Consider the following 144,179-nt stretch of genomic DNA (forward strand, 5'->3'; position numbering starts at 1 on the left):
GTCATGGGACCCCATGTGGATTACACCGGACTTGGAGGGGTGTTTGGGGGGGTTAATAAAGTGGTGAAAGTGGGGGCTTTTGTTGTTTTATTTCAAATAAAGGATTTTTTTGGTGTGTGTATTTATTTACTTTACTTACAGATTAATCATGGAAGGTGTCTCATAGACACCTCCCATGATTAACCTAGGACTTAGTGGCAGCTATGGGCTGCCATTAACTCCTTATTACCCCGATTGCCACTGCATCATGGCAATTGGGAAGAGACGGTAACACGCCAGGACAGTCGCATAATGGATGCAACATTCTCGGGGCAGCTGCGGGCTGATATTCTTGGCTGCCGGAGAAGGGGGGCATTAACCATGGCTCTCGCCCTCCCCAGCCTGAGAATACCAGACCGCCGCTGTGTGCTTACCTTGGCTGGACGATAAAAATACGGCGAAGCCCACGGATTTTTTTTCGTTTTTTATTTGTAATATATGTTTCTGATTTCTATGTGTCTGTGCATTATATATGTATGTGTCTGTGTGTGAGTGTGATATGTGTGTGTTTATTCTCTGCTCAACTTCCTCCTCCTGTCCTAATGACATTACTTCCTTTCAAAACGCAGGGTAGTAATGATCACTATGTCCTGAAAAATGCGAAATACCGTGGGAATAACGCAGGAAAACGCAATGAAACGCACATAATTTGCTACCTGCGTTATTCCCTGCGGTATTTCATGATTACATTAGAGTCTATGGGGTAAAATACCGCAGGTACCTGTGGAAAAGAAGTGACATGCACATTCTTTTTGCTGCAGAAAACATGCAGCAAAACCTGTTGCTGAAAAAAACGCAGTGTGCGCACATTTTTTTTTTACCATAGGTTTTGCTGGTGAAGGACTGCAGAAAGGTTATGAACATTTTCTGCAGCAAAACATGCAGCAAAACCAAGGCAAAACCGCGGTAAAAAACGCACTGTGCGCACAGAGCCTAATTTTCCTCTTTGCAGATAATATTTCTCCACACGGGAGTTACTTGTCAAACTCAAAGGCCATTCCTTTACAGATTATCCTTCCAGATGGTCTAAGTCTTTGCTGACTTCATTCCTACTAAGCTGCCAAGATACATATTATGCTGTGTTACATCAACTAACATGTTGTTCATGCCTCTCTGTGCCTGCTTCCAAAACTATCCTTCACATTGTAGTATGTTCTGATGGCACTGAAGATCAAAATATCCGAGACGAAGGTAAAACAAATGTAAGGTATATGCAACAACATCATGTAGTATTTTGTACATTAATGTAGCATACACAGTTACTAGCATTGAGAATTTGGACTTTGTGATTATTAAGTTGACTCTGTCTCTAGCATAAAGCATGTAATTTGTATAGTAATGAATATTTATATGATTCTGCTGAATTTTTTTGTTAGGGTACTCATAGCTCAGTTGTAGTTTAGGTTTTATCATGTATGTTTTTTCTCTACAGCTCCTGTATTTTATCCCTTTATTTAAGCTTTTGTTGATATTATGTTTCTTTGCCTACATTCATCTTAAAGTTCCTTGCAAAAGTTCTTGATCCTCTTTATTCTTTTTCTTATTACATAATGTAAACATCCACTCTCTTTTGTGGGTCATTTTTCCTTTTATTCCTTTCGTCATTTATGGTGCAATTTTCAGTTACTATGCAACAAGGTGAAAAAGCTCACCTTGTTATTTTTTGGATTTCATTTCTTTTCTTATATGTTGCTTGTGTTTCTCAGCTGTAATTCTCTAATGTTTCCTCACTGCTTGTTTGACATCCCTAATGCAAAACTACCAAATTTCTAAAATCTATTGGGATAGGCCACAACTTTCTGAAACTACCGGACTGGCCAAAATGTCTTCTCTCTAACTGAGTGACGACTCTCAATGGTTCAGACACCAGAGAGAAAACTACAGTATTTTGTAACACAGCTATTAATGTCAGTAAGAAATAGCTCCTTCTAAACACAGTTTTGAACTACCATGTTTTCCCAAAAATAAGAGAGAGTCTAAAGCCTGCTTTACACGGGACGACCGATTGTGCGATTTCACAATCGATCGTACCCGCCCCCGTCGTTTGTGCATCACGGGCAAATCGCTGCCCGTGTCGCACAAAGTCATGAAACCCCCATCACACGTACTTACCTGCTGAGCGACCTCGCTGTGGGCGGCGAACGTCCACTTCCTGAATGGGGAGGGACGTTCGGCGTCACAGCGGCCTCACACAGCGGCCGGCCAATAGAATCAGAGGGACGTAGATGAGCGGGATGTAAACATCCCGCCCACCTCTTTCCTTCCGCACTGCTGGTGGGAGCCACAGGACGCAGGTAAGCTGTGTTCATCATTCCCGTGGTGTCACAAGGAGCGCCATGTGCTGCCACGGGAACGATGAACCTGCTGCAGGAAAAATAAACGATATTATGAAACTGAGCGACGAGTACACGACTCACGATTTGTGAGCGATACTGCGTCGCTCAGAGGTTTCACATGAGACGACGTCGTGTATGTGCGTCACGAAAACCGTGACCCCGACGATGCATCGCACAATCCGTCGTCTCGTGTAAAGCACCCTTTATAGTATGTTTTGCCGTGAAAGATGTGCTAGGGTTTAATTTTAGGGATGTCTCATATTTTCCCATGAACCACAATCCACATTTGTTCTTAAACAAAAAAATAATTTATTGAAATATAATCATGTCCGTGAGGGCATCACATGGATGCTGCGCAGCACTCTGTCAGCAGTTGGGGTGACCCGCCTTCTTCATTTTATGATCTGAAGTACCCACAAACTAGGGGCTTCATACATTTACATAAATTTCTCCTCTGAGGAATTCCACTTTACCCGTTGGCCAAAACGTGTCTGTAGGTTATACAATAGGGACATCAATATTGGGACAGACCACACTAGGCACTGCCCTTATGAGGACAGGAGACTAAGCAGGGTGCACGACAGGGCTAATAGGGCTTCCCCGTTTCTTTTCCCAGAATCTTTCCTCGTCATTGAATGGCCTCATTCTGAAAAGCATATGGCGAGACCAAATCATTTTTTATTGAGCATTGGTACACTTTGAAAACTTTATCACTTTATACATGCTTTATGTATGGGAAGGTATTCATTTTAAAGTATTCCATGAAAAGCTATATTTTATTGCATATATTGTATCCCTGCTCAAATACTTATTTATGGGTTGGATACATTAACCGGCTTTATAGTCAAATAAAATTGTCATCACATTCTAGAACATCAACATTTTGTGTTAATCCTATTACTGGCTCAGATGCATGTTTTCTTGTCTGATCTGCTATTCTCATGGTGCAGAACCAGTCCCATAGTGGTGGGTACATACCATATTTACAAAGGTTTAAATTACCTGCATAAATGTATTACTATTTATGTACTGCTAAATTTACCCCCAAAAGAAATCAGACACTCCTTAAAAGAATCACACTTACCAGATCCCAAACAATTTGAGATGGAAAGTGAATGGTCTCTCACATACAAATCTGCATCACTGTCAGATCCCCCAGGATTCTACAGGGGTGTGCTCCCCCTGGTGACTGGATGCAATATCCCTCGTGCAGGGTGATACTGGTACCCTGTGAGAGCTGTAATGCAATGCACCTGGAACAGCAATGGATCTGACAGTGATGCAGATCTCTGTGTGAGAGCCCATCCACTATCAGCACTTGCCAACTGTATTTATTTGGGGTCTGGTGAGTTGGGGAGAGGTGTCTCTTTTGGAGGTGTTTGCTTTCCTTGATGAAGAGTCCTTCTTTATTCTTTAACTTTCTTAGGTGATGGATACTTCCTTATGGAACTGCAAATAGAGCTTATCTTTGGAGTAGGGCTTATATGTTAAGCAAAATTAGCAAGGCCCAAAAAATCCTACTGGGGATGATTGTTTGAGTAGACCTTATTTTTGGTGAAACAGGGTATTTGGGCTCCACATGGCTTTTTGACGAAGGTGTTTGTCTCTCATAAGCCAGAGTAATTTTGGTACTGTTTGAGTATTGTATGGCTTTAGGAAAAAAGACTGCCTTATTTAGCATTATCTGCAGATTTTTTTTGCGCACATAATTAAAGTCAGTAAAGATACTTATGTCTGTAGACCTGGAAGATGGATATTTGGGTGTATGCGCTGATGGGGCCGTTGACTGCAATGATGCATCATCTATCACCACATATGCCCAAATGCCATTTTCAAGGGCTTCAGATATAAGCTCTGAGAAAACCACTGACATGAGGGTAAACTACCATATACACATAGCCTAACTTTATCTGTGTAGCTATTGGTGACAGAAATGTACAAATTTAAAGATTATTGAAATATAAAGGTGTCTCTCTCTGAGATCCAGCACAAACATTGCTCATTTCTTCAAAAGAACATATCCAAGACATTTGAAATGTTATTTGCAACATATATAGTAAAAGAGAAGACATGTTAGAATTACACATTCTGATTAAACAGTATAAGCTTACTTGCCACTTGACAGTGACTTCTTTGACGTGATTGGTGTCTTTTGTTCTCTTTTTATAGGGTAATGTAGTTTGCATTGAAACATTAAGCAAATACTTTAACTACTATAAAATCCTATATTTTTTTTTGTGATGAACAACAATAGAATTTTGACATACAGTAAAGTTGTTAAACTAAAAAAACAATTGCATAGTTTACCATATATCCTATTTGCTTGAAGTTCTTACACCAACAGTTTATATTGTTTAGTAATTTTTTGGATCATATCTCAACCAAATCAGAAATGTAGATATATTAGATGTATTTATTTATTTATTTTGTGTACTCTGGACAACTGAAACATGGACTTAGTTGATATATGATCAAATGCAAATGCTTGCCAATATTCTGTATGTATTTTATAATACAAATTGTTTCCTCAGGTTGTCCTACAGAATTTGCTTATGTGCACGCTAGTCTTCTACACAGTGCTATACTTAGCCCACATCATTTGTTTCATAATATTAAGGTAAGCACCATAACTAAAAGAATTCTTGTTATGTTTAATCCTTAAAGGGGTGGTTCACCTATATTTTTTATTGTCTAGTTCGATATTATATTGAGAAACAATGTTTCTCTCGAATTACTTGTGTTGGCAATAGTGCCTGTGAGAGGCGCTATTGCAAACCACTGTTCCCGCTCCAGTGACGTCTCCGTCAAGTGCTGCACACGTCACATCCGTGCAGCCGGCTATATTCTTCCTCACTCACTGGTGTTTCACCGCTGTCACAGCCCATCTGCTTCCTCCTCCCCCTCCCTCCTCCCTCACAGCACAACGTGTCACGTCTCTTGCTTGCAGCGTTCTGCTGTGAGGGAGGAGGGAGGAGCAGAGAGCAGATGGGCTGTGACAGCAGTGAAACACTGCCCACAGCTCAGTGAGTCTGGAAGAATGCAGCCGGCTGCACGGATGCGACGTGTGCAGCACTTGACGGAGACGTCACTGGAGCGGGATCAGCGGTCTGCAATAGCGCCTCTCACAGGCACTATTGCCAACACAAGGTATTTGAGAGAAACATTGTTTCTCAATATAATATAGAACTAGACAATAAAAAATATGGGTGAACCACCCTTTTAATTCCATAGAGAATATTTATTTCATCTGGGTCACAATGCTGCTTGTTCATAAAGTCTCACAGGATCACAAAAACTAAATTGAGGGAGTTTTTCCCCAATCAGGATCCTCCTTATTAGCCAGATCAGGAATCTTGCTCTGTCAGACAAGGTAGACTCACTTACAAGTGCATCTCAATAAATTAGAATATGATAAAAAAGTTAATTTATTTCAGTAATTCAATACAAAAAGTGAAACACATATATTATATAGAGTCATTACAGAGTGATCTATTTCGAGTGTTTATTTCTGTTAATGTTGATTATGGCTTACAGCCAATGAAAACCCAAAAGTCATTACCCAAATTAGAATATTATATAAGACCAACTGAAAATAATGATTTTAAACTCAGAAATGTTGGTGCCTACTGAAAAGTATGTACAGTAAATGCCTCAATACTTGGTCGGGGCTCCTTTTGCATGAATTACTGCATCAATGCGGCGTGGCATGGAGGCTATCAGCCTGTGACACTGCTGAGGTGTTATGGAAGCCCAGGTTGCTTTGATAGCAGCCTTCAGCTCGTCTGCAATATTGGCTCTGGTGTCTCTCATCTTCCTTTTGAAAATACCCCATAGATTCTCTCTGGGGTTTACATCAGTCTAGTTTTCTGGTCAATCAAGCAGAGTGATACTGTGGTTATTAAACCAGGTACTGGTACTTTTGGAAGTGTGGACATGTGTCAAGTCCTGCTGGAAAATAAAATTTCCATCTCCAAAAAGCTTGTTGACAGAGGGAAGCATGAAGTGCTCCAAAATGTTCTGGTAGACGTCTCCACTGACTTTGGTCTTGTTAAAACACAGTGGACCTACACCAGCAGATGACATGGCTCCCCGAACTATCATTGATTGTGGAAACTTCATACTAGACCTCAAGCAACTTGGATTGTGGCCTCTCCACTCTTCCTCCAGACTTTGGGACCTTGATTTCCAAATGAAATGCAAAATTTACTTTCATCTGAAAACAACACCTTGGACCACTGAGCAACAGTCCAGTTCTTTTTCTCCTTCGCCCAGGTAAGACGCTTCTGGTGTTGTCTATTGGTCATGAGTTGCTTGACACAAGGAATGTGACAGTTGTAGCCCATGTTCTGGATATGTCCATGTGTGGTGGCACTTGAAGCACGGACTCCAGCAGCAATGCATTCTTTGTGAATCTCCCCCAAGTTTTTGAATGGCCTCTTCTTAACAATCCTATCAAGGTTGAGGTTTTCCTGGTTGCTTGTGCACCTTTTTCTACCACACTATTTCCTTCCTCTCAACTTTCCATTAATATGCTTGCTTGGATACAGCACTCTGTGATCAGCCAGTTTCTCTAGCAATGACCTCTTGTGGCTTACCTTCTTTATGGAGTGTGTCAATGACTCCCTCCTGGACATCTGTCAAGTCAGCAGTCTTTCCCATGATTGTGTAGCCTACTGAACCAGACTAAGAGACAATTTTAAATGCTTCATTGGCTGTAAACCATAGTCATCAATATTAACAGAAATATACTTTTGAAATACAGTAGATCACTCTGTTTGTAATGACTCAATAATATATATATTTTTTTCAATGGTGAAAAAACCAATCATATCCTGTCTAATTCATGAAGTAGGAACTCTAAAATTTATAAAGCCTATGCGGTCAATGCAAGAACTGGCAAAAATTAGAAGGAAGAGGGATTCCGATACACTGTGCATTAGACATAAAGGAGGGCTGTTACACCTCGTGGCTCTCCTGTGGCAAGGAATGAGACAGTCTCCTTGCCTGCCACAAGCGCTCCTGCTCAGCAGCGCCGAAGGTCTGCCAGACTGCGCAGAGTGCAGGAGAAAACTCCTCAGAGAGGCAACACAAGGGTGACACCTAGTGGTACTCCTGTTGCAAGAAATGAGGCGGTCCCCCATTCCTTGCCTGCCGCAGCTCCTCCTGCTCAGCAGCCTCGAAGGTTTGTGAGGTTGCGCAATGTGCAGAGGTTTGCTGTTCAGGGAAGCAGTGAGACTCCCGTTATCTCTACACATTGTGAGACCGAGGATCCCGCCTGTATTTCCCAGAGGCAGGAGAGTGAGCATGTGCTATGCTTGGTGGATCCTGATTCGCCCACTGACGTCACACGGCTTGATGACAAGGCTGGTGACGTGGTGAATCCTGACTGGCCAGGCTGGAATGTCGTGGATCCTGATTGGGTCAAGTCCGTCATCTCCGCCTCGCGCCCGCCCTTGGCTGGAGCTACACCTCCTTAAAAGCTCCTCCTGCCATCATGGCGGCGCGCGACCGTCCTTCTATGTTTGGATGTCTGGCAGCGTGCTGCCACGCCACTGCTCAGGCATTATCGTCTTCTGTGGGCTTGGCCCTTGCTGCTTAGGCAGTACCTGGTTTGCAGGCCGTGTCCCTGCCTTGCTGCTCCGGCAGTAGCTCCTTCAACAGGCCGTGTTCCTGTCCCAGGTGAGCTCCTCGAGACTCCACCGGACTCACCTGGTTATTGAAAGCACACGTGCGTGGGCACCTCTGTGCTACCCTCGTGCCATATTCTCGTGACTTCCACTGGCACACGTGCGTGGGCACCTCTGTGCTTCCCCGTGCAACAGGTACACCGAGCCATGTGATCCCTGCCATACAACCCACACGGGTTAGGGCAGACCGGTGTACATAGATCGTCTGTGACATTCCAGACGATCGCTAGCAGCAACCCGCTCACTCTTCACCCACCATAGCAGCGGTCCCTTACACCGCACAGTGGACCTTGACCGGCGGAAGCTGTCCATTCCCCATCTTGGCACGCTTCCCCGGGTCCCCCTCGTAACATTACGGTCGCGCCAAAGGTCTGGCTATGGCTGAAGAGCAGCAGCAGTTGCTGCGTTATGTGCAGCAGTTGGAATCACGTTTGGCAGCAGTGGAGCAGTCTTCCTCCGACAAGACTACTCTGACGACAGTCGCCACCCAGGCGGCTACCCAGGCTGTGCTATTGGGCGGAGGGTCTCCTCGCCTTGCGCTTCCAGAGCGCTTTAGTGGGGACATCTCCGAGTGCCGTGGGTTTATAAACCAGGTCACCACCTACTTAGAGCTGTCCGCGACTCTTTACGCTACCGAGAAGGCGAAGGTAGCCTTCGTCCAGTCCCTGCTCACAGGGAGAGCGCTGAAGTGGTCCACGCCGTTGTGGGAGCGCGGAGATCGGGTGGTGAATAACTTAGCATCTTATCTTGGGGCCATGAGAATGGTGTTCCTCGGGCCTCAAGTCACCCACGACTCCGCGCTGCGCCTCCTACGACTTCGGCAAGGGTCCGCTTCAGTCGGGGACTTTGCCGTACACTTTAGGACACTTGCCGCAGAGCTGGACTGGCCCAATAAGGTCCTTGTCCCTGTGTTCTGGGAGGGCCTGGCAGGGTTTGTCAAAGACGCACTGGCCACGCGTGAGGTGCCTGCTACTTTAGAGTCCTTGATTGAGGTTGCCTCTCGCATAGACATCCGCCAGGCGGAGCGGAGGCTCGAGGTCTCTTCAGCACCCACGTCCTCACGGCCTAAAAAGCGTCTGGCTCCCGTCTTCCACCAGACAGGTCTCCCAGCCAGCTCTGTAGGCGACTCCGTGGAGTCAATGGAGTTGTCCAAAGCGGTCTCCTCTACCCCAGGTTCTCGGTCTGGTGTCATCTGCTTTTCCTGTGGGCAGAGGGGACACATAGCTACCCGATGTCCCAAACCGTCGGGAAAAGACAGCGTCTAGTTTCCATCAGAGGGGGGTTCCTAGACGCTGCTTCTCCCTCTAGGTTGACTATCAGCGCCCAGTTGCAGTTTGGCACTACTCTCTTCTCTGCTCTGGCCTGCCTGGACTCAGGCGCTGATGGCAATTTCATTTCGACCTCCCTGGCAACCCGATACTCAGTTCCCCTGATTCTCTTGCCCAAGCCACTCAGGGTTCGGGTAGTCAACGGGTCCCTACTAGTCGATCCCATCACCCAGATCACCATCCCTCTCAGGATGGAAGTACCACCAGGACACCATGAGCAGGTGTCCTTCCTGGTGCTTCCAGAGGGGACGGATGAGATCCTACTGGGTCTCCCCTGGTTGAGACAGCATGCTCCTATACTCAACTGGGCAACAGGGGAGATCTCATCATGGGCAGGATCCTGTAGGGAGCACCTCGTGACTACCAAACCACCCGCTACCATTAGGTCGGTTGGGTCCTCAGGGAATACAGGGGAGCCAGGTTTACCGACACCTTATGAGGCCTACAGGGACGTCTTCTCCAAGAGGGCCGCAGATACCCTTCCTCCCCACCGGCCATATGATTGCCGAATAGACCTGAAGCCAGGCTCCGAGCCCCCTAGGGGCAGAGTGTATCCCCTCTCTGCTCCAGAGACGGAGGCTATGTCCAAATATATTCAGGACAGCCTGGCAAAAGGGTTCATTCGCAAGTCTATTTTACCGGCCAGTGCGGGGTTCTTCTTCGTGCAAAAGAAGGAAGGGGATCTACGCCCCTGTATCGATTACAGGGGATTAAATGCAATCACGATCAAAAACAAATACCCTTTGCCCCTCATTACGGGAGTTATTTGATCGATTCCGCAGGGCAAAGATCTTCACGAAGCTGGATCTATGCGGGGCGTATAATCTAGTGCGAGTCCGAGAGGGCGATGAGTGGAAGACCGCCTTCAACACCAGGGACGGTCACTACGAGTATCTCGTAATGCCCTTCGGACTCTGCAATGCCCCCGCTGTATTTCAAGACTTTGTGGATGATGTTTTCCGGGATTTGTATCTTTCCGTGGTTGCATACCTGGATGATATCCTTATCTTCTCCCCCGATCTTGCCACCCATTGGAGGGATGTCATCCGAGTACTTAAGAGGCTCCGCACTCATTCGTTATATGCTAAGCTAGAAAAGTGCATTTTTGAACGTGAATCCTTGCCGTTCCTGGGGTATATCGTGTCCAGTCAGGGGTTAGCAATGGATCCAGGGAAGTTGGAGACAGTGATGAAATGGCCTGAGCCCCGCTCGCTGAAAGCGATCCAGCGTTTCTTGGGGTTTATCAATTATTATCGCCAGTTCATTCCTAACTTCTCGACGGTGGCAGCACCCATCATTGCCCTTACCCGCAAGGGCGCTAATCCCAAAGCATGGACATGGGAAACGGTAGAGGCATTTCACACTCTCAAAACTTACTTCTCCAGAGCTCCCATCCTTCATCGTCCAGACATCTCCAAACCCTTCCTACTAGAGGTATACGCCTCTTCGGTCAGTGCTGGTGCAGTCCTGTACCAGAAAGACGAACGAGGAAGGAAGCATCCATGTTTCTTTTTCTCCAAAACCTTTTCTCCGGCCGAGAGGAACTACTCCATAGGGGATAGGGAGTTACTGGCGATGAAACTAGCATTCCAGGAATGGCGGCATCTCCTGGAGGGTGCGAAGCATCCATTTGAAGTATTTTCCGACCATAAAAATCTCACATACCTCCAGACAGCACAACGCCTGAACCCAAGGCAGGCCCGTTGGTCCTTGTTCTTCTCCCAGTTCCGCTTTATTATCCGCCACCTGGCCGGTGAGAACGTACGGGCCGATGCCTTGTCACGTTGTATGGTTGTGTTGGAGGAGGACGAGGAGGAGCCTCGTCTTATACTACCCCCGGACAGCTTGAGGATGGTCACTCCCACTTCTTTGGACCAGGTGCCACCTGGCAAGACCCTCGTTCCCCCTGAACTACGGAATGAGGTGCTATCGTGGGCCCATGCCTCCAAAGTCGGGGGTCACTTTGGGGTCAAAAGGACCAGAGACCTTGTGACTAGTCACTATTGGTGGCCGAGACTACCCCAGGACATACAGGAGTATGTGGGAGCCTGTATGTCGTGTGCACGGAATAAGCCATCCTGGCAGAGACCGGCAGGTCTTCTTCACGCACTGCCAGTGCCGGATCGTCCCTGGGAAGTGGTGGGAATGGACTTCCTGGGAGATCTGCCCAAGTCAGCAGGTCACAAGGTCGTATGGGTCATCACGGATCACTTCTCTAAAATGGTCCACTTGGTGCCTCTCCCACGACTCCCGACGTTACGTGCTCTCGCCACCTTATTCATTAGGCATGTATTTAGGCTGCATGGCATGCCTGACAAGGTGGTGAGCGACCGGGGTCCCCAGTTCGCGTCTCGCTTCTGGAGAGAGCTCTGTAAGCTCCTGCAGATAGAGCTGAACATCTCCTCCGCATACCATCCCGAAACCAATGGACTGGTAGAGAGGATCAATCAGACCTTGGTAACGTATCTCCGCCATTTTATCTCCGCGCACCACGACAACTGGGCTAACCTCCTTCCTTGGGCCGAATTTGCCATTAATAATTCGGTCCATGAATCCTCTGGTCAGACTCCGTTCCTGCTCAATAACGGACAACATCCCAGAATCCCGTTTCCGATGCCCATTACGTCACCCGATCCTAAAGTGGAGGATTGGGCGACCGAGGCCCGGGAGATCTGGGATAACACCCAAGAGGCTCTTAAGAGGGCTAAAGACCGGATGGTGACAACGGCTGATGAGCGCCGCCGCCCTGCACCATCCTTCGCCCCTGGTGACCTAGTGTGGCTGTCCTCTAAGAATGTTAACCTACGGGTACAGGCAGCCAAGTTCGCCCCTAGGTACCTGGGTCCGTTTAAAGTACTAGAGCAGGTGAACCCGGTGGCATACCGACTCCAGCTCCCTCCACGCTGGGCTATAGCCAACACCTTTCACGTGTCCCTTCTGAAACCCGTACGACTTAATAAGTTCTCGGGGTCCCTGACGCCTCAAACCGACTCCCCGCCCGACGACTCTGAGGTGGCGAAGCTTGTGGAGACAAAAGTCATACGGGGCAGGAGGTACTACCTCGTGGAGTGGGTCGGCCGTGGTCCGGAGCATAGATCCTCGGAATTGGAGGATCATATCCGCGCCCCGGGTTTGATAGCGGCCTTCGAGCATGGGCAGGGGGGGGGGGCCTAGACGGGGGGGTAATGTTACACCTCGTGGCTCTCCTGTGGCAAGGAATGAGACAGTCTCCTTGCCTGCCACGAGCGCTCCTGCTCAGCAGCGCCGAAGGTCTGCCAGACTGCGCAGAGTGCAGGAGAAAACTCCTCAGAGAGGCAGCACAAGGGTGACACCTAGTGGTACTCCTGTTGCAAGAAATGAGGCGGTCTCCCATTCCTTGCCTGCCGCAGCTCCTCCTGCTCAGCAGCCTCGAAGGTCTGTGAGGTTGCGCAATGTGCAGAGGTTTGCTGTTCAGGGAAGCAGTGAGACTCCCGTTATCTCTACACATTGTGAGACCGAGGATCCCGCCTCTATTTCCCAGAGGCAGGAGGGTGAGCATGTGCTATGCTTGGTGGATCCTGATTCACCCACTGACGTCACACGGCTTGATGACAAGGCTGGTGACGTGGTGAATCCTGACTGGCCAGGCTGGGATGTCGTGGATCCTGATTGGGTCAAGTCCGTCATCTCCGCCTCGCGCCCGCCCTTGGCTGGAGCTACACCTCCTTAAAAGCTCCTCCTGCCATCATGGCGGCGCGCAACCGTCCTTCTATGTTTGGATGTCTGGCAGCGTGCTGCCACGCCACTGCTCAGGCATTATCGTCTTCTGTGGGCTTGGCCCTTGCTGCTTAGGCAGTACCTGGTTTGCAGGCCGTGTCCCTGCCTTGCTGCTCCGGCAGTAGCTCCTTCAACAGGCCGTGTTCCTGTCCCAGGTGAGCTCCTCGAGACTCCACCGGACTCACCTGGTTATTGAAAGCACACGTGCGTGGGCACCTCTGTGCTACCCTCGTGCCATATTCTCGTGACTTCCACTGGCACACGTGCGTGGGCACCTCTGTGCTTCCCCGTGCAACAGGTACACCGAGCCGTGTGATCCCTGCCATACAACCCACACGGGTTAGGGCAGACCGGTGTACATAGATCGTCTGTGACATTCCAGACGATCGCTACCAGCAACCCGCTCACTCTTCACCCACTATAGCAGCGGTCCCTTACACCGCACAGTGGACCTTGACCGGCGGAAGCTGTCCATTCCCCATCTTGGCACGCTTCCCCGGGTCCCCCTCGTAACAGAGGGCTATATACATAATCTGTTAAAATTGTTAGGCAGTGGGACTCCTACACTCATTTAAAGCCTATGCATAAGAGCTGCCAAAACTTAGTAGGGACTGCAATACCCCCTGGAAGACACGTATAGGAGAGTCTGACGCAGTTCTGGTACAATATTAAAAAGGTTCTAACTCTGAATTTGGGAAAGCTTCAGTACTCAGTGTGAGGCCTAGCTAAAATGACAAGGAGCATTAAATTCAGCAAGAGATATAGAGGAGAGGCTCTTATACAATTCTGGTACAATTTCAAAAACATACTGATTCCCAAATTGGGAAAGCTTATGAACTCAGAGAGAGGTCTAGCTAAAACTGCAAAGAGGCATTGCAATACAGCCAGCAAGAAACAAAGAGGGGGGACTGTAATTCCATTCTGGTACAATAATAATAACATTCTGACTCCCAAACTGGGAAAGCTGATGCACTTAGTGCAAGGCCTAGGAAATATTTTTTAAGGAGACATTGCAGTACACCCTAGAAAAGCTGATGAATGCTTTAGAAAGCATTTTTTTCCCAATTTGGAATGAGGGGAATTATTACATTGTTAAAGTATGTGCACTATGTGCAAGGGCTGCCAAAATTAGATGGAGGCACGCAGATACACTTTCGAATAGACACAGAGGAGGGCATCAGAAAACATTTTTTCTCCATTTGGAAGAAGTTGGACTTTTAGACTGTTAAAGCATATGCACTATGTACCAAGGCTGCCAAACAAATACAAGGAAATACTCCAATACACCCTTGAAGAGACAGAAAAGGGCCTCAAAAAGCATTTTTTTTTCATTTGGAAGGAGTAGGACTCCTAGCCTGTTAAAGTGTATGTGTGGCACCCCAGGGTTCGGTTGCCACAGATATACGTATACCTGGGGCAGGGAAGGATCTCCACATCAGGTAATTCCACAAACAACACTTCCACTCCAAGCGTGGAGGGGGAGCTCTACAAGCCGATCTCAAGTGAAGTCCCCTTTAAATCCAGGTCTGGAGGCGGAGTCAGAGAAGACAGTTGACAGTTGAGCTCGAGCAAGGAGAGTGAACACATCAAGATGAAGAGAGCTGTGCTTAGCCTGTACGTGTGAGCTGTGAGACAGACTGAGGGATCCAGGAGTGAGGCAAAAGAGGAGGGACCGGGGAGGTGGAGCCAGACCGGTTCATCCACGAGGAACAGCGCTAACTACCGGACACCGGCATCCGAGATTGTGAGGGATCTAATTTAATAAAAGTAAAACCTGGTCAGAGTTGATGAATTGGTGTGACATACCATATTTTTGGCTTTATAAGACGTACCTGATTATAAGACGCACCCCCAAATTTGGTGAAGGAAAAGAGATTTTTTTTTTTAATGTTAAATGGGGTCCATCTTATAATGCCAGTGTCCGTCTAACAAATCATATAGGTGATATGTCCCTCATAGCCCCCCATCCTAAAATTAGCCCCCTTAATCTGGAGATGGCCCCCTTATATTGAATATAGCCCCCTTGTGCTGGCACATGTTCCCCTGTGCTGCCTATGGCCCCCTATGGATTGCACACGTTCCCTGTGCTGCCTATGGCCCCCTATGGATTGCACACATCCCTCTGTGCTGCCTATGGCCCCCTATGGATTGCATATGTTCCCCTGTGCTGCCTATTGCCCCCTATGGATTGCACACATTCCCTTGTGCTGCCTATGGCCCCCTATGGATTGCATATGTTCCCCTGTGCTGCCTATGGCCCCCTATGAATAGCACACATTCCCCTTCGCTGCCTATGGCCCCCTATGGATTGCATATGTTCCCCTGTGCTGCCTATGGTCCCCTATGGATTACATACGTTCCCCTGTGCTGCCTATGGCCCCCTATGGATTGCACACATTCCCCTGTGCTGCCTATGGCCCCCTATGGATTGCACACATTCCCCTGTGTTAGATATCGCCCCCATACTGCTGCCCATAGTAAAATAAAACACTCTTTCCTTACCTCCTCCAGCGCTGATCTCCCTCCTGTCTCCCTCCGTGCTTCTGTTCCTCCACTTCCTGGTTCTTGCTGCCGGCCATGTGATCGGCACAGCAGAGTGACTTCATCTCTGTGTGCCTGATCACACTGGAAGCAGGAGACCGGGGAGAAACGCTGCAGGGGATAAGTAAAGCTTTTTTATTTTAGGATGACCAGCAGCATGGGGGCCATATCTAACACAGGGGGGGGGGGAATGTGCCATCACAGTGGGACGCAGGCTCATATAATATGCACCGCTGCCCCAGCCTGTCACTGCAGTGCGATTTCAGCACCATGGTGATAGACAGTGGCTGTGCATATTATATGAGCGGGAGCAGGAGATCAAAGGCTGCAGCCCGCAGCGTTCACCTGCCCCCAGCAGCGCTCCAGAGTGGACCCTGCAGTGTATATATTAATATATATATATACCCCCCTCCCCCCGTATATTCGGCTTATAAGACGCACCCCCTACTTTCCCCTAAAATTTGGGAGAACAAAAGTGCGTCTTATAAAGCGTAAAATACAGTACTTTATTTCTCTCATCTGAGGACCCATAGGCTGCAGCACTAAAGTAACAGTTGAAAAGGCTGTGAAGAAAAACTGCCATATCTGTTTAAGGACTACTAAAACTACCCTGGGAATCCCGCTTCACCTACGGGAGGTGTAAACAACTGGCTGCCTAACCATCGACCAGGAGGTCTGACCTGCAGCCCCAGTAACCATACTGGAACTGTAGGTGGCGTCACGAAATACTTTTTTTTTTTAATTTTTTTTTTTTTATTTATTATTTTCTAACTTTCAGCGATCACCAGGGCCACAGGAGCAGGCACAGGCCCTCATGACATAATCCATTACCAACGCCCGGAACTGAGTACCCCACAGCCCTGAGGCGGGTCAGCTGTGCTATGTGGAAGAGCTGACAAAAATTAGATGGAGGCAGTCAAATGTACCCTGGAAGAGATTTAGAGAAGGGACTCAGAAAACATGTTTTTTTCCCAATTATTTATAAGAAGTAGGTCTCATTAATGTTAAAGCTGAAACACTATGTGTAAGCAAAAAATTAGGAAAGTTAAAAAGGGAAAGATCCATTGTACCATCAGACTCAATTGAAGCAGGGAAATTCAGGAAATATGAGAAAAATGCCAAATATTATAAAGATCAGGAAGTAAGAGTCTAAAACATCCCCAGTGGCCAGTGTGATGATTGCAGAATTACTAATTTTGATTATTTTGTTTTAATAAAGATTGGGATTTGAAGAAAAAAAAACAATTGCCAACAATTGTTTAAAAATACATGTAACACCAAAATCTTATTTAACTAGCAGGTCATTTGCTTATGGCAGTTTCACTTAGTACCGTGTTTCCCTGAAAATTATACCTCCCCCAAAAATAAGACCTAGCAAGAGTTTTCAGGGATGCTTAAATATAAGACATACAGTTAGGTCCAGAAATATTTGGACAGTGACACAAGTTTTGTTATTTTAGCTGTTTACAAAAACATGTTCAGAAATACAATTATATATATATAATATGGGCTGAAAGTGCACACTCCCAGCTGCAATATGAGAGTTTTCACATCCAAATCGGAGAAAGGGTTTAGGAATCATAGCTCTGTAATGCATAGCCTCCTCTTTTTAAAGGGACCAAAAGTAATTGGACAAGGGACTCTAAGGGCTGCAATTAACTCTGAAGGCGTCTCCCTTGTTAACCTGTAATCAATGAAGTAGTTAAAAGGTCTGGGGTTGATTACAGGAGTGTGGTTTTGCATTTGGAAGCTGTTGCTGTGACCAGACAACATGCGGTCTAAGGAACTCTCAATTGAGGTGAAGCAGAACATCCTGAGGCTGAAAAAAAAGAAAAAATCCATCAGAGAGATAGCAGACATGCTTGGAGTAGCAAAATCAACAGTCGGGTACATTCTGAGAAAAAAGGAATTGACTGGTGAGCTTGGGAACTCAAAAAGGCCTGGGCGTCCACGGATGACAACAGTGGTGGATGATCGCCGCATACTTTCTTTGGTGAAGAAGAACCCGTTCACAACATCAACTGAAGTCCAGAACACTCTCAGTGAAGTAGGTGTATCTGTCTTTAAGTCAACAGTAAAGAGAAGACTCCATGAAAGTAAATACAAAGGGTTCACATCTAGATGCAAACCATTCATCAATTCCAAAAATAGACAGACCAGAGTTAAATTTGCTGAAAAACACCTCATGAAGCCAGCTCAGTTCTGGAAAAGTATTCTATGGACAGATGAGACAAAGATCAACCTGTACCAGAATGATGGGAAGAAAAAAGTTTGGAGAAGAAAGGGAACGGCACATGATCCAAGGCACACCACATCCTCTGTAAAACATGGTGGAGGCAACGTGATGGCATGGGCATGCATGGCTTTCAATGGCACTGGGTCACTTCTGTTTATTGATGACATAACAGCAGACAAGAGTAGCCGGATGAATTCTGAAGTGTACCGGGATATACTTTCAGCCCAGATTCAGCCAAATGCCGCAAAGTTGATCGGACGGCGCTTCATAGTACAGATGGACAATGACCCCAAGCATACAGCCAAAGCTACCCAGGAGTTCATGAGTGCAAAAAAGTGGAACATTCTGCAATGGCCAAGTCAATCACCAGATCTTAACCCAATTGAGCATGCATTTCACTTGCTCAAATCCAGACTTAAGACGGAAAGACCCACAAACAAGCAAGACCTGAAGGCTGCTGCTGTAAAGGCCTGGCAAAGCATTAAGAAGGAGGAAACCCAGCGTTTGGTGATGTCCATGGGTTCCAGACTTAAGGCAGTGATTGCCTCCAAAGGATTTGCAACAAAATATTGAAAATAAAAATATTTTGTTTGGGTTTGGTTTATTTGTCCAATTACTTTTGACCTCCTAAAATGTGGAGTGTTTGTAAAGAAATGTGTACAATTCCTACAATTTCTATCAGATATTTTTGTTCAAACCTTCAAATTAAACGTTACAATCTGCACTTGAATTCTGTTGTAGAGATTTCATTTCAAATCCAATGTGGTGGCATGCAGAGCCCAACTCGCGAAAATTGTGTCACTGTCCAAATATTTCTGGACCTAACTGTACACTGCCAGTGCCCGGGAGCACACCTGTCATATGTGAAGAAATATATCTTTTTGTTGAGTACATCTGGGTTTATGTCAAGCTTCCTTCTCCTTTATGTTTATTTGTTTTTCATTTGGGCACAATTAGACTCTGTGCAATGCTGTAAAACTTGCTCCACATGCTGGGACCTGGGCTGGCCTCTATCCATAATTGCTTTTTGCAACATGGAAGCGGCTACATACAGGTTACAGGTAATATTTCTGGACCTAACTGTACCCTGAAAATAAGACCTAGCTGCGGTCAATAATGAAGTGTCATGCAGCGGTAAAAAGTTAAAGACACCGCAGGACACTTCATTATAGACAACGGACACCCTCTAAAGAAAGAAGATATAAGACCCCCGACCATACTCACCAGACGCCGGAACAAATGAGTGTATCAAGGTCCTGCGGCGGAACATACACATCACACACAGTCACACACACACAATCAGATCACATACACACACACTACAGATCGCATCCACACACTCACCACATCCAGCGATATCGCTTGCTTCTCGGCGGTGATACTGTGCAGTGCAGTGACCTTCCAGGACATGCCAGAAGATCCCATGGCCGTAAGCATGTGGTATCTCTGGATGTTGTGACTGTGTGTGCGCATATGTGCGATTTCGTGAGTGTGTGTGAGTGTATGCGAGCAGATGTGTGCGTGTATGCTGTCTGATGTGTGCGTGCGTGCGTGCTCGTGTGTGTGTGTATGTATGCAATCGGAGTGTCGGCAGGAGGCAGAGGAGGACGGCATGCAGAACAGCTGATGGGAGCGCCGACCAGAAAGCACAGGGAGGAATGATGTAAAAGCTGTGTGTGTATGCTGTCTGATGTGTGACTGTGTTCTGATGTGTGAGTGTAGGCCAGATGCTGGGGAGCACAGCTGCTGGGAGATCATAGGGAGAAATGATGTGGAATGTGGTGTGTGTATGTGTGTGTGTGTGTGAGATCTAAAGTATGTGAGTGTCAGTCAGCTGTAGGGGAGCACAGCTGCTGGGAGATCACAGGGAGGAATGATGTGGAATCTGATGTGTGTGTGTCTATATAAGTATGAGTATGAGTGAGTGTGATGTGATCTATGCGAGTGTCAGCTAGACGCAGGGGAGGCGTGCAGCACACCTGCTGGGAGATCATAGGAGAATCTGGGAGCTATACAAATGCCCGGGGCTGGTAAGTATGACGATCCTGGGAAGGGGGGGGGTCTGCTTTTTGTGGGGGGTAAACTTACCCCCAACCCTGTCTCCTCGAGAATAAGACACCCCCTGAAAATAAGATCTAGTGATTTTTTAGGGGAAAAAAAAATATAAGATAGTGTCTTATTTTCGGGGAAAAAGGGTAGTAGTTTACAACATAAAACAAACTTCTCAGGCATAATGCAGGCACTAAGAACACCTCTTTTTTGCAGTCTGGCTGGTAATCGTTTTAGCCGCATGAATTTTATTGGAATGGCCTTTTGCTCATAGAGCTTTTTCTCCAAATGCCACATAAGCAATAGGTTATGAAATGTAATTAGTAAATGTGGATGAGTTAGCTCTGAGGTCACAGATAATAAATGAGTAATTCATGTGTAACATTATGCTGATAATCTTTGATTAATTAAGATAATGGGTTTGTTTCACTAAATGTTTTCCTGTCTGAAAACGGTAGATCATGACCTAAGCTATTCATGACCTCCACAATCTCATCCATCAGAATTTTAATACTATATACCTAGGTATAGTATGGTATATAGTAAAAAAAATAAGTAGAACAATCTGTGTCTAATATGTATTAATCTGTGTCTAAAGTCTATTATTATGAAAATATTGAAGAATATCTGGATTTGAGTGTAGAATACAAATGATAAAGATTTTTTTTTCTGTATGTGATGAATGATTGGCTTATTTTACATTGCATTCCACCAAACTTGCAACTTAGTGGATCTTATTTACTAATGTAACTATGGCTGAACATAATCGTTGCCCGATCCGCAAATTTATTGTATACCTAAGCTGCTAGCTATGGTATCCATTGATAAATAATGTCAGGGTTAATTAAAAAAAAAACCATATGTTAATTTTCATTATTTTCAAATGTATGTTTAATATTTTTTAAAGATGATACTGAGTTTATAGAGTGATATTGGTACAAAGCCTAATTGGCAAAAATGTGCAAATCTGTTAACATAGAAAAAGTAAAAGCAAACACAAGTAGACTCATTAAAAGGATTGATTAAGGGAATGCTTCTGCCTTTCTTTTATATATAAATAAATAATTAAAAATAATTGTATTTAGTGAGTACTATATGCTGCAAATAAATATAGAAAAAAATCAGTTACAAAAAATGTGTAAAAAATTAAAAAAATAAAAAAAAAACAACACACAAAAAGCACACACAAATCATGAAAACCCGTTTCGCCACTAAAAATGCAGTTTTTGTGTTGAAACAAAAATAAACAAGAAAACATATACACAATTGGTCTCACCATGTCCGGAACGACCCAATCTATAAAATTGTCATTTTACTTATTCCAAACTGCAAATATCATAAAAAGAAAAAAAAAGAAAAAACACGCCAATGTGAATTAATTAATCTAATTAAAAAGCATTCAAAAAATGTTATGTGCCCCAAAATGATCTTAGAATATTGAGACAAAAAACTATTTATTAAAAGACAAAAACATTTTTACTGTGATAGAAGCAGAGCATAAAAAATAATATAAATCTGGTATCACTGTAATTGCACCGAATTGCAGAATAAATTCATCCTCACCTATTGTACCATCACCCATTCCCTGTAGACTGTGAGCCCTCGCGGGCAGGGTCCTCTCTCCTCCTATACCAGTCTGTCTTGTACTGTTAATGATTGTTGTACGTATACCCTCTTTCACTTGTAAAGCGCCATGGAATAAATGGCGCTATAATAATAAATAATAATAAATAATAATAATAATAACGCATGGTGAACTGCTCAAAAATAAAAATAAGAACTATTTCTGCACTTCTGTCTATTTCTTCATTCTGCCTTCAAAAAATTGGAATAAGGCTCGTGTGGATGAAACAAAATAGTCACTGCAACCAAAGATAGATTATTTGAGAGGTGTAATTTCTACGATAAGGTCACTTTTGGGGTGTTCTTCTGTGCTGATATTTTAGGGGATCCGCAAATATGGACTACAAAAAGGTCTTCTTCCTTCTCAGCCCTGCTGTGTAGCCAAACAGTAGTTTTTGATGACATATAGAGCATCACTGCATTCGGGAAAAATTGTACAGTGCTGGCCAAAAGTATTGGCACCTCTGCAATTCTGTCAGATAATACTCAGTTTCTTCTTGAAAATGATTGCAATCACAAATTCTTTGTTATTATTATCTTCATTTATTTTGCTTGCAATGAAAAAACACAAAAGAGAATGAAACAAAAATAAAATCATTGATCATTTCACACAAAACTCCAAAAATGGGCCAGACAAAAGTATTGGCACCCTTAGCCTAATACTTGGTTGCACAACCTTTAGCCAAAATAACTGCGAACAACCGCTTCCGGTAACCATCAATGAGTTTCTTACAATGCTTTGCTGGACTTTTAGACCATTCTTCTTTGGCAAACTGCTCCAGGTCCCTGAGATTTGAAGGGTGCCTTCTCCAAACTGCCATTTTGAGATCTCTTCACAGGTGTTCTATGGGATTCAGGTCTGGACTCATTGCTGGCCACTTTAGTAGTCTCCAGTGCTTTCTATCAAACCATTTTCTAGTGCTTTTTGAAGTGTGTTTTGGGTCATTGTCCTGCTGGAAGACCCATGACCTCTGAGGGAGACCCAGCTTTCTCACACTGGGCCCTACATTATGCTGCAAAATTTGTTGGTAGTCTTCAGACTTCATAATGCCATGCACACGGTCAAACAGTCCAGTGCCAGAGGCAGCAAAGCAACCCCAAAACATCAGGGAACCTCCGCCATGTTTGACTGTAGGGACCGTGTTCTTTTTTTTGAATGCCTGTTTTTTTTTCCTGTAAACTCTATGTTGATGGTTTTTCCCAAAAAGCTCTACTTTTGTCTCATCTGACCAGAGAACATTCTTCCAAAACGTTTTAGGCTTTCTCAGGTAAGTTTTGGCAAACTGCAGCCTGGCTTTTTTAGGTCTCAGGTAAGAAGTGGGGTCTTCCTGGGTATCCTACCATACAGTCCCTCATTCAGACACCGATGGATAGTACGGGTTGACACTGTTGTACCGTCAGACTGCAGGGCAGCTTGAACTTGTGTGGATGTTAGTCGAGGTTCTTTATCCACCATCCGCACAATCTTGCGTTGAAATCTCTCGTCAATTTTTTTTTCCTTCCACATCTAGGGAGATTAGCCACAGTGCTATGGGCTTTAAACTTCTTGATGACACTGCGCACCGTAGACACAGGAACTTTCAGGTCTTTGGAGATGGACTTGTAGCCTTGAGATTGCTCATGCTTCCTCACAATTTGGATTCTCAAGTTCTCAGACAGTTCTTTGGTCTTCTTTCTTTTCTCCATGCTCAATGTGGTACACACAAGGACACAGGACAGAGGTTGAGTCAACTTTAATCCATGTCAACTGGCTGCAAGTGTGATTTAGTTATTGCTAACACCTGTTGGGTGCCACAGGTAAGTTACAAGTGCTGTTAATTACACAAATTAGAGAAGCATCACTTGATTTTTCAAACAGTGCCAATACTTTTGTCCACCCCCTTTTTATGTTTGGTGTGGAATTCTATCCAATTTGGCTTTATGACAATTTTTTTTTATTTTTTTCATTGAAGACAAATTAAATGAAGATAATAATACCAAAGAATTTGTGATTGCAATCATTTTCAAGAAGAAACTGAGTATAATCTTACATAATTGCAGGGATGCCAAAACATTTGCCACCACTGTATGATAAACTGTGGTATGCACTTTCACCTTTTAACCCTTGTGTAACTGATAAATTTGTAGCTAATAAAAAAAAAATGCATTTTTACCACTAAAATGTTATATTTCCACTTGCCAATGTTATAAAATTCTCTAAGGGCACCTGTGGGTTCAAAATACTCACTACACCCCTATATGAATTCCTTACTTTGTAAATTTTCCAATATGGGGTCACTTGTGGGGTTTCTGCTGATCTGGCACCTCAGAGGTTTGGCTAGGGGAGGCAACAATCTATTCAAATAGACTCTGTATTCTTAATATCAAATATCAATATCAAGCTCCTTCCCACCTAATCCCTGCAGTGTACTCAAATAGTAGTGGACAGTCATATATGGGGTACTGCCATGCTCGGTAAAAATTGCATAACAAACTGGCTTGTGCCATAGTCACCTGTTACCATTTGTGTGCAATTACAATTTTTAGGTTAAAGAAAATGTTTAGAGGAAAAACTCTATGATTTTTGTTTTCACAGACAAATATAATGAAATTCTGTGTAATTTGAGGGTTAAAAATACTCACTACATTAATTGATGAATTCATTGTAGGGTTTAGTTTGGCAAATGGGGTCACATGTGGGTGTTCCTACAGTTTTTGCATCTCGGGGCTCTGCAAATGCAACATGTTGTCCACACTTTCATTCCAAAACTCAAATAGTGCTGTTTGCTTTCCGAGCCTTGCTTTGTGCTCTAACTTTAGTTTTTAACCATGTAAAGGGTATCACTGTGTTCAGGAAAAATTGCATAACAAATTATGTGGAGGTTTCTGAAGTTTAGGTCCCTCAGAGACCCTGCAAATGTCACATGGTACCTGCAATCTCTTTAAGCCAAATTTGATTTCTAAAATTCCAATATTGCTCTTTCCGTTCTGATCTCTCCCATATGTCCAAATATAACGTTTTTACTACATATGATGTATTTCTGCACTCATAAAGAAGAGAATAACAACCTATGGGGTCTACTTTTTTGTGTTACCTCTTGAAAAAGTGAAAAAATTGATGCTGAAGCAACATTTTTCTGAATAAAGTCAAAATTTTCAATATGCCAACCTAATGATATCAAATTCAATGAAGTACCTGTGCATTCAAAATGCTCATTATACCCCTGGAAAAAAATCTTGAGGGGTCTAGTTTCCAAAATCTGGTCACTTGTGGCAGTTTCTGCTTTTTCGGTACTTCAGGGGCTCTACAAATGAGACATGGTGCCTGCAATATATTTCAGCCAAACTTGCTTTCCAAAATTGAAATATTGCTCCTTCCATTCCGAACCCTCCTGTTTGTCTAAACAGAACTTTTTGAGGTATCTTCGCACTCATAATAAACTGGGTAACAAATTGTAGGGTCCACATTTTGGTCTTACCTCTTCTAAAAGTGTAAAATTCAATGATAACCAACATTTTTGTGAACATTTTCAATATGATGGCCTATTGTTATCACATTCTGTGAACTACCTTTGGGTCCAAAATGTTCACTATACCCCTGGAGAAAATCCTTGGAGTGTCTAGTTTACAAAATGGGGTCACATGTTTTTTTTTCCTTCGTTGTTTAGGTACCTCAGACAAATATGCTTTCCAAAATTCAAATATCGCTCCTTCCGTTTTGAACCGTCATGTTTATCCAAACAGAGTTTTTTTTACTACATGTGGGTTATCGCTGTGCTCATAAGAAAGTGGTTAAAAAACTGTGGGTCCATGTTTTGGTGGTACCTTCTGTAAAAGTGAGAAATTTGGTGATAAAGCAAATTTTTTGAGAAAAAAACAATTCAATATGACAATCTAATGTTATCAAATTTTGCGAAGCTCCTGTGGGCTCAAAATGCACACTGTACCCCTGGAGAAAAATCCTTGAGGGGTCTAGTATCCAAAATGGGGTCACTTGTGGGGGGTTTAGAGCGTTTATGTACCTTAGGGGCCCTGGAAATGTGACATGGTGCCTGCAATATATTTCAGCCAAATTTGTATTTCAAAATTCAAATGGCGAGCCCTTCCATTCCGAGCCCACCTTTTGTCCAAATAGAGATTTTCAATCACATATGGGGTATTAGCATAAGCAGAAAAAACTGGGCAACATAATTTGGGTTCCATTTTGTTGTATTATTTCTTGTAAAAGTGAATAAACTGGGGCTAAAGCAACATTTTTAAGTAAAATGTAAATTTCTTTTTTTTTCATTCCACTTTGAACCTGAAGGGTTAATAAACTTCTTGGATGTGGTTTTGAGCAGTGTGAAGGGTGCAGTTTTTAGAATGGTAACACTTTGGGGTACTTTCTGTCATGTAGGCCTCTCAAAGTCACTTCAAATGTGATGTGGTCCCTAAAAATATGGTTTTGTAAATTTTGTTGGAAAAATAAGAAATTGGTTATCAACTTTGAACCTTTCTATCTTCCAAACAAAAAAAATATATAGTTCAAATTGTGCTGATGTAAAGTAGACATGTTGGAAATGTTATTTATTAATTATTTTGGGTGACATAACCTTCTGGTTTAAGAATATAAAAATACAAAATTTAAAAAATAAAATTTGAAAAATTTTCGACAAATTTCTGATTTTTCACAAATAAATGCAAAAATACAGTCCTAAATTTACCACTACCATGAAGTACAATATGTCATGAAAAAACATTTGCAGAATCACCGAGATCCATTGAAGCATTCCAGAGGGAAAGTCAAGTGACAGTCGTTAGAATTTTAAAATTTAGCCTGGTCATTGAGGTCAAAATTGTCTCCATCATTAAGGGATTAAAAACCGATACATTTATCACATTAGTTCTTTTTGTTTGATGGATTTAGTGTTTGTTTAGACTATCTAGCTTAAATTTATACCATCTTTTGCTTACTTTGTGACATAAGTTTCTGCCAACATTTTGGAGCATTTTTTAACAGAAAGTATCACACGCTAGACCATGCCCCTTTCAGTGTGGCCACACCCCTTGTTGGACAAGGTGCAGAAAGTGTCTAAAACACATGCCAATCAGGAAAGACTATACGTTGTGGAGCAAATTTCAACAGAATTTAGGGAAAATGATAGACTTTTACTGCAATTGCTTTTATGGTCTACATTTTGCAGAGTTTGTGTGTGGAATAAGTACATTGTTGGTAATTAGAGATGGGCGAACCGGCCATGGTTCGGCTCGAGTTTGGTTCGCCAAACGGAGGTCTCGTTTGAGTTCGGTTCGGCGAACCGCTCGAACCGCATAGTAAACAATGGGAGGCAATCACAAACACATAAAAACACCTAGAAAACACCCTCAAAGGTGTCCAAAAGGTGACAAACAACTCACGACACAAACACATGGGAAAGTGACAAGAACAAATTCTCATGCGAAAACAAAACAGCGTTACAAGGAAAAGAGGATGAAACACAGATATAGGCATGGCATGCCCTTCTAAAATCATGTAAAACACCGCAAGGTTACTCCAAGCGGAGTCTCCCTTTTTTCCAAAAATTGGGCCACACACACACCCACCCCTTCAGTGCCAGCGCTTGTGCCCCAGTTGTACACTTCACAGGTAGATTTGCATCAAGCACATTCAAAAATACATACTTAACCGTCCCCAGGATGACACCGAGATAGGCAGGTAAGTCTTTACTGATCCCAGCTCTGTTCATCTTGGATCATTTTTAAAAACAATGTAAGCAAGGGTTACTCCAAGCGGAGACTCCCTTTTTTCCAAAAATTGGGCCACACACACACCCACCCCTTCAGTGGCAGCACTTGTGCCCCAGTTGTACACTTCACAGGTAGATTTGCATCAAGCACATTCAAAATCCACAAGCATTTACTCTCCCCAGGATGACACAGAGGTAGTAAATTCCTTGTGGATCCATGACTTGTTCATTTTGATGAACGTTAGTCTGTCCACATTGTCACTGGACAGACGCGTGCGCTTATCTGTCAGCACACACCCAGCAGCACTGAAGACACGTTCAGAGACAACGCTGGCAGCTGGACACGACAAAATCTTAAAGGCGTAAGTGGAGAGCTCTGGCCATTTTTCAAGATTTGAAGCCCAAAATGAGCAAGGCTCCATTTGCAAAGTCATGGCATCGATGTTCATTTGGAGAGATACTCCTGTATCATCCTCTCCAGCTGTTGACAATGTATCAGACTTGTTGTCTATGGTGGCCTTGCAAAGGATGATCTAAAAAAATTATGAAAAGATTCAATAAAATTGCTGTTACCATCACCAGATACGGTGCTGCTGGTACGGGTAGACTGTTGAAGATGACGAGACCGTCCCATGTTTGTCAAGTTACAACTGGGAGATTCACTCCCTGCACCATGGTTGTTTGGTGGAAAAGCCGAGCTAAGATCGCGTAACAGCTTTTGCTGATACTCCTGCATATGTGCGTCCCTTTCTATGGCTGGAATTATGTCACAAAATTTTGACTTGTATCGGGGATCTAATAGTGTGGCAAGCCAGTAGTCATCATCACTTCTAATTTTGACAATACGAGGGTCATGTTGGAGGTAGTGCAGCAAGAAGGCGCTCATGTGTCTGGCGCACCCATGCAGACCAAGTCCACGCTGTGTTTGTGGCATATAGGTGCTAACCGTTCTTTCTTCCTCTGACATCTCCCCCCAACCTCTTTCAGCTGAAATTTGACCAGGGTCCCCCTCATCCGATGAGTCTTCCATGTCCATGGACAGTTCGTCCTCCATTTCTTCATGTTCTCCTGCACCTTCCTCAACATTTCGCCTGCTACCATGCGCCCTTGTTGATCCCTGTCCCCCATGGTCCCATGCCTGCCGCGTTGGTGATGATGAACGTCTGGACCTTGGTGATGTTGCTGTCTCTTGCGCATATGAATCCTCCTGTAGTTCCTCCCATTCCTGTTGTCCCACCCCCTGACTTTGAATAGTGTTTAGCGTGTGCTCCAGCATGTAAATGACTGGAATTGTCATGCTGATAATGGCATTGTCAGCGCTAAACATATTCGTTGCCATGTCGAAACTGTGCAGAAGGGTGCATAGGTCCTTGATCTAAGACCACTCCATCAGGGTGATCTTCCCCACCTCTGCATCTCGTTGGCCCAGGCTATACGTCATGACGTATTGCACCAGGGCTCGACGGTGCTGCCACAGTTGCTGTAACATGTGGAGAGTCGAATTCCAGCGTGTCGGCACATCGTATTTCAGGCGATGAACCGGCAGGCCAAAAGACTTCTGGAGTGATGCAAGTCGCTCAGCAGCGGCGGTTTAACGGCCGAAGTGAGCAGACAGTTTTCGTGCCCTATTAAGAAGGCCATCTAGGCCGGGATAGTGTGTTAAAAATTGCTGGACAACAAGGTTCAACACGTGAGCCATACAAGGCACGTGTGTCACCTTGCCCAGGCGAATGGCTGCACCCAGGTTTGCAGCATTGTCGCAACCATTTACCAAACTCAGTCTCCAGAGCTGCCGACAACTCAGCCGCTGTGTGACTCTTATTTCCAAGAGATTTCAAGCTAAAGACCGCCTGATGCTGTTGCGCTCTGCTGCCAGCATAATAATGAGGGGTGTGTGATTCCTTCTGCGCAGTTAGAACGCTGGTGGCCTGACCAGGCAGGCTTGGGGCGGAGGTGGAGGACCCAAATGAGGTGGAGGAGGCAGAAGCAGTGGCGGAACTTGGACAGACAGAGGATTGACACACAAGTCGTGGGGACGGCAAGACTTGTGCAGCAGACCCTTCACCATCTATCACCATAGTTACCCAGTGCCCAGTCAGCGACATGTAACGTCCCTGTCCATGCTTACTGGTCCAAGTATCGGTGGTGAAATGCACCCGTTCACATACAGAGTTTCTCAAGGAAGTGGTGATGTTGTGTGCGACATGCTGGTGTAGCGCAGGCACACCTTTCTTAGAGAAGTAGTGGCGACTGGGCATCTGGTACTGGGGCACAGCGACAGACATAAGGTCTCTAAAATCCTGTGTGTCCACAAGGCGGAAAGGCAGCATTTCGGTAGCCAAGAGCTTACATAGGGATAAAGTCAACCTCTTAGCTTTGTCATGGGTCACAGGAAATGGCCTTTTTTTTGTCCACATCTGAGGGACAGAGATCTGGCTGCTGTGTGTAGACGGTGGTGAGTAGGGTGTCCCTGAAAAAAATGCAGGTTTGTGAGGAAAGTGCAGGCGTAGACATGATGTTGCCTTCATCCAACGTTGATGCTATCGATGTCTGAGAGAGCTGTACACACGCACTTGTTTCCCCTTCCAAACCAAATGACGACCTACCAAGCAAACTGCCTGTTGCAGTTACAGTGGTGGAAGTTGTGCTTGGAAAACCAGGTGTGACAGCTGTCCCCACAGTCCTAGAAGATGAAGAGCGCGTGGATGCACTTGAAGGGGCAGGCGGTGGATGGTTCACTCCGCTAGACCGCATTGCAGCACGGTGAGCTTCCCACTGGGACATATGATATTTATTCATGTGACGATTCATGGAAGAAGTTGTCAAACTCCTGAGGTTTTGCCCTCTACTAACAGAATCACGACAAATTTTACATATCACATGATTTGGGCGATCTTTTTCTATGTCAAAAAAGGTCCAGGCTAGGCAAGGCTTAGAGGGCATGCGACTTGCTGAGCCCCCCCGACTAGTGCTCAGAGGCAGAGTGGTGGCTGAGGATGCAGTTGTAGACATGCTACCAGTACTACTCCTCTGTCCAGGAAGGCGCAAGGTAACTTCGTCGTCAGTAGCATCCTCCTCCACCGCCTCTGTTGACCTCCTCGAGTGCCTGACTGTGGGTTGACAGTAGGTGGGATCTAGAACTTCCTCATAAAGCGTTGTGTTTGCACTCCCCTCACCCTCAGACCGAGCCTCTTCCTGACGTGAAGCAATATTTAAGTTGTCATCCCAATCTGGTATCTGCGTCTCATCGTCATCAGTATGTTCCTCATTGTCTATAACAACAGGTGTTACAGTTTGTGAATAAGGGTCAACATTATGCTCAGAAACTTTGTCCTCACGGCCTGAATCAGAGTCACAAAGGTTTTGGGCATCACTGCAGACCATTTCCTGGTCTGTGCTCACTGTAGCTTGGGAGCAGACCTCTGATTCCCAGACTATAGTGTGACTGAAGAGCTCTGCAGACTCAGCTATCTCAGTTCCACAATACTGTGCAGGGCGGATCGAGACTTCAGAGCTGGGAGAAAGCAAGTGTGATTGGGATGACAACTCAGAGGACTGGTGTTTTTTGGATGCGGTAGTTGAGGTGGCGGAGAGGGCACTTGTTGGACCACTTGAGATCGATTCAAGCATTTTCTTTTTTTGGCCATCATCTACCTTTGTTCCAGTTGTTCGTGTCCGTAAAAAAGGGAGCACATTGGATTGTCCACGGTAAGTAGTAGACATCTTACTTTTGCTGGAAGATGGTCTATCTTCAGCAGATGTTAATGGAGCTTTGACACCTTCCCCACGGACAAAACCTTTTTTCCTTTTCCAACACGTCTCTTCCCCTTTCCACCAGCATCTGTTCTTGTGCCACTCATTTTGATTGCGACAAGATTGTGCACTTAAAATGTGGTCGTAAAAATTGAGAGGTGGTGTAGATTGCAGCGGTGGTCTAGCTTTATTAACAGCAGAATAAACAACAATAATTATCCCTGACAATGCAACTATGGCCCTTAAACTGGCAGCATAGTTTGCTAGTATAATGGCTTAGTAACAATGAGTTTGAGGGTGCAATGCAGAGGTTCTGCAAATAGATTTGCACTAGTTAGACACTAATGGAAGTCCAACAGCCACTTTTAGGATGCCACTAAATTTACTCAGTGTTTGCTAGTATAATGGCTTAGTAACAATGAGTTTGAGTCTGCAATGCAGAGGTGCTGCAAATAGCTTTGCACCAGTGGGACACTAATGGAAGTCCAACAGCCACTTTTAGGATGCCACTAAATTTACTCACTGTTTGCTAGTATAATGGCCTAGTAACAATGAGTTTGAGTCTGCAATGCAGAGGTGCTGCAAATAGCTTTGCACCAGTGGGACACTAATGGAAGTCCAACAGCCACTTTTAGGATGCCACTAAGTTTACTCAGTGTTTGCTAGTATAATGGCTTAGTAACAATGAGCTTGAGTGTGCAATGCAGAGGTGCTGCAAATAGATTTGCACTAGTGGGACACTAATGGAAGTCCAACAGCCACTTTTAGGATGCCAATAAGTTTCTTCTGTGTTTGCTAGTTTTATAGCTTAGTAAAAATGAGTTTGAGTGTGCAATGCAGTGGTGCTGCAAATAACTTTGCACCAGTGGGACAATAATGAAGTCCAACAGCCACTTTTAGGATGCCACTAAGTTTCCTGAGTGTTTGCCAGTATAATGGCTTAGTAAAAATGAGTTTGAGTATGCAATGCAGTAGTGCCGCAAATAGCTTGGCACCAGTGGGACACTAATGGAAGTCCAATAGCCACTATTAGGATGCCACTAAGTATCCTCAGTGTTTGCTAGTATAATGGCTTAGTAAAAATGAGTTTGAGTGTGCAATGCAGTGTTGCCGCAAATAGCTTTGCACCAGTGGGACAATAATGGAAGTCCAACAGCCACTTTTAGGATGCCACTAAGTTTACTCAGTGTTTGCTAGTATAATGGCTTAGTAACAATGAGTTTGAGTCTACAATGCAGTGGTGCTGCAAATAGCTTGGCACCAGTGGGGCACAAATGGAGTCCAACAGACACTTTTAGGATGCCACTAAGTTTCCTCAGTGTTTGCTAGTATAATGGCTTAGTAAAAATGAGCTTGAGTGGGCAAAGGGCAGGAGGGTACAGTGGCAGGGTTGTGGGTCTGTGTAGAGGAAAGGATGCCTCACTTTATATCCCTCCTAATGGTGAAATGCAGCGAGGAAGTCCCTGACCTTAGCTACACAGACGCTCTTATCTGTAGCTGTTAAAATCTGTTTCCACAGACCTGACTGTCACCTATGACTCTGAGCCTGCTGTTATTAGCCCTTACAAGGGCTAAAAGAAACTTCTATCCCTATTCTGTATAGCGCTTTGTGTAGAGCGTACACAGCAGTATCGGAGACAGGAGCTGCACCTGCGGTGACTGACACCCAGACGCAGAAGGCAGATAATGGCGTCCTGACGGGCAGATACCCGTTTTTATAATGCAGGGACATGTGACATGGACATCCTATCACACATGCCGTGTCTTCTCTGGCTAAAAGTCCACTTAGCTGTGTGTGTGTCTGGGTTTGGCTGACATGCTGGCCCACCCCACTACACGCACGCGCTTAGGGAAGGAAGACAAGAAAAAAAAAAATGGCGATCGCCATTATCCCAGCAGCAGTGATCTGAATGCACTGTTCCTGCACACTATACACTGAAATTTTATAATAGTGTGAGTCACAGAGTGACTTACACTATTACAGCGGAAAGCCAGCTAGTAATTAGCTTGGCTTTTTGCTGCTAGAACCGTTCTCGAACGTAACTAGAACTATCGAGCTTTAGCAAAAAGCTTGAGTTCTAGTTAGATCTAGAACAGCCCCCAAAATCACTCGAACCGCGAACTGGAGAACCACGAACCATGAACCGCGCTCGACTCTATTGGTAATATTGATCTTTGTACAGTGCATTTTATTTAGTTATAGAATGGTATTATTTATTTACTATATAAAAGCAATGGTAGAGTTCATGGTGCTATTATTTGGGCATTTTAAAGTGGTCATATTGATGTTTGTATTGTGTTCCTTGGTTAATAGCAGTATGGATGTAATATGTAACCATTATAGAGAAGTAAAATTTAACCCTAGTACCGTTGTATTATTTGATAACTATATAGGTATATCAATATGTGTGTGTACTGAGTAGAGATGAGCGAACCGGTCGCGGTTCAGCTCGAGGTCGGTTCGCCGAACGGAGGTCCCGTTCGAGTTCGGTTCGTCGAACGTTCGACGAACCGAACTCGAACTGCATAGGAAACAATGGCAGGCAATCACAAACACATAAAAACACCTAGAAAACACCCTCAAAGGTGTCCAAAAGGTGACAAACAACTAACAACACAACACAAACACATGGGAAAGTGACAAGGACATATACTCATGCGAAAACAAAAGAGCTGGACAAGGAAAAAGAGGAGGAGACACAGATATATGAGTATATGCAAGGAAACATCAATGCCATTACTGTGCAACTTGAGCCCTGCTCATTTTAGGCTTCCAATCTGGATAAATTGCCTGAGCTCGACACGTACGCCTTGGGGATCTTGTCGTGTCCTGCAGCCAGCGTTCTCTCGGAACCTGTCTTCAGTGCTGCTGGGGGTCTGCTGGCAGATAAGCACACGTGTCTGTCCACTGACAAAGTGGACATGGCTCTCAGAGGACTTTTCTTCCCCTGGGGGGAGGCGAAAGGCACGCGTATTTTTGAGAGTGCTTCATGCAAAGCATCTTTTTCTTTTTCAAAAGGGGGGTCAACTGATGCCAGTCAAGTGGGGTGTGTGTGGCCCAATTAGTGGAAACGAGGTAGACTGTGGTTGGAGTCCCCTCGCTTTTGAAAAAAGAACCAAGATGAACAAGTTATGGCTCTCAGACGACTTTTCTTCCCCTGGGTCTGCCAGGGGACGGGAAAGGCACGCGTATTTTTGAGAGTGCTTCATGCAAAGCATCTTTTTCTATTTCAAAAGGGGGGTCAACTGATGCCAGTCAAGTGGGGTGTGTGTGGCCCAATTAGTGGGAACGAGGGAGACTGTGGTTGGAGTCCCCTCGCTGTGTTTCTAAAAGAACCAAGATGAACAAGTCATGGCTCTCAGAGGACTTTTCTTCCCCTGGGTCAGTCAGGGGACGGGAAAGGCACGCGTATTTTTGAGAGTGCTTCATGCAAAGCATCTTTTTCTTTTTCAAAAGGGGGGTCAACTGATGCCAGTCAAGTGGGGTGTGTGTGGCCCAATTAGTGGCAACGAGGGAGACTGTGGTTGGAGTCCCCTCGCTGTGTTTTACATGATTTTCGAAGGACATGACATGACTTAGAGGTTTTCTTTCAGCATCTGCAAACGGTTGGGTACAGAAATGCTGTCTTTCTAACCATTTTTAAAGAGGATTTTCGAGACCTTATGCGCATCACAGTGCCCCAAGAGCCGATGCCCAGTCGCCACTCCTTCTCCAAGAAAGTTGTGCCCGCGCTACACCAGCATATTGCACACATCATCACCGCTTCCTTGAGAAAGTCTGTGTGTGACAGGGTGCATTTCACCACAGATACTTGGACCAGTAAGCATGGATAGTGGCGTTACATGTCGCTGACTGGGCACTGGGTAACTATGGTGAGAGATGGAGAAGGGTTGCTGTACAAGTCTTGCCGTCCACACGACTTGTGTGTCAATCCTTCCTCTGTATGTACAAGTTCCTCCACTGCTTCTGCCTCCTCAACCTCGTGTGGGTCCTCCACCTCGGCCCAAACCCTGTGTGGTCAGGCCACCCTTCCTTGTAACTGCGCCCAAGGAATCCCACACACCTCCTTACTATGCTGGCAGCAGAGCTTAAGGCCATCAGGCGGTCAAATGTTTACTTTGAAATGTAGGGGAAATGTGAGAGACCGCTGAGGAATTGTGGACGGTTAGCTCTGGAGAGTGAGACCGAGTTTCATCAATGGTTGTCTCCACTCAACCAGCAGCTAGGGAAGGTCGGGTGCGACAATGATGCAAACCAGTCTGCGACCCTTCTTCAGGGCAATGTGGCACACGTGCCTTGTATGGCTCACGTGTTGAACCTGGTTGTCCAGCAATTTTTAAAACACTATCCCGGCCTACATGGCCTTCTGCAGAGGGCACGGTGTAACGCCTGCCTGGATCGGCACACTCAGATGGGCTGTAAAGGATAGGCTAGAGGCAAGCCACTCACCAAGCTGGACACCCAGAAGCCTGAAACCCTTTAACCCCTATACAGTGATTTGGAATTACACAGGGCCCAAGTTGATCAATACCTGTGGAAGGCTGCAGTTCCAGAGAATAGTAGTCATGCAGGGTCAAAAACATTAATTGAGGAAGAGGAACAGAATGGAATGGCCAGGACTTAATCAGAAAACAAGCAGAGGTGAAATGCGGATCGGCCAACGAGGTACATAAACAGCAAGCAGGAAAAGTAGTCAGGTAACAAGCACACAAACACATAAAACTGAACTGGGGGTAACAGTAACAAGAGGTTCATAGCTTTGTCTGGCAGTGGTCTGCAGACAGGAGGGGCCTAAAAAAGGGTGTGGTGTCTTCCCATTGGTTGTAGCTGAATGATGGTACTTCATCTGTGAGATACCCACCACCTACATTCAGCCTGTGGTTCTGTATCTGTCAAGGTAACGCAACCCAGTGGGTGACCATAACCTGCGTCCACCTGCGCCGCAGGCATCGACTCCTTTCCCATCATCAGCACTATGCACGAAAGGAACACGTTGTCACCTGGCGACCGGAGTACAAATTGATTGAGTGGACTACGTTGGTGACTTAACAGCCGTGTGCGGCAATGATGCAAACCTGTCTGCGGCCCTTCGTCAGGGCAATGTGACACACGTGCCTTGTATGGCTCACGTGTTGAATCTGAGTCTCCAGCAATTTTTAAAATACCATCCCGGCCTACATGGCCTTGTGCAGCGGGCACGCTGCTATGTGCTCACTTTCATCCTTCGCACCCAGCAGCTCAACAACTTTCATCGCTCCTGAAGTCTTAGGGTCTGGCGGTTAAACGCCGGAAATGCGATGTTCCGACATGCAGGAATTGGAATCTGCACATGTTGCAGCGTCTGTGGCAGCACCGCAGAGCCCTGCTGAAATACGGTATGACGTATACCCTGGGCTAACTTGATCCAGAGGTGGTGCAGATCACGCTGCTGGAGTGGTGTCAGATCAAGGACCTATGCACCCTTCTACACAGTTTACAAATGTCGACGAAGATGTTTAGCACTGACGATGCCATTCTCAGCGTGACAATTCTGGTCATCTACAAGATGGAGCACACTGTAAGCATTATTCGGAGTCAGGTGTTGGTCCAAGAGGAAGGGGAGGAAGTACAGGAGGAGTCATATGCAGAAGGGATAATAAGATGTACAAGGTCCATACGTTGAGCGGCACTTAGGCGGCAGTCATGGTGGGGGATAGGGATTAACAAGGGCGCATAGTATCAGCAAAAATTGTTGAGGAAGGTGCAGGAGCCCATGAAGAAATGGAGGACGAACTTGCGATGGGCATGGAAGACTCAGCAGATGAGTGAGAGCTTGCTCACATTTTGGTTGTGCGAGGTTGGGGGGAGAGGGCAGAGGAAGGAGGCACGATTCTCACCTCTCTGCCACCAACAAACCAAGGACTTGGTCCTCCTGGATGCACAAGACACATGAGCGCCTTCTTGCTGCACTACCTACAACATGACCCTCGGATTGTACGAATTTGAAGTAATGCTAACTACTGGGTTGCCACACTGTTAGATCCCCGGTACAAGACAAAATTTGTCGAAATAATTACAGCCATAGAAAGGGACGCACGTATACAGGAGTATCTGCAGAAGATGGTACGGATTCTTAGATCTGCTTTTCCAGTAAACACCAGTGCTGCACAGAGTGAATCTCAACGCTTTGTCATGGATAGGAGGAAATGGGCTTTTACTTGTCCACATCTGAGGGACCGAGGGCTGGCTGCTGGGCTGAGATGGCATTGAGTACGGTGTCCCTGCAGAGTTGCACTTTTGGTCATATACCAAATGAGTTGAAAAAGGACAAATGCTGGTGGAAAGGGGAACAGGTGTGTTGGAAAGGGGAAAAAAGTTTTTGTCCGTGGGTTTGGTGGTTAAGCAAAAGTAACATTTGATGAAGAAACACCATCTGTTACGGTGGGACTGGCAGATTTGGATAAGGTGGTTTATACTATGTTACCGGTATATAACGAAAATTAATAAGAAAAGAAAGAGAAAGGTATATATCCACATCAGCAGTCAATGTCCACCGTGCTCCCAGATGGAAAAGGAGAGGTTGGCAAATGGAAGGTTAGGTGGAGGATTCAGATCTGTGTGGCTATGAAACTTATAGTTGCCTGAACCGAGTTAGACGCCACTCGGATCTTGAGACTGGGAGCCCTGTTAGCGTCACAGGGTCCACACACCCACCCAGCCCAGGAACTCCCTGTTAACATCACAGGGGCCATTCAGTACGCTTACCGTGTGCATTGGGGCCACACCTGTGGACAGCAGGCGCAGCAGCAGGCCTGTTAATGCCACTGGGCTGCACAAGCAGGACTTGTAGGACAGGAGCTGGTCTTAACCGTTCTGCGTTACCAACTGTGGTGGCGGCCTGCATCGACGCCCTATCCCTGCCTACCTCTGGCCTAAAGCCGCAATGGGTTCAACACATGGAGGTGTGCTCTTTCGGAGCATAATAGAAGACTGCGCATCTCCTTGTTGGCTCCAGCCCGTTTTATAACCTGGGTCCGCCCCAAACCAGGGTGGACCACAATGCACCTCCTGGAGACAAAAGCAGAGTGACACGTCATGAGTGGCATAACTAGCGTCCTATTTGGAACCGCAACTTCAATAATGACCTCATGGCTGTCACGACACAAACACCTCACCAGTCATCGTCTGACCATCAATAATGAGGTGACAAGTCATAGGGGCGGGCCTCTGCAAGCCATTTGGGAGTGGCCTGGCCACATCGTCAGGACACCTGATGCCCTGTGGTCTATATGGGCCCCCACACATCAGGGGCAGGGCCAAAGAGTTCATTACCGGACCTAGTTTCTGATGCAGTAAGTGCCTGAGCATGGTCAGTTGCATGAAATAGAGTCTCTGAAAAAAGACTTTCAGCTTTAGCATGGTGTCTCGGCACAAAACAGGACTTAGACCCGGCACGGAATGCAAGTACCTGTGCAAAGAGGCTTTTCACACTAAGTGTGGGAGCATGCACTGTATCCCGAAATGAAGACTTAGCGTCAGGAATAACACAGTCAGGCTGAGCATACTCACTAGGCGAAACACTGTAGTTAGGCTGCAGCTGGGGTAAATCGGCACATGCATGCGCACTAGCTGCCTCTCCACACTTACACGTGGAGGAGAAATTGCTCTTCGGGTGTGGACTTGGAGATGCTGTCTATGTGTCGCGGGCGGGGAGGAGGGTGTCAGCACACCGCGCTCACCCCGTCTGCTCGGGTCCGGCAGTTGCTCCTGGTGGCTCGAGCTGCGGGCCGGATCCCGGGGTGTCTCGAGCGACGCTCCTCGCCCGTGAGTGAAAGGGGGGGGGGTGTTTGTTGGGATTATAGTTCGTGACGCCACCCACGGTTGTGGTGATGGCACCACCGCTGCTCAGTGTGGGGGTCCCGGGGATGGTGATGCGGAGCAGCCAGGTGTTGTGTTGCCCCTCCGTGGGTAGGGGTTGGTGATCCCGGGACCCAGTGAAGAGATGTGAAGTGTAGGGCCTGGAGGGCGCAGGGACGCGGGGGCAGCGCTATGCCTTGCGGCACTGTGGTACTCACTCAGCCTGAGACACGGACACAGTTTGTACGGTAAACCAACGGCTGGTAGGACGGTCCCACAGACGGTTGCACCTGCACTCCCGGTAGGTGACGGTGACGTCTCTCTTCCTTGCACCTGTTTGACTGATGGTAGCGGTGGATTCCCTCCGGTTACCCGCTCCCCGACTGCAATCTGGGCCGGAGGAGCTCTACACTTTGCCTGCAGGCGCTGGCCCTGGGGAAACTGGTGCCTTGGCGGTGGCGGTGTCTCCCCGGTAATGGTCGGGCTGTTGCCGTCAATCGGGACTTTGTTGCTGGGGGATCTGCGTCCCCTTCACTGACGGATTCGGCAAATTGGGCGACTCCTAGCCTTGCCGGGGTCCGAGAGGCCCCTGCCCTGGTGCTGACTGTCCTTCGGAACACTGCTCCAGACCACCGGGCACACAGCCAACGGGGTCCTTCCAGGAACTTCCAAACGGTCCCCCTCCGGACAGTCACCGCCGTCGCTGACCTTGCTGTTCTAGCCCTACACACAGCTGGGCTCTCAGGCTTCTCCTTCTCTCTGCTTTGTCACCACTTCTTGCTTTCCTCCTTTTCCACTTTCCTTTCCTTCACTTTCACTTCTGGTTGTTTCCTCTAGCCCCTGCCTGGGCTAAGCTGCTTCTTTACTCAAGCCCTGCCTGGGCTAATCTCCTGTTCACTCCTTCATGTCCCTGAGCTTTCTGCCTGGTAACTTCCTGCCTCCAGAGTTGTGAGCTCCTTGGTGGGCGGAGCCAACCGCCTGGCCCACCCCCTGGTGTGCATCACAGACTCCTGGAGGGAGGCAACAAGGATTTCTGGTTAGCAGGTGTGCCTACCTGGAGTGTGGGGTGTAGTGGTGTTGTTATCTGTGTCCCCTGGCTTGCCCAGGGCGACACATTCCCCCTTAGCAAAATGCAGACCGTCCGCGGGCTGCCGTCCTACACCGGTTTTATTTTTCTGTAAAAAGGGGATAACAGGTTAAACATAACATAAGCATTTTCAATCAACTCTTCCCAAGACGGGAGGCACATTTTCTTTTAACGTTTCAACGGTATACGGTCACGGTTTCCGCTCTCTCCCACCCAAGCAACCTGGCCCTGATGCTGCCCCTAAAACCCAGGCAGCACCCCTTGACCCACAGTCCAGCACAAGTCACCCGAGCGGGATCTGTCCTTCCCTTCAGAGGGTAGCCACCGGTCCCTTTGGTGGCTGGGCCCTGGCCTGCTCTGCTCAGGGCCCTCCCTCCAACCTGCCTCTCCGGAGGCGGCCTGCGGAAACGGTAATGGTACCCAACATATTTACAAGCCACTAACGTTTGTGGTTGCCCTGCAGAGTTCACGGGCTTGTCCATGGCTAGTTCCCATGCATTAACTTTTAACGGTCCCCATGGGGACAACGGTGCCGGCTCCTGCCGGTTGCAAATCAACAAAATAAATCAGTGTTTTTCATTTTTCAAAACTTTTCAAACTTTGTCAAACAAGCACACGACACTCTTTTACATTTGCGGGCCCCTCTTACTCATAGAACGGTCTCCCTGTACCTAAGTGGGGGTCTACCTAGGTTGGAACGGGTGGACCTTCGGAGCCCGGTGTCAGTGGTGCTAGACAGTGGGGTAGAGGGAACAATCGGTTCCTCCTCCCTGCTATAGTGTGGGGCAGGCGGAGGTGCAGGGGGGCTGGGTACAGGTTCATCCCTGGGCACTGGCACTGGTTCTGGCTCACGGTTAACCGCTTCCACTACTTCTTCATCCATGGGTTGTGGGAACAGTATCACTGGAAGTATCACCGCGCCGTTCTGTGTAGGCCAGTTTGCTGGGAAGTCACCCATGACAGTGTGGATCACCTCTGCTGCCTTTTCCACTGGTGGAGGAACCGGTACTTCAGCCTCTGCTTTTAACGCTGGGGGGCATTTCTTTAGATGGTCCCGAGAAACTGTGGCCAGGGTGCCCCCTTGGTCACGACTGATCTGGTAGGTCTTCCCATTGTCCCACTCGGTGGGTTGTACGACGTAAGGGACTTGCTCCCACTGGTCATCCAGTTTGTGGGCTTTTCTCTTCCGTTTCAGCACCACATCTCCTGGCTGGAAAGGACCTGCAGGCGCCTTCTGGTTGAACCGGTGCTCTTGCTGTTCTCGACTTCGACTGAGGTTTTTCTCCACATACTCCTGGATTTGCCGGTACTGGGCCCTCCTCCGACTTTCCCACTCTGCCGTTGAAGGGAGTGCTTCCGGAGCCTCCAACCCCATCTCCAGATCCACCGGCAGGCGGCCAGGCCGGGCCCTCATCAGATACGCTGGGGTGCACTTCGTCGAGCTGGATGGGATATTATTGTACATGTCGACCAAGTCGGGTAACTTTTCCAGCCACATGTTCCGTTCTTCCAGCGGTAGCGTCTTGAGGAGCCCCAGGAACAAGTGATTCATTTTCTCGCACATGCCGTTGGTTTGGGCGTGGTACGGAGTGGTCCGGATCTTCTTGCAGCCGTACAACTGGCAGAATTCGTGAAACACTTCTGCTTCAAAAGCCGGGCCTTGGTCAGTCAGCACCTTCTCGGGGTACCCATGGGGTCGGCAAAAATAGGCCTGGAACGCTCGGGCAGCGGTTCGACCAGTCAAGTCCTTAACGGGGACTACCACCATGAATCTTGAGTAGTGGTCTACCATGGTCAACGCGTAGGTGTACCCAATTCGGCTAGGGGTGAGTTTGACATGGTCCAGGGCGACCAGCTCCAGCGGCTGATGGGTGACTATGGGATGTAACGGTGCCCTCTGGCTAGTCTCGTCCTTTCTCCTCAGTGTACAAGGACCGCACTCTCGGCACCAGGCTTCCACCGATTCACGCATCCCACTCCAATAGAACCGCTCCCGCAACAGCATCTCCAGCTTCTTCCACCCGAAGTGGCCAGCACCATCATGGTATGCCCGCAGGACGGTAGCAACCTCAGCTTGAGGAACGATCAACTGGCATATTTTCTCATGGGTCTTTGGGTTGATCAGCTCACGGTACAGCCTCCCTTGGTGTAGGTAGAGCCGTTTTCGTTCTTTCCACAAGCGTTGGGCTTCGGCTGGAGCGGCAGGGTCTATTCCCATAGCACCTTGTTCCACCAGGGTCTTGACAAGGCGGACAGCCGGTGCTTGGTCCTGGGCGTCCTGCCACTCTTGACTGGGCCGCGGGTCCAGGTCCGCCCGTTGCTGACATACTTGTACCCTCTCAGTAGGCGGCTGGTGAAACGCAGGCAACTCAATCTCCTCGAGGTCGTCATCCTCACACCCCTCTTCTGACAAATGGGGCATCCGGGAGAGTGCATCTGCATTGATGTTGACACGACCAGCTCGGTACTTTATGGTGAAATCATAGTTGGCTAACCGGGCTACCCACCGCTGCTCCAGCGCGCCCAACTTGGCCGTGTCCAGGTGAGTTAGCGGATTGTTGTCCGTAAACGCGGTGAATTTCGCCGCCGCCAGGTAGTGGCGGAACCGCTCTGTGATAGCCCACACCAACGCCAATAGCTCGAGCTTGAAGGAGCTATAGTTCTCAGGGTTCCTTTCGGTCGGCCGGAGTTTTCGGCTGGCGTAGGCAATCACCTTCTCCTTCCCATCCTGGACCTGGGACAAGACCGCTCCTAGCCCCACGTTACTGGCGTCCGTGTGGAGGATGAACGGGCGCCCATAATCAGGGTACGCCAAGACCTCTTCTCCGGTCAAGGCCGCCTTCAACTGGCCAAAGGACTCCTCATGCTTGTCCTCCCACAACAGTGGGGCTCCAATAGGTCTACCACCTTTGGTCTGTCCCACGAGGAGATCTTGCATGGGGGCAGCCATCTTCGTGTACCCCTTTATAAAGCGCCGATAGTACCCCACCAGACCCAGGAACTGCCTTACTTCCCTCACTGTGGTTGGTCTCGGCCGGCTCTGGATGGCAGTGATCTTCTCAGGGTCGGGGGCGACACCATCCGCACTCACCACGTGTCCTAGATACTGCACCCTGGGTTTCAGCAGATGGCACTTCGAGGGCTTCAACTTCATCCCGAACTTGGCAAGGGACGCGAACACCTCGGCCAGGTGCTCCAGATGGGCCTCATACGTCTGGGAATAAACAATCACATCATCCAAATACAGCAGGACGGTCTCGAAGTTTAAATGTCCCAGACAGCACTCCATCAACCGTTGGAAAGTCCCGGGGGCATTGCACAGCCCAAACGGCATGCTATTGAATTCGCATAGCCCCATCGGGGTGGTGAAGGCGGTCTTCTCCCGGTCCTCGGGGGCCACGGCCACTTGCCAGTATCCGCTGGTGAGGTCAAGGGTCGAGAAGTAGTTTGCAGTTCTCAGTGCAGCCAAAGATTCTTCAATACGAGGCAATGGATAGGCATCTTTATGGGTTATCTGGTTGATCTTCCGGTAGTCCACACACACCCGCATGGTACCATCCTTCTTCTTGACCAGTACCAACGGAGCGGCCCAGGGACTACAACTGTCCCGAATAACCCCTGCCTCCTTCATATTCTTCAACATATCCTTGGCACACTGATAATGTGCAGGGGGAATAGGTCTGTACCTCTCTTTGATAGGGGGATGTTCACCCGTGGGAATGTGGTGTTGGACCCCCTTGATCTGCCCAAAGTCTAGGGGGTGCTTACTGAAAACCTGTTCGTACTCCTGCACTACCCTGTGTACCCCTGCCCTGTGATGTGTAGGGGTATCATCAGTGCCCACATGTAGCTGTTGGTGCCACTCCTTGGTGTCCCCCTGGGGTGGGGAAGTGCTGGTGGTAGGTGGGAGTGTGGGTGGACGGGCTTCCTGGATAGTGTGAGGGTCCAGGGTGAGCAGCTTGGCAATGGTGGCATACCGGGGGAGCCTGACTTCTTCCTCCCCACAGTTCAACACTCTCACAGGCACTCTCCCTTTCTTCACATCTACCATCCCTCGGGCGGCCACTACAGTGGGCCAGTGCTCGGAAGGCATGGGCTCCATCATCGCAGGGTAGTCACGCCCCTGAGGCCCTACTGCTGCCCTACACCAGATCATCATCTCACTCCTAGGGGGCACAGTCAATGGAGCAACATCCATCACTCGCACTCCACCAATCTCCCCTCCGGTTGAGCTTACATGCTGGCGGTACATCAGGGCGCGGATCTCACGCTGCACAGCCCTCTGCCGGCTCCCCGCCGCCGTGGTGGCTAGCTGCTGCAAAAGGTTCAGCACATCAGCCATGCAGTGTTCCATCACATTGGTTCCCAACACTATTTTCGGGTTATGATCACTAGGCTCATTCATGATCACAATCATACCCTGGTGTTGCAGTTCAGCTTGCCCCACTGTCATAGCCACCTCTTTATACCCCACCTGGGTCAATGGAAGTTCATTAGCGGCAATCAAATTTATACTATTGTCTGGAGGCGCTAGCTCGTCTGTGGCCCAATATCGCTGATACAATGTGTACGGTATGGTCGTTACCTGTGATCCAGTGTCCAAGAGAGCCATCACGGGTATGCCGTCCACAGCCACAGGGATGATAGGGCGGGCCCCGACGTATCGGTCTCGCCAGTCCGGGGGGCCACGGTGTTCTACTCCTGAGGATTGGCCCGGGGCCCCAGGGGTTGCTCGTTTAACGGGCACTGTCGGTAAACATGGCCCGGCTTACGGCACTTGTAGCAGATTGGAGGTCTGCTCCGCGGGTTGTTAGCGCTTCTCTGCTGCATCCAGGGAACATCTTCGGGACTGTCAGCAAGCTGTATCTGCGCTGGGGGCTGAGATCTGGTCAGAGGTTGAAGCGCAGCAAGGATTTTGGCAAGGTCTCCGTCCAGGCGACGGACCTGGGCTGCCAGTTCTTCCACTGTGCTGCTCGAGGCTGCGGGTAGTAAGGAGGTTGGTTTGGCTGGGGTCGCCACAACGGGAGCTGTCTCGACGGGCCACAGGACGGGTTCCAGAGCTTCAGCAGCTGGGGGCTGTAGTGCTTTGATAGCCCGCTCCTTTAACACAGCGAAGTCCACATCAGGGTGTTCCAGGGCCCACAGCCGGAGTTGTTTACGATCCTCAGGGGACCTCATCCCCTGCGCAAATTGCTCCACTAACATCTTATTGCTATCCGCCTCATTAATAGCGTTCACCCGCTTCAGCGTGCGGAGGGCGGCCTGCAGACGTAGAGCATAGTCCCGAATGCTATCCCCAGCTCGTTGCCGGTACTGGTAAAACTGCATCCTCAGCTCAGCTTCAGTCCGGGTCTCGAAGGCAGTCTGTAGCTTCTCGAAGATGGTGGCTACAGAGAGCCGGTCCCCCTCGGCCCAGGTCTCCGCTTCCTGCTCCGCCGCACCGGTTAGCTGGCCTAGCACTATCGCTGCACGTTGCTTATCAGTCAGGGGGTACAGCTCTAGCAACGGGTTAAGCTTTTTCCGGAAGGCCTGCAAGGCATCCGGTTTCCCGTCATACTGCGGTAGCCAGGCAGCTCCGGGCGCATAGGGCAAGGAAAATGGCATGACCTGAGCAAGCGCGGGGGCCGCGGCACCTCCCGCCAGTACGGCCGGGACCTGGGCAGGCCCATTCCCATCCGCGGGTGCCGCTGCGGCTGCGACCACCGCTCCTCCAGCGGCTTCGTCGGGCGCAGACATCTTGTTTCCGTCCCCCTTAGCTCTTTCCGGCCCCTCCTCTCTCGGGGCGGGGTTTTGGCCTTCGCGCCTCTACTGCTCGAGAAGACGCTCGAGCGGGAACTTTTCGCGCCAAAGATGGCGGCTTCTGAAATTTTTCTGCCGGATACCTCCGGCGGTAACAAGGCGCACCTCTACCTGACGGCAGAGCGGTAAGATCCTGTTCGTGACGCCAAGTTGTCGCGGGCGGGGAGGAGGGTGTCAGCACACCGCGCTCACCCCTTCTGCTCGGGTCCGGCAGTTGCTCCTGGTGGCTCGAGCTGCGGGCCGGATCCCGGGGTGTCTCGAGCGACGCTCCTCGCCCGTGAGTGAAAGGGGGGGGGTGTTTGTTGGGATTATAGTTCGTGACGCCACCCACGGTTGTGGTGATGGCACCACCGCTGCTCAGTGTGGGGGTCCCGGGGATGGTGATGCGGAGCAGCCAGGTGTTGTGTTGCCCCTCCGTGGGTAGGGGTTGGTGATCCCGGGACCCAGTGAAGAGATGTGAAGTGTAGGGCCTGGAGGGCGCAGGGACGCGGGGGCAGCGCTATGCCTTGCGGCACTGTGGTACTCACTCAGCCTGAGACACGGACACAGTTTGTACGGTAAACCAACGGCTGGTAGGACGGTCCCACAGACGGTTGCACCTGCACTCCCGGTAGGTGACGGTGACGTCTCTCTTCCTTGCACCTGTTTGACTGATGGTAGCGGTGGATTCCCTCCGGTTACCCGCTCCCCGACTGCAATCTGGGCCGGAGGAGCTCTACACTTTGCCCGCAGGCGCTGGCCCTGGGGAAACTGGTGCCTTGGCGGTGGCGGTGTCTCCCCGGTAATGGTCGGGCTGTTGCCGTCAATCGGGACTTTGTTGCTGGGGGATCTGCGTCCCCTTCACTGACGGATTCGGCAAATTGGGCGACTCCTAGCCTTGCCGGGGTCCGAGAGGCCCCTGCCCTGGTGCTGACTGTCCTTCGGAACACTGCTCCAGACCACCGGGCACACAGCCAACGGGGTCCTTCCAGGAACTTCCAAACGGTCCCCCTCCGGACAGTCACCACCGTCGCTGACCTTGCTGTTCTAGCCCTACACACAGCTGGGCTCTCAGGCTTCTCCTTCTCTCTGCTCTGTCACCACTTCTTGCTTTCCTCCTTTTCCACTTTCCTTTCCTTCACTTTCACTTCTGGTTGTTTCCTCTAGCCCATGCCTGGGCTAAGCTGCTTCTTTACTCAAGCCCTGCCTGGGCTAATCTCCTGTTCACTCCTTCATGTCCCTGAGCTTTCTGCCTGGTAACTTCCTGCCTCCAGAGTTGTGAGCTCCTTGGTGGGCGGAGCCAACCGCCTGGCCCACCCCCTGGTGTGCATCACAGACTCCTGGAGGGAGGCAACAAGGATTTCTGGTTAGCAGGTGTGCCTACCTGGAGTGTGGGGTGTAGTGGTGTTGTTATCTGTGTCCCCTGGCTTGCCCAGGGCGACACATATGGACAGAAGGAAACGCTAAAGGAAGCCTCACTTTCTATCCCTCCGAATTATCAAATGCAGCAATGAATTCCCTGAGTTTGCTATAACATTAGCGTAGCAAAATGTGCATGAGGGTGTCCTGCTAGAAATAGCTTGCCACCAGTGGGACAATAATGGAATACAACATCCAGTTCTATGATGCCACTAAATGGCAGTATTTTTTGCTATCACTATAGCTTATTAAAAACAGAGCAGGAGGGTGTCCTGCACAGGTGCTGCACATAGATTTGCACCAGTGGGCCACTAATGGAGTACAACAGCCACTTCTTGTATGCCACTAAGTTTACTCAATTTTTGGTATTATAATGTCTTAGTAAGTAACAATGAGTTTGAGTGTGCAATGCAGGCAGACATGCTGCAAATATCTGTGCACTACTGGGACTATACAGAAGTCCAATAGCCACGTTTAGGATGCCACTAGGTTCACTCAATGTTTGCTAGTATAATGGCTTAGTAACAATGAGTTTGAGTGTGCAATGCAGGCAGACGTGCTGCAAATATCTTTGCACTAGTGGGACTATACAGAGGTCCAACAGCCACGTTTAGGATGCCAATAAGTTTCCTCAGTGTTTGCTAGTATAATGGCTTAGTAACAATGAGTTTGAGTGTGCAATGCAGGCAGACGTGCTGCAAATATCTTTGCACTAGTGGGACTATACAGAAGTCCAACAGCCACGTTTAGGATGCCACAAGGTTCACTCAGTGTTTGCTAGTATAATGGCTTAGTAACAATGAGTTTGAGTGAGCAATGCAGGCAGACATGCTGCAAATATCTGTGCACTACTGGGACTATACAGAAGTCCAATAGCCACGTTTAGGATGCCACTAGGTTCACTCAGTGTTTGCTAGTATAATGGCTAGTAACAATGAGTTTGAGTGTGCAATGCAGGCAGAGGTGCTGCAAATATCTTTGCACTAGTGGGACTATACAGAAGTCCAACAGCCACGTTTAGGATGCCACTAAGTTTCCTCAGTGTTTGCTAGTATAATGGCTAGTAACAATGAGTTTGAGTGTGCAATGCAGGCAGAGGTGCTGCAAATATCTTTGCACTAGTGGGACTATACAGAAGTCCAACAGCCACTTTTAGGATGCCACTAAGTTTCCTCAGTGTTTGCTAGTATAATGGCTTAGTAACAATGAGTTTGAGTGTGCAATGCAGGCAGACGTGCTGCAAATATCTTTGCACTAGTGGGACTATACAGAAGTCCAACAGCCACGTTTAGGATGCCACTAAGTTTCCTCAGTGTTTGCTAGTATAATGGCTTAGTAACAATGAGTTTGAGTGTGCAATGCAGGCAGAGGTGCTGCAAATATCTTTGCACTTGTGGGACGATACAGAAGTCCAACAGCCACGTTTAGGATACCACTAAGTTTCCTCAGTGTTTGCTAGTATAATGGCTTAGTAACAATGAGTTTGAGTGTGCAATGCAGGCAGAGGTGCTGCAAATATCTTTGCACTTGTGGGACGATACAGAAGTCCAACAGCCACGTTTAGGATGCCACTAGGTTCACTGAGTGTTTGCTAGTATAATGGCTTAGTAACAATGAGTTTGAGTGTGCAATGCAGGCAGACGTGCTGCAAATATCTTTGCACTAGTGGGACTATACAGAAGTGCAATAGCCACGTTTAGGATGCCACTAGGTTCACTGAGTGTTTGCTAGTATAATGGCTTAGTAACAATGAGTTTGAGTGTGCAATGCAGGCAGAGGTGCTGCAAATATCTTTGCACTTGTGGGACGATACAAAAGTCCAACAGCCACGTTTAGGATGCCACTAGGTTCACTGAGTGTTTGCTAGTATAATGGCTTAGTAACAATGAGTTTGAGTGTGCAATGCAGGCAGATGTGCTGCAAATATCTTTGCACTACTGGGACTATACAGAAGTCCAACAGCCACGTTTAGGATGCCACTAAGTTTCCTCAGTGTTTGCTAGTATAATGGCTTAGTAACAATGAGTTTGAGTGTGCAATGCAGGCAGAGGTGCTGCAAATATCTTTTCACTAGTGGGATAATACAGAAGTCCAACAGCCACGTTTAGGATGCCACTAAGTTTCCTCAGTGTTTGCTAGTATAATGGCTTAGTAACAATGAGTTTGAGTGTGCAATGCAGGCAGACGTGCTGCAAATATCTTTGCACTAGTGGGACAATACAGAAGTCCAACAGCCACGTTTAGGATGCCACTAAGTTTCCTCAGTGTTTGCTAGTATAATGGCTTAGTAACAATGAGTTTGAGTGTGCAATGCAGGCAGACGTGCTGCAAATATCTTTGCACTAGTGGGACTATACAGAAGTCCAATAGCCACGTTTAGGATGCCACTAAGTTTACTCAGTGTTTGCTAGTATAATGGCTTAGTAACAATGAGTTGGAGTGTGCAAAGGGCAGGAGGGTACAGTGGCAGGGTTGTGGGTCTCTGGGTAGAGGAAAGGAAGCCTGCCTTTCTATCCCTCCTAATGGGTTAATGCAGTGAGGAAATCCCTGACCTTAGCTACACAGACGCTGTCATCTTGTGTAGCTGTTAAACTCTTTTTTCAGGACCTGTCACCTATGGCTCTGACCCTGCCGGTATTAGCCCTTAAAAGGACTGATAGAAAGTGCTATCCCTAAGCTATCCAGCGCTGTGTATGGAGCGTATACAGCTGTATCGGCGATAGGAGCTGCGCTAGTGATGTCTGACACCAAGGACGCAGAAGGCGGATAATGGCGTGCTGGAGGAAAATGTCCGGTTTTATAATGCAGGGACATGTGACATGGACATCCTATCACACATGCCGTTGCTTCTCTGGCTAAAAGTCCACTTAGCTGTGTGTGTGTCTGGGATTGGCTGACATGCTGGCCCTCCCCACTACACGCGCGCGCTTAGGGAAGGAAGACAAGGAAAAAAAAACAAAATGGCGATCGCCATTATCCATACAGCATTGATCTGAATGCGCTGTTCCCGCACACTATACTCTGAAATGTCATAATAGTGTGAGTCACAGAGTGACTTACACTATTACAGCGGAAAGCCAGCTAGGAATTAGCTGTTTTTTTTGCTGCTAGAACCGTTCTCGAACGTATCTAGAACTATCGAGCTTTTGCAAAAAAGCTCGAGTTCTAGTTCGATCTAGAACAGCCCCCAAAATCACTCGAGCCTAGAACTGGAGAACCTCGAACCACGAACCGCGCTCAACTCTAGTACTGAGAAACATATGCTTTGGGATATACTGTATACCAGTCATCTTATAAGACTATGTTAACACCTCTGTAATGTGAATTGAAAATAATGTTACTACATCAATTCGGTTTTCTTAAAATGTAATCATTTTCAAGAAACAATTGTTTTGAAAGTTTAGTATGAAAGAAAATGTGCATAAGTCTATATATTTCTATAAATTATTATTTTTTTCCTGTTTTACAGATTGGATAATTTTGATGAACTTGGACCTTTTGATTTTAAAACATCCCCTTCCTGGACAAACAAAAAGTACTTGGGTAGTGTTTTTTTTATAATTATATTTATAGCATTTTTAATCATATCGACATAATTTACAGTATTATAAATGCAAAGCAATTATATACTAAACAAAAATATAAACTTTTGTTTTTGCTCTGCTTTTTCATGAGCTGAACTCAAATACAAGTGCATCTGAATAAATTAGAATATCATCAAAAAGTTAATTCAATAATTCAATACAAAAAGGGAAACGCATATATTACATAGAGTCATTACAAACAGAGTGATCTATTTCAAGTGTTTATTTCTGTTAATGTTGATGATTACGGCTTACAGCCAATGAAAACCCAAAAATAGATCACTCTGTTTGCTATGACTATTTAATATATGTGTATCCCTTTTTGTATAAATTTAATAAATTAACTTTTTGATGATATTCTAATTTATTGAAATGCACCTGTGTGTGTATGTATGTGTATATATATATATATATATATATTTATATATATATATATATATATATATATATATATAAATATATGTATAGTACGGACCAAAAGTTTGGACACACCTTCTCATTCAATGAGTTTTCTTTATATTCATGACTCTGAAAATTGTAGATTCACATTGAAGGCATCAAAACTATGAATTAAAACATGTGGAATGAAATACTTAAAAAAGTGTGAAACAACTGAAAATATGTCTTATATTCTAGGTTCTTCAAAGTAGACACCTTTTGCTGTCATTACTACTTTGCACACTCTTGGCATTCTCTTGATGAGCTTCAAGAGGTAGTCACCGGAAATGGTTTTACGACAGTCTTGAAGGAGTTCCCAGAGATGCTTAGCACTTATTGGCCCTTTTTTCTTCACTCTGCGGTCCAGCTCACCCCAAACAATCTCGATTGGGTTCTGGTCTGGAGACTGTGGAGACCAGGTCATCTGGCGTAGCACCCCATCACTCTCTTTCTTAAGCGGGCTTTACACGCTGCGACATCGCATGAGCGATCTCGTTGGGGTCAAGGAATTTGTGACGCACATCCGGTCGCTTTAGCGATGTCTTTGCGTGTGACACCTATGAGTGATTTTGAATCGTCGCAAAAACATTCAAAATCGCTCATCGGTGACATGGGGGTCCATTCTCCAATATTGCTGCTGATCGGTGTATGAAGTAGTTCGTCGCTCCTGCAGCAGCATACATCGCTATGTGTGACACCGCAGGAACGAGGAACCTCACCTTACCTGAGGCCGCCTACAATGAGGAAGGAAGGAGGTGGGCGGGATGTTACATCCCGCTCATCTCCGCCCCTCTGCTTCTATTGGGCGGCGGTTCAGTGACGCTGCTGTGATGTCGCTGAACGAACCACCCCCTTAGAAAGGAGGCGGTTCGCCGGTCACAGCGACGTAGGCAGGTAAGTAGTGTGACGGGTCCACGCGATGTTGTGCGCCCCGGCCATCAATTTGCCCGTGTCGCACAACCGATGGGGGCGGGTACGCACGCTAGCGATATCGGTCACGATATCGCAGCGTGTAAAGCGGCCTTTAGTCAAAAACCTCTTACACAGCCTGGAGGTGTGTTTGGGGTCATTGTCCTGTTGAAAAATAAATGATGGTCCAACTAAATGCAAACTGGATGGAATAGCATGCCGCCGTAAGATGCTGTGGTAGATGCTGGTTCTGTATGCCTTCAATTTTGAATAAATCCAAAACAGTGTCACCAGCAAAGCACCCGCACACCATCACACCTCCTCCTCCATGCTTCAGGGTGGGAACCAGCCTGTAGAGTCCATCCGTTCACCTTTTCTACAAAGACACGGTGGTTGGATCCAAAGATCTCAAATTTGGACTCATCAGACCAAAGCACAGATTTCCAATGGTATAATGTCCATCCCTTGTGTTCTTTAGCCCAAACGAGTTTCTTCTGCTTGTTGCCTGTCCCTAGCAGTGGTTTCCTAGCAGCTAATTTACCATGAAGGCCTGCTGCACAAAGTCTCCTCTTAACAGTTGTTCTAAAGATGAGAAAGAGTGTCCAAACTTTTGGTCTGTACTGTGTATATGTGTATATATATATATATATATATATATATATATATATATAGTTACATAGTTACATAGTTACTTAGGTTGAAAAAGACCTGGGTCCATCTAGTTCAACCTTCCTCCACCAGTTAAACAGTGTGTGTATATATACAGTTAGGTCCAGAAATATTTGGACAGTGACACAATTTTCGCGAGTTGGGCTCTGCATGCCACCACATTGGATTTGAAATGAAACCTCTACAACAGAATTCAAGTGCAGATTGTAACGTTTAATTTGAAGGTTTGAACAAAAATATCTGATAGAAATTGTAGGAATTGTACACATTTCTTTACAAACACTCCACATTTTAGGAGGTCAAAAGTAATTGGATAAATAAACCAAACCCAAACAAAATATTTTTATTTTCAATATTTTGTTGCGAATCCTTTGGAGGCAATCACTGCCTTAAGTCTGGAACCCATGGACATCACCAAACGCTAGGTTTCCTCCTTCTTAATGCTTTGCCAGGCCTTTACAGCCGCAGCCTTCAGGTCTTGCTTGTTTGTGGGTCTTTCCGTCTTAAGTTTGGATTTGAGCCAGTGAAATGCATGCTCAATTGGGTTAAGATCTGGTGATTGACTTGGCCATTGCAGAATATTCCACTTTTTTGCACTCATGAACTCCTGGGTAGCTTTGGCTGTATGCTTGGGGTCATTGTCCATCTGTACTATGAAGCGCCGTCCGATCAACTTTGCGGCATTTGGCTGAATCTGGGCTGAAAGTATATCCCGGTACACTTCAGAATTCATCCGGCTACTCTTGTCTGCTGTTATGTCATCAATAAACACAAGTGACCTAGTGCCATTGAAAGCCATGCATGCCCATGCCATCACGTTGCCTCCACCATGTTTTACAGAGGATGTGGTGTGCCTTGGATCATGTGCCGTTCCCTTTATTCTCCAAACTTTTTTCTTCCCATCATTCTGGTACAGGTTGATCTTTGTCTCATCTGTCCATAGAATACTTTTCCAGAACTGAGCTGGCTTCATGAGGTGTTTTTCAGCAAATTTAACTCTGGCCTGTCTATTTTTGGAATTGATGAATGGTTTGCATCTAGATGTGAACCCTTTGTATTTACTTTCATGGAGTCTTCTCTTTACTGTTGACTTAGAGACAGATACACCTACTTCACTGAGAGTGTTCTGGACTTCAGTTGATGTTGTGAACGGGTTCTTCTTCACCAAAGAAAGTATGCGGCGATCATCCCCCACTGTTGTCATCCGTGGACGCCCAGGCCTTTTTGAGTTCCCAAGCTCACCAGTCAATTCCTTTTTTCTCAGAATGTACCCGACTGTTGATTTTGCTACTCCAAACATGTCTGCTATCTCTCTGATGGATTTTTTCTTTTTTTTCAGCCTCAGGATGTTCTGCTTCACCTCAATTGAGAGTTCCTTAGACCGCATGTTGTCTGGTCACAGCAACAGCTTCAAAATGCAAAACCACACACCTGTAATCAACCCCAGACCTTTTAACTACTTCATTGATTACAGGTTAACAAGGGAGACACCTTCAGAGTTAATTGCAGCCCTTAGAGTCCCTTGTCCAATTACTTTTGGTCCCTTGAAAAAGAGGAGGCTATGCATTACAGAGCTATGATTCCTAAACCCTTTCTCCGATTTGGATGTGAAAACTCTCATATTGCAGCTGGGAGTGTGCACTTTCAGCCCATATTATATATATAATTGTATTTCTGAACATGTTTTTGTAAACAGCTAAAATAACAAAACTTGTGTCACTGTCCAAATATTTCTGGACCTAACTGTATATATATATATATATATATATATATATATAATTTATATTGTGAGATGTCGATCAACTACTTTGCCAATGGCCGGTATGTACCACAGAAGTGGTGGAGGCCTGAAGGTCCTTTGTGGTACTTGTAGTGTCACTTGTTTGTATTTGTGTTTGTGAACGAGCAAAAATACTCACCTTATCGTTGCTCATTGACACGTCGTTCATTTTCAAAATGTCGGTCCTCCTTCTGTGCTCCAGTTGTTCATCGTTCCCGAGGCAGCACACATCGCTCCGTGTGACACCCCGGGAACGACGAGCACAGCTTACCTGCGTCCCACCGGCAATGCAGAAGGAAGAAGGTGGGCGGGATGTTATGTCCCGCTCATCTCCGCCCCTCCACTTCTATTGGCCGGCCGCTGTGTGACGTCGCTGTGACGCCGAACGTCCCTCCCCTTCATGAAGAGGATGTTCGCCGCCCACAGCGAGGTCATCCGGGAGGTAAGTGCGTGTGACAGGGGGTTAACGACTTTGTGCACCACGGGAAACTAATTGCCCGTGACGCACAAACGACGGGGGTAGGTACGATCACTCATGCTATCGCACAATAGATCATACCGTGTGACGCCGGCCTTAGCGTTCATTTGGTCTGACCACCTACATACCTCGCCATTGGATGGGTTTGACATGTGTCTGACAGGCCCCATGGTTTTTTAACCCTCAACTGGCGAGGTGGGGTTTGCAACACCCCAGGGAAATTTTGTTCAGCTGGCATTCATTGGAAAATACTGGTATGAATCATCAATGTTAATACTTGCGGGTGTCAAAAATTTGGTATACTCATGTGTAATCAATCGCCAATAAGAAAACGATTAAAACAAACGTGATCATTGCATGTTCTGTAAAAATTACAGATTTCTAAACGCTGAAGTATAGGATGCCCCACAACACCAGTTGCGTGACAAAAATCCCACCTCACCAGTTGAGGGTTAATGGAGTCTGTTGTTTGGCACATGGCAGACGATGTGGAATCTGTGAGCAGTATGAGGAGCAACACTGCAAGAGAAGCAACATCTGAGGCTGAGAGAGGTTGCTAATCTCTGAGAGGTAGGAGCCTCTGAATGGAACACAACTTAGGGAATGCAGACTGTGTGGCGTCTGAAGAGGCTGTGTGTGAGAGACCTCTGACAGACTGCAGTCAGCAGGGAAAGTGCTGGGCTATTGAAGGGGTCTCTGCTTGGAATGACTTCACTTCCTGGAGGCACCCCTGGAGGGAGTCTATGTGGATTAGAGACGGCTTCAGTTTCCCCTGATGTCACTGGCTAGGAGGCTAGATGTATGGAACCTGTGGTCACTCTGCACTTAGGGAGCTGGAGTCCTCCTGGGGATCTGGACTGAATGATGTCCATGGATGAGAGCAAGTCACAGTTTCTGGTTGGTGATCTCAGAGAGGCAGTCTTCCTAGGAATCTGTAGGAACCCTGTTCAAGCTCCTGAAAAGCTGATAGAAACATTTGCCGAAGGTAACAGCCTTGAAAGCCGTGTGTGTATATTGGCTGGGTGAGTTATTAATGCGCTAATGTGAGGGACTGTATCCAAATCAATGTGTGCAATCCCTCAGTTAAATGAACTGTAATACTGTGTATATTCCTTTAAGCCGAAGAGGCTTTTGTGTTTAAGTTGCATGTGTGGTTTATGCGGCTTTAAATAAACCAACTGGACTTTTAAATGGAAAAGTGTTCCTGTGTGCTTCAATTATAGCAGCTAAGTGAGTGTCTCCCAATACATTCAGTGAGTGCAGCCTCACAATATATAAAATAATATGTAATAAAACTCTATTAAAGCTAGTTAGTGAGCATACAGTACAATTTTGATCTCTTACAAAATAAAAGTATACATATTAAAAAAACTTTACGGACTTCACTTTTGATCTCACTTTTGAGTCAGATATATATGAAAGTTGAAGTAGTTGCCCAACGTAGCAAGTTATTAGACACAGTGCTGATTAGTGATGGGTGAATAGTGAACTATTTCGGTTTGGATTATTTGTGCCGAATAATTTGTACCATTTGTGTATTTGTCACAAATAACAAACCTAATGCAAGTCAATGGGAAGCTCAAATATTTTTCCAGAGGACCTTGAAAGTAGGTCTGGGAGTGCTGCAAAAATGCAGCAATGGATGGAAAAATGCTGAAACTGAATGGGAACAGCATGGGGAAGATGCCTTGATGAATTTCTGACTCACAGTTGGTTTCTGAGAATAATGTTGTTAGAGTATTATGGGGATTAAAGCAGGAGAATTATACTTACCGAGTTTCTTGAGGTTGTCACACTGCCTCCAGGTCTGATCATTCACCCTTATAAATATTCACTGTTTCTCCAGCCCACCTTCTGTAACAGTGTTGTTGATTGCTTGCACACTCTATGCCAGTGCCCATAATTGGTTGCTCACATGTAAAGTGCCAGAGAAGGGCAGTCGTAGGTGAGGGTTGTAGTCCTTATCCCACCCTAGCACAGTACAGACACAGGTGGCAGATTGGTTTATTGTGTATGGAGTTGGTGTGGAGGTGGTACCTGGAGTCTCAACCGGCTTCTCAGAATCCCGTTCACTTTGTTCAGCATCACACATAGCACTTTCAGTACTCCTTTACCCCTTCTTCCTTCTGTCTTCTCTCTATGCCTGAATCCTCTCTATGCCTGAATACACCACCCGACTCCACTCTGCTACATCTGATCCTGCAGGTCCTTTCTTTGCTTCTCCCTACTCCCTATCTGCCTTGTACCAGGAACCTTCTTATCCTATATCTCTCCTGTGCTGGGGCTATCCTCTCCTTTTAACCCATGCCATCCTATCACTACCTCTAAATTATCTTACACTGAGGGGCCAGGGAACCAGTGACACCTAGTGGAGGCCGGCAAAATTACACAGGGGCAACACATAATACGGTACATTACTAGCACATTTCACTAAAATACATCAATTTATCATAACATCTTCACTTGATCTTCAGGGGCGGCAGCGCACTGGACACCCTCTTACACACACACACACACACACACACACACACACTAGCTGTCTGGGTCTGGAAGTAGAGTGTAAAAAATGGCATAGGATGTCTCCTATTTTAATACCCAGCGCAGATAAATCAGACAGCTGTAGGCTGCAGCCCCAGCTGTGTAAGTTATCTTGTCTGTGTATCAAAATTTAAGGGACCCATGCAATTTGTAAATTATTTTCGTATACCCTCTTTCACTTGTAAAGCGCCGTGGAATAAATGGCGCTATAATAATAAATAATAATTTGATTAAATAAATTTAAAAAATGTTGTGCGGTCCCACGATTTTTGATCCACAGTCAAGATAAAGCAAATAGCTGGGAGCTAATATTCTCAGGTTTGGAAGCCCATGGTTATCGGACCCCCTCCAGCGTAAAATAGCAGTCCATAACTGCCACAGAATTGTCGCATCCATTAAATGCGCCAATCTTGGCGCTTACCTGACTCTTTCCGATTGCCCTACAGTGGCTATTGGGGTAACATTAAGGGTTAATGACACCTGTTATTTGTCAAAAATCACAGCTGTCATCGAAACCGAAGTTCGTAATGGGGAGAAGTCTATGAGACCCCCATTACTAATCGTGTAAGTAAAAAGAAACAAACAAAAAACAGTTAGTCACCTATGACTAAGGACGTTTTTAATGTGTTTGTCCGAAACGCGTAAGATGTCTTGTATGTCTGATGTCATTATATTATGAAATACAGCGGTTTTAAGAATTAGTAATACATTTTTTTTTGTACATAATCGTTTGGTGCTGGATCCATTTTTTCTCTTTTCCTCCTTTTTTCTGTACAGTGTTCCATAAAGGCCAGCTCTAAGGAGTGTATGGCTTATTGTGTTTGTAAGGAGAGATACTCCAGTCTATGTTTGGAAAATCTGGGCTGCCTCTATGATTAATTATTTTCTTGCCCAGAAGGAGAGTTTTGGTGGCAGCCTTATCTTGGCAGGTTTGTTGTGGTACTAAGTTTTTTCCTTTTGATGATAATGGATATGATGATTGGGATATTTTTTTTAGAACCCAACCCCTTGATATGTACTTCTCAACAAGTTTATTTCTCACTTTCTTGGAGATTGCCTTCACTTTCATTGTGTTGTATGGTTAGTGGTGTATCTTGCTTAATGGTGTTGCAGTCTCTGTGGCCATTCAGAAAAAGTTTGTATATACAGACAGAACATGTGTCACTTAGATTATGCCGTGAATGCCAGAAGGTAAGAGATTCATGGGCCTCCCATCTAGACACTAGGTGCCACTGACCTTGACTCTGGACCAGAGTCCCATGAATCAATTTGCTCATCTCTAGTCCCAATTATCCTGGATACAGCAGACAGTGCTAAATTTGGGTCTATGACCTGCAGTCTCGGGCATCTGCTGAATGCCAAATCTGACATCTTCTCCTTCCAGACTATAACGAAATTGTAATTGGGGGTTGATTGAAGATGTGGTTATGTGAGTGATCAAAATTTCCCATGACACGCTATGCATAGTTTGTCCCTCTTTCTATTCTTTCAAAGTTGGGAGATATGTGCTTGTTCATTAGTATTATTGGCAACCAGGAACAGAAGATTGTTGATTTGTTGATTGCAAATCATAGTAGATCCCTCTTTTTTCTGTCCCATTGTGAACACAATGACGCTGCAGAGCTTACTTTTAGTGGTATGTGTACCGCAGGTTAACAAGACTCAGGAGCTAGCTAGGGACAGCACTACTATACTGTAGATAGGTTATAACATGCTAAGTTTGAACAGCCACATTTTGAAGGACATCAAAGTAATATTCCAAGTTTTCGAATCATGTTTCATATTGGTTTTTGCTTTTGAATAAGCTTCTCAAAAACTGTGTGTCAATCTGCCAAATAAGTGACAGTTTGCCATAATTTGCTGAAGGATAATATTCTTTAATGCAGTGATATGAATATACCTGGTTATCAATATTGATAAATTGTTGTTGGGGACCATTTACCCAAATTTGCTCTTGTGTTACAGTAATATTTTTTCAGTGAGCAGTATTATTAATTTCAGGACATGTATACTGATGTTGTAAATGTATTTTCATATCTTTTTTACTGTAGCAAACTTGATTTCCCTGGAGACTACATTTCTTGTTAGCAGCATCATATTTGTTTTGCTTGTGGAGGAATGGATATGGGACTATGGTTGCACAGTAACTGTGATTCACGTCACAGTAACATCACTGGGTAAGTCATACTGAGTTTTACAAAATAATAAGGTCATAACTAAAGCAAAAAGAATTGAAAGAATTTAGGATAATCAACAAACACACTCTCATCATTAAAATTGCAACATCAAGAAGAAAAAAATTAGGAATTATGAAGATCACGGGATCTATAGACATGTTAATGATATGTAAATGTTTAAAAAAATGGAACAAAATGTTCAAAATTCTCGATTTATTCATTATTGAGTATAAGCGCCACATGTAGAAATATACATTCTTACATACCTTCCAATGCTATCAGTTAGGATATTAATGGTTGTCTCCCCTGCTGAATGCTCTTGGACACAGACATCATGAAGATCCACTGCTAATAGCTCCCTTTGCAATTGGCAACCAATGATGTCCCACATGTGCTTGATGGGAGACAAGTCCAGAGACACTGCAGTTCTTGGTAACACAGTTAGGCCAAGCCAGCTGCTCCTGGTAGCATGACCAACTTGTGGTCTGGTGTTGTTTTGAAAAATAGCTTCTGAGTGAGATTGCATGATATTTAGCTATGAGCCAGACTTCAGGACTAGGGATGATCGAATACCTCCAATATTCGGCTTCATGAATATCCGACGAATAAGTCGCCCCTATGCGAATATTCGATGTGCAATGTAAGTTTATGGGAAGCCCGAATAGTTGCTATTCGGGTTTCCCATAGACTTACATTGAGCACCGAATATTCGTGAATAGTCGAATAGTGGTGACCTATTCGGCAAATATTAGCGAAGCCGAAAATTTGAGGTATTCGATCATCCCTGTTCAGGACAGATTGATAGCTGGAAATTGGTCTGGAGATCACATGGGCAATGCCATCAAGAGACCTTCACGAAGGAGCATTACACGAGTGCTACTCCCAGGATTATGGTGTAGTGTGACATATTGAATGATAGCTAGACCACTCTAGTCTTCATTACAGGTTCACAAATAGCTCAGTGTTACATTGATTTTGTCATGGAAACAATTGTTCAGTAATATCTCCTAAATATTTCCTAAATATTTCAGAAGTAATTTTTTCAATGTGACAACATCAAACCACATGTTGCTTGTGCTACTGGGGGTGCCTGTATGGCCTAATTGTGCAACCACCACCTGCAGCATCTTCAAACTTGTCTCCATTTGAGTACATCTGGGACATCATTGGTCAGCAATTTAGTTTATTTGCATTCATAAAAATGTCTGTGCAGCCAGTGATATCAACAATTCCATAACTTTGCCTTCTTGGTGTTGCAATTTCAATGTTGAATAGTGTAAATTATCAATAGCTTTAGATTAAAAGTTATAAAGAGACTCTGAAGGTCCGTTTACTGTTTAGTAATCTATAATCATTCTGCTTTTGCAGCAATGTAAATCAGCTTTCCATTCACTGCCTTCTAATAGCTCTATTATACAGTGGCAAACAAACGTTTGGCCACCCCTGGTAAAAATTACTGACATTGTGAATAAGTAAGCAAGTTGAAGATGAAATGATCTCTAAAAGGCATAAAGTTAAAGATGACACATGTCCTTTGCATTTTAAGCAAAAAAATATATATATTTTCATTGTTTACATTTTAATATTAACAAAAAAGGAAAACTGGCAGATTCAAAAGTTTGGGCACTCTGTATGGTTTGTACCTAGCAGCACCCCCTTTGGCAAGTATCACAGCTTGTAAACGCTTTTTGTAGCAGCCAAGAGTCTTTCAATTCTTGTTTGAGGGATTTTCATATATTCTTCCTTGGAAAAGTCTTTCAGTTCTGTGAGATTTACTGGGTCGTCTTGCATGCACAGCTCTTTTGTGGTCTACATAGCTAGAGAAAAGGACATGACCGCACATCCAAAATTCATAGATAGATCTAATGCTGCTAGGCAAAAATGTATGCATCTGAACATGAGGTTCTTGGTTCAACATTCTGATCAAACTATATGAATGTTACGGTGAGGCTGCCTGATAGGATAATAGATGGGAATAAACTCCTATCAGCAGTCAGAGTCCAGGTGTAAAAGTGCAGCTGATGGCACAAGACCAGACTAAAGCCACTGTCACACACAGTGAGATCGCTAGCGAGATCGCTGAAACGTCACAGGTTTTGTGATGTATCAGCGACCTCGCCAGCGATATCGCTGTGTGTGACAAGCAGCAGCGAGCGGTCCACTGATGCGAGGTCGCTGATCGTGACAAAACGATCAAGACCATTTTTTGCTCCTTAGTCTCCCACTGTGCAGCACGCATCAGCATGTTTGACGGCGGGAGACAAACGAGTGCCGGTTCTGAGTGTGCAGGGAGCCGTCGTTACACGGGTCGCTGGTGGCTGATGGCTGGTTGCTGGTCGCTGTGGAGATCTGTCTGATTGACAGCTCAACAGCAACCATGTAGTGACGTATCAGTGATCCCTGCCAGGTCGGATCACTGTTGGGATCGCTGGTACGTCGCTATGTGTAACGGGACCCTAAGAGTCAGCAGAACACCTAACCTAGGTGTACAGCTATCGTGTTAACTGTCACACGATTGCTATCTGGTAACAGCACCTGAAGCTCTGTTACTTCACAGAGTCAGATAATGAGAGAACCTCTGTTACCTCACAAAGGGTGGTAGAAAACATACCCAGTATGTAGAATGCAATATTAGTGGAGCACTAACCATACTCCACTAGGCAGAGGAGTCAGTGTGTGGTAACTAGAGTTGAGAGCGGTTTGCGGTTCGAGGTTCTCAAGTTCGCGGTTCGAGTTATTTTGGCGGCTGTTCTAGATCGAACTAGAACTCGAGCTTTTTGCTAAAACTCGATAGTTCTAGATACGTTCGAGAACGGTTCTAGCAGCAAAAAGACAAGCTAATTACTAGCTGGCTTTCCGCTGTAATAGTGTAAGTCACTCTGTGACTCACACTATTATGAAATTTCAGTGTATAGTGTGCGGGAACACCGCATTCAGATCACTGCTGTTTGGATAATGGCGATCGCCATTTTTTTTTTTCCTTGTCTTCCTTCGCTAAACGCGCGCGTGTAGTGTGGCGGGCCAGCATGTCAGCCAATCCGAGACACACACACAGCTAAGTGGACTTTTAGCCAGAGAAGCAACGGCATGTGTGATAGGATGTCCATGTCACATTTCCCTGCATTATAAAAACGGACATTTTCCTCCAGCACGCCATTATCTGCCTTCTGCGTCTTGGTGTCAGTCACCGCTGGCGTAGCTCCTGTCTCCGATACTGCTGTGTACGCTCTATACACAGCACTATACAGAATAGGGATAGAAGTTTCTTTCAGCCCTTGTAGGGGCTAATACCGACAGGGTCAGAGCCATAGGTGACAGTCAGGTCCGTGAAAACAGATTTTAACAGCTACACAAGATGACAGCGTCTGTGTAGCTAAGGTCAGGGATTTCCTCGCTGCATTTCCCCATTAGGAGGGATAGAAAGGGAGGCTTCCTTTCCTCTACCCAGACCCACAACCCTGCCACTGTACCCTCCTGCCCTTTGCACACTCAAACTCATTGTTACTAAGCCATTATACTAGCAAACACTGAGGAAACTTAGTGGCATCCTAAAAGTGGCTGTTGGACTTCATTATTGTCCAACTAGTGCAAAGATATTTGCAGCACGTCTGCCTGTATTGCACACTCAAACTCATTGTTACTAAGCCATTATACTAGCAAACACTGAGGAAACTTAGTGGCATCCTAAAAGTGGCTGTTGGACTTCATTATTGTCCCACTAGTGCAAAGATATTTGCAGCACGTCTGCCTGCATTGCACACTCAAGCTCATTGTTACTAAGCCATTATACTAGCAAACACTGAGGAAACTTAGTGTCATCCTAAAAGTGGCTGTTGGACTTCATTATTGTCCCACTAGTGCAAAGATATTTTCAGCACGTCTGCCTGCATTGCACACTCAAGCTCATTGTTACTAAGCCATTATACTAGCAAACACTGAGGAAACTTAGTGGCATCCTAAAAGTGGCTGTTGGACTTCATTATTGTCCCACTAGTGGAAAGATATTTGCAGCACATCTGCCTGCATTGCACACTAAAACTCATTGTTACTAAGCCATTATACTAGCAAACACTGAGGAAACTTAGTGGTATCCTAAAAGTGGCTGTTGTACTCCATTATTGTCCCACTAGTGCAAAGATATTTGCAGCACGTCTGCCTGCATTGCACACTAAAACTCATTGTTACTAAGCCATTATACTAGCAAACACTGAGGAAACTTAGTGGTATCCTAAAAGTGGCTGTTGTAATCCATTATTGTCCCACTAGTGCAAAGATATTTGCAGCACGTCTGCCTGCATTGCACACTCAAACTCATTGTTACTAAGCCATTATACTAGCAAACACTGAGGAAACTTAGTGGCATCCTAAAACGTGGCTGTTGGACTTCATTATTGTCCCACTAGTGCAAAGATATTTGCAGCACGTCTGCCTGCATTGCACACTCAAGCTCATTGTTACTAAGCCATTATACTAGCAAACACTGAGGAAACTTAGTGGCATCCTAAAAGTGGCTGTTGGACTTCATTATAGTCCCACTAGTGCAAAGATATTTGCAGAACGTCTGCCTGCATTGCATACTCAAGCTCATTGTTACTAAGCCATTATACTAGCAAACACTGAGGAAACTTAGTGGCATCCTAAAAGTGGCTGTTGGACTTCATTATTGTCCCACTAGTGCAAAGATATTTGCAGCACATCTGCCTGCATTGCACACTCAAGCTCATTGTTACTAAGCCATTATACTAGCAAACACTGAGTAAACTTAGTGGCATCCTAAAAGTGGCTGTTGGACTTCCATTAGTGTCCCACTGGTGCAAAGCTATTTGCAGCACCTCTGCATTGCACACGCAAGCTCATTGTTACAAAGCCATTATACTAGCAAACTATGCTGCCAGTTTAAGGGCCGTAGTTGCATTGTCAGGGATAATTATTGTTGTTTATTCTGCTGTCAATAAAGCTTGACCACCGCTGCAATCTACACCACCTCTCAATTTTTACTACCACATTTTAAGTGCACAATCTTGTCGCAATCAAAATAAGTGGCAAAATGACAGATGCTGGTAGAAAGGGGAAGAGGCGTGTTGAAAAAGGAAAAAAAGGGTTTGTCCGTGGGGAAGGTGGCAAAGCTCCATTAACATCTGCTGAAGATAGACCATCTTCCAGCAAAAGTAAGATGTCTACTACTTACCGTGGACAATCCGATGTGCTCCCTTTTTTACGGACAAGAACAACTGGAACAAAGGTAGATGATGGCCAAAAAAGGAAAATGCTTGAATGGATCTCAAGTGGTCCAACAAGTGCCCTCTCTGCCAACTCAACTACCGCATCCAAAAAACACCAGTCCTCTGAGTTGTCAGCACAATCACACTTGCATTCTCCCAGCTCTGAAGTCTCCATCCGCCCTACACAGTATGGTGGAACTGAGATGGCTGAGTCTGCAGAGCTGTTCAGTCACACTATAGCCTGGGAATCAGAAGTCTGCTCCCAAGCTACAGTGAGTACAGACCAGGAAATCGTCTGCAGTGATGCCCAGAACCTTTGTGACTCTGATTCAGGCCGTGAGGACCAAGTTTCTGAGCATAATGTTGACCCTTTTTCACAAACTAACACCTGTTGTTATAGACAATGAGGAACATACTGATGACGATGAGACGCAGATACCAGATTGGGATGATAACTTAAATTTTGGGTCAGGGCAAGAAGAGGCTCGGTCTGAGGGTGAGGGGAGTGCAAACACTACAATTGATGAGGAAGTTCTAGATCCCACCTACTGTCAACCCACAGTCAGGCACTCGAGGAGGTCAACAGAGGCGGTGGAGGAGGATGCAACCGACGTCGAAGTTACCTTGCGCCTTCCTGGACAGAGTCGGAGCACTGGTAGCACGTCTACAACTGCATCCTCAGCCACCACTCTGCCTCTGAACACTAGTCGGGGGGGCTCAGCAGGTCGCATGCCCTCTAAGCCTTGCCTAGCCTGGTCCTTTTTTGACATAGCAAAAGATCGCCCAAATTATGTGATCTGTAAAATTTGTCGTGATTCAGTTAGTAGAGGGCAAAACCTCAGCAGTTTGACAACTTCTTCCATGAATCGTCACATGAATAAATATCATATGTCCCAGTGGGAAGCTCACCGTGCTGCAATGCGGCCTAGCGGAGCGAACCATCCACCGCCTGCCCCTTCCAGTGCTTCCGCGCACTCTTCATCTTCTAGGACTGTGGGGACAGCTGTCACACCTGGTTTTCTACGCACAACGTCCACCACTGTAACCGCAACAGGCAGTTTGCTTGGTAGGTCGTCAGTTGGTTTGGAAGGGGAAACAAGTGCGTGTGTACAGCTGTCTCAGACATCGATAGCACCAACGTTGGATGAAGGCAACATCATGTCTACGCCTGCACTTTCCTCACAATCCTGCATTTTTCCAGGGACACCCTACTCAACACCATCTACACACAGCTGCCAGATCTCTGTCCCTCAGATGTGGACAAATAAAAGGCCATTTCCTGCGACCCATGACAAAGCTAAGAGGTTGACTTTATCCCTCTGTAAGCTCTTGGCTACAGAAATGCTGCCTTTCCGCCTGGTGGACACACAGGATTTTAGAGACCTTATGTCTGTCGGTGTCCCCGCGCTACACCAGCATGTCGCACACAACATCATCGCTTCCTTGAGAAACTCTGTGTGTGAACGGGTGCATTTCAACACCGATACTTGGACCAGTAAGCATGGACAGGGACGTTACATGTCACTGACTGGGCACTGGGTAACTATGGTGTTAGATGGTGAAGGGTCTTCTGCACAAGTTTTGCCGTCCCCACGACTTGTGTGTCAATCCTCTGTCTGTCCAAGTTCCGCCACTGCTTCTGCCTCCTCTACCTCATCTTGGTCATCCACCTCCGCCCCAAGCCTGCCTGGTCAGGCCACCAGCGTTCTCACTGCGCAGAAGGAATCACGCACCCCTCATTACTATGCTGGCAGCAGAGCGCAACGGCATCAGGTGGTCTTTAGCTTGACATGTCTTGGAAATAGGAGTCACAGAGCGGCTGAGTTGTTGGCAGCTCTGGAGACTGAGTTTAATAAATGGTTGTCTCCACTCAACCTGCAGCCTGGTAAGGCCGTGTGCGACAATGCTGCAAACCTGGGTGCGGCCCTTCGCCTGGGCAAGGTGACACACGTGCCTTGTATGGCTCACGTGTTGAACCTTGTTGTCCAGCAATTTTTAACACACTATCCCGGCCTAGATGGCCTTCTGAACAGGGCACGAAAACTGTCTGCCTCACTTCCGCCGTTCAACCGCCGCAGATGAGCGACTTGCATCGCTCCAGAAGTCTTTTGGCCTGCCGGTTCATCGCCTGAAATGCGATGTGGCGACACGCTGGAATTCAACTCTCCACATGTTACAGCGACTGTGGCAGCACCGCCGAGCCCTGGTGCAATACGTCATGACGTATAGCCTGGGCCAACGAGATGCAGAGGTGGGAGAGATCACCCTGATGGAGTGGTCTCAGATCAAGGACCTATGCACCCTTCTGCAAAGTTTCGACATGGCGACGAATATGTTTAGCGCTGACAATGCCATTATCAGCATGACAATTCCAGTCATTTACATGCTGGAGCACAGGCTAAACACTATTCGGAGTCAGGGGGTGGGACAACAGGAAGGGGAGGAACTACAGGAGGATTCATATGCGCAAGACACAACAACATCACCAAGGTCCAGACATTCATCATCACCAACGCGGCAGGCATGGGACCATGGGGGACAGGGATTAACAAGGGCGCATGGTAGCAGGCAAAATGTTGAGGAAGGTGCAGGAGAACATGAAGAAATGGAGGATGAACTGTCCATGGACATGGAAGACTCAGCGGATGAGGGAGACCTTGGTCAAATTTCAGTTGAAAGAGGTTGGGGGGAGATGTCAGAGGAAGAAAGAACGGTTAGCACCTCTATGCCACAAACACAGCGTGGACTTGGTCCGCATGACTGCGCAAGACACATGAGCGCCTTCTTGCTGCACTACCTCCAACATGACCCTCGTATTGTCAAAATTAGAAGTGATAATGACAACTGGCTTGCCACACTATTAGATCCCCGGTACAAGTCCAAATTTTGTGACATAATTCCAGCCATAGAAAGGGACGCACGTATGCAGGAGTATCAGCAGAAGCTGTTACTCGATCTTAGCTCGGCTTTTCCACCAAACAACCGTGCAGGTGCAGGGAGTGAATCTCCCAGTTGTAACTTGACAAACATGGGACGGTCTCGTCATCTTCAACAGTCTACCCGTACCAGTAGCACCGTATCTGGTGCTGGTAACAGCAATTTTATTGAATCTTTTCATAATTTTTTTAGACCGTCCTTTGCAAGGCCACCAGAGACAACAAGTCTGACACATAGTCAACGGCTGGAGAGGATGATACAGGAGTATCTCCAAATGAACATCGATGCCATGACTTTGCAAATGGAGCCTTGCTCATTTTGGGATTCAAATCTTGAAAAATAGCCAGAGCTCTCAACTTACGCCTTGGAGATTTTGTCGTGTCCAGCTGCAAGTGTTGTCTCTGAACGTGTCTTCAGTGCTGCTGGATGTGTGCTGACAGATAAGCGCACACGTCTGTCCAGTGACAATGTGGACAGACTAACGTTCATCAAAATGAACAAGTCAAGGATCCACAATGAATTTACTACCCCTGTGTCATCCTGGGGAGAGTAAATGCTTGTGGATTTGGAATGTGCTTGATGAAATCAAAACATCCTGTTTGCAACTAGGGCACAAGTGCTGCCACTGATGGGTTGTCTGTGTGGCCCAATTTTTGGAAAAAAGGGAGACTCTGCTTGGAGTAAAGGCCCCGTCACACTAATCAACATCGCTAGCAACATCGCTAGCAACATCGCTGCTAACGAACAACTTTTGTGACGTTGCTAGCGATGTTGCTGTGTGTGACATCCAGCAACAACCTGGCCCCTGCTGTGAGGTCGTTGGTTGTTGCTGAATGTCCTGGGCCATTTTTTAGTTGTTGCTGTCCCGCTGTGAAGCACAGATCGCTGTGTGTGACAGCGAGACAGCAACAACTAAATGTGCAGGCAGCAGGAGCCGGCTTCTGCGGAGGCTGGTAACCACAGTAAACATCGGGTAACCAAGAAGCCCTGTCCTTGGTTACCCGATATTTACCTTTGTTACCAGCCTCCGCCGCTCTCATTGTCAGTGCCGGCTCCTGTTCTGTGCACATGTAGCTGCAGGACACATCGGGTTAATTAACCCGATGTGTGCTGTAGCTAGGAGAGCAGGGAGCCAGCGCTAAGCATTGTGCGCTGCTCCCTGCTCTGTGCACATTTAGCTGCAGCACACATCGGGTAATTAACCCGATGTGTGCTGTAACTAGGAGAGCAGGGAGCCAGCGCTCAGTGTGCGCGGCTCCCTGCTCTCTGCACGTGTAGCTCCGTGCGCTGGTAACCAAGGTAAATATCGGGTTGGTTACCCGATATTTACCTTAGTTACCAAGCGCAGCATCTTCCACGCGGCACTGGGGGCTGGTCACTGGTTGCTGGTGAGCTCACCAGCAACTCGTGTAGCCACGCTCCAGCGATCCCTGCCAGGTCAGGGTTGCTGGTGGGATCGCTGGAGCGTCGCAGTGTGACATCTCACCAGCAACCTCCTAGCAACTTACCAGCGATCCCTATCGTTGTTGGGATCGCTGGTAAGTTGCTTAGTGTGACTGGACCTTAACCCTTGCTTACATTGTTTTTAAAAATGATCCAAGATGAACAGATCTGGGATCAGGAAAGACTTTGCTTCCTACCCCGGGGTCATCCTGGAAACGGTTAAGTATTGCGTATTTTTGATTGTGCTTGATGCAAATCTAGCTGTGAAGTGTACAACTGGGGCACAAGTGCTGCCACTGAATGGATGGGTGTGTGTGTGTGGGGCCCAATTTTTTGGAAAAAAAGGGAGACTCCGCTTGGAGTAACCCTTGCTTGCTGTGTTTTTTAAAAGGAGCCAAGATGAACAAGTCATGGTTCAGCAAAGACTTTGCTACCTACCCCGGTGTCATCCTGTGAACGGTTAAGTATGGCGTATTTTTGATTGTGCTTGATGCAAATCTACCTGTGAAGTGTACAACTAGGGCACAAGTGCTGCCTCTGAAGGGGTGGGTGTGTGTGTGGCCCAATTTTTGGAAAAAAGGGAGAACTCCGCTTGGAGTCACCTTGTGGTGTTTTACATGATTTTAGAAGGGCGTGCCATGCCTATATCTGTGTCTCCTCTTCTTTTTCCTTATCCAGCTCTTTTGTTTTCGCATGAGTATATGTCCTTGTCACTTTCCCATGTGTTTGTGTTGTGTTGTGAGTTGTTTGTCACCTTTTGGACACCTTTGAGGGTGTTTTCTAGGTGTTTTTATGTGTTTGTGATTGCCTGCCATTGTTTCCTATGCGGTTCGAGTTCGGTTCGTCGAACATTCGCTGAACCGAACTCGAACGGGACCCCTGTTCGACGAACCGAACTCGAGCTGAACCACGGCCGGTTCGCTCATCTCTAGTGGTAACCTCATGTGGGACATGGTAGAGTCTGATAGTGGTAATAGTTGTTATTGTTCTTGTTAATCTTTAATAATAAAACAACTCCGCTTCGGTGATGAACAGTCTCTTTACTGGTGATAACAATATAGATAACTATTTACAGATGACAGCTGGTCAGTGTTTTCCACACATACTGTTGTAGATTCAACCACACCAGACAGGCAGACCTCTGAGGGGAAGCTTTTCTTCTCGCGAAGTGTTAGAAAAATCCTCACAAAATGGAGGACGTCAACTCCCTCTTTTTCCTCTCAACTGCCGTCTCACAACCAACCCTATCCTTCCACGCATAGTCAGAGTTATCTCCTCCCCCTTGCATGGGACTTATACCACTGCAGTCATTGGCCGACTGCACAGGGGAAACTTAACCCTCTGAGTGCTGCCTGTCAGCAGGTTTTTACAATATCTTACAGTACACAATATACATAGAAAATTACATTTGTGTGAAATACTCTATATTTATGGTATCCCATGGAGATGGCCACTTTGTGGGATACCACATAAGCTTAGGAGAAACTCAGGGGGTGAACACAAGGAAGGTCACTAACTACTTGGCCAACTAGCCTCTAGGTACTATCAGCTAACCGCTGGTACCTCCACGGCAGGCTTATTCAGACCTTGGCACCTAACCCTCGTTCAAAGGACTGACCCTGTATAGGTCCTGTTGGACCTCGGCGCCTGACCCTGAGCCGGAGCAATAACCCTGTATCGGTTCTATTGGACCTCGATGCCTAACCCTGAGTCTAAGATATGATGGGAGTGTGTGCTGTGTGGAGTGTATAGCTCCACACACAATGACGACTGCACACCCACATGCGGTCTCCAGGGATTTTTTAAACTTCCGCTCCACCCTACAAGGAGGAGCCATATCCTAGCCAGGACCGTGGCCAATAAGCAGCAGCCACGTGGCAGTGACGTCAGCGGTGACGTCCGTGGCAACCAACAGCATGGTAGCTCATCAGCAGTGACGTCACCTGCAACTAATAGCATGGCAGCGCGTCAGCAGTGACGTCACCTGCTACCAATCACATAGCAGCACGTCAGCGGTGACGTCTCCCGCTACCAATCAGATCCTGCCATGTGGTACACATGCACAGATAGAGGTAAACACAGCACTAAACTCCCGCGCATGTGCAGTAGCACTTTTTCCACACAGACTCAGAACGCCAAAATGTCCTACCCACACTGTGGGTGGCGGCCAACCGTTTAGAACGCCGTCGGGCAGGAGTCGGGGGACTTGGGTGTCAGCCTCAGAACAACAGGGGTCCTGACAGGAGAAAACTGAGGTGCTGCTGCACCTCAGTGTGTAACAGTACCCCCCTTCTTACATCCCCTCCTCCCCAACGTTCGAAGGCCGCAATGAGAGCAGGAGCCCGAATGTTCTCCACTAGTTCCCAGGAGCGATGTTCTGGGCCATAACCCTCCCAGTCAACAAGATAAAACCTTTGTCCCTTAACTAATTTAGATCCAACTGTAGCTCGGTAGCAGTTATAACTTCCCCAGGACAAGAAACTAATGCACTAGCAGGATGCAGCAAGATCCACAATAAACTTAAGGCATCACAGGTGAAGGAGAAGGAAATCACTCACACACTTCCAATTGATTGAGGGGGCGATTGCTGGATGATAAAATTGCACACAGATGGCTTGTATAGGGCGCCGTTCACACATGTAGGTGAACAGTATCTGGCTAGCAGGGTATTAGTTACGCCGATACTATTCGACTAGGCGGGCTGCCCAGTACTATCTAAGTGCACCATACAGGGACGGGGACTCCAATATACAAGGCCTACATTAAGGGGCTTAGATGCATCCTGTATAAATTGTTATGTGCAAAAAAAAAAAATATATATATAAATATATAAAATATATGAGGTATTATTCTAATGCCTCATATTTTTTATTTATTTTTTGTATTTCTAAACATCTCTTATCATATGCTAATGAGCATGGGGACTAGTCCCCAGGGCGTTAGTTTCGCCTTGCTAGTCGGATGATCTCACTCACCTCTCCACTGCAATCACCGCCCGACGCTAAATTTCGGCTCATGCACACTATGAAGCCAGATGTACGCGTCCTGTCTTCAAACTAAAGTAGGGGACATGACCTGAACTCCAGGGTCATGCGCACTGAGCCGAAATCCAGCGTCGGACGCAATAGCGGCGGAGAGGTGAGTGAGATCATCCTCTGACACTGCACATTTATTAGCATGTTAGTACGCCAAAAGTGGCGTACTAACATGTTAATGGAGCCAACTAGCCAGAGGAACTAACACCCAGGGGACTAGTCCCCGCGCTCATTAGCATACGGTAAAAGAGAAACACTATCTATGCTGGTATATACAGGGACGGTTAGGCAGATATTAGCAATATGCACCCAGAACTGCTCGTGGTTCTGGATGCATATTACACCTGACAGGTTCACTTTTAGCAGGTTAAAGCAACTTTTCCATCACAATTCTAAAATCAAGAGTGCTTAGGGTAGCTGACTTCTGAGGAACACTGACAAAACTCTAGGGTGGGGAACACCAAACTAGTATAAAATTACTCTGTCACTGCAATATTTTTCACTTGTGGGTAGGGATATCTAAAAAACAAATAGTGAATGTGGGTATTATAGCTCAAGTTAACACTTCAAATTGTGGCAGACTAAAGCTATCACTCTAATGCCAATTGCTAAACATCTGAATATTTATATAAACTACCTTATTCTATCCAGTAAATGCTAATTAAAAGGGCTGTCCAGGTTAATGAGGCTAGGATAGGGTAATTAAAAAACAAATACCGTATTTTTCAGTTTATAAGACGCACCAGATTATAGGATGCACCCCAAATTTAGAGAAAGAAAAAGGCAAAAAAAAAATTGGATCAATCTTACAATCCAGCAGTCTCTTACCGGGGGGATGGCAGTGGTGGTGGAGCGGGGTCACAGATGTTAGGGGAGGTGGTGGAGCAGGGTGATGCACTAGGCGGTGCGGGCGGCTGTTGTCCCAGATACTGAGAGGTAGGCAACTTCCAGAACCTGTCGGCGGTGCAGTCTTCAAAGAAATGGCACCCGGAGTCAGCACGTGCACAGATTGAGCAATCGGCTCAATGACAAGCCGAGATCTCATATGCGCACACACCACCTCTGGGTGCCATTTTCCTTAAGATCACTGCTCGGAGTCAATGGGAGGGAGGTGGCACATGCACAGATGAGATCTAGAGCCGAGAGCTACATCAGCACATGCGCCATTTTTTGAATACCGCAACATTTTCAGGATGTCCCTGCCTCACAGCCCTCCACCGCACCGGCCTAATCTCAGCCTGCCATTGCACAGGCCCCAGCACAGCCCGCCAAACCGCATGGCCTCAGCACAGCCCGCCGCTGCACAGGCCCCAGCACTGCGCCTGCAGCTCCCAGCTACCCTTCTCCACAACCTCCCAGTATGGTGCATTCGGATATTAAGATGCACCCCTCATAATTCTAAAAATACGGTACTTACCTCCAGAACCAGCTTTACTGCATTGTCTCCCTGGATGCATTTTGATGCCAGGAGATCTACCGGATACGTAGTACCATGTGCAGTAAATCAGTGCTGGTCTGGGAGGTGAGTATAAGTTTTTTTAAGTTTAGTACCCCATCATGGACTCACTAACATTAACTTTTAAAGTAGGGGATGACCACTTTAATACAAATATATCTTTTAGATCACATTTGCACAATATAGTCTTTATAAGTCTGTGTAGCATATAGATCCACATGGGTCAATATGGCTTCCAATAAGGATTACTTCAAATAAAGATTTGTTGCAGGGATTTCTGAAATTGTCTCTTTCACCTGAATGTGGTTTATAGAAATCCATACTCATGCTGAAGAAATAGCCTTAATCCCTTGTATGGATTTTCTGTTGCTAAATTTTTGTTGTATTTGTGAACAGTGAACATACCCATAAATTGAGCAGTGATTACAGACATGTATCGTAAATTTGTAGCAGACTGCTGCAAAATGGAACATTACTATAGAGTAAATGTAACATAGATTGTAATGATATCTGTCGAATTTCAACGGTTCATTGAATATTACCTGTGAGATGTTCCTAGTGAGCACATTTCATGCTCTAGTTAATAATTTTAACTATAAGCCATCAGAGCCAAACACAAGTTAAAACTCCAATTCCCACCTTACAGCTGGCATTATACTTGAATGCACTTGTTAATTAAAGCCTGAACGGTAATCTGTGAAACCAAATGTAACCACTTATTTCTATTTTTATATGTAGTTAATGTCGAATTCCCTGTTATTGAGCACTGGTGGACTTCCATAGGTAAATATGCATTTACTAATATTATTACTCGCTGTTGTGATCATTGTTTTATTTATTGTATTTGACTTGAATATCGAGCAATCAAACATTTTAGTGCTCACTCATTACAAGAACAAACAGATTGGACTCTTGGATGTGCTCAATTTGAGTAACGAGTATAATGGAAGTCAATCAGAAACTTGAGCATTTTTCCAGAAAACCCCCTAGGATGGCTGAGGAGGCCCTAAAATCTCTAAAATGGATAGAAACAGCACTCAAATGGAATAAGGGGAAAATGCCTGGACACAGCTCTGACTCCCAGGTCACTGCTGGGAACAATATTGTCAAAATATTACGACACTTTAACAGACTGACCATAAAACATACAAAACCAAAGATAACCGTCTTTCCTGTATAATGGCTTGTAGATAAGGCAAAATAAAAAAAAGGAAAAAAAAGGCCACTTTAATAGTCATATTTCCACGTTGCCTATGATAACAGTAGATTACATAGTGCAGGGGGAAATATATTCAAGAGCATACGTAATTTTAACATTTTACTACCTTATCTGGACATGTGTTGTATGTGACATGGTCAGACACATCCTGTTTAATTTACTAAGTACGGATTCTGAATCTCACAAAGCCTAAGTGGATAATACAAGAACTGTCCTGTCAAAAATTAAAAGGAAGAGAGACTCCGATACACCCTTTATCAGACATAAAGGAAGGCCTCCTACACATTCTGGTAAAATTATTAGGTAGTGGAACTCATAGACTCCTAAAGCCTATGCACTATGTGCAAGGGCTGCCAAAAAATAGAAGTAGGGATGCAAAATACCCTGGAAGACACGTAGAGGAGGGTCTCAGAATAAAAAAATTTAAGAAGTGTTTTTGGCAGGATGAGTTGGAGTTTTTATTGGTACTATTTTGGGCCACATCATTTTTTTTATTGCTTTCTGTTCTGCTTTTTGTGAGGCAGAATCAAGAAGAAACAGCAATTCAAGAGTTTTTGTATTTGTTTTTTATACCATTCACCATATTGTAAAAGTGATAAAAAAAAAGCTTTATTCTTTGGGTCAGTACATTTACAGCGATACCCCATTTATATAGTTTTTTATTTTCCGCTTTTCCACCATAAAAACTCTTTTATGGAAAAAAAAAATAGATTTTGCATTGCTGTATTCTGAGAGCTATAGCTTTTTTATTTTTTGGCTGATGGAGCTGTAAAGTGGCTTGTTTTTTTTCCCAGACAAGATGACATTTTCGGCGGTATTATTTTTATTTATATATGACTTTTTGATCACATTTTATTCCACTTTTTTTGTCAGCTCTATAATGAAAAGACATAGTTTTTACTACTTTTTCCATTCTTTTTTATGGTGATCACTAGTACTCAGTAGTGTGACAGTTTTATAGATTGAGTTGTTACAGATGCGGCAATAGCAAATATGTGTACTTCTTTATTTATTTGCTTTTTTACACAAATATATATTTCTTTACTTAGTCCCTACATAAGAAATTACCTTTCACTGCTCTGATCACAACTGCACTGTACTGCAATGATCGATCATTACAGTTCAGTGCAGCTGTCAGAAGCTTCAGTGATCATGCTGCAGGCATGATCCCTGAGGCTTCTCGTAGTCAGGTAAATTGGAAGTTGTAATGATGACCTTGGGTCACCACGGTGATGATCAGACCCTTGCAATTACATCGCGGAGGCAACGATCGTAGGGGAGAGGGAGCACGATCCCTCTCCCAGTCCCCTAAATTCTACTATTGATATGAATCACAGCATTTATGAGGATAAAAAGACAGGGATGGTGAAGGGACCGACCCTGGCTATGAGATTCAGGGTTCGGCTGTCGGCAAGGCCGAGTCCCCAGTGGCAATCGTGCCAGTACGATTGCTAGGATGTACCAATGCGTCCTAGGTCAGTAAGTACCTCCAATCAAATACGTATAGGTACATCCAAGGTCATAAAAGGGTTAAAGAGAACCTGTTATGTAAAAAAAAATGTTATTTACTTTCAGATATAGGGTTATGGGCTAATAGTATTCTCAAGCTGCTCAGGGCCTGCACTGAGAGGTTCTTTGCTGGGAGAAAATTAACTTTATTTCTCCCATCAAATTTAGGCTTTCAGTCATAGGGCGAAGTCACTCACCGCTCAGTGCATAGTGAACGGTCACTATAACCATGCTGTTGGCAGTCACTGACAGATGGCTAAATATTAGAACTACCCGTCAGTCACTGCCGGGGGTGCTGTTACAGATGCCGTTAGCTATACAATGAGTGATGAAAGAGGCCACAACAATCTATCCCTATAATGGAAGTGGTGCTCACAGTGCAGACGCCGGGCAGCTTCAGAAATATTATTCACCTGCATACTAAGTTCCGTATTAAACAGAGGGATCATCCAAAGAACAGTATTTTGTGATATACTACTTGTTCCTGATAATTAAAGGCAGAGGTCAGATTACACTGGAGAAATCTCCTTTCAACAACAATACGGGTCAAATTGTGGAAAAATTATACTCAATACCTTCCTACAATGACCCTACTATATACCTAATGCTGACCGCTACCTGCCAACGGAAGGTATGACACCGTAACTTGTCTGGACGCCCCCGTTCCTCGTCGGCTAACCTTCTCTTACCCCTCACTTAACCTACCAATCTACCATAGGAGATCAAAGATATGCACCCAATGCACATATATTGATAATTATAAAATTGATAGCTCGTGGTCTATCGGCTCTGATTTCACATTAGTGCCAGATTATTGCACCCTAATCAAATGGTGCAAAGCACTCAACCAGTAGTATCAGTAAATCACCCACAATATTTTTAGAATTATTAATGGATGTAAGCTGGTGCACAAACAATGCACCTTAATTAGATAATGCCAGGCACCTGGCCCAATACATCAAAAAAATCACCCTCAATGATCTCCCGCTGTCAAACACGCCGATGCATGCTGCACAGCAGGAGACCAACAAACAAAAAAGTGAACCAGCACTGTCGCTTTGAATAGTTACCTGATGTGTACCAAACTTACTAGCTTACCCTGGCTCCCAACACACGTGTCTCGGAGTCGGCGTACGCTGGTAAATATGATACACATCGGGTAACTATGGAAACCGCTTTGCATAGTTGCCCCCTCGGCCACGCCCCCCACACATTTTGCCCGCTCGGCCACGCCCCCACACAATCTGCCCGCTCGGCCACGCTCCCCACGCACTCTGCCCGCTCGGACACGCCCCCCACACACTCTGCCCACTTGGACACGCCCCCACACACATTGGGCAACTATACACCTCCCCCCAGGACTACTCCACCTAATAGACACCCACTCTGCCTGCTCGGCCACGCCCCCCACACACTCTGCCTGCTCGGCCACGCCCCCCACACACATTAGGCACCTATACACCTCCCCCTAGGACTACTCCACCTAATAGACACCCACTCTGCCCGCTCGGCCACGCCCCCATACACTCTGCCCGCTTGGCCACGCCCCACACACACATTGGGCACCTATACACCTCCCCCCAGGACTACTCCACCTAATAGGCACCTCCCCCCAGGACTACTCCACCTATTATTCTCCTCTCAACCCAGTTCTACTCCTCCTATTATACTCCTCTCCCCCAGGACTACTCCTACTATTAGACTCCTCCCCCTAGGACTACTCCTATTGTACTCCTCTCCCCCAGGACTACTCCTACTATTAGACTCCTATACCCTCAGGACTACTCCTCCTATTAGACTCCTATCCCCCCAGGACTACTTCTCCTATTATACTCCTCTCCCCCAGGACCACTCCTTCTATTATCCTCCTCTCCCTCCAGGACTACTCCTCCTATTATCCTCCTCTCCCTCCAGGGCTACTCCTCCTATTATCCTCCTCTCTCCCCAGGACTACTCCTCCTATTATACTCCTCACCTCCAGGACTACTACTCCTATTATACTCCTCTCCCCCCAGGACTACTCTTCCTATTATCCTCCTCTCCCCCCAGGATTACTACTCCTATTATTCTACTCTCTCCCCAGGACTACTCCTCCCATTATCCTGCTCTCCGCCTATTATCCTGCTCTCCCCCCAGGACTACTCCTCCTATTATACTCCTCTCCCCCCAGGACTACTCCTCCTATTATCCTGCTCTCCCCCTATTATCCTGCTCTCCTCCCAGGACTACTCCTCCTATTATACTCCTCTCCCCCCAGGACTACTCCTCCTATTATCCTGCTCTCCCCCTATTATCCTGCTCTCCCCCCCAGGACTACTCCTATTATACTCCTCTCCCCCCAGGACTACTACTCCTCCTATTATCCTGCTCTCCCCACAGGACTACTCCTATTATACTCCTCTCCCGCCAGGATTACTCTTCCTATTATCCTCCTCTCCCTCCAGGGCTACTCCTCCTATTATCCTCCTCTCTCCCCAGGACTACTCCTCCTATTATACTCCTCACCTCCAGGACTACTACTCCTATTATACTCCTCTCCCCCCAGGACTACTCTTCCTATTATCCTCCTCTCCCCCCAGGATTACTACTCCTATTATTCTACTCTCTCCCCAGGACTACTCCTCCCATTATCCTGCTCTCCCCCTATTATCCTGCTCTCCCCCCAGGACTACTACTCCTATTATACTCCTCTCCCCCCAGGACTACTACTCCTCCTATTATCCTGCTCTCCCCACAGGACTACTCCTATTATACTCCTCTCCCGCCAGGATTACTCCTCCTATTATCCTACTCTCTCCCCAGGACTATTCCTCCTATTATCCTGCTCTCCCCCCAGGAATACTCCTATTAGACTCCTCTCCCCCCAGGACTCCTCCTCCTATTATCCTGCTCTCCAACTATTATCCTGCTCTCCCCCCCAGGACTACTCCTATTATACTCCTCTCCCCCCAGGACTACTCCTCCTATTATCCTGCTCTCCCCACAGGACTACTCCTCCTATTATACTCCTCTCTCCCCAGGACTATTCATCCTATTATCCTGCTCTCCCCCTATTATCCTGCTCTCCCCCCAGGACTCCTCCTCCTATTATACTCCTTTCCCCCCAGGACTACTCCTCCTATTATCTTCCTCTCCCCCCAGGGCTACTCCTCCTATTATACTCCTTTCCCCCAGGACTACTCCTCCTATTATCCTCCTCTCCCCCCAGGACTACTCCTCCTATTATACTCCTCTCCCCCCAGGACTACTCCTCCTATTATCCTCCTCTCCCCCCAGGACTACTCCTCCTATTATCCTCCTCTCCCCCCAGGACTACTCCTCCTATTATACTCCTCTCCCCCCAGGACTACTCCTCCTATTATACTCCTCTCCCCCCAGGACTACTCCTCCTATTATCCTCCTCTCCCCCCAGGACTACTCCTCCTATTATACTCCTCTCCCCCCAGGACTACTCCTCCTATTATACTCCTCTCCCCCCAGGACTACTCCTCCTATTATACTCCTCTCCCCCCAGGACTACTCCTCCTATTATACTCCTCTCCCCCCAGGACTACTTCTATTATACTCCTCTCTCCCCAGGACTACTCCTCCTATTATACTCCTCTCCCCCAGGAATACTCCTCCTATTATACTCCTCTCCCCCCAGGACTACTCCTCCTATTATACTCCTCTCCCCCCAGGACTACTTCTATTATACTCCTCTCTCCCCAGGACTACTCCTCCTATTATACTCCTCTCCCCCAGGAATACTCCTCCTATTATACTCCTCTCCCCCCAGGACTACTCCTCCTATTATACTCCTCTCCCCCCAGGACTACTCCTCCTATTATACTCCTCTCCCCCCAGGACTACTCCTCCTATTATCCTCCTCTCCCCCCAGGACTACTCCTCCTATTATCCTCCTCTCCCCCCAGGACTACTCCTCCTATTATACTCCTCTCCCCCCAGGACTACTCCTCCTATTATACTCCTCTCCCCCCAGGACTACTCCTCCTATTATACTCCTCTCCCCCCAGGACTACTGCTATTATACTCCTCTCCCCCCAGGACTACTTCTATTATACTCCTCTCTCCCCAGGACTACTCCTTCAACACACACACTGCACAAAACATACCTCCCCCCAAAACACACACACACCCTCACAAGCCACGCAACACACACAGCACCACACACACACACAATGCTGCAGACACACAGCGCTCCACAAGCAATGCAATGCACACAACGCATCACAAACAACACCGCTTTCACACACCCCCACACCCAGACAACACCCAGAACATTTACAGCGCCCTACCAAAAACCCGGAAACTACACACAACAGCATATCATACATTAACTACACAATAAATTCTAGAATACCAGATGCGGTCGAATCGGGCCACCTTCTAGTAGTTCAATAAAATATGAACTCATTAATAGCATTTCATTTGAGCTGTAAAATGAGAATAATTACAATCACAATTACACTGTGCTTGCAAACAAATATGCAGATTTTTCTGTAGAGACTATACATTTGTCTGCTATATGATTATTATCAATGTCAATTTAGGATGCACAGCATCATAAAAAGAGATGGTTGTAGCTATACATGGCTTTCCAGCTTATTACAAGCCCAGTTTCATAAATTTCATAAAGCAAGCTTTCATTTTATGTAGCATAGCACCATCTAGTGCTAATTATTGACCATTAATATATTATACTTACTTGTGAACTATGTATTACTTTCTCTCTTCAAATATACTGTACATACAAATAGTTACTTGTAAGATATTTATTGAATAACTTAAGCAATTGTTCTTTTTCTGTTTTGTATTTAGGCATTGGTTTGACAGCGATGATTTGTGGAGGACAAATTCTGGCTTATTTTCTGTACAAGAACAACTTTATCTATCCGGACCTGAATGATTTTTGAGCTAATAATTCTAATTCGGCAAATATTTGAAGTAAAAAAAAATCACTGCCTTCTAAGTAACTGTGAAACAAAATAAAAGTCCTTTAATAAGATATCAATTCACCTGTCCATTTTTTTAAAAAAATAAATGAAAATACAGCCAGCTTACCTTCCCTTGATAGTATATGTAGCAGCTTTGAGTCTCGGGGACTCCACATGGAAGTGATAGAAGCTCATCAGGTAAAATCAGCCAGCAAAAGGAAAAAAAAATCCAGCGGTAGTTGTAAGACAATTAAGGTTCTATAAAATTTAATTTTTATTTAAGTTTTTGTATAAAAGCTGCTATAATGTATATTGGCAATAAAAAATACATGAATACACAGGCGCATTTCGGCGGCTAATCCTCGTCTTCATCCTGGTCTATATGTCTGATAAAAAGATAATCATGGTATTTAGAAACCTCATGTCAGAGATTCCTGACCACACATGTTGTAATCAATTAAAACTGGGTGTTAATAACCCTACTTAGTATTTTATCAAATTTTACATAGCACTGTGACAGCTGTGCAAGGTTAATTCTCTATACAGCCTGTGTCAAAAAATAAATTGGAAAATATATATAAAAATGGTGCAGCAGAAAGAAAAGAAAACTGTTGGCACTCACCCTGTAAAAAACCTTCTTTATGTCATTTGAAAATTAAAATCTCCTGTGATGAAATAAAGAAGATTTTTACAAAGGGTGAGTGCCACCAGTTTTTTTTTCTTTTTGCTGGATGATTGTCAGGTGGAGCACTGCCCTATATGGGTCCAACATTAAATACACTTTACTTGAATACTTAAAGATAAAGGTGCATCTCAGTAAATTAGAATATTATCAAAAAGTTTATTTATTTCATTAATTCAATGTAAAAAAGGAAGCACATATACAGTATTATATAGCGTCATTACAAAAAGAGTGATCTATTTGAAGTGTTTATTTCTGTTATTGTTGATGATTATGGCTTACAGCCAATGAAAACCCAAAAGTCATTATCTCAGAAAATTAGAATAATTACCACAAAACACCTGCAAAGGCTTCCTAAGTGTTTAAAATGGATCCTTAGTTTGGTTCAGTAGGCTACACAATCATGGGGAAGACTGCTGACTTGACAGATGTCCAGAGTGCAGTCACTGACACTCCAAAAGGAGAGTAAGCCATAAAAGGTCAATGCTAAAGAAGCTGGCTGTTCACAGAGTGCTGTATCCAAGCATATTAATAGAAAGTTGAGTGGAAGGAAAAAGTGTGGTAGAAAAAAAGTGCACAAACAACCGGGACAACCACAGCCTTGATAGTATTGTTAAGACAAGGCCATTCAAAAATTTCAAGAAGATTCATGGACATGGACTACAACTGTCGCATTCCTTGTGTCAAGCCACTCATGACTAATAGACAACACTACAAGTGTCTTACCTGGGCCAAGGAGAAAAAGAACTGGACTGTTGCTCAGCGGTCCAAGGTGTTGTTTTCAGATGAAAGTAAATTTTGCATTTCATTTGGAAATCAAGATCCTAGAGTCTGGATGAAGAGTGGAGGGGCACACAATCCAAGCTGCTTGAGGTTTAGTGTGAAGTTTCCACAATCAGTGATGGTTTGGGGGGGGGCAGGATATCTGCTGGTGTAGGTCCACTGTGTTTTATCAAGACTAAAGTCAGCGCAGCCGTATATCAGGAAATTTTAGAGCACTTCATGCTTTCCTCTGTCAACAAGCTTTTTGGAGATGGAAATTTCATTTTCCAGCAAGACTTGGCATCTGTCAACACTGCCAAGAGTATCAATAACTGGTTTAATAACCACAGTATCACTGTGCTTGATTGGCCAGAAAACTAGTGTGATGCCCCTGACTATCAGGGTGTCACAGGGAACTGCACCCCTGTCTCTCATGGTGCAGAGCTCACCCTCCATGGTTCTGGAATCATAACTACTGGTATTGCTTCCATCAGCACTCCAATCCTAACCACACCTCACACTACACCCTTTCAGTCACACCAGTGGGTGGTCTAGCTGGAATAGGGCCACCGCCTTGGGGTCAGGCAGACTGGTGGGAGGGAGGAAGTCAGTTTAGAGTAGCCTTCAGAGAGTGAGGAGCTGAGGAAGTTGTAGCTCCCTGTGTGACCTTGGATGGGTCGCAGACAGTGGTCTGGGACCAGAGGATTTAGAGACCCAGTGGCAGGGTACTGAAAAGGGTGTACTGGCTTAAGGCCGCTTTACACGCTACGATTTATCTGACGATCTCATTAGCGATGTGACACGCTCAGATCGTAGTTACGATTTGCCGAGATCGCTCATAGGTCGTTTATTAGTGGTCACACGTAACGATCTCACAAGCAACGCAAAATCATTCAACGATATATTGTTTGACCAAGGCGGTCGTGTGGATGTTGTTCGTCATTTGCAGGGTGTCAAACGTACCAATATGTCTTCTGCGTTCCAAACGATGAACAATATTTTGAAAGTGAATGACGTGTCAACGATCGACAATTTTCAACCTATTTGCGATCGTTCAGAGTCGCACGTAGGTGTCACACGCAATGACGTCACTAACGATGCCAGATGTGCGTCACAGAATCCGTGACCCCGACGACATATCGTCAGATAAATCGTAGCATGTAACGCCGCCTTAAGTTTTGGAGAACGGTCGGCACCAGAAAGTCCAGTACTGAGCATGGCGGGGTACAGGACCCTAGATTAGGGAGAAGCTTCATGCAACCTGATAATTCACCTGTGGAGGATAGTCTCTTTATGAACTTTCCCAAAGAGCTCAGAAATTGAAGGCATCAATACAACGGGAGGGATAGGGCCTCCCAGCTTATGCAGCCCACAGAAATCCCAAGTGTCAGCCATTGAGAGCACAGCTTCACTATTTCAAAATAGGGAGCAGGACCCTGACAGCTTTAGGCTGAAGGGTCACTCAGGAACATCTACACAATTGTGTATGGAGGCAGGCTCCGGACCACTAAGCAATACCAGTGGTGACGGATTCCCGGACGGGCTACCCAGAGTGGCAGCGGCACCCACAGACTTGGTTTACTCCTTTGTCAGAGTCTGCTTAATGAGTGCACCAACATCTTCTCAGCCTCAGTGAGTACACTGCCCTCACTGCGTCCTGCCTGCCCACATAGCCTGCACAACGCTATCCGCCACCTATCTCCAGAGTCCCGGGGTCTCCCCTACCCGTGGAGGGATCACCATCTGGCTGCCCCACTCCATCTCCCCCCGGGTGCTCCCATCGGCAGCAGCGGTACTCCCTTTACCGCGAACCACGGGTGGCGTCACAAACTATCCCTTGTAAATATCTCCCCTTTTGATTGAGTGGCTGCTGAGCCCCGGTCCAGGGACCCTCGAGCCACAGCAAAACCCCGGATCCAAGCAGTTCACCTGCTCCTGGGGGCGGCACAAAGCAGTTCTGTAATCCACCAGCTGAAGCCTAGGTTTAAGTCCTTTAAACCAAAACAGGAAATAGAGCTCCATATTTAACAATCATCAGGCATGGCAAATCTCACCATATCAGAACTAACCACCAAAAATTGAGTTTGCATAGGAATCAGTCATTGTCAAAAAATCTTTATATAATTTCAAAATTTTTATTTCATCACATGTGTGAATAAACTACAATAAATAATACAAAATTAGATTTATTCATAAAGTGCTAGTACTCACAGATTGAAAAACACCCAACCCCATAAAAATATAGAGAACACAGACTGGTGCAGCGGGATATAAATACATAGATACACAGCAGATTATTGCACAATTATAAAGACCACTGGGTGAAAAAGGAGGGTTACCATGCAGATTAAAACTGCTGACCAAACACTAGTTAGGTATTATAAAGTGCAAATGCAATATCAAAAGATGGCTGGCCCAACACCTAAATGTTAGAATAATCAAGACATCCAATGTATAAAACATGGCATCATATATAATTGATTCAACATATTCCAAAGGGATAATCAAATACCTTTAAAGAGGTGTATAGGTAAAAAACAGGGCTGTTGAATACAAATAGCCACCAATAAACCAGTGAAAGGTTAGCACGTAGTTAAATAAGCAAACCCAGGGGTCAAGCCACACCCCCAGCACCTCGACGCGCGTTTCGCTTCCGCTTCGTCAGGAGGTGCTGGGGTAGTCAAAGGGTCACTCTTTTATATATAGAAAAGCCCACCTGAAGTCCTTCACGGCGCTCGCCGCACGGCGGAAGCCGCGTCATCCACCCCAGCCGGCGTCCTGGAAGATGCTGTGCGCATGCACAGTAAGCGTCTCTCAATTGGGCGCCGACCGGGTAGGAGAGACAGTCCCCGACATGCAGAGCATGCTCTGACCTCAATGTGACCCAGTGGCCATTTTAGAAAAGGGCAAGAGTAATGGCAATGTGAAATAGCGATAAACCATGTAAATCCAGGTAACCTGACATGTATTAATACTGATTCATATGGCAAACATAGGTGTACTTAGAAGGAATATTTAAATATATAACAGTAAAAGTGTCAAAAATGTAAGTGCAAGTGCACACATAACATGTGTATCAAGCCATATATAGGCAACCCACTATTTGATGCTGACACCTAGAGGACAGACCTGTTCCTCACAACCAACATGTGTCAATGTGGGATTCCAACATATATTTACATAAAAAGCATAAGGTTATCCCACATTAAATACAATTATATTAACATCATCAGCAGGAATGTCTTCATACCAATAGAAAGCTTCTTCAACCGGTCATGTTTGTTCATAATTCATATAATAATATAAACTCCCTCTTCTTCACCAAGATTTTATTGTTATATTGTATAGTCAGGAAGTTCTGTGCAAAAAAAAGAAAATTTATATGGATAAGAAAGTGACCTAAAAACACATAAAAGGTGAAAAAATCGGTGACAGCTTCAGAGAAAAAGGGTTTCCCCCCAACAAGAAACTCCAATATTTCCATAATATTCTAATTTTATTATTATTTTTCATTTTAATTTACTCAGTCATATAAACTTCGAATATCTAATAATAGACACCAAACCAGAGGGGTCTATTCGAGGAGGCAGATAGGACCCAGCGAAACAATAAAGGATCAAAACGGGGGAATCAGAAAAGGTCAGGAGGGCCACCACAGCATATTTACAAAAAGGGCTTTAAAGAAATAAAGTCGTTCAAGCCCTTTGGCTTCTCCGTCTCCAGTGTGGTGATCCACCTGACCTCCCTCTGAGCCAGAACCCTCCTGGGGTCACCACCCCTGGGGCTCGGATATACCCTATCTATGCCACGAAATTTAAGCAGGCGTCAATTACAATTGTGCCTGTCCTAAAAATGCTTTGGGATGTTTTTCAGTAATTTCAATTCTTCAGGTTTCACAATTGTAGCTGCCTTTTTGATATCTCTAATATGCTTAAGAATCGTCACCCTGAGCTCGCGGGAGGTCAAGCCCATGTAAATGAGCCCACATGGGCATTTAACCCAGTAAACACATGTGTCGTTCTGCAATTGATATTATGGACAATTTTAAATTCCTTATCATTGGCAGAATTATAGAATGGGAATACTCTTTCCATTTGTGAGCAGGCCCCACAATCCCCGCAGCAAAAGGAGCCCCATCTCGGTCCCCTCAATTCCTCCAGGAAATTAGAAGGGGTTGGTGAATAGTGGCTTTTAACCATCATGTCCTTTAGAGTTTTTGACCTCCTAAAGGTACCGTCACACTAAGCAACTTACCAGCGATCCCAACAACGATAGGGATCGCTGGTAAGTTGCTAGGAGGTTGCTGGTGAGATGTCACACTGCAACGCTCCAGCGATCCCACCAGCAACCTGACCTGGCAGGGATCGCTGGAGCGTCGCTGCACAAGTTGCTGGTGAGCTCAACCAGTGACCAGCCCCCAGCGCCACGTGGAAGATGCTGCGCTTGGTAACTAAGGTAAATATCGGGTAACCAACCCGATATTTACCTTGGTTACCACCGCACGTGCAGAGAGCAGGGAGCAGCGCACACTGAGCGCTGGCTCCCTGCTCTCCTAGTTACAGCATAAATCGGGTTAATTACCCGATGTGTGCTGCAGCTAAATGTGCACAGAGCAGGGAGCAGTGCACACTGCTTAGCGCTGGCTCCTTGCTCTCCTAGTTACAGCACACATCGGGTTAATTAACCCGATGTGTCCTGCAGCTACATGTGCAGAGAGCAGGAGCCGGCAGCACAGGCAGTGAGAGCGGCGGAGGCTGGTATCAAAGGTAAATATCGGGTAACCAAGGACAGGGCTTCTTGGTTACCCGATGTTTACATTGGTTACCAGCCTCTGCAGAAGCCGGCTCCTGCTGCCTGCACATTTAGTTGTTGCTGTCTCGCTGTCACACACAGCGATCTGTGCTTCACAGCAGGACAGCAACAACTAAAAAATGGCCCAGGACATTCAGCAACAACCAACGACCTCACAGCAGGGGCCAGGTTGTTGCTGGATGTCACACACAGCAACATCGCTAGCAACGTCACAAAAGTTGTTCGTTAGCAGCGATGTTGCTAGCGATGTTGCTTAGTGTGACGGGGCCTTTAGTGTTATAGATGGTCTATCGGTGAGGACAGACCTCAGATCACTATCAGATAATAATATGGGCCAGTAACGTCCAATCACCTCCTTCATCTCACGCCAGTGAGAATGATAGGGTGTGATGAGCCTCACTTGCTCATCAGGTATCTTGACCACTGATCTCAGGAGATCCTCTCTGGGCGTGGCCCTGGCCCTATCATATCCACGTTGGATTACCCTATCTGAATAATGTCTATTCTTAAATCTCCTTTTCAATTCCAAAACCTGTCCCTCAAAAAGATTGGTATCTGAGCATATGCGGCGGGCCCTAAGGAACTGACCTGTTGGGACTGAGTTTATGACCTGTGGTGGATGGGATGATCTGGCACTCAGCAAGGAGTTAACAGCGGTGCCCTTTCTGTAGATATCCGTCATAATGGAGCCTCCTCCTCACTCCTTTCAATTTTGATGTCCAGAAAGTCAATGGAATCCGTACTGCAATGATAGGTCAGACTGATGTTAAAAGCATTATCATTCAAAGATGACAAAAACAAATCAAGTTTCTCCCGCTCACCCTGCCAGATAGCAAAGATGTCATCAATGTACCTCACCCACATTATTACTGTTCCACAATCCTCTTCAGGGAATTGTATCAGGCATTCCCAGTACCCCAGGAAGAGGCACGCATATGCGGGCGCACAAGACGCCCCCATAGCAGTGCCCCTCTCCGGGAGATAGTACCGCCCCCTGAAGAGAAAGTAGTTGTGGGTGAGGACAAATCTGAGCAGGGTGAGCAGGAGATTGACCAATCCCTCATCCAAAGAAGCAGTGCCTAGAAAAAACTCCACTGCCCTCAGTCCATCTGTATGGGATATGGACGTGTAGAGAGATTCCACGTCTGCAGTTAGCATTATGGTGTCATCATCTAAATGCAAATCTTGCAGACGGACCAAGAGATCAGTGGAGTCTCTGATGTATGAGGGAAGATCAAACATTAGAGGCTTGAGATAGTGGTCTAAAAAATTGCAGACGGGCTCACAGAGACCATTGATGCCTGAAACAATCGGTCCGCCCGGTGGGTTCTCAATATTCTTATGGACCTTCGGTAAAAAATATAAAGTCGGCGTTGTAGGAAACTGATTGATCAGTCCCTCTAACACCAACTGTGGTATAATACTCTCATCGAAGGCCTTTTTGAGAATCCTCTCTAGTTCACCTTGAAAAACAGCGGTAGGGTTGCTGTCTAGCTTACGGTAACAATCACGATTATTCAGTTGCCTGAAAGCCTCATGTTCGTACTTCACAGTCGGCCAGACCACCACGTTGCCCCCTTTGTCGGCCTGTTTTACCACAATGTCTCTCATCCTAGATATCTCATCAATTGCTCTCCGTTGGTTCGAATTCAGGTTGTCATGTGATCTACTCTCAGGAATCTTACGAAGATCCTGAACAACCAGTCTCCTGAAGAGATCTACTGTGGGACAGGACGACAAAGGGGTAAAGGCCGTGGACTTCTTGATTATAGACTGTGGAAATTTAGTTATAGCCGGTTCATCCTGCTCAGCTAGTAGGGATTCTAAGAGAGTAGTATATAGGAGGGAAGAGCACCACCTTACGGGATCTCCAGGTATTCAGTTACATGAACCAAAAAAAAAGGAGAAAGGTATACCTATAAAGGGATCACCAAAAGATTGTATCATATAAAAATAGAATCTTTATTACAAAAAGAGACAATACATGGATCTCCACACTGGGAGTGAAGCACACAAAGTGACTATTAAAAACACTAAAAACAGACATGTGTCCCCAAGCCAAAAGAACAGTGACAATGGTTATACAAATGTATCAAAAATATTTAAAGCCCTCTTATATTCAATGCGGCCTGCTATGTAACATGCACAGAAATATTATCTAGATATGGTTATGGCGCCGTAAAGTAAGCACATTTTATCATCATCCGGTGGCGGATAAGGAAGGAGAGAAGGCAATGGGGCCCCTTAGGTCACAGATAGAAGGGCACTCCCACTAGAGCCAGGGGGTATGAATCCGACCCAGGACTAACATGTTATGGCATATGCACAAGGTGTGGAAATGGGTGGCAAATATAGACTCCGTGAAGTGAGCTCATCAATATTGAATATTCAATACCTAGGCAAAATACAAGAGTAGGTACTGCCAGAGTACAACAATTGTAAAGCAGGATGATAGTCAATGTCTATATTTAGCCAGTGCAATTAGTATGTATAGGTCAGCCCCTGTATCCACCAAGTGAGCTAATTAATTTTAAACATTCAATATCTAGGCAAAGTACAGAGGTAGGTACAGCCGAAGTACAACAATTATTATGCAGGATGGTAGTCAAAGTCTATATTTAGCCAGTGCAGATAGTAATCGTAGGTCAGCCCCTATATACACAAAGTGACACTGTCAGACCAGAAGGTCAGTTGTCCTGGTCGCAGCAAACAAGATGCGGGGCAAGCAAAATTAACGCATACATATAAGGAAACTGCACAGGCACAAAGTGCCATAATTATGCATGCTAACCTTGCAGTGGTAAAATGTCCTATTCGGTGGGAATCAAGAGGCCCATACTCACTATCCCAAAAGGTAGAGGCGCAAGCATAGCAGGGTACAGACAAATTGTGTAAAGAGGGGTGGGTTATTTTGGCAGCGTTACCCAACGCTGCCAAAATAACCAAATAGGGCATTTTACCACTGCAAGGTTAGCATGCATAATTACGGCACTTTGTGCCTGTGCAGTTTCCTTATATGTATGCATTAATTTTGCTTGTGTGCTGCGACCAGGACAACTGACCTTCTGGCCTGAGAGTGTCACTTTGTGTATATAGGGGCTGACCTACGATTACTATCTGCACTGGCTAAATATAGACTTTGACTACCATCCTGCATAATAATTGTTGTACTTCGGCTGTACCTACCTCTGTACTTTGCCTAGATATTGAATGTTTAAAATTAATTAGCTCACTTGGTGGATACAGGGGCTGACCTATACATACTAATTGCACTGGCTAAATATAGACATTGACTATCATCCTGCTTTACAATTGTTGTACTCTGGCTGTACCTACTCTTGTATTTTGCCTAGGTATTGAATATTCAATATGGATGAGCTCACTTCAGGGAGTCTATATTTGCCACCCATTTTCCCACCTTGTGCATATATCATAACATGCTAGTCCTGGGTCGGATTCATACCCCCTGGCTCTAGTGAGAGTGCCCTTCTATCTGTGACCTAAGGGGCCCCATTGCCTTCTCTCCTTCCTTATCCGCCACCGGATGATGATAAAATGTGCTTACTTTACGGCGCCCTAACCATATCTAGATAATATTTCTGTGCATGTTACATAGCAGGCCGCATTGAATATAAGAGGGGTTTAAATATTTTTGATACATTTGTATAACCATTGTCACTGTTCTTTTGGCTTGGGGACACATGTCTGTTTTTAGTGTTTTTAATAGTCACTTTGTGTGCCTCACTCCCAGTGTGGAGATCCATGTATTGTCTCTTTTTGTAATAAAGATTCTATTTTTATATGATAGAATCTTTTGGTGATCCCTTTATAGGTATACCTTTCTCCTTTTTTTTTTTGATTCTAAGAGAGTAACAATCTCTCTATCCTGTGCAGATAGATCACTCAGATCTTCACCATCCCTATTCTTAGCAAAATATTTTTTATACAGCAGTTTACAGCTAAATAACTGAACATCCTTGATGGCCGTAAACCTGTAAACCTGTCAAACTTGGCTACAGGTGAAAAAAATAACCCCAGCTGTAAGACCTCAGGTTGGGCCTGGGTGAGTATTTTATCAGAAAGGTTAATTACCTTAAGGTTATCCTTCTGGCCAGAATCCTTAGTGCTACCAGTTGGATAAGTCGCTTTTCTCCTTGAGGAGTTGCGTGTTACTACTCCACCCATCACAGGTCTGTCAAAATTGTCACCAGATTGTGCTTGATCTACGCTTTGGTGAGGGCTTCTTGAGCGGTCATCAGAGGAGAATGAGCCATTCCTATGTTGAGATCTAGATCTTGATCTTGAACCAAAACGCCTCACATGATGCCACCGAAACACATTATTTGTCTCATGGTCAGTAACGTTCCTCTGGAATTTTTTAAATTTAAATTGTTTAATGTCAATCTCCCACTGTCCACTCTCCTTTTGTACATCCTTCTCCAGGGCATCAATGGCCTCCCTGGACATTTTAGATCTAATTTCGGCATTAATTTGCTCAATTTCAGTTTCAAGAGACTCTATTTTCTTTTTGTCAAGGCCGATAAGGAGTTCAAGCATAGTACGGGAGCATAAACTACAAGCTTCCTCCCATCTCTTTTTAAATATTTCATCAGACACCTCAAAGGAGGGAAAAACCTGGATCCTAAGACCCCTGGGAGTAATCCCTCGAGCAAGGTATTGTTCCAGGGAAGACTTGTTCCACCAAGTCCTCATCCGCCTCCTTAGAAGATCCTTAAATTTTATTTGTAACTCACGGTTTGGTAATGAAGACTGAGTAAAACGCTGATTAGAGCTGCCACCAAAGATTTTACCAATCTGTGAGGCCCAGCAACCATCACGACTTTTATAGTCCATTATAGGGTCTAAATCCAGAACAGAAAACAGAAGATTAAACCAAAACAGGAAATAGAGCTCCATATTTAACAATTATCAGGCATGGCAAATCTCACCATATCAGAACTAACCACCAAAAATTGAGTTTGCATAGAAATCAGTCATTGTCAAAAAATCTTTATATAATTTCAAAATTTTTATTTCATCACATGTGTGTATAAACTACAATAAATAATACAAAAATAGATTTACTCATAAAGTGCTAGTACTCACAGATTGAAAAACACCCTACCCCATAAAAACATAGAGAACACAGACTGGTGCAGCATGATATAAATACATAGATACACAGCAGATTATTGCACAATTATAAAGACTAGTGATGAGCGAGTACTAAAAAGCTCGGGTGCTCGAAGCTCGGGCCGAGCCTCCCAAGATACTCGTGTACTCGGCCCGAGCAATGAGCCCAATGTTATCCTATGGGAGACCCGAGTATTTTTGTGAAATGACCCCCCGGCAGCATGGAGAAACCCTAAAAATGTCACAAAAGTCTCAGAAGAGTGCTCAAATGACATGGCAACAGCATGGGGAAGACCCCTTGAAGCATTTATCACTCAAAAGTCACAGCTGTGAACAATTTTGTCCGCGTTTCACGCCATTTTTACGGACTCACCAGAAAACCTTCCAAAATGACCCCAAAATGATTTTTCATGGCAGAAATGTTAAGGGCACATACCCAATAGTGAGATAGAGCTGGTGTATGTTACTTTTTGAGATTAATACATGAAAGATTTTACGTGAAAACATTGTGTGGCACTCCGATGTCCCTGAGAAGAGACGTACATGAAGGCCTCTTGAGTCTAATGTGCCCATTTTGAGGAAGTGAGTCTTTGTAGTATTTTCCTTTGCCAGGGCAGTCCAAAATTGTGAGGTTCACCAATGCCCCTGCATACAGACGTGCATGAGGGCCTCAAAACATTAAGTGTCCATTGTCAGGAAGTGGGTGTATTATAGTATAGCCCTTAGGCAGGGCAGCCAAAAATTGGGAGGCTCCACGTTGTCCCTGGATAGAGACGTGCATGATGGCCTGTAAACCTGAAGTGCCCATTGTAAGGAAGTGGGTCTATTGTAGTATAGCCCTTAGGCAGGGCAGCCAAAAATTGGGAGGCTCCACATTGTCCCTGGATAGAGACGTGCATGAGGGCCTGTAAACCTGAAGTGCCCATTGTAAGGAAGTGGGTGTATTATAGTATAGCCCTTAGGCAGGGCAGCCAAAAATTGGGAGGCTCCACGTTGTCCCTGGATAGAGACGTGCATGAGGGCCTGTAAACCTGAAGTGCCCATTGTAAGGAAGTGGGTGTATTATAGTATAGCCCTTAGGCAGGGCAGCCAAAAATTGGGAGGCTCCACGTTGTCCCTGGATAGAGACGTGCATGAGGGCCTGTAAACCTGAAGTGCCCATTGGAAGGAAGTGGGTGTATTATAGTGTAGCCCTTAGGCAGGGCAGCCAAAAATTGGGAGGCTCCACATTGTCCCTGGATAGAGACGTGCATGATGGCCTGTAAACCTGAAGTGCCCATTGTAAGGAAGTGGGTCTATTGTAGTATAGCCCTTAGGCAGGGCAGCCAAAAATTGGGAGGCTCCACGTTGTCCCTGGATAGAGACGTGCATGAGGGCCTGTAAACCTGAAGTGCCCATTGTAAGGAAGTGGGTCTATTGTAGTATAGCCCTTAGGCAGGGCAGCCAAAAATTGGGAGGCTCCACGTTGTCCCTGGATAGAGACGTGCATGAGGGCCTGTAAACCTGAAGTGCCCATTGTAAGGAAGTGGGTGTATTATAGTATAGCCCTTAGGCAGGGCAGCCAAAAATTGGGAGGCTCCACGTTGTCCCTGGATAGAGACCTGTTAGGTTCTTAGTGCCTCCGTGCTTGCATTTAAAAACCGCACGTGTGTGCCTGTTGGTGGCAGCTTTCCGCTGCATTTGTGTGAGTTTTGCAAAAACTTGGATATAACGCACAAGTCTAGTGAATACACATCAGCACAGCATTGCAAAATGCGCAAGGGCGTTGTCAACGAACAAGGAAGTGGACGTGATGGTGGTGCAGGCAGAGACCGAGGTTGTGTGCAAGCTCTAATTTCGCCACAACAAAGGGCCACATCTAGTCGCTCGCACGTCCTGTCCCAAATTCTTGGGGACCGCAGCAGTACACCGCTCTTGAACCAAGACCAGTGTCAACAGGTTGTTAGTTGGATAGCGGATAATGCTTCCAGTCAGATTGGCACCACCACAAACACTCTGTCTTCCACACGGTCAAGTGTCAGTAGCCGTGATACTGCACCGCACATTTCAGAACCTGATCCTCCTTCCTACCACCAGGCCGAGTACACGTCCACGGACATTACTGATCCCACACTTGGACACTCGGAAGAGCTGTTCGTTCACGTTTCCATTCACAAATTCTGGCCTCTCGCCAGCTCCTGTTGAAGTGGGCCATGACGAGATTGTATGTACAGATGCCCAAATATTTGAGCAGCCACGTTCTCACGAAGTTGGCAACGTGTCTCAACAAGGGGTGGACGATGATGAGACACAATTGTCAGGAAGTCAGGAGGAGGAGCAGGGTGCGGAAGAGGAAGACGACGTGGTGGATGATCCAGTAACTGACCCAACCTGGCAGGAGGATATGCAGAGCGAGGACAGCAGTGCACAGGGGGAGGGAGGCGTAGCATCACAACAGGCAGTAAGAAGCAGAGTGGTGGCCCCAGGCAGACGTCAGGCAACTGTTCCCCGGAACAACACGACACAAGGTGCCTGTACAAATGTTAGGTCTTCCCGAGTCTGGCTGTAATACTATTGTATGTATTGAGGATTTCGATTGCGTTAGGGCAATGACAACCAGAGACGAGTTCTTGGTGCAAGACGTTTATAATATGCAACCAGCAAATATGTACATAAACGGAACAAAAACACAGTAGAACATAAATACAGGAAATACCTTCCAGGGACGGAGCGAAAGGGAATTCCCGGGACCGCGCACCGGACTCCCCCAGGGAGACCACCAAGAGCGAACCCCTATACAGGGACTGTCTGGCAATCACCCCAGAAGCCCTAAATGCGCAGCAGCCAGGACACAAAAGGGCAATAGGTAAGTCCAAAAATGTCCGTACGTGATGTGAGTCCAGAGTGGTATTAAACGGAAGGAACCGGGCAGAAGTGCCGACCAAAGACGGCAAACGGAGTCCGGGCACAGCTAGATGATACCAGATGAAGTCCAGAGTCGGTGTCAGTTGTTTTCCAAGAGGATCCGAATAACAATCAGGAACCAAAAGCAGCAGGGCAGGAGCACACAGGAAGCAGGATACTCAGGCACTGGACTAAGCTTTAGGGGCGGCTTTTAAACAGATGGATAGGAAGTAGGGCAACAGAACAGAAAACTCCATGTTAACAAAGGGCAAGCTCTTTCAAAAGAAAACTGGAAAACCCGGAACTCTGACACTGGCAGTTTTTTAAGTTGGCTCCAGATGATTCTAAAAAGGCCATTTGCAACACCTGCCATGCCAGCATCAGCAGGGGTACCAAAACTAGCAGCCTGACCACCACCAGCATGATCAGGCACATGTCAGCCAAGCACCCGACTTTGTGGGAAGTACAACAGAGTCGAGGAGCAGTGCTTGCTGATGTCACTGCTACGTCTTCGCTGGTTGTGCATGCGAGCCAATCCCCTGTCCATGCTGCCTGCGAACAAGCCTCCTCCACTCCTGCACCTGCAGTTGCCTACGCAGAAAGAACACCATCATCAAGCACGTCCTTGTCCCAGCGCAACGTTCAGTTATCCATTCAGCAAACCTTTGAACGCAGGCGCAAATACACTGCCAACACCCCACATGCCACAGTTCTAAATGCTAACATTTCGCGACTGCTTGCGCTGGAAATGTTGCCTTTTAGGCTGGTTGAGACAGAAGCATTCCGCGACCTGATGGTGGCAGCTGTCCCACGTTACTCGGTCCACAGCCGCCACTATTTCTCCCGGTGTGCCGTCCCCGCATTGCATAACCACGTGTCACAAAACATCACACGTGCCCTGAACAACGCTGTTTCAGCCAAAGTCCACCTAACCACAGACACGTGGACAAGTGCATGTGGGCAAGGCCGCTACATCTCGTTGACGTCACACTGGGTTAATATTGTGCAAGCTGGGACCCAGTCTGAGCGAGGGACGGAACACGTCCTTCACACACCAAGTTTTGCAGGCCCTACCTCAGTCAGGGTTTCACACACACTCTACAGCTCCGGAATGTCATGCTCCTCAGCCTCCTCCTCCTCCTGCGCATCCTGATCCACTTTACCCTCCACACCAGTCCCAAGCTGGAAGTGTCGCGGGCGGAGGAGGGGACGGTGCGCTCTCCCACTGCTCGGGTCCGGCTGACGCTGCTCTACGGCTGCTGCTGCTCGTTGGCTCGAGCGATGGCCGGATCCCGGGGACTCGAGCGGCGCTACTCGCCCGTGAGTGAAAAGGGGTGGTTTGGGTTTTGGGGATATTGTCCGTGACGCCACCCACGGTTGTGGTGATTGTGTGGACACCACCGCTGCTCTGGACGGGGATCCCGGGAGCCTGTGACAGGGAGCAGCTTTGTTGTTATTTCTCCCCTTCGTGGGTAGGGGGGTTGGTTGTCCCGGGGCCTGGTGATGGGGTAGACATGGATGACAGGCGGGTTGCGGGGCCTGATGAGGTGCAGGGTCGCAGGGGCAGCGCTGTGCCGCACGGCACGGAGGTACTCACTCAGCCCAATGATGATGACACAGTTCACGGTTAAACAAGTGGCTGGATGGACGGGTCACTCGGACGGCTGCGGTTGTTCCTCCCTGCAGGTTAGTGATGACTGTCTCTCCCTGCACCTAAGTTAAGTGTTGGTAGTGATGGTTTCCCAACGGTAACCCGCTCCCCGACCTGGATATGGGCCGGAGGAGCCCCTTTTGCCCACAGGCACTGGCCCTGGGAGACGGTTGCCCTTGGCGGTGGCTGTGTCTCCCCTTCACGGTTGTACGGTTGCCTTCTATCTGGACTTGGCTGTTTGGAAACCCTGAGGTTCCCTTCACTAACGGATTTGGCAAATTCACGGCGACACCAAGCCTTGCCGGGATCCGAAAGTCCTCTGCCAATGGTGCTGGCTTCTCTTTGTATACCGGTCCGGTACGGCCGGGTCACCACCCGTCCACGGTCCTTACGGCAGACTCCAATCGGCCTCCACTGCAGACGGTCACCACATCCTGCCAACCTTGCTGTCCTGTCCGGGCCACACACCCGGACCAACTTCAGGCTCTTTGCTGTCACTTTTCTCCTCTCTACTACTTTCCTCCTTCCACTTCCTTAGCTTAACTCTCACTGCCTGTGTTTTCCCTCCTCCTCGGTGGGTGGAGACCAACCGCCTGGCTCCACACCCAGGTGTGGACAACAGCCCCTGGGGAAGGCAACAAGGATTTTGTGTTTTGACTATGATATGCCTGCAGGGAGTGTGGGGTGTTTAAGTGTTGTGCTCTGTGGCCCCTGGCTTGTCCAGGGCGACACAGAAGCACTGCAGCACTGCCTCGGCGAAGCGGCAACAGGCAGTGCTGAAGCTAATCTGCATAGGTGACAAACCCCACAATGCAGAAGAGGTGTGGACAGCTCTGAAACAGCAGGCAGATCACTGGCTCACAACTCTGAACCTAAAGCCAGGAAAGGTCGTGTGTGACAATGGCCGGAACCTGGTGGCGGCTTTGAGGCGAGGCCAGCTGACACATGTTCCATGCGTGGCCCATGTGCTCAACCTCGTGGTTCAGCGGTTTCTAAAGTCATACTCAGAGCTGTCTGATCTGCTGGTAAAAGTTCGCCGCCTGTCTGCACATTTTCGAAAGTCACCTACTGCTTCAGCCGGCCTTGCCGGCTTAAGACGCCGTTTGCATCTTCCGGCACACAGACTGGTGTGTGATGTCCCCACGCGTTGGAATTCAACTCTGCACAAGTTGGTCAGGATATGTGAGCAGAAGAGGGCAGTTGTTGAGTACCTGCATCACCTAAGCCGTCGGGAAATGGGTCAAACTCCACACATAACACCTGAGGAGTGGAGATGGATGTCCGACCTATGCACCATCCGCCAAAACTTTGAGGACTCCACCAAGATGGTGAGCGGCGATGATGACATTATTAGCGTCACCATACCGCTTCTCTGCCTTCTAAAATGGTCTCTGCTCAAAAAACAACCATGATGCATTGCAGGCGGAGCGCGATGAGTTTGAGCAAGAAACAGTAGTGGGTGTGGGTGATGATAACACACAGCCCAGCCTCGTCTCATCACAACGTGCAGTGGAGGACTATGACGAGGAGGAGGATGAAGACATGGAGCAACTCTCTGGCCAAATTGAGGATATGACATGCAGTCATATCCTCGGTTCAGCGTGGCTGGCCAGAGGACAGGGTAGATGATGAGGAGGAGGAGGAGGAGGACAGCATGTTCAGTCATCGTGTTGGTCAGGATACTGAAGTGATGGCTGTTAAGAGTCTGGCACACATGGCTGACTTTATGGTAAGCTGCCTGTCTCGTGACCCTCGCGTTAAGAACATCTTGGCCGACAATCATTACTGGTTGGTAACACTGTTAGACGCACGCTAAAAGGAGAACTTTATGTCTCTTATTCCCGAGGCGGAGAGGTCAGGCAAAATGCAGCAGTTCCAGAAGGCCATAGTCACGGAAGTAGGCAAAGCATTCCCCTCACAAAACGCTAGCGGCATAGGTCATGAATCAGTGGACAACCGAGGCGTACAGCAGAGAGAGGCACAAGTCCAATCCGCCAGAGGTAGGGGAACAGTCTTTAAGATGTGGGACAGTTTTCTCAGCCCCTCACGTACCACAGCCCCTGAGGTGCGGGGTAGTGCCACAAGAAATCCTAAGTTTGCCCAGATGCTGAAGGAGTACCTTGCAGATCGAACAACTGTACTCCGACATTCCTCTGTGCCTTACAATTATTGGGTATCCAAGCTGGACACGTGGCATGAATTGGCTCTCTACGCCTTGGAAGTCCTGGCCTGCCCTGCCGCTAGCGTTTTGTCAGAGCGTGTTTTTAGTGCCGCAGGTGGAATCATTACAGATAAACGCACCCGCCTGTCAACTGAAAATGCTGACAGGCTGACTCTGATCAAGATGAACAAGGGTTGGATTGGGCCAGACTTCACCACACCACCAGCAAATGAGAGCGGAATTTAAAGTTTGCCATGTACCTCCACTCACCCATGGGTACACACTTCTGGACTTTGGATAATTGCTGGACTGCTCCTCCTTCTCCTCATGCGCCACCATGATGATGACCGTTACAAATTGCAATACTTAGGTCTTTGTTTCAGGTATACCCCCAGTGGTAAATTTTTTCGCCCATTCTTTGCAGAATGGACATTACAACGACAGGAGACCCGCTCCTTTGCAATGGGAACAATGTTTTGAGGCCCTCATGCACGTCTCTACCCAGGGACAACGTGGAGCCTCCCAATTTTTGGCTGCCCTGCCTAAGGGCTATACTACAATAGACCCACTTCCTTCCAATGGGCACTTCAGGTTTACAGGCCCTCATGCACGTCTCTACCCAGGGACAACGTGGAGCCTCCCAATTTTTGGCTGCCCTGCCTAAGGGCTATACTACAATAGACCCACTTCCTTCCAATGGGCACTTCAGGTTTACAGGCCCTCATGCACGTCTCTATCCAGGGACAACGTGGAGCCTCCCAATTTTTGGCTGCCCTGCCTAAGGGCTATACTACAATAGACCCACTTCCTTACAATGGGCACTTCATGTTTACAGGCCATCATGCACGTCTCTATCCAGGGACAATATGGAGCCTGACGCTGCCACCGACTGCCACACACATGCTGTTTTTAAATGCAAGCACGGACGCAATAAGAACCTAACTGGTTTTTAGGAGCGACAATTACTGAGAAGTCTGACACTATCAGACACTGCTGACTGACGTGTATTATACACTAGACTTGTGCGTTATATAATAGTTTGTGCAAAACGCGCACCTGTACCCTGCCACCGACTGCCACACACGTGCTGTTTTTAAATGCAAGCACGGACGCAATAAGAACCTAACTGGTTTTTAGGAGCGACAATTACTGAGAAGTCTGACACTATCAGACACTGCTGACTGACGTGTATTATACACTAGACTTGTGCGTTATATAATAGTTTGTGCAAAACGCGCACCTGTACGCTGCCACCGACTGCCACACACGTGCTGTTTTTAAATGCAAGCACGGACGCAATAAGAACCTAACTGGGTTTTAGGAGCGACAATTACTGAGAAGTCTGACACTATCAGACACTGCTGACTGACGTGTATTATACACTAGACTTGTGCGTTATATAATAGTTTGTGCAAAACGCGCACCTGTACCCTGCCACCGACTGCCACACACGTGCTGTTTTTAAATGCAAGCACGGACGCAATAAGAACCTAACTGGTTTTTAGGAGCGACAATTACTGAGAAGTCTGACACTATCAGACACTGCTGACTGACGCGTATTATACACTAGACTTGTGCGTTATATAATGGTTTGTGCAAAACGCGCACCTGTACGCTGCCACCGACTGCCACACACGTGCTGTTTTTAAATGCAAGCACGGACGCAATAAGAACCTAACTGGTTTTTAGGAGCGACAATTACTGAGAAGTCTGACACTATCAGACACTGCTGACTGACGTGTATTATACACTAGACTTGTGCGTTATATAATAGTTTGTGCAAAACGCGCACCTGTACGCTGCCACCGACTGCCACACACGTGCTGTTTTTAAATGCAAGCACGGACGCAATAAGAACCTAACTGGTTTTTAGGAGCGACAATTACTGAGAAGTCTGACACTATCAGACACTGCTGACTGACGTGTATTATACACTAGACTTGTGCGTTATATAATAGTTTGTGCAAAACGCGCACCTGTACGCTGCCACCGACTGCCACACACGTGCTGTTTTTAAATGCAAGCACGGACGCAATAAGAACCTAACTGGTTTTTAGGAGCGACAATTACTGAGAAGTCTGACACTATCAGACACTGCTGACTGACGTGTATTATACACTAGACTTGTGCGTTATATAATAGTTTGTGCAAAACGCGCACCTGTACGCTGCCACTGACTGCCACACACGTGCTGTTTTTAAATGCAAGCACGGACGCAATAAGAACCTAACTGGTTTTTAGTGGCGACAATTACTGAGAAGTCTGACACTATCAGACACTGCTGACTGACGTGTATTATACACTAGACTTGTGCGTTATATAATAGTTTGTGCAAAACGCGCACCTGTACGCTGCCACTGACTGCCACACACGTGCTGTTTTTAAATGCAAGCACGGACGCAATAAGAACCTAACTGGTTTTTAGGAGCGACAATTACTGAGAAGTCTGACACTATCAGACACTGCTGACTGACGTGTATTATACACTAGACTTGTGCGTTATATAATAGTTTGTGCAAAACGCGCACCTGTACGCTGCCACCGACTGCCACACACGTGCTGTTTTTAAATGCAAGCACGGACGCAATAAGAACCTAACTGGTTTTTAGGAGCGACAATTACTGAGAAGTCTGACACTATCAGACACTGCTGACTGACGTGTATCATACACTAGACTTGTGCGTTATATAATAGTTTGTGCAAAACGCGCACCTGTACCCTGCCACCGACTGCCACACACATGCTGTTTTTAAATGCAAGCACGGACGCAATAAGAACCTAACTGGTTTTTAGGAGCGACAATTACTGAGAAGTCTGACACTATCAGACACTGCTGACTGACGTGTATTATACACTAGACTTGTGCGTTATATAAAAGTTTGTGCAAAACGCGCACCTGTACGCTGCCACTGACTGCCACACACGTGCTGTTTTTAAATGCAAGCACGGACGCAATAAGAACCTAACTGGTTTTTAGGAGCGACAATTACTGAGAAGTCTGACACTATCAGACACTGCTGACTGACGTGTATTATACACTAGACTTGTGCGTTATATAATAGTTTGTGCAAAACGCGCACCTGTACGCTGCCACCGACTGCCACACACGTGCTGTTTTTAAATGCAAGCACGGACGCAATAAGAACCTAACTGGTTTTTAGGAGCGACAATTACTGAGAAGTCTGACACTATCAGACACTGCTGACTGACGTGTATTATACACTAGACTTGTGCGTTATATAATAGTTTGTGCAAAACGCGCACCTGTACGCTGCCACTGACTGCCACACACGTGCTGTTTTTAAATGCAAGCACGGACGCAATAAGAACCTAACTGGTTTTTAGGAGCGACAATTACTGAGAAGTCTGACACTATCAGACACTGCTGACTGACGTGTATTATTATACACTAGACTTGTGCGTTATATAATAGTTTGTGCAAAACGCGCACCTGTACCCTGCCACCGACTGCCACACACGTGCTGTTTTTAAATGCAAGCACGGACGCAATAAGAACCTAACTGGTTTTTAGGAGCGACAATTACTGAGAAGTCTGACACTATCAGACACTGCTGACTGACGTGTATTATTATACACTAGACTTGTGTGTTATATAATAGTTTGTGCAAAACGCGCACCTGTACCCTGCCACCGACTGCCACACACGTGCTGTTTTTAAATGCAAGCACGGACGCAATAAGAACCTAACTGGTTTTTAGGAGCGACAATTACTGAGAAGTCTGACACTATCAGACACTGCTGACTGACGTGTATTATACACTAGACTTGTGCGTTATATAATAGTTTGTGCAAAACGCGCACCTGTACGCTGCCACTGACTGCCACACACGTGCTGTTTTTAAATGCAAGCACGGACGCAATAAGAACCTAACTGGTTTTTAGGAGCGACAATTACTGAGAAGTCTGACACTATCAGACACTGCTGACTGACGTATATTATACACTAGACTTGTGCGTTATATAATAGTTTGTGCAAAACGCGCACCTGTACGCTGCCACCGACTGCCACACACGTGCTGTTTTTAAATGCAAGCACGGACGCAATAAGAACCTAACTGGTTTTTAGGAGCGACAATTACTGAGAAGTCTGACACTATCAGACACTGCTGACTGACGTGTATTATACACTAGACTTGTGCGTTATATAATAGTTTGTGCAAAACGCGCACCTGTACCCTGCCACCGACTGCCACACACATGCTGTTTTTAAATGCAAGCACGGACGCAATAAGAACCTAACTGGTTTTTAGGAGCGACAATTACTGAGAAGTCTGACACTATCAGACACTGCTGACTGACGTGTATTATACACTAGACTTGTGCGTTATATAATAGTTTGTGCAAAACGCGCACCTGTACGCTGCCACTGACTGCCACACACGTGCTGTTTTTAAATGCAAGCACGGACGCAATAAGAACCTAACTGGTTTTTAGGAGCGACAATTACTGAGAAGTCTGACACTATCAGACACTGCTGACTGACGTGTATTATACACTAGACTTGTGCGTTATATAATAGTTTGTGCAAAACGCGCACCTGTACGCTGCCACCGACTGCCACACACGTGCTGTTTTTAAATGCAAGCACGGACGCAATAAGAACCTAACTGGTTTTTAGGAGCGACAATTACTGAGAAGTCTGACACTATCAGACACTGCTGACTGACGTGTATTATACACTAGACTTGTGCGTTATATAATAGTTTGTGCAAAACGCGCACCTGTACGCTGCCACTGACTGCCACACACGTGCTGTTTTTAAATGCAAGCACGGACGCAATAAGAACCTAACTGGTTTTTAGGAGCGACAATTACTGAGAAGTCTGACACTATCAGACACTGCTGACTGACGTGTATTATACACTAGACTTGTGCGTTATATAATAGTTTGTGCAAAACGCGCACCTGTACCCTGCCACCGACTGCCACACACGTGCTGTTTTTAAATGCAAGCACGGACGCAATAAGAACCTAACTGGTTTTTAGGAGCGACAATTACTGAGAAGTCTGACACTATCAGACACTGCTGACTGACGTGTATTATACACTAGACTTGTGCGTTATATAATAGTTTGTGCAAAACGCGCACCTGTACCCTGCCACCGACTGCCACACACGTGCTGTTTTTAAATGCAAGCACGGACGCAATAAGAACCTAACTGGTTTTTAGGAGCGACAATTACTGAGAAGTCTGACACTATCAGACACTGCTGACTGACGCGTATTATACACTAGACTTGTGCGTTATATAATGGTTTGTGCAAAACGCGCACCTGTACGCTGCCACCGACTGCCACACACGTGCTGTTTTTAAATGCAAGCACGGACGCAATAAGAACCTAACTGGTTTTTAGGAGCGACAATTACTGAGAAGTCTGACACTATCAGACACTGCTGACTGACGTGTATTATACACTAGACTTGTGCGTTATATAATAGTTTGTGCAAAACGCGCACCTGTACGCTGCCACCGACTGCCACACACGTGCTGTTTTTAAATGCAAGCACGGACGCAATAAGAACCTAACTGGTTTTTAGGAGCGACAATTACTGAGAAGTCTGACACTATCAGACACTGCTGACTGACGTGTATTATACACTAGACTTGTGCGTTATATAATAGTTTGTGCAAAACGCGCACCTGTACGCTGCCACTGACTGCCACACACGTGCTGTTTTTAAATGCAAGCACGGACGCAATAAGAACCTAACTGGTTTTTAGTGGCGACAATTACTGAGAAGTCTGACACTATCAGACACTGCTGACTGACGTGTATTATACACTAGACTTGTGCGTTATATAATAGTTTGTGCAAAACGCGCACCTGTACGCTGCCACTGACTGCCACACACGTGCTGTTTTTAAATGCAAGCACGGACGCAATAAGAACCTAACTGGTTTTTAGGAGCGACAATTACTGAGAAGTCTGACACTATCAGACACTGCTGACTGACGTGTATTATACACTAGACTTGTGCGTTATATAATAGTTTGTGCAAAACGCGCACCTGTACGCTGCCACCGACTGCCACACACGTGCTGTTTTTAAATGCAAGCACGGACGCAATAAGAACCTAACTGGTTTTTAGGAGCGACAATTACTGAGAAGTCTGACACTATCAGACACTGCTGACTGACGTGTATCATACACTAGACTTGTGCGTTATATAATAGTTTGTGCAAAACGCGCACCTGTACCCTGCCACCGACTGCCACACACATGCTGTTTTTAAATGCAAGCACGGACGCAATAAGAACCTAACTGGTTTTTAGGAGCGACAATTACTGAGAAGTCTGACACTATCAGACACTGCTGACTGACGTGTATTATACACTAGACTTGTGCGTTATATAAAAGTTTGTGCAAAACGCGCACCTGTACGCTGCCACTGACTGCCACACACGTGCTGTTTTTAAATGCAAGCACGGACGCAATAAGAACCTAACTGGTTTTTAGGAGCGACAATTACTGAGAAGTCTGACACTATCAGACACTGCTGACTGACGTGTATTATACACTAGACTTGTGCGTTATATAATAGTTTGTGCAAAACGCGCACCTGTACGCTGCCACCGACTGCCACACACGTGCTGTTTTTAAATGCAAGCACGGACGCAATAAGAACCTAACTGGTTTTTAGGAGCGACAATTACTGAGAAGTCTGACACTATCAGACACTGCTGACTGACGTGTATTATACACTAGACTTGTGCGTTATATAATAGTTTGTGCAAAACGCGCACCTGTACGCTGCCACTGACTGCCACACACGTGCTGTTTTTAAATGCAAGCACGGACGCAATAAGAACCTAACTGGTTTTTAGGAGCGACAATTACTGAGAAGTCTGACACTATCAGACACTGCTGACTGACGTGTATTATTATACACTAGACTTGTGCGTTATATAATAGTTTGTGCAAAACGCGCACCTGTACCCTGCCACCGACTGCCACACACGTGCTGTTTTTAAATGCAAGCACGGACGCAATAAGAACCTAACTGGTTTTTAGGAGCGACAATTACTGAGAAGTCTGACACTATCAGACACTGCTGACTGACGTGTATTATTATACACTAGACTTGTGTGTTATATAATAGTTTGTGCAAAACGCGCACCTGTACCCTGCCACCGACTGCCACACACGTGCTGTTTTTAAATGCAAGCACGGACGCAATAAGAACCTAACTGGTTTTTAGGAGCGACAATTACTGAGAAGTCTGACACTATCAGACACTGCTGACTGACGTGTATTATACACTAGACTTGTGCGTTATATAATAGTTTGTGCAAAACGCGCACCTGTACGCTGCCACTGACTGCCACACACGTGCTGTTTTTAAATGCAAGCACGGACGCAATAAGAACCTAACTGGTTTTTAGGAGCGACAATTACTGAGAAGTCTGACACTATCAGACACTGCTGACTGACGTGTATTATACACTAGACTTGTGCGTTATATAATAGTTTGTGCAAAACGCGCACCTGTACGCTGCCACCGACTGCCACACACGTGCTGTTTTTAAATGCAAGCACGGACGCAATAAGAACCTAACTGGTTTTTAGGAGCGACAATTACTGAGAAGTCTGACACTATCAGACACTGCTGACTGACGTGTATTATACACTAGACTTGTGCGTTATATAATAGTTTGTGCAAAACGCGCACCTGTACCCTGCCACCGACTGCCACACACATGCTGTTTTTAAATGCAAGCACGGACGCAATAAGAACCTAACTGGTTTTTAGGAGCGACAATTACTGAGAAGTCTGACACTATCAGACACTGCTGACTGACGTGTATTATACACTAGACTTGTGCGTTATATAATAGTTTGTGCAAAACGCGCACCTGTACGCTGCCACTGACTGCCACACACGTGCTGTTTTTAAATGCAAGCACGGACGCAATAAGAACCTAACTGGTTTTTAGGAGCGACAATTACTGAGAAGTCTGACACTATCAGACACTGCTGACTGACGTGTATTATACACTAGACTTGTGCGTTATATAATAGTTTGTGCAAAACGCGCACCTGTACGCTGCCACCGACTGCCACACACGTGCTGTTTTTAAATGCAAGCACGGACGCAATAAGAACCTAACTGGTTTTTAGGAGCGACAATTACTGAGAAGTCTGACACTATCAGACACTGCTGACTGACGTGTATTATACACTAGACTTGTGCGTTATATAATAGTTTGTGCAAAACGCGCACCTGTACGCTGCCACTGACTGCCACACACGTGCTGTTTTTAAATGCAAGCACGGACGCAATAAGAACCTAACTGGTTTTTAGGAGCGACAATTACTGAGAAGTCTGACACTATCAGACACTGCTGACTGACGTGTATTATACACTAGACTTGTGCGTTATATAATAGTTTGTGCAAAACGCGCACCTGTACCCTGCCACCGACTGCCACACACGTGCTGTTTTTAAATGCAAGCACGGACGCAATAAGAACCTAACTGGTTTTTAGGAGCGACAATTACTGAGAAGTCTGACACTATCAGACACTGCTGACTGACGTGTATTATACACTAGACTTGTGCGTTATATAATAGTTTGTGCAAAACGCGCACCTGTACCCTGCCACCGACTGCCACACACGTGCTGTTTTTAAATGCAAGCACGGACGCAATAAGAACCTAACTGGTTTTTAGGAGCGACAATTACTGAGAAGTCTGACACTATCAGACACTGCTGACTGACGTGTATTATTATACACTAGACTTGTGTGTTATATAATAGTTTGTGCAAAACGCGCACCTGTACCCTGCCACCGACTGCCACACACGTGCTGTTTTTAAATGCAAGCACGGACGCAATAAGAACCTAACTGGTTTTTAGGAGCGACAATTACTGAGAAGTCTGACACTATCAGACACTGCTGACTGACGTGTATTATACACTAGACTTGTGCGTTATATAATAGTTTGTGCAAAACGCGCACCTGTACGCTGCCACTGACTGCCACACACGTGCTGTTTTTAAATGCAAGCACGGACGCAATAAGAACCTAACTGGTTTTTAGGAGCGACAATTACTGAGAAGTCTGACACTATCTGGACTGTTTTACACTGTGTACACCAGCCCCAGATATGATGAAGGCTGGTATACGGTCACCACTAGGAATGGCTATATACCCTGCCTGCCTGCCTGTATACTGCTACAATAGTCCTGACAAGGACTCTTCTGGTCACTAGCCTGTATTCCGACCTGGCTATACCCTGCCTGTATATAGCAACAATAGTCCTGAGAAGGACTCTGCTACTGTACTCCGACCTGGCTATACCCTGCCTGCCTGTATACAACTAGAATAGTCCTGAGAAGGACTTCTGGTCACACTGTTTGCAGCCCTGCTCCGGAACTAACTATAAAGGGCCGCAAAGCTTTCCCTGAATCAGCGACACTCTCCCTGCACTGACTGTCTGGATAGATGTGAGCAGAGCACAGCGCGCCGGCCGATATAAAGGCTCGGTCACGCTGTGCAGGCCGGCCAATCACTGCAATTCCACAACTAACAGGGCTGTGGCATTGCAGTGGTCTGCCAGCCAATCCCTGCATGAGGGCTGGCTCTCAAAAGAGCGCCAACATGCAGAAATGAAGACCACGAGTACAGCACGAGTATCGCGAGATTACTCGGTCCCCGCCGAGCAGCCCGAGTACAGCGATACTCGTGCGAGTACCGAGTAGTGACAAGCATGCTCGCTCATCACTAATAAAGACCACTGGGTGAAAAAGGAGGGTTACCATGCAGATTAAAACTGCTGACTAAACACTAGTTAGGTATTATAAAGTGCAAATGCAATATCAAAAGATGGCTGGCCCAACACCTAAACATGATGTCCAGTTAGAATAATCAAGACATGCAATGTATAAAACATGGCATCATATATAATTGATTCAACATATTCCAAAGGGATAATCAAATACCTTTAAAGAGGTGTATAGGTAAAAAAAACATGGCTGTTGTATACAAATAGCCACCAATAAACCAGTGAAAGGTTAGCACGTAGTTAAATAAGCAAACCCAGGGGTTAAGCCACGCGCTGGGGTAGTCAAAGGGTCACTCTTTTATATGTAGAAAAGCCCACCTGAAGTCCATCACGGCGCGCACCGCACGGCGGAAGCCGCGTCATGCACCGCAGCCGGCGTCCTGGAAGATGCTGTGCGCATGCACAGTAAGTGTCTTTCAATTGGGCGCCGGCCAGGGAGGAGAGACGGTCCCCGACATGCAGAGCATGCTCTGACCTCAATGTGACCCAGTGTCAGAGTTCCGGGTTTTCCAGTTTTCTTTTGAAAGAGCTTGCCCTTTGTTAACATGGAGTTTTCTGTTCTGTTGCCCTACTTCCTGTCCATCTGCTTAAAAGCCGCCCCTAAAGCTTAGTCCAGTGCCTGAGTATACTGTTTCCTGTGTGCTCCTGCCCTGCTGCTCTTGCTGCCTGATTGTTATTTGGATCCTCTTGAAAAACAACCGACACCGACTCTGGACTTCATCTGGTCTCATCGAGCTGTGCCCGGACTCCGTTTGCCGTCTTTGGTCGGCACTTCTGCCCGGTTCCTTCCGTTTCTTAACCGCTCTGGACTCATACCGTACGGACATTTTTGGACTTTCTTATTGCCCTTTTGTGACCCGGCTGCTGCGCATTTAGGCCTTCTGGGGTGATTGCCAGACGGTCCCTGTATAGGGGTTCGCTCTTGGTGGTCTCCCTGGGGGAGTCCGGTGCGCAGTCCCGGGAATTCCCTTTCGCTCCGACCCTGGAAGGTATTTCCTGTGTGTATGTTCTATTGTGTTTTTGTTCTGTTTATGTACATATTGCTGGTTGCATATTATAAACGTCTTGCACCAAGAACTCGTCTCTGGTTGTCATTGCCCTAACGCAATCGAAATCCTCAGTACATACAATAGTATTACATTATACTCAGGCCAATAAAAGGATTTCGCTGGGGCAATGACTGAGACACGAGTAGATCAGCTCTTCTCCATGATTAACTCATTGCAGCAGGAGATGGAGGCGGTGCAAACTAAGCTTAGAGATGTGGAGGTACAGCTGGGCCATGATCACCAGGTACTGGGTCCGGCTATTCAGGATTTGCAAACCCGAGTGGAGGCTCAGGAAGCCGCCCCCACTACGTCCGTATCAGCGGCCGGTATGCCTAGGTTACCCCCATTTCGTTTCAGTGGTGATCGTAGTCAGTTTCGTGGATTTGTTAACCAGTGTATACTGTTTTTTGATGTACATGCTGATTATTACCGTTCTGACCGGTCAAAAGTATTATGTATAATCATGTTGTTAACCTCCCGAGCACTGGCTTGGGCTAATCCTATGATAGAGAATCGTGATATCCGTTTAAATAACCTGGATGACTTTTTAACAGCAATGGCGCAAATGTTTGATGATCCTAATCGCCGTGCTACCGCCGAATCAGCTCTCCTTTCCTTACTTCAGGGAAAGCGGTCTGTCGTCGAATACGCCACTGAGTTCAAAAGGTTAGTGGTAGACACCGACTGGGGAAACAATGCGTTATTGTCAGTTTTCAGAAAGGGTTTGTCCGGTACCATCAAGGACGAGTTAGCTCGTTCCGAATCTCCACGGGATTTGGAACTGTTTCTCCAACACTGTGTGCGTATCGATACTCGCTTGACGGAACGTAGACAGGAAAAATGGGCAGCTGTAAATACACCCATTGCTTGCTTCCCATTCAGATCCGGTGGGAGGGACAGTTAATTCCTACATCTGCTATGATAGACTCTGGGGCAGGGGGAAATTTCATGGACTCTTCTTTTGCCAGGAAACACGGTATCCAGACTCAACGAAGATCCTCACCGGTTACCATGGAGACGGTAGACGGTTCTCCATTAGTTTCTGGACCAGTTGATCGGGAGACAGTACCCCTAGAATGTGTGATGAAACCAGGTCAGCAGGAGACCCTTGTTTTCATGTTAATTTCTTCTCCCCATTTTCCTATAATTTTAGGAATTCCTTGGCTGCGGTCTACAAATCCAGTCATCGATTGGGAGACTAAAGAAATATCCTTCCCACCGCAGAGTGGTCCGACTATTAGTCCAACTGTACCGGTTCCAGTAACACCGAATGCGGAGGGCACTGTACAGGTACCCGTTCTACCCCTGGTTTATCATGACTTCGCTGATATATGCGACAAAAGAAAAGCAGATCGGCTTCCCCCGCATAGACCGTATGATTGTCCCATAGACTTACTCCCAGGGGCAGAGATCCCGTTTGGTCATGTCTACCCGTTGGCGGCACCTGAGTTACAAGCACTAAAAGATTACATCGATGAAAGCCTAGCCAAGGGATTTATTCGCCCTTCTACCTCACCAGCAGGGGCACCCATCTTTTTTGTGAAAAAGAAAGAGGGGACTCTGAGACCTTGTATCGACTACCGGGAACTAAATAAAATAACCATCCGGAACCGGTATCCGTTACCGTTGATTCCCGAACTATTGGAGAGAGTACAACAGGCAAAGATATTCACTAAATTGGATCTCCGTGGGGCATATAATCTACTCCGCATACGTCCCGGGGACGAGTGGAAAACAGCCTTCAGATGTCGGTATGGACATTATGAGTATCTAGTGATGCCCTTCGGACTCTGTAACGCTCCTGCGGCTTTCCAACACCTAGTCAACGATATTTTTAGGGATATAATGGACCAATTCATGGTGATTTACCTGGATGATATCTTGATCTTTTCTGATTCCCTACAGGAACACCAGGAGCACGTCAAGACAGTACTTACCCGTCTGAGGGATAACCACCTGTATATTAAACTGGAGAAGTGCGAATTCCATTGCTCACAAATACAATTTTTAGGATATGTCATCTCTCCTCAGGGACTGAACATGGAGTCTGGCAAGATACAAGCAATTCTAGACTGGCCGGAACCGGGAAACATCAAGGAGGTACAACGCTTTGTCGGTTTTGCCAACTTTTACAGACGCTTTATCCGTAACTTTTCAGAGATCGTCCGTCCTATTACTCTGTTAACCAAGAAAGGACAGAAGTTTGTGTGGTCTGCCCAGGTCCAGGAAGCTTTCAATCGTCTCAAGGTTTGTTTTACCTCAGCGCCAATACTAATACACCCGAATCCCGCACTCCCCTTTATTGTGGAAGTCGACGCTTCCGATTATGCATTAGGGGCTATCCTTTCCCAAAGGACTGGTGACAAGAGTCTCTTGCATCCGTGTGCTTTCTTTTCTCGCCGGTTGTCCCCTGCAGAAAAGAACTATGACATTGCGGACAAGGAATTGTTGGCGATTATTTCAGCTTTTAAGGAATGGAGACACCACTTACAGGGAGCTGCGCAGCAAGTGATAGTACTCACAGATCATCGTAACCTGGAATTTCTTAAGTCTGCCAGGTGCCTGTCTCCACGGCAAGCCCGTTGGAGCTTATTCCTTAACCAGTTCAATTTTATCGTTACATACCGTCCAGGTTCACGTAATGGGAAAGCCGATACCTTGTCCCGAATCCACGCCATGGACTCCGTGCCTGGAACCCCGTCTCAGACCGTGTTATCGGATGCCAATTTCGTTGGAGTAATCCAGGACCAGGACTTGTGGAAGGACATCAAGCTGGCCTATGATGGTGACGTATTTCTTGCTGCCCCCCCGAATGATGTGACTCTTGTTCTTCGGAATGGTGTGTGGTTGAGAGAGTGACGTATTTATGTCCCGGAGGCCGTAAGACTTCGGGTTCTCAAGTTGGTCCATGACTCCGTGTTGGCAGGTCATAGGGGGGTACAGAAGACGCAGGAATTTCTGAGTCGTTTTTTCTGGTGGCCAACCTGTTTAAAGGATGTAAAAGACTATGTCCACTCATGTGTGGTTTGTGCCCGGTGTAAGGTCCCTCGTGTGGCTCCTACGGGACTCCTTCAACCGTTACCCGTTCCATCTCGCCCTTGGGGATCCATCTCAATGGATTTTATTGTGGAGTTGCCAGTCTCAGGCGGTCACAATACCATTTTAGTGGTGGTGGATCGGTTGACAAAAGCTGCTCACTTTATTCCGTGTACCGGTCTTCCCTCAGCCGCAGAGACAGTGGATTTGGTTATCCAGAATATATTCCGATTGCATGGGGTACCAGATGAGATCATCTCTGACCGGGGCGTGCAGTTCACGTCTAAGTTCTGGAAGGGGTTTTGTTCGGCACTCCAGATTGATGTCTGTTTGTCTTCTGCATACCATCCTCAGACAAATGGACAAACTGAACGGACTAATCAAACCCTGGAGCAGTACCTACGATGTATGTCAGCCATCTGCAGGACGATTGGTTGAAGCTGCTTCCTTTGGCGGAGTTCTCGTATAACAACACTCAGAGCAGCTCCACTAAGGTAACGCCCTTTTTCGCTAACTTGGGTTACCATCCGAATGTTTTGCCTAGGTCACCGGTGGCGGTTTCGGTGCCAGCGGTGGAGGACAGATTGACGGAGCTATGACAGAATCTGGAGGTTTTAAAGGACACTAAGGCTTCGGCTCAGGAGCGTTACAAGAAGTCGGCAGACACTTACCGGAAACAGGCACCCATGTATAAGGTAGGGGACTCGGTGTGGTTATCCACCAAAAACCTGAGATTGGGTGTTCCTTCGCAGAAGCTGGGGCAGAAATTCATCGGTCCGTTTAAGATCACCGGGATCGTGAGCCCTGTGGCCTGTCGGCTGAGGTTGCCGCACCATTTAAAGGTACACCCGGTCTTTCATGTTTCTCTACTCAAACCCGTTTCATGGTCGTATCGTGCCTCCTCCTCCGCCTGTGATGGTTGACGGCGAGGAGCAGTTCGTGGTTGAGGACATTATTGACTCCCGGCTCCATCGGCATCGGCTTCAGTATCTGGTACGTTGGCAGGGGTACTCCCCCCGAGGACGATTCCTGGGAACCTGTGGGTAACTTTCGAGCGCCCCGGAAGGTTGCTCAGTTTCATCGGCGGTACCCAGACAAGCCGGGCCCTGATCCGTCCTGAGGCCGTTTCTGGGGGGGGGGGGGGGGGGAGTACTGTCAGAGTTCCGGGTTTTCCAGTTTTCTTTTGAAAGAGCTTGCCCTTTGTTAACATGGAGTTTTCTGTTCTGTTGCCCTACTTCCTGTCCATCTGCTTAAAAGCCGCCCCTAAAGCTTAGTCCAGTGCCTGAGTATACTGTTTCCTGTGTGCTCCTGCCCTGCTGCTCTTGCTGCCTGATTGTTATTTGGATCCTCTTGAAAAACAACCGACACCGACTCTGGACTTCATCTGGTCTCATCGAGCTGTGCCCGGACTCCGTTTGCCGTCTTTGGTTGGCACTTCTGCCCGGTTCCTTCCGTTTCTTAACCGCTCTGGACTCATACCGTACGGACATTTTTGGACTTACTTATTGCCCTTTTGTGACCCGGCTGCTGCGCATTTAGGCCTTCTGGGGTGATTGCCAGACAGTCCCTGTATAGGGGTTCGCTCTTGGTGGTCTCCCTGGGGGAGTCCGGTGCGCGGTCCCGGGAATTCCCTTTCGCTCCGACCCTGGAAGGTATTTCCTGTGTGTATGTTCTATTGTGTTTTTGTTCTGTTTATGTACATATTGCTGGTTGCATATTATAAACGTCTTGCACCAAGAACTCGTCTCTGGTTGTCATTGCCCTAACGCAATCGAAATCCTCAGTACATACAATAGTATTACACCCAGTGGCCATTTTAGAAAAGGGCAAGAGTAATGGCAATGTGAAATAATGATAAACCATGTAAATCCAGGCAACCTGACATGTATTAATACTGATTCATATGGCGAACATAGGTGTACATAGAAGGAATGTTTAAATATATAACAGTAAAAGTGTCAAAAATGTAAGTGCAAGTGCACACGTAACACATGTTTATCAAGCCATGTATAGGCAACCCACTATTTGATGCTGACACCTAGAGGACAGACCTGTTCCTCACAACCAACATGTGTCAATGAGGGATTCCAACATATATTTACATAAAAAGCATAAGGTTATCCCACATTAAATACAATTATATTAACATCATCACCAGGAATGTCTTCATACCAATAGAAAGGTTCTTCAACCGGTCATGTTTGTTCATAATTCATATAATAATATAAACTCCCTCTTCTTCACCAAGATTTTATTGTTATATTGTATAGTCAGGAAGTTGTGTGGGAAAAAAAAGAAAATTTATATGGATAAGAAAGTGACCTAAAAACACATAAAAAGGTGAGAAAAAATCGGTGACAGCTTCAGAGAAAAAGGGTCCACCACCCCCCCCAACAAGAAACTCCAATATTTCCATAATATTCTAATTTTATTATTTTTCATTTTTAATTTACTCAGTCATATAAACTTCGAATATCTAATAATAGACACCAAACCAGAGGGGTCTACCCAGAGTGGCAGCGGCACCCAGAGACTTGGTTAACTCCTTTTGTCAGAGTCTGCTTAATGATTGCACCAACATCTTCCCAGTCTGAGTGAGTACACTGCCCTCACTGTGTCCTGCATGCCCACATAGCCTGCACAACGCTATCCGCCATCTATCTCCAGAGTCCCGGGCTCTCCCCTACCCGTGGAGGGATCACCATCTGGCTGCCCCACTCAATCTCCCCCCAGGTACTCCCATCGGCAGCGGCGGTACTCCCCTTACCGTGAGCCACAGGTGTCGTCACAAACTATCCCTTGTAAATATCTCCCCTTTTGATTGAGCGGCAGCTGAGCCCCGGTCCAGGGACCCTCGAGCCACAGCAAAACCCCGGATCCGAGCAGTTCACCTGCTCCTGGGGGCGGTACAAAGCAGTTCTATAATCCACCAGCTAAAGTCTAGGTTTAAGTCCTGTAGAATCCCACCATTAACAGATGCAAGCATCTTTTAATATCCCTCAGCTCCTATTTTAAATTGTGTCCCACTGGATGGGAAAAATACAAACATGGCTGTTTTCTCATTGTTCACTAGTTCAATAAGACTGAATAATTGTCCTGCAAATGATGCCAACTGGTACAACACAGGGGGCTGATGCAATCCGCAATCTGCAGGAATTCCACAAATTACTATACAAAAAGGGCACCTGACAATCGCACAACAAACAATAGCCAATGTCCCTTGACTTGAAGAAAGAAACAATAAATCTGGCATAATTAAAGGGTACTTTACACGCTGCAATATCGGTACCGATATCTCTAGCGAGTGTACCAGCCCCCATCGGTAGTGCGACATGGGCAAATCGCTGCCTGTGGCGCACAACATCGCTTACACCTGTCACACAGACTTACCTTCCTTGCGACGTCGCTCTGGCCGGTGATCCGTCTCCTTTCTAAGGGGGCAGTTCGTGCAGCGTCACAGCGACGTCACACGCCAGCTGCTCAATAGCAGAGACGGGGCGGAGATGAGCGGCTGGAACATGCCGCCCAACTCCTTCCTTCCTCATTGCCGGTGGACGCAGGTAAGGAGATGTTCGTCGTTCCTGCGGTGTCACACACAGCGATGTGTGCTGCCGCAGGAACAACGAACAACATCATACCTGCAGCAGCAACGATATTAAGGAAATGAACGACGTGTCAACGAGCAATGATTTTTCATGTTTTTGCGCTCATTGATCGTCGCTCATTAGTGTTACACGCTGCGATGTCGCTAACGGTGCCAGATGTGCGTCACTAACGACGTGACCCCGACGATATATCATTAAGAATAGTTCACCCTTATACAAGTGGCCCGATTTTCCTCATAGATGCGGAGTCATCACAGTTGGGTACTGCCAATTTGGTTGTAGCTCCTATTTGCGTTGACATGGATTACTATGGACAACCCCCTTACTGCTCTTCTCAGCTTGGCCTCAGCTGTATTTCTAACCTACTATAGGTGTTTAGCTGTAACTGAACTCTTTTATCTGTTGGCTCTAAAGACATCAATGTAGTGTCTTTTTTCCCTCACTGCTGTAAGAAAAGGTACTTAAAGTATTTACATTTTGTGTTATGTAATGGCAAGCTCTGTTATATTTGTTACAATGTAGCAGTATTTGCAGATCAAGAAAAATTATTGGAACAAAATGTTGATATAACAATGTAACATTTACAATTACTGGCTCATGTTAACTTTATATACAAAAACCTACAAGAACTAGACTGCACGGAATTTTTTTTTCAAAAAGATTTTTTTGTATCTTTTATTTTTTATATCCTTTGAACATACAAAACACACAACTTATTTGGCTAGTGTGCCGCCCCTGAGACCTCTGTCACGGTGGTGGCTCCGAGCGGTGATGTGGCTGTACCTGGCGCGAGTGACAGGCTTTTTATAATGGGGAGTAAAAATAATATTTAAAAAGGGGAGAAAGAAAAATAAAATACATAAAGAGTTTGTGATGCTAGTTGGGATGTTCGGCTTTGGTATGGCCGGACACTGCTGGTAGGCTCCAGGAGTTAGGTGGTGAAGAGCAAAGACAGAGGATTGTCCTCTTGCCCCCCCCCCCCCCCCCCCCCGCCAACTAGAGCTGGGTCCTGGGGGATGGGGAGGTAGGGATGACGCAGCAGGGAATAAAACAGCCAGAGACAGGACATGGAGCTTTTACCTTTTACTGAAGCTCAGGAAAATTCTTTATAGCCTTCACAATGATGGGAGTTTTCTTCCTGCCCTGATGGGAGTTTGGGTTATCTGCTGTATGGTGATGGTGTACTCTTCCTGCTACTATTTCCCTACCTGGGAATAGGTATCTTGTTATCCTTGGATTTCCAAGACAACAATAAACTGGATTTGTAATTCCTTCTGGCGAGCAGGTGCCTGGAATCCTGAAGGAAAACTATCTATTTCTTCTAGAAGCTTCCAGACTCACACGTGCCACTTTGCTCCCAGGAATTTCTCTACCCCTTATAAAAAGGCTGCAGTCTCTCAGTTTTGTCACCGACTTTGAAGGCACTGGAGACCTATGGACTGATACCCTGACAAGTGTAGCCGGCCCCTCCAGAGGTTTCTAGAAATCACGTCAGGACAGGACCTCTCCTCAATTTACGCCTCACTTCACCTCATACCAGCTCAGACTGCCTTTCCCCTTTCTCCTTTTAGGGCTCTTCTTCAAGAGTTGGTTTTCTCTCAAGAGAATAACCCCCGTAAGGTAGTGTATGTAAATGTATGTTCTGTTGTGAGTAGCAGAGAAAACCAAATCCTCACTAAGGCTTACAATACATGTTATACAGATGGCAATACACATGTAATTGTGTGATATTATTTGTGGTAACTGGGCACAGGATGCCACATTAGCTCTTTGCAATATATGCAATTAATATTCTAAGGCCGCAGGGAGCTGGCTGAAATCCGTTCTACATGCTGGCATAATCCTCACTAGAGGTCTGCTCTGGAGCCCGCTTGAATGTGCTGATCCTGTAACAGACCTGATTTTATGGCTAGCCTGAGTCTTGTCTGTAAATAGGCAATGTATACCTGGGCTCAATTGCTAGCTGACCGGTGAACCTTATTTAGGATGCACCTCTGTTGGCCATCCTGCTGAAAGCGTCTTTGTTTTCCTGGTGACGTTTATTGCCAGGGCACTCGACGCCGGATGTGAACATCTGGCTATAATATCTACCGGCCAGGTTTCCAGTGCAGGCACCTTAAGTTGCCTTGACGACACAATCTGCGTTGGAAGCCACGACTACATGTAATGGAGCTGCCGACGCACTACAGGACGGACAGAACACTTCCGCTCTGGTAGCTTCACTTGTTGCCGGAGCGGCACTTGATGAGTCCCGGGAGGCAGAGCGCATCAGCAGGACACATCATTTCCAGTGGGTACACATGCTCCATATCATATATGAATCAACTTTCAAAATGCACATCAGGGGATGCAATCTTGGTACTGATAAGAGAAATTATTATCCATGTATAATGGGACAGGATAAGGGGATACTGATATTCAATGATTTGTGAACTTTATGTTGATATCTACATGGTGTCATCTAAACTTTTGGATTTATGTCTTCAATGTTGAATTTTGTGTTGAACTTCAGATGTTAGATGTCCAATAATTAGGCAGTTTTGCTCTCTAATAGATGGCCTGTTGCACTATTTGAAGGCCCACAGGTGGCTATTCAGTACTGGCACTACCTAGAGCTCATTTAATAAAATTAGGAGATTAAAAAATTAAAAATATATATTTTTTTCCCTTGGGTACCAATATTGTTTTTGAAAAAAAAATCTTCCTTCTAAACATAAGTATTATTTGGATATGCAGTTCATTTGGACAGTTGGTGGCCCTCGAAAGAGCCAGGTGTGTCTTTAGATAAAATGTAGTGTCATTTAAAATGTTCATTGACAGCAATTGAGTACTGATGCCATCTAGTGTTCATTTAAATTATTGGCCCCCATATCACTTTATAACCACAGGCACATACATGAAATCCTCTTACATCATTGGTTATTTTCTGGTTGGACATACTGAATTGTACTGTATATGAATATTGTGAATCCTTTTGTTAAGTTTGTGTGTGCACCATATGATAATTATTATTCTGATTGATTCTCTCAAGGCTGTTCAGTTCATCACAGAGCAAATGGAGCTTTGTCTGGGATTGCTACACTTAGAAAAGATCACCTTCTACATTCTACGAGATCTGTCACATCCACTGGTACTGGTGGGCATGCCATGACTTCAAGGACATGATCCTGTCTTGGACTAGTGCTCAGATGGGATCAGTCCTGTCATGAGAAATATTTTGTTCACGTCCGTTCTGCCTGACCACCGGCGACTCTATGAAATGCTTTGGGTTCTGCCACCCGCCTATTGGCCCTATGCGAACGTTTTCGACAAGAAGGAAGAAAAGATGTTATCAACACATAGGCCATATGATTGTCCTATTGACTTATTTCCGGGTTCCGCACCTACTTGTGGTCAAATCTACTCTTTGTCCCAGGTGGAGACCCATGCCATGTCTGAGTATATCAAAGGGAATTTAGCAAGGGGTTTTAACCAGAAGTCTTCTTCTCCAACCAGAGTTGGATTCTTCTTTGTGAAGAAAAAGGAAGGGTACCTCTGGCCATGTATAGACTATGGGGTCTCAGTCAGATTACTGTCAAGAATAGATATCCGCTGCCACTTAATGTATATCGTAATTGTTTGACTATCTCTGAGTTTCCAGAATCCTTTCTAAACTCGACCACTGGGAAGCATATAATCTGATTTTTATATCGTCAGGGGATGAATGGAAGACCAACTTTCTAACCTACGATGGCCACTGCAAGTATAGAATAATGCTTTTCGGGATCAGCAATGTACCTGTGGTCTTCCAAGAGTTTGTAAATTATATTTCCGGGTTTTTCTCTACTGGTGGGCGATCGTGTGCCTGGATGACTTTCTAGTGTTCTCTCCCTACCTGCAAAAACACACAGAAGGAATATTCGACAGGTCTTGCAGAGAGTGAGGGAGAACTGTCTGGCAAGTTTGAGAAGTGCCTCTTTGAACAGACCTCCCTTCCCTTTCTGGGCTACATAATCTCCGACACTGTATTAAAGATGGATCTGGAGAAGGTGCTGATGGTCTTAAATGTTACAGCCCTAATCTATGTTGTGCCTCTATAGGTCATAAGAGAACTTATTTCTCTTATCCACAGATTGAGGAATCAACTCTAGGTGTGAGTGAACACAAATAGTGACTGGGACTTTGACCCGAACACGGATTTTTTAAAAAAAGACTGTCTGATTTCGGTGTTTTGTTACTGATCATATGTTAATACACTTTGTTGAAAGGCTACAGCAGCAGCCAATCAACAAGCTTTACTGCATGAGGAAATTGCCTGTACACTGCTGTGAACAATAAATATGTAATAAAGAAAAATGACGTGAGCTCTCACCTATTTTTCATAACCAGCGCAGGTAAAACAGACAACTGCTGGCTGCAACCCTCAGCTTTTTGCCTTACCTTCGCTGGTTATCAAAAATACTATACTTGCCAGGTTAGTAAAGGGGATGTTTGATAAACGTCTACCCATTTTTAACCCCTAGGCTCGATGGCATAAACCCCAAAAGTATTACCTCAATTGCCCCTGCACCATAGCAATCAGGAGGAGTTTTAGTAAATCGCCAGAATTGGTGCATCTAATATATATCCCCATGGTACCCCAGCTGTGACCTCAGGTAAACTGACCTTAGGCTAAGTCATTGAATTTAATGCCAGATTACCAGATTAGTCAATGTGTGCACACTGAGTATTTGGTTGCAGACATTTCTGCACGAAATCTGCATCTCCTGGCAATAAAATCAAAGGCGGTTTTGGTACTTTTTTTGCTAGGAAATACAGATTTGGTGCAGATATATTTTGCATAAATCTGCACCAAATCTGCATCTCCTGGCAGAAAAATTAATCAAAACTGCATCTCTTGATGATGATGTGTTTTTCTGCCAGAAGACGCAGATATGTTGCACAAATATGTGCAGAAATCTGCATCTCCTGGCAGAAAAACGCATCAAACTGCATCATCTTATTTTGGTGCATTTTTCTGCCAGGAGATGCAGATTTTCTGCAACCAAATACTAAACTTGTACAAATAGACTAAAGAGGGCTTTACACGCTATGATATATCTAACGAGATGTCGGTGGGGTCACGTCGTAAGTGACGCACATCCGGCTTCGTTAGTGATATCGGAGCGTGTGACAGCTATGAACAAGCAGTAATACTCACCTTCTCGTTCATCGCTGACACGTCGCTCATTTTCTAAAAATCGCACGTCCTGTTGTTCATTGTACACATGGGGCAGCACACATCGCTCAGTGTGACACCCCGGGAACGATGAACTGCAGCTTACCTGCGGCCGCCGGAAATGCTGAAGGAAGGAGGTGGGTGGAATGTTTACGTCCCGCTCATCTCCGCCGCTCCGCTTCTATTGGCCGGCCGCTGTGTGACGTCGCTGTGACGCCGAACGTCCCTCCCTCTTCAGGAAGTGGATGTTCGCCACTCATAGCGAGGTCGTTTGGAAGGTAAGTACGTGTGACGGGGGTTACAGCATTGTGCAACATGGGCAAGAAATTGCCCTTGCCGCACAAACGATGGGGGCGGGTGCAATCGCAAATGCGATCGCACGATTAATTGTAACATGTAAAGCAGGCTTTAGCCATAAATCTAAGCTGTAAACCAGCATTGAGAAAATTGAGTTCACCTAATGTGAGTTCATAGAGATCACCTGAGATGAGTTCACTGAGTTCATTGAGTTTGCCTGAGGTCATAGCTGGGGTACAGTGAGAACCGACAGCTGTGACCTCCGATGAACTCAGTGACATCACTGTTCACAGCTTAATCAGTGTTTTCAGCAGCTTGTAGTGTACGATTACGTTTTCTAATATGGCCATGCACTGCGAACTCAGGATGTAGCAGAGTTCGGATCGTCATCGGACCTCATGTGGATCACATCGGACCTGCAGGGATATTTGATGACTAATAAATTGGAGAAAGAAGGTATTTTTTATTTTTTTTTTTAAATAAAGGACTTTTCACTGTGCTTATTTCTTTTTAGTTACACAATTAGCAATAGGAGGTTCTCATAGAACCCTCCCCATTACTAACCTTGGGCTTGATGACAGCTGTGATTTTTTGACAAATGACAGTTGTTATTAACCCTTTATATTATCTGGTTTGCACTGCAGCAGGGCAATCAGGATGAGCCGAGTAAAGTGCCAGGAGCTACACAGCCAATATAACTCATACAGCTGGGGACAGCAGCCTGTAACTGTTTGCTTTATCTATGCTGGGTGTCAAAATACGGGGAACCCTATATCATTTTTTCCAATTATTTATTTATTGTTACAATCCACAACCAATCCCAGATACCAACACAATGGCAGTCTAACTGCAGTCAATCACAGACTCACAGGGAATGGGCAGGGGAAGAAGTGAATATGCATGAGGGCTAATGAGCGGACCCGGAAGCAGTGAGACAGCCGCTCAGGAGACTCAGTAATTATAATTCTCCTGTTTTAATCTCTACTTTGCTTACTTTTAACTTTATTTTACTTTTATTCAGGTGGCCGAACCCAAACAGTAACACAGACTTTCCTGAGAACTTTGTGTTGGGAGTCCATACACATACACTGGCTGTCCGGTACAAACCCCGAACTTTACAGTTTGGGTTTGCCCATCACTACTCCAGACTGCTCCTTAAAAGGGCCACACTCCCCTTCCTGTGTTTAACATCCATCTGAATAGACACTATCAGTATACAGTCTTTCTGTTGTGCTATAAGACAGTGGCCCCTGCTGGCTGAATAATATTATTGCATGAAAATAAAATTGACATAACACTAGCACAGCATTACATTTATATGGACACGGCCAGGCACATGCTGGTGAGCAGTAGCTAGAGTCTGATGGGCCCTGGTGCAAAATTTGATCCAGGGCTCCCCCATTTTGGCCATTGTAGAATTTGAAATCCTATAAAGACATACGACTTGCCCCACATCCCCTTAATTGTGTAGTAATGACCCCTCATCCCGTACTAATGTCCCCCCATCCTGGGCCACTTCCTAGTAAATATGTCCTCCATCCTGGTGTATGACCTCATCTGGACTATATGCTGGTACATATGTCCTCATCATAGCTCCATTCTTGTATATATGTCCCCTTCATGGCCCATCCTTGTATATATGTCCCCATCATGGCTACATCCTGGTGTATGTCCCCATCATGTCCCATCATGGTATATGGCCCCATCATGTCTACATCCTGGCATATAGCCCTATCTTAGTATATGTCTCCATCCTGATATATGCCCCAACATATTCCCATCCTGGTATATAACCCCATCCTGATATATGTCCCAATTATGTCCCCATCCTGTTATATTGCCTTATCATGTCCCCTTCCTTGTATATATGGCCCCCCATGTCCCCATCTTGGTATATATCCCCATCCTGATATATACTTCAATCATGTCCCCATCCTGGTGTATGTCCCCATCATGTCCCATCCTGGTATATATGGCCCCATCATGTCTCCACCATGGTATATAGCACCATCCTAGTATATGTCTCAGTCCTGGCCACATCCTGGTATATAGCCCCATCTTGGTATACAGCCCCATCCTGATATATGCCCCAACATGCCCCCATCTTGATATATAGCCCCATCCTGTTATATGTCCCAATCATGTACCCATCCTGGTATTTAACCTCATCATGACCCCATCCTGGTATATATGGCCGATCATATCCCCATCTTTATATATAGCCCCATCCTAGTATATGTCCCCATCCTGGTATATAGCCCCATCCTGATATATACCGCAATCATGTCCCCATCCTGGTAAATAGTTTCATCATGTCCCCATCCTAGTATATATGACCCCATCATGTCCCCATCCTGCTATATATAGCCCCATCATGTCTCCATCCTGGTATATAGCCCCATCGTATTATATATCCCGATCCTGACCACATCCTGGTATATAGCCCATTCTTGGTATGTAGCCCCATACTGATATATGCCTCAATCATGTCCCCATCCAGGTATATATGACCCCATCATGTCCCCGTACTGGTATGTATAGTCCCATCATGTCTCCAGCCTGGTATATAGCCCATCCTAGTGTGTGTCCCCATTTTGACCACATTTTGTTATATAGCCACATCTTGGTATAGGTCCTCATCATGGCCACATGCTGGTATATAGCCCCATGCTAGTATATAGCTTCATCCTGATATATACCTCAATAATGTTGCCATCCTGGTATATAGGACCCCATCATCTCCCCATCCTGGTATATATCATGGGAGTACCCAGCGAGGGGCAGGGGGGGCAGCTGTCCCCCCCCAGAAGCAGGGGCACGCACTTATTATGACCTGTCTCTGTCAGGTAGCAGGTGCATCAGGCAGCGCGGGTGGTGAGGAGAGGACAGGGCGGCATGGTGCATCGGCACCCGCCACTCACTAGTACTGCAGGGCAGGCTGAACGCTGCTCCCGCAGCAGCTCCTAGTAGGAGCTGTAAAATCCCATCCTCCGTGCCTGCCGGCGGCTCTGCACTGCAAATCAGCACAGCAGGGACTGGACTGGAGTGATGACACTGACATCATCACCCTGTGCCCCATTGTGTCGAGTCCTGCAGTGCAGAGCGGCCGGCACAGTCACAAGCTGGGGAGACTGCTTGGAGGCTGAGCTGCTGCCACAAGTAAAACAAAATGTAAATATTAAATCAGACAGTCTGGGGGTCTGGGGAGCTGTTGTATATGATGGGGGGGCTGAATATGGGAGCTCTATGGGGGGCCTTATATGAGATACAGCCCCCAGATAGGGCTCCTATCATGTGAGCCCTATGGAGGGGCTGTATATGATATGGGAGCGCTATGGGTGGACTGTATATGAGATGGGAGCCCTAAGGGGGGACTGTATATGAGATGGGAGCCCTATGGGGGGGCTGTATACAGTATGTGTTTGTGGGGGGGCGCTCTAGGACCTGGAAGCACCATGTGACCGGTGACGTTGCCCAGTCACATGGTGCTGTTTAAGGTCCTGCTCCAGGTCCTGCGCCGCATAAATGCAGAAACACGCAGCATGTGAACGCACCTTTTTCTTTAAAACAACTAATCGTTCGAATTTATTCCAGTTATAATTTATTAGTTTGCCTTCTTATTTACATTTAGAAGACATCGAAGCTGCCTACATGGATATAACTGCTAGAGATGGGGAGACAGAAGGCGCAATAGGGTCTTACCCGGTATTACCGTTAGGAAATAAAAGAGGCACACTCACCTAATCGGATTGTGCCAGTCACAACTCCTTATAGCGCATGTGAGTGTCCGCGTGGTTCAAGCAGCGGCCCCGTGCAGGATGTAGTAAAATTAGTGCATAGAGGAAAACGGGTATATGCCGTGCTAAAAAACCTGGTAACAGGATAATGAAAAGATTTTATTTTTTATTTCAGCAATCTGAAATAAAAAAGAAAATCTTTTCATTATCCTGTTACCAGTGTTTTTTTAGCGCAGCATATACCAGTTTTCCTCTATGCACTAATTTTACATGGATATAAGAAACTGGTTCCAAAAAGGTAAGTTAAGTAATTTCTGTAGGAAATGAAATTGAGAGGAAGCAACCCAGCCTAGAGACATTTAACCATAAATTCCATGTTTTCCAATAGGTCTATAATAGTGATCACTGATGAGCTAGTGTAATCATTACTATTCGCTATTCGCATTATTCGTTATTCGACTAGTATCGCTGGTGCTCGTGAGTGATGTGTCGATCAATGTGGATCTGACACAATTTGACAGCTCCCTTCACTACATAAAGTGAGCTGGCACCTCAGTGAGAGCAGATTGAACGTTAGGGTCTCTCTGAGGGGCACCTTCACCTTTTCCGTTCTAATATTTTACAACCTGAATGACCATGGCTTGCCCCCCCCCCTAGTTTTGATCCTGGGTACACCCATGGTATATATGGACCCATCATGTCTCCATCCTGGCATATAGCCCCATCCAAGTATATGTCCCCATCCTTACCACATCCTGGTATACAGCCCTATCCTAATATATAGCCCCATCCTGATATATGCCCCAACATGTCCCCATCCTGGTATATAGTCTCATAATCTCCCCATCCTGGTATATATGGCCCCATCATGTCCCCATTCTGGTATATAGCTCCATCCTGATACAGTTAGGTCCAGAAATATTTGGATAGTGACACAATTTTCGCGAGTTGGGCTCTGCATGCCACCACATTGGATTTGAAATGAAACCTCTACAACAGAATTCAAGTGCAGATTGTAATGTTTAATTTGAAGGTTTGAACAAAAATATCTGATAGAAATTGTAGGAATTGTACACATTTCTTTACAAACACTCCACATTTTAGGAGGTCAAAAGTAATTGGACAAATAAACCAAACCCAAACAAAATATTTTTATTTTCAATATTTTGTTGCAAATCCTTTGGAGGCAATCACTGCCTTAAGTCTGGAACCCATGGACATCACCAAACGCTGGGTTTCCTCCTTCTTAATGCTTTGCCAGGCCTTTACAGCCGCATCCTTCAGGTCTTGCTTGTTTGTGGGTCTTTCCGTCTTAAGTCTGGATTTGAGCAAGTGAAATGCATGCTCAATTGGGTTAAGATCTGGTGATTGACTTGGCCATTGCAGAATGTTCCACTTTTTTGCACTCATGAACTCCTGGGTAGCTTTGGCTGTATGCTTGGGGTCATTGTCCATCTGTACTATGAAGCGCCGTCCGATCAACTTTGCGGCATTTGGCTGAATCTGGGCTGAAAGTATATCCCGGTACACTTCAGAATTCATCCGGCTACTCTTGTCTGCTGTTATGTCATCAATAAACACAAGTGACCCAGTGCCATTGAAAGCCATGCATGCCCATGCCATCACGTTGCCTCCACCATGTTTTACAGAGGATGTGGGGTGCCTTGGATCATGTGCCGTTCCCGTTCTTCTCCAAACTTTTTTCTTCCCATCATTCTGGTACAGGTTGATCTTTGTCTCATCTGTCCATAGAATACTTTTCCATAACTGAGCTGGCTTCATGAGGTGTTTTTCAGCAAATTTAACTCTGGCCTGTCTATTTTTGGAATTGATGAATGGTTTGCATCTAGATGTGAACCCTTTGTATTTACTTTCATGGAGTCTTCTCTTTACTGTTGACTTAGAGACAGATACACCTACTTCACTGAGAGTGTTCTGGACTTCAGTTGATGTTGTGAACGGGTTCTTCTTCACCAAAGAAAGTATGCGGCGATCATCCACCACTGTTGTCATCCGTGGACGCCCAGGCCTTTTTGAGTTCCCAAGCTCACCAGTCAATTCCTTTTTTCTCAGAATGTACCCGACTGTTGATTTTGCTACTCCAAGCATGTCTGCTATCTCTCTGATGGATTTTTTCTTTTTTTTCAGCCTCAGGATGTTCTGCTTCACCTCAATTAAGAGTTCCTTAGACCGCATGTTGTCTGGTCACAGCAACAGCTTCCAAATGCAAAACCACACACCTGTAATCAACCCCAGACCTTTTAGCTACTTCATTGATTACAGGTTAACGAGGGAGACGCCTTCAGAGTTAATTGCAGCCCTTAGAGTCCCTTGTCCAATTACTTTTGGTCCCTTTAAAAAGAGGAGGCTATGCATTACAGAGCTATGATTCCTAAACCCTTTCTCCGATTTGGATGTGAAAACTCTCATATTGCAGCTGGGAGTGTGCACTTTCAGCCCATATTATATATATAATTGTATTTCTGAACATGTTTTTGTAAACAGCTAAAATAACAAAACTTGTGTCACTGTCCAAATATTTCTGGACCTAACTGTATATACCTTAATCATGTCCCCCATCATAATGTATGTCACCATCATGTCCCATCCTGGTATATATGGCCCAATCATGTCTCCATCCTGGTATATAGCGCAATCCTAGTATATGTCTCCATTCTGGCCACATCCTGGTATATAGCCCCATACTTGTATAAAGCCCCATCCTGATATATGTCCCAATCATATACCCATCCTGGTATAAACCCTCATCATGACCCTATCCTGCTATATATGGCCCCATCATGTCCCCATTCTGGTATATAGCCCCATCTTAGTATATGTCCCCATCCTGTTCCCATCCTGGTATATAGCCCCATCGTAGTATATGTCCCCATCCTGGTATATAGCCTCATCCTGATATATACATCAATCATGTCCCCATCCTGGTATATATGACCCCATCATGTCCCCATCAGGTAAGCAGCCTGGCACTATCATCGATCCGGGACCGAAGGCATGGTGGGGTACACGGACCCTAGGTATGGGGGAAGCTTCAGGCAACCCGGCAATTAACCTGAGGAGAAAGGAGCCTTTGAATTGAAGTCCCACGTGAGGAGCGGGTAAGCAGCTACCCAGCCCTGGTTGATCAGCCTATATGGCTGCGGGGTCCGGTCTGCCACCTCCCACCGAGAGCATTCAGCTGCTGTCCCCTCCGCCCTTTACCACGGCTGATCCCGACACGCTGCCCGCAACACCGGCAGCGTATTCCTCAACTCCTGCTGGAGAGGACCATGCTGTGGCTCCTGATCAGACTATCCCGGTTACCATGGAATCGATACCGGAGGAGATGGAGGAAGGCGATTCAGGTTCCAGCACTCCAGAGACTGCATGGGTACCACGCTTTAGAGGAAACGGCTATCAGATGTCCCTGTCGCCAAAGGCGATACACGAGTTAGAGGTAATGGAGGTGGAAGAAGAGTCCACTTCAGATGAAGAGATTCCAGCAAATACCATTGATGTGGTGGTGCCCATATGCCAACGCTGTGGCTTTGCTATAGCGTGTCCGGGAGGTGCCCGACGTTAAAGGGACCGGAACCTGCAAGTTTCTAAAAAGTTTTGTGTGGACTGTCACCTTTGTTGAACGTTCTCCAGAGTTCCAAATGGAGGAGGCTGTCAGGGATAAGCTGAAGGGTCCCTGATGGAAGGTGACAGGAAAGTTATGCTATAAATAGACTGCGCCCTCCTTGTTGAACCTTTTTCCACCCTTTGTTACAGGGAAAAGACCATCAGAGCCTTGGACGGTGCAGTTCTGGTAGATGGCACCAGGAGGCCCTGGTGGGGGTCGGCGCAAAAGGGCTACGGCTACCAGGTTGCTCAGGACTGCTATCAGAGTCATCTTTTCAACACCCGGGACCTTAACCTGGTCTTGATCCCACAAGTAGGAATGCAGCGGGTCAGGTTGTTTGGGTGGCGGGTTGATGGGATCCGGGACATTGGGACTGGACTGTCGCAGGAAGAGGCTGCAACAGAGTAGGTTGAGCCTCTGCTACTATCATAACCGTTATAGCATTCCATGGTTAAAAGGTGAACTCTAAAGCGGGCTTTATACACTGCGACATCGCCCGAGCAATCTCGTTGGGGTCACGGAATTTGTGACGCACATCCGGTCACTTTAGCGATGTCTTTGCGTGTGACACCTATGAGTGATTTTGAATCGTTGCAAAAACATTCAAAATCGCTCATCGCTGACATGGGGGTCCATTCACAAATATCGCTGCTGATCGGTGTACGAAGTAGTTTTTCGCTCCTGCGGCAGCACACATCGCTATTTGTGACATCGCAGGAACGAGGAACCTCACCTTACCTGAGGCCGCCGGCAATGAGGAAGAGAGGAGGTGGGTGGGATGTTACGTCCCGCTCATCTCCGCCCCTCCGCTTCTATTGGGCGGCGGTTCAGTGACGCTGCTGTGACGTCGCTGCGATGCTGAACGAACTGCCCCCTTAGAAAGGAGGCAGTTCGCCGGTCACAGCGATGTCAGTAGGCAGGTAAGTAGTGTGACGGGTCCGCGCGATGTTGTGCGCCACGGGCAGCGATTTCCCCGTGTCGCACAACTGATGGGGCGGGTACGCACGCTAGCGACATCGGTCATGATATCGCAGCGTGTAAAGCGGCCTTAAGAGTTTAAAGTAACATTTAAGTAATGCGCCGCCCTAATGTGGGACGTGAACTTGTAAATAAAATGTTATTCTTTTTTCTTCCCAGTTGCAAAAATAAACCTCTGGATGTCCTGTAGCTTGAAGATGGGCTATGTTTAACCAAGGGGGAATGTGATGCCCCTGGACTATCAGGTCGTCACAGGATACTGCACAAACTGCCTTTCCGTGCAGTATTACAAGTCCCTCATGGTTCTGGGTCCCTATCTTATGGTGTTGCCTCCAATAGCAAATAAAATCCTAGATACACACTGCACCACACCCACCAGGCACACCAGTGGACGGCTTGAGTGGAATACAGTCGCCCACCTGGGGGGTCAGGGAGGGGAGGTGAGTACTGTAGTCAGAGTGAGAGGGAGAGGGGCTTGGAAGTGGTGGCTCCCAAGAGAAGCTGTCTAGGTTGCAGACGGTGGTCTGGACCTAGAGGAGTCAGACCCTTGGTCACAGGGGATTGTGGCTAGGTGCCTGGACCTGTCAAGAAGGATGGTCAGCAGCCTGGCACTATCACCGGTCCGGGACCAAAGGCACGGCTGGGTACACAGACCCTAGGTCGGGGGGAAGCTTCAGGCAACCTGGCAATTAACCTGAGGAGAAAGGAGCCTTTATGTTCTGTTCCCACCCGCTCCAGAATCGGGGCACTAGCGCAGCGAGGGGGATAGGGCCTTCCAAACAAACGGTCCAGAAAATCCGAAGCATGAGCCCTGAGAGCAGGCTCCCACACTTAGCCACAGTGGGGAGCGGGGCCCGGCAAGTTTCAGACTACTGGGCCACCACGTTGAAGTAAAACTTAGTTCCAGGAGGCAGGTCACAGATCACTAGGCAATACCATAGGGGACGGGACCCAGACAAGCTCCCCTCAAGCGGCAGCGATACCCCGAGATTTGGTTTACCCGATTGTCAGTGTCTGCTTATTGACTGACTGAGTACCTGAGTGACCACTGCATCCCTCGTCATCCCACCGAGTCCCGGGGCCTTCCCCTACCCGTGGAGGGCGATGACACCTTGCTGCCCCACTTCATCACCCTGGGTACTCCCAGCGGCAGTGGTGATATCTCTTCCTTACCGTTCACCACAGGTGGCGTCACAAACTATACCTCCCCTGTAAATAACTTCCCCCCTTTACGTTTAGAAGTGGCCCCAAGCCCCCGGGTCCGGAGACCCTCAAGCTACAAGTCATCGCACGGATCCGAGCATTTGGATCCGCTGCAGGGGCGGCACACCAGTACATATCTTCAACCATAGAGAATGAGGTTTAATTCATCACCTCACACACAATCTACCAATGATGTGCAGAATTGAAATTAAACTCAGCTGAAATCCAGGCTATTCTCACATCACTGCCTGTGCTAGTAATAAAGTGATGGAGGGGCACGCCTGGGATGTGTGATCAAGTGGCCAGGTTAATATGTCACTGCTGGATGGGGGGTGTTTGTTCAGGTGCACAGTGAGGGCATCATCAATGTATCTCTATGTATGGCTGCATATACAATATATTCTGGGTGTGCATTCATGTACGTATATCATGTATGTAAAATCAGTTTACATTCGCCAAGTACATGTGTGCACATTCATACATAAAAAAGACCTAGTTAACAGCTAATTTAATTTATTACACTGGTCTACAAAAAAAAAAATCTGGCATGGATTTTAAGAACAGTTTTAGGCCCCCTTCACACGTCCGTGAAAATCACACACGTGTTTCACGGACGTGTCAAAGGTGCGTGTTCCCCTCCGTGTGCTGTGTTTATGGCACTATGTGTGTTCTCCGTGTGTTATATGTAATAACACACGGAGAACGGAAAGCCACACCTTACCTTTTTCTTCCAGAGCTGTCTGTGGTGCTGAATGACAGCGTCTGGCACAGGCCACGCCCCGCTGACGCTGCTTCCGGCCCTCAGTGAAGATGGTGCGTTGTTCAATATCACTGGGGGACGGATGCAGGTGACAGCCGCAGCAGAGACTGCAAAGCTGGTGGGGGTGACTATGTGTTTTTTTTAATTTTTAAAATGACACGTGTCACTTCCGTGTGGTACGTGTGCGGGCCATGTGACACGCGTGCTGCCGGAGAAACACGGACATGCATCCATGTGGAGCACACGGGCTCACGTCGGCTCCACACGGAGGCACGGGCCAATGGCTGCACCTGTGCGTGCACATAAACCCATTGATTTTAATGGGTTTACGTGTGACCGTGTCTCCGGTAGATGCGGACACGGACCTATCACGTACAGGAGACACGTGCGTGTGAAGGGGGCCTTAGACTAATTTAAGGGTGCGGAATTCAAATCTGATCTAATAATTTCTCTATCACACGTTTTTGCGCTATAAGTATATATCCCATTTTCATGAATTCCATGAAAAATATAAGTAGTGTATCAAAAGTGCCGGTTTATATGGTTCACTAAGGTAAATTTAGTTTTCATTTAGTCTCTCTGTGAGAATATCTTTGTTTTCTTTGAACATGCATAATTCCCATTTGTTATGATAATAAAGTAAACAAACAGTTTTCAATGTACACAACAGTCGTGTGCAGGTACTGTTTTATTTATTTAAATTTTCAATGAATTTTGATATTTATTGCTTTTATCCTGCTGTTTTTCTGTTTTTTTTTTGTTTGTGAATCAATACCTAAGGTGTGGGGGGGGCAGAAATTCAATGAACAACTCAGGTAGCTAACAACTTTTATCTTGTATTTCTCTGCAGGATGTTTTGCTGTTCTAACAATGACCTCTACATCTCGCAGAAGACAGTGCCCAAATGATCCAAATATTCTTTGTTACATCTGTGGAAACTTTACTTTGAAGACTCAGAGGCGCAACATTACTGACTTTGTTAAGAGGGTGTGTGACGCCCTGGAAAAACCAGGTAGTCACACAGTAGGCCCCCGCATAACACCTTCCCTCACCTAGGTTACATACAGCTGACCTAAAACCCTAGTCACCCCCCCTCAGGGCAAGACAGGCACACCAGTGGGTGGGACCAAGCGGTTAGAGAACGTCCACCTAGGGGATTAGACAGCCTGGGGCGGAAAAACAAGCAGTTGAAGTCTAGTAGATGAAGTCTGCAATTCAAGTTGAGAGGAGTGTGGGCTGGAGCTAGGTGTAGCTCCAGCAGAGAAGTTCAAGTTGAACTGTGCCAGGGTCGGAGCCCTGGTACCTTGGCTAGGTGGCAGACGGTGGTCTCCGTCAGCAGGAGACGGGAAGACGGTTCAGCAGATTCGAGGAGGACCGGAGCAGGGTTGGGGACCGCCGGTACCGACACCGGAGACCCGACTGGAAACCGTGCACAGAGGGGGTACTCAGACCCTGAAGCCAGGACCGGAACCAATGGACTAGTTAATCAACCGATTGAGGGCAGGATTATAGGTCCTGTCCCAACCAAAGTCCCAAAAGCAGACAACCACCCACAGAGAGGGATAGGGCAACCGCCAGGGCCCATAGATCCCATGGGTCAGCATCAGCGGGCACGGCTACTCAGGCACACAGAAAGCTGGGAGTGGACTCCCGTGTTTCATACCGGGAAGTCTGAAAACACAACCACAACTAGTGCAGAGGAGAAGACGGCAACCATCAGCCTGGGTGGGGGACCAGAGTACAACCGGCCACCAGCACCTAGGTTTACAAAGGGACTCGTGTGATTCTTTCACTTGTGAGTAACCAAACATCCCCTGATCCATCTGGGTGTGCAGGCCCCTGCCAACGCCATACTCTGCACCCCCACGGAGGGGTTAACATCCGGCTGCCATTACATGTCCCCCGGGTATCCCACAACAGCAGCGGTGGTATCCCACTTCACTACACACCATGGGTGGCGTCACAAACCGAATACGGTCAAGGACGTACAAATACGTCCCCCTTTTCATTCGGCGTGTCTGCGTGACCCCCGAGTCCAGAGGATCCCTCGAGCCACGGAGCGGGTCCGGATCTGAGCAGCGCCGGCTGCTGGCATGGGGGCGGCACAGGTGTATTTTGCGTACTTCAAAGTAAAACTTGGAGACCAAAACAAGCATTGCGCTCCTCACAAAGTGTGCAAAACCTGTATTGAGAGCTTGAGATCATGGTGTCAAGGAAATAATGCTAAACTTCAGTTTGGAGTTCCTATGGTTTGGAGAGAACCAAGCAATCATTTAGAAGACTGCTATTTATGCCTTGTCGATGTAAAAGGTTTCAATAAGAAAAACAAGCAATATTTGCAATACCCGAGTATCCCATCAGCTATTCGACCAGTTGCCCATACTGAAGACATACCTGTTCCAAAATATACTGCGCTTCCAGAAAACATTGACACAGATTTCTTCTCACATTGTTATACTGATGAAGAAGACAGTCCAGATATTTTTCAGCCATGTGATGAAGATTGTGACAAACCAATTCAGTTAACTCAGTCTGCTTTGAATGATCTGGTTAGAGATCTTTATCTACCAAAAGAGTCTGCTGAACTATTGGCTCTGTACCAATAGGTCATTCTGTAAAACTTAAAGAAGAATATAAAAACATCAAGATTGTTCTAGAGAGGTTATAATATGATGTTCATGGGTTTATTAATTTGTGTTGATTTGAAAATGGTTAACTTTCTTTTGGGTCTGCAAGGAGGGTACACAAAACACCTTTCTTTTCTGTGCTACTGGGACAGTAGAGCTACAGCAGACCATTGGGTGAAAACGGAATGGCCTCAGCGACAGAGTTTGGCATCTGGCGATAAGAATGTCATCCATGATCCTCTAGTGGATAGGAAGAACATTGTCTTTCCTCCCTTGCACATAAAATTTGGATTGATGAAGCCGTTCGTCAAAGCTCTCAATCACAGTAGATAATGCTTTAACTATATATGTTCAACTTTTCCTGGTCTTAGTGAAGAGAAGAAAAAGGCTGGAATATTTGATGGACCTCAAATAAGAACACTTATGAGAGACGCACATTTTATCACAACAATGAATGAGACAGAAGAAAGAGCTTGGAATGCATTTTGTAATGTGGTGCAGAATTTTCTAGGGAATGACAAAGCAGACAACTATGAAGAGATTGTGGAAGAGCTACTAATGAGTCTGCGAAATCTTGGATGTAGAATTAGTATCAAGATTCACTATTTACACAGTCATTTGGACTTTTTTCCAGAGACTCTTGGGGATGTGAGCGAGGAACAAGGGGAGCGTTTTCATCAGGACATTAAAACAATGGAAGAACGGTATCAAGGCCGGTGGGACTCACATATGATGGCTGACTAATGCTGGAGCTTACATCACAGATCAGCCAAGAAAGGAAAGTTCTAATAACTGCCATTTACCATTCATCTGTGTGCCATATATATGTGTTTTTATATTATGCTGTTAAATTCTTTAAATATATTTGATTTGCTGTACATAGACTTTGTAATCTTTGTTATTCCTTGATTAAAAATATACAAAATGTAGTACCTAAAATCATGTGTTTTTATCATAAAACATTCGATATGAGTAATTTTAATAAAAAACTCAAAATATCTCGAAATCTTGATGTGATAGCCAAAAACAGAGTTCATATTCGTAAGCAGCAGGCAAAATTGACTTAACCCCTTCACGACCGGACGATTTTTCGCTTTCCGTTTTTTTTCGCCATTCTTTTTCTGAGAGACGTAACTTTTTTATTTTTCAGTCAAGATGGAAGATGCTGTGCGCATGCACAGTAAGCGTCTCTCAATTTGGCGCCGGCCAGGGAGGAGAGACGGTCCCCGACATGCAGAGCACGCTCTGACCTCAATGTGACCCAGTGGCCATTTTAGAAAAGGGCAAGAGTAATGGCAATGTGAAATAACGATAAACCATGTAAATGCAGGCAACCTGACATGTATTAATACTGATTCATATGGCGAACATAGGTGTACATAGAAGGAATGTTTAACCCCTTCATGACCGGCCGATTTTTCGCTTTCCGTTTTTTTTTTTCGCCATTCTTTTTCTGAGACGTAACTTTTTTATTTTTCAGTCAATATGGTCATGTGAGGGCTCATTTTTTGCGGAACGAGCTGTATTTTTAAATGAAACCATCAGTTTTACCATATAGTGTACTGGAAAACGGCAAAAAAATTCCAAATGCAGAAAAATTGCAAAAAAGTGTGAAAGCACTATGGTTTTTGAGATATGTTATTCACTGTGTTCACTATATGGTAAAACTGATGTGTGGGTGTGATGCCTCCGGTCAGTGTGAGTTCGTAGACACCAAACATGTATAGGTTTACTTTTATATAAGGGGTTAAAAAAAAATCGGAAGTTTGTCCGAAAAAAGTGGCGCACGTTTTTACGCCATATTCCATGACCCGTAGCGTTCTCATTTTTCGGGATCTATGGCTCAGTGATGGCTTATTTTTTGGGTCTCGAACTGACGTTTTTAACGGTACCATTTATGCGCAGATGCTACGTTTTGATCGCCTCTTATTGCACTTTGCGCAAAAGTTGTGGCGACAAAAAAACGTCGTTTTGGCGTTTGGAATTTTTTTGCCGCTACGCCGTATACTGATCAGATTAATCGATTTTATATTTTGATAGATCGGGCGTTTCTGAACGTGGCGATACCAAATGTGTGTATATTTTTTATTTTTTTAACCCTTTAATTTTCAATGGGGCGAATGGGGGGTGATTTGAACTTTTAGTTTTTCTTTTTTTTTATTTTACTAGTCCGCCTAGGGGGGCTATTGCAATCAGCAATCCGATTGCTCTGCAGTATCTGCTGATCACAGCTACACAGCTGTAAACAGCAGATACGCTCTCTTTCTCTTTTGCTGTGCCGCTGGCACAGCGAAAGTGAAAGCAAGTCAGGTGTAGTACAGGAGTCATCACATGACCCTGTGCTACCATGACAACTATCGGGAGTAATGTGATTGTGTCACGTGACTTCCGGTATCAGGCGATAAGTAAAATGTTACCGCGATCGCGCTTATAATGGCGCTGTCACATTGACAGCGCCATATAAGGGGTTAAACGGCACGAGCAGATAACGATTCTGCTCGTGACTAGCAAGTGTGAAGCCCCACAGGTGTTGTGTCAGTGTCGGTGCATTACCTTCAGGGACTCCACGTAGCTGGATCTCCGTCACTGGTAGGAAATCTTCTGTTTTGATCGTGACGCCACTCTCAGTATTGCGGCCAGTAGGGACCGCCACTGCAGGTTGAGGGTCGCCTGGGGCTGATGGTGTGTGCAGTTAGATGTGGGAGCCTCCTGAGAGTGAGGCAAGCCCCAGGGCCCTGTGTAGGTTTGTAGTACCACAAGTCGCAGAATGACCACACAGGCAGGATGTCTTTCAGGGTTTTTACTCACTTCAGGTGGCAGGGTGAGTAACCCGGGCGTAGCTGAGATGAACCAGGTAGGAACCAGGTATCCTTCAGGCTGACTTTATGAGGGTGACTACTGACTCGCCTTCCTTAGCCCTTGGTGGTTTGGGGTGACCCCGACTTTGAGTCCCTATGGGGGTCACCCAGGGAAGATGCTGCAGCCTCTCTCCCCTTGTTGTTTGCCGTGTGCTTGTTCCCCGGACCAGGCCACTCCAGCCTCTTGCCTCCTATGACCTATGGGCCCTAACTGCGGTTACGTGGCTGCGGCTTTTGTAGTGTTGTGGTGTGGGCTTTAAGAGCCCCACACCGGCAGGTTTAGCAGGGAAAGGTGAATCTATCCTCGCTTCGGGATCTGCCGCCCGGTTGGGCCTGGTGCTCTCTAGCAGTCTCCTTACTTCCCACTCCGTTGCACTCTCTAGCTGAAGCTGGCTTTCAGGCAGCACTCCTAGTTGACCGTTCTCCCCCGTCTGTAGCCACTGCGCGGGCGCTGTTAGACAGCAACAGCCCCACAGGTCTGCTCCTCTCTGAGCCCTATGGAGTTCTGCTCTAACTGACTCACTGCCCCTCCTCTCCTGTTCTTGCCTACGCCACCTAGCAACCAGACTCTCCACCACACCCCTTGAGAGGAGATGGAGGCTCTACCCCCTCCACTATTCCAGTGAAGGTGAAGGCTTGCCCCCTCCTGGGATCCCCAGGGGTCCTCTCATGGGTACATGTGTGAGACCTGATCACTATGCGCCTGTGTTCCACACCCCTGTCAGCCTTCTGGATTACCTGTATTGTACTGTCCCCAGCATGGGTGCAGTACTCAGTGGTGCCTGACCAGGTCAGGGGCGCCACATTCCCCCTTAGTTATCACCAGCACGTCCTCGGGCTGCAAGACAACATTTTAAAATGCATAAAACATTAAAACATGTAAAACATTTTTAAAACCACCAGGTATCAGACATCACCACCCTCCACCCACAAGTCCGTTAACCCACCCAAAACCCTCTCAGGAGGCAGGTCACCGGTCCTGTTGGCAACCAGGTCTGGGCCATCTACTTCCCCAGACCTTTCCTCCAATCTTCCTCTCCCGTTGGCCGCGACTTCAGCCACTTCTGGCAGGATGTAGAGGCGGCTTTCATGGGCTGGTGGTTTCAGGGTATACCTGGCCTGGTGGATCCGCGCCGTCAGCCTCTTCTGGCAGGATGCAGAGGCGGCCTCCACAGTTGGTGCTGACCAGGTACCCTCTTTGTGGTGGTGAGCCAAGGCCCCATAAACAGGCGTGCTCTCTGGTCGCAGGTGAGCCAAGGCCCTTTTCTACGGACGGGCCCCCCTGGTTGCAGACGAGCCAAGCCCCTAAACAGGCTGGCCCTGGTGGTGGTGCCACTGGTGTAACTATTTACACTGCGAGAGTTTGTGGCTATAGCAAGTTCATAGCCTTAAAGTTTATTTCTCACAATAGTTTTTGTGGGTACATTTCTTAAACGTTGCAAACAAAACTTGTCAAAACTTCAACTGGTAACTTGCTGTATTTCTTACTTTCTTTTACTTTACTCCTCCGTTTCACCAGGGCGTGGGCATGTAGGGCACCGGCACCTGTGACTTTCTTGCTCTCCGTCGTCGTCCGTGGTTGTTTCATCTGTAGGATCTTTGTCTGTGGTTGCTGCATCTGTAGGATCTTTATCTTTCCTTTCTTGGTCTTCGTCTGTTTCTTTTTCTGTATCTGTTTCTTTATCTCTGTCTTTTCTTTCTTGTCTTTCTTGTCTTTCTTGTCTTTCTTGTCTTTCTTGTCTTTCTTGTCTGGGACATGGTGCTACGTCCAAGGCATAGTAGCCCCTTTCTCCTTGATGCAAGGTGAACTGTACTAAGTCCCCAATTTTCAAATTTCTGCCTGAATGTCCTCTGGGCAGGTGGGCTTGAACATCTCTCCGATTTACGAATATGCCCTCTTTTATTCCTTTCACGACAATGAAGCCGTATCCGCTTTTCAGGTTGAAGTCCTCTACTATCCCTCTGTAAAGGGGTCCTCTAGCCTGGGCTTCGGACCTTCTTAGGCACCTTTTCTCCTGCAGGTCTCTGGCTGTGACCTCTCTCTGCTCTGGAGACTGTGGTGTTGGAGGATACTTTGTTCTGCTGCGCCTTGTCTTGCGGGCTGGGTTCATGCCTGCGGGCTCCCAGGTGAGGTCTTTGGGTTGATCTTCATCTGCTGACGGTGTCAAGTCTTCCTCCTCCCAGCGGGAATAGGGCAGCATCTCCGGCTCTGGGTAGGGGTCTGCTGCGGTTGGCGTCGGAGTCAGCTCCTCAGCTTCCTGGCCTCCTCTCCCCCTTAGTTCTTCGCTGCACTCTGGTTGTGGCAGTGCTGGGGATGGGCTTTCTTCAGCTGGTCTGGGCGGTGGACTCTCTGGCGCGGCTGCAGGGGTTGCCGGAATCTCCTTGGGGGTATGCGGAGGGAGCAGATACCGATCCACCATCTCTTGTGGGAACTGGGCCTCTAGGTCAGCCTTCAGCTTCCAGTATTCAGGGTCCTCTCCTATCAGGGTCTTCCTAGCAGGGACCTCTCTGGACTGGGGAGCGGTGTCTGCTCTGGCCTTGCAGGCCGGGGAAAATAGTGATGCAATCTCTTGGCGGGCCGCGCCCTGTATGGCGGCGGCCTGGTCTTGGCGGGCCGCGCCTGGTATGGCGGCGGCCTGGTCTTGGCGGGCCGCGCCCTGTATGGCGGCGGCCTGGTCTTGGCGGGCCGCGCCTGGCATGGCGGCGGCCTGGATCAGTGTCGCTGTTGAAGGGGGCTCTGTGCAGGCTGGGCTGGACGTCGCTGCAGCGATCGGAGCTTGGCGGGCCGCACCCGGCGGGGCTGCGGCCTGGTTCAGCATATCACTTGCGGCGCGGACGAGCGTCACTGCTGCGTTGGGGTCTTGGCGGACCGGGTTCAGCAGGGTGGCAGCCTGGGTCAGCGTCACACCTGCAGCACGGATGAGCACTGCCGTGGTGGTCGGAGCCCGGCGGGACAGGCGGGGCATGGCTGCGGCGGCCTGGATTTGGCGGGCCGCATCTAGCGTGGCTGCGGCCTGGTTCGGTGGCGCCGCGCCGGGCGCCTCTTCCGGGACCGCGGGCGTGGCAGCAGGGGTCGGGGCACTTGCGCTGGCCGGGGCATCACTCGACTCACCCATCTGTGGCAGCATCGGGGTCTGCGTCGTCGCCGCTCGGTCTGACATGCGTCGCGCGGCTCCCTCCTCGTAGGTCCGCACCGCCGCAGCCATCTCCAGGAGCTCCGTGCGTTCTTCCCTAAGCTGTCGCACAATCCCGGCCTCCAGCCGGTCGCAGAAGATGGCAAGCTCCCGGCACCACCAGGCAGCAGTGCCTGGTTCTGGGTATCCGCGTCTGGACTCCATTTTCTCTAACGAGCTGCTGGCTTCTCTTCTGCTCCGCCGTCTCTCGACGCTTCCGCTTTCTTCGCTGGCAAGCTCAGGACTCTGCAGGGGATCTCTGGGTAGCCACACCTCTTCGTGGGCGGTAACTTCTTCCAGCGCGGGCTGCTGTTGTTTTTCAGCGCGCTTTTCATGGTGGCAATATGGCGGCGCTTCCAATTTTTCAAGCGGACCGCCCAGGCACATGGTCACCTGTCTGGACAGGTCTAGTCCTTATCCTGTTCGTGACGCCAGATGTGAAACCCCACAGGTGTTGTGTCAGTGTCGGTGCATTACCTTCAGGGACTCCACGTAGCTGGATCTCCGTCACTGGTAGGAAATCTTCTGTTTTGATCGTGACGCCACTCTCAGTATTGCGGCCAGTAGGGACCGCCACTGCAGGTTGAGGGTCGCCTGGGGCTGATGGTGTGTGCAGTTAGATGTGGGAGCCTCCTGAGAGTGAGGCAAGCCCCAGGGCCCTGTGTAGGTTTGTAGTACCACAAGTCGCAGAATGACCACACAGGCAGGATGTCTTTCAGGGTTTTTACTCACTTCAGGTGGCAGGGTGAGTAACCCGGGCGTAGCTGAGATGAACCAGGTAGGAACCAGGTATCCTTCAGGCTGACTTTATGAGGGTGACTACTGACTCGCCTTCCTTAGCCCTTGGTGGTTTGGGGTGACCCCGACTTTGAGTCCCTATGGGGGTCACCCAGGGAAGATGCTGCAGCCTCTCTCCCCTTGTTGTTTGCCGTGTGCTTGTTCCCCGGACCAGGCCACTCCAGCCTCTTGCCTCCTATGACCTATGGGCCCTAACTGCGGTTACGTGGCTGCGGCTTTTGTAGTGTTGTGGTGTGGGCTTTAAGAGCCCCACACCGGCAGGTTTAGCAGGGAAAGGTGAATCTATCCTCGCTTCGGGATCTGCCGCCCGGTTGGGCCTGGTGCTCTCTAGCAGTCTCCTTACTTCCCACTCCGTTGCACTCTCTAGCTGAAGCTGGCTTTCAGGCAGCACTCCTAGTTGACCGTTCTCCCCCGTCTGTAGCCACTGCGCGGGCGCTGTTAGACAGCAACAGCCCCACAGGTCTGCTCCTCTCTGAGCCCTATGGAGTTCTGCTCTAACTGACTCACTGCCCCTCCTCTCCTGTTCTTTCCTACGCCACCTAGCAACCAGACTCTCCACCACACCCCTTGAGAGGAGATGGAGGCTCTACCCCCTCCACTATTCCAGTGAAGGTGAAGGCTTGCCCCCTCCTGGGATCCCCAGGGGTCCTCTCATGGGTACATGTGTGAGACCTGATCACTATGCGCCTGTGTTCCACACCCCTGTCAGCCTTCTGGATTACCTGTATTGTACTGTCCCCAGCATGGGTGCAGTACTCAGTGGTGCCTGACCAGGTCAGGGGCGCCACACAAGCACACATCTCAGCTGTGAAAATCAGCTGAGATATGTGCCGATCGCAGCATGATGCGGCCGGCAGACCGCGGGCAGTAAAGTTATGACCGCTAGGACGTAATTTTACTGCCCGCGGTCGTTAAGGGGTTAAAATATGTTTTAAAACCTTTTGCCAGAAAAATTGCGTTGACCAGTGTTATGCAAGTGTAGAAAAATGTTTTAATCTCGATTCTGTGACCTATGATGTTCACTTTTAATGTATTATAAATACCTTCATTTTTCACCTTAAAGGGAACGTGTTAAAAGGTTTTTGCCCCCTCAAAACACTAACACTTTCTGATTTATTTCTTCAGTATTTTCCAGTCTGTAAATGTGCACTTAATAGCCGCAGTCAATGTGTCAGTTTTCTGAAATAAACTATAAATTGTTTGCTATTTTGTTTTATCCAGTCAAGGAAGAGGAGATGCTGCATATATCTTAATTGCAGTCTTTGAGGACAGGGCTTGTCAAGTAATATAGGGCAGGAATAAAGCGTGGGCAGATTGACTTCACTCACCACCTCTCTGATGGAATATTAAAATTTAATTTTAGTTTTTAGCAAAATGACACATCAACAGGGACAAGTAAGGACTGAGGAACGGGAATTAGCAGGCAGCAGTGGTGCATGGGGGGTCATCTGTCTTTAAACTCCTTGCTGTTACCTACTACAGGCACCTTAGATTGGTCACTATTTATTACTAAAGGGTGCTTTACACGCTGCAACATTGCTAACGATATATCGTCGGGGTCACGTCGTTAGTGACACACATCCGGCGTCGTTGGCAACATCGCAGCGTGTGACACCAATGAGTGACGATCAACGAGCATAAAAACGTGAAAAATCGTTGCTCGTTGAGACGTCATTCATTTCCTTAATATCGTTGCTGCTGCAGGTACGATGTTGTTCGTCGTTCCTGTGGCTGCACACATCGCTATGTGTGACACTGCAGGAACGACGAACATCTCCTTACCTGCGTCCACCGGCAATGAGAAAGGAAGAAGGTGGGCGGCATGTTCTGGCCGCTCA

General features: G+C 46.6%; 1 protein-coding gene across 1 annotated transcript; it reads left to right on the forward strand.

Moving 5' to 3' along the window:
- The first annotated feature begins 1,146 nt into the window (after nucleotides 1–1,146).
- On the forward strand, nucleotides 1,147–81,547 carry TMEM244 (transmembrane protein 244). Its single transcript, XM_075338275.1, has 6 exons — nucleotides 1,147–1,230; nucleotides 4,907–4,992; nucleotides 50,644–50,717; nucleotides 59,622–59,747; nucleotides 74,579–74,623; nucleotides 81,390–81,547. Exons 1-6 carry the CDS (start codon nucleotides 1,198–1,200, stop codon nucleotides 81,482–81,484), a joined length of 459 nt encoding a protein of 152 aa, XP_075194390.1. The 5' UTR covers nucleotides 1,147–1,197; the 3' UTR covers nucleotides 81,485–81,547.
- The last annotated feature ends 62,632 nt before the right edge of the window (nucleotides 81,548–144,179 follow it).

Source organism: Anomaloglossus baeobatrachus, chromosome 3 (assembly GCF_048569485.1).
Source record: "Anomaloglossus baeobatrachus isolate aAnoBae1 chromosome 3, aAnoBae1.hap1, whole genome shotgun sequence".
NCBI lineage: Eukaryota > Metazoa > Chordata > Amphibia > Anura > Aromobatidae > Anomaloglossus > Anomaloglossus baeobatrachus.

Excerpts from the sequence above, each read along its gene's own strand:
- TMEM244 (XM_075338275.1), top strand. The coding sequence starts at position 1,198 with ATGGCACTGAAGATCAAAATATCCGAGACGAAG. Across the intron at positions 59,748-74,578 it reads CGTCACAGTAACATCACTGG|TTAATGTCGAATTCCCTGTT; the intron begins GTAAGTCATACT and ends TTTTATATGTAG. Across the intron at positions 74,624-81,389 it reads GCACTGGTGGACTTCCATAG|GCATTGGTTTGACAGCGATG; the intron begins GTAAATATGCAT and ends TTTTGTATTTAG.